Below are 133,905 nucleotides of genomic sequence, written 5' to 3'. Positions count from 1 at the left end.
GGGTTGCCTCGATGCTGACCAAGAAGACCGCCATGCAGTGCCGCGAGCGGTGGGAAAACTACCTGGACCCGCGGCTGAACATTCACGAGGCCTGGAGCCTCGAGGAGGAGGAAAAGCTGGTCGAGCTCCAGGCGCTCTTCCCGCACAAATGGCGTCTCATTTCGGAGCAGCTGACGCGGCGCACGCCGAACCACTACATCCGACCAGCGTGGCTGTGCGAGCAGCGCTACCTGGAACTCAAGGATGAACAAGAGTACTACCTGAAGCAGCAGCAGCAGCAGCTCAAAGACGCGCCAGGCGGCGCCGCCGGTGAGAAGCAGAGCTTAGAGTCCTTCATGGCGGAGCGGCGGCGACGGCGCATCGCGCGCAAGACGCATGAGGAGCGCGCCTCCAGGGCCGACACCATCAGCGGCGAGCGCTGCGAGAGAGAGATGATCGACATGGCCACTAGCCGCCTAGCGAACCAGGACCAGAAGAAAGGGCTCCGCAAAGAGCGCCAGCAGCAGCTCGCAGAGGCTGCCTTTCTCGCCAAACTGGAGAGCAATCGCGAGGGCATCGAGTCCGGCACTCTATCACTGCGCCAAACGCGCAAGATGAAGAAGGCCTTGGAAGAGGACCGGCAGAAGCCCGGTCTGGTTGACGAGATTGAAGAGGCCGACGAGGAGGACTACGCGAGCGGCGAGGCGCGCGACTCTGGTGAGGACGATGATAACGATGAGCAATTTGAGGCGATTGACATGTACGAGGACCAGAAACAGGCTGGTCTCGTGAAGAAGCAGCGGGTTCTCATGAAGGACCTAACGGAGCAGCAGCGCCACATCCAACAGCGGCAGATGAGCAGCGCCGCCGGCGCAGGCGGAGACGAGGAGGCGACAGCGTCCTCCATCGGTAGCAGCCGCGCTCGTGCGGCACTCACAGGAGTGAACCAAGATCTGCTGAGGCAACTCACATCTGCGCCGACGTCGGCGTCACCGTCGCTGCTGGAGAGCAACGCGTTCGGCACTCGTGCCATCACCGCAGCTGGCAAGCCCGTCACCGGCGCCAACTCGATCGCTGCGGCTGCGGCAGCGGAGGCCAAAGAGGAGCTCAAGAGCACCCTGGACAACCTCTTTGCCACACTGCCCTCAGCTGCCCGGGCGGCACCCGGGCCCACCTTGACGAGCTTCAGCGCAGACATGCCGCCGCCGCTTCCCCTGCCACCACTGAAGCGCCCTCGCGAAGCGTTGAAGCCGGTGTCGGTGACTGGAGAGGAGGACAGGGACGCCAGCTACCCGAGAGAAGTTGCTCAGCAGCGAGCACCTGAGCCGCCTTCTCGTCCTGCGGGCAGCAGCAGCAGCGCCGAAGCAAGGCGCAGCGACAACGGTGTTCCGGCCCACCTCTTCGGTGCGCTGGACATCCCCGCACCTCGCAAGATGCCGAAGACAGACGCCGCGGCAACGGCAGCAGTCTACAGCAACAGCGGGGCCTCCCGAAGCGACGAGGCCCGTGCACCCATCCATACGAATGCGGGCCCCTCAGACGCCGTTGCCAACAGCACCAGCGCTGCCGACGCGCAGTACGGTATCACCTTCACAGAAAGTGAGGCAGAGATGTACATGCTAGATGCACGTCGGTGGGTCGCTGTGGAGTGCGAACGAGCAACGGCCGCTGCAGAAACAAGCAAGGCGCCCGAGGATGAACAGCCCACGCCGGCGGAGATCCACGCTGCTCAAAGCCTTATAGAGCAGGAGCTGTGCTCGACCGATCGCACAGCCACGGATGGTGCCAGCATGGCCAACGGAGGCGGCACGAAAGGGGCAACGCAGCTGCAGCACTCCTCATCGATGGCAGCGGCTGTGCGTGCTTACACGTCAGTCGGCGGCCTTCAGGCGTACGGTGCTCACGTTAACGTGCAGCAGGCCTTGCACCAGCTGAGTCAAAGAGTTGCCGCGCAAGTGCAGGAGGCCAACGCGATCCTGCAGCCGCTCCGACAGGAGTGGGAACAAGTGATGTCGACGGCAATGCTCAGCCCGCAGGACAGGCACGTCCTTTACGGGTACGTTCGCGATGACGGGCAGTTGAAGGGCTCGCCGGCCGTGGGTAACAGCGCAGAGGATGACGAGGGGGAAGGACTGCCCCCACCCTCCGTCGCCGCCTATGTGTGCGAGCGCATCATCAGTCAGCTGCAGCGTGCGCGGCTGGCGTCGCGTTTCACCAAGGAACTGCGGGACCGCGAGGTCTTGAAGATGCGCCGCGACTTGGATGAGGCCGAGCACGACCTGCAGCAGCTGCAGTCTCGCGAACGTACGCTGCAGGACATGTATCGTCACCAGCGTGCGCAACAGCTGTGATGGGCCTGGGCAGGCGCGGGCCTCGACAAGGAAAAGGGGGCCTAACAGGCCTGGTGCTTTCCTTTGCCATCTTCCTTCTGTTTCTATGTGTGTGTGTGTGTGTGTGTGTGTGTGTGTGTGTGTGTGTGTGTGTGTGTGTGTGTGTGTGTGTGCATGTCGTCGCCTCCGCTAACCACCATCTCCGCCTCCATTCTCCTCTCGTGTGCACCCAACGTGTGCTGCTTGGAGAGAAAGGACAAGAGGGAGGGCGTCTTCAAAGGTGAGTACCCCTCATCGCGGGCTTCATGAGTCCAGGCGGCCCCTCCCCCCTCCCCCTTCTTTGGCGAAGCTACCCAAGGTTCAGGGGCAAGAGAGAAAGAGAAGGGAGAGGCCATCTTCTATGCGAACCGCTTGAGCATCTCCGCGGTGCAATCGCTGATTGCCTCCCTTATCCTACTCGCTCGCCTTTCTTTTTCAGATTTTCGTCTTTGCGCTCCCACTGCACCGCACCCACGTGTGAGCCACGTGTAAGGGGAAGGGATGCATGTGTGTGTGTCTGCTGTAGATGTGTGGCCACTTGGTCTCTTCACCCCCCCTCTCTCTCTTCCTCGCCTCCCCTCTCGTCCTGCCGCAAAGGGCTGCCACGCTGCCGCCCGCCCGCTCGCCTTCCCACGCCTCTTCGTCTCGGTGGGTGTGTTTGGTCTTCAAATTGAAAGCAAGAGCGCTGCAACACGATTCGTATCCGCACACGCACAATCTCGCTGCCCCCTTTGGTAGCGGACGAGCGATGCTTGCCTGGCGTGTGAAGGAGGTGGAGAGCCCGTATGGCGACGTCGCAACGCTGCACTGGGCGGTGCCTGACGCGGAAGCTGACGCGCTCAACTCCACCGCTTTGCAGGTGGAGCTGGAGAGTGCGGAGGACCAGCTAGGGGCTGTCCTGTGGAACAGCAACAGTGCGGCTCTCCGCCACCTTCACACGCATGTCTTCAACCTGCTACCTTCCTCCTCGTCATCGGCAGCCCTGGCGCCCCCAGCGATTCCGCTGGCCGGAAAGAACATTGTAGAACTAGGCGCCGGTGTGGGTTGCCTCGGTATCGCCCTCGCCATGGCAGGTGCACGTGTCTTTATCACGGACTTGAAGGAACTCCTGCCGCTAATGGAGCACAATGTGCGCCTGAACGAGAACCGGGTGCAGGCTCGCAGCCGCGGCGTTGGCCACTGCACCGCTTTTCAATGGAAGTGGGGTCCCACCGTGAGCACGATGGTGCATAAGCAGCTGCAGAAAGAGGTAGCAGCGGTGAAGATCGCCGACCAGCAACGGTGGCAACACTCTCCACGCGGAAACGCAACGCTGTCAACGAAATTCGTGCTCTCTCACTCCGTGGATCGTGTCGTGTCTTCTATGGTGTCGTCGCTGTTGGCGCCGTCCGCGTCCCTGGCGAAGTGCGAGGAGGCACTGCGGTCAATCGTAGCGGTGTCGTCATCCACCACCGCGGTGGCCACCGACACGCCGCTGAAGACGCCGTTTCACTACGTAATCCTGTGCGATGCGCTCTACGGGAACCCAAAGGACTGGCCAGCGTTGCTCTACACGCTGACGGAGCTGATGGCGACGAACCCGGACGAGTGCGAAGTCGTCAACTTCTGCGAGCAGCGCGTGAATGATGTGGAGGGAGCTTTTCTGAAGCTGCTGGATGCGGAAAACGAGAAGAAGTTTGTGCCGATGGAGAACAGGCAGCGCGATGGCGATGCCATGTGGACTGAAGTCCTCGACTGTGCGACACGGTGCTGCAAGTCGTCGTCGAGGTCAGCGGTAGAACAGCACAAGCAGCGCGAGGAAGCAGCGAACTCGCTGCTGAGCTACGTCCTCGTACAACGTCGCGGCGCATACCGATGGGTGTACAAGACGAAGGTGCTGCAGGACGCGCAGAGCGAGCTGAATATGGTCATACGTGTCACGCGAATTCGATGGACGTGCGCGGAGGTCTTGAAAGGAGAAAAGGCGAAGCAGCGCCACAGCGGTGGGGTCGGCCATCACGCGACAGCATCGAGTGCTATATTCGGCGTGCCCGAACCGCCACGTCGTCGACGGTCCCGCGATGATGGCATTGGTGAGAACGACGCTGCCACCGCTACCGATGCACAGGCACCGTCAGAGAGCGTTGCCCCGAACGTGAACAAGAAGAAGTGCCGCCGCGGCGACGCACATCCCCGCTGATTGGCGAGGTGTGCGCCTTCTGCCGGATGTGTCGTTGTGGCTGCTGTGGCTGCTTTCTTTTTTGCCTGCTCTTAAACTGAAGGAAAGACTGGCGTGCACGAGTAATGATCACCCCCCCCCCAACGGCGGATTCCAAGGTCTTCTGAGAACGCGAAAAAGCACTATGTCCGGGAGCGATGCAGGCCCCTCTGTCTCTGCGCGTGCATATATCCACAACCTTGCTGACCACCACCATCATCTATACAGGCGCACGGTCGACCTCCCCCTCCGCATCCTCTTTCCTCGTCTTGGGTGTGGCCCCCGCAGTGACCGGTAAGCATGCGAAGTACAAAGCGGTCTGGCCCGTGGTGGCGGTTGCTCCCTCTCCAAGGTCTGCAGGACTGCACGCACGCAGTCGGCGCGCTCCCGCTCTCCCGTTTTCCTGTGGTACTACACGGCAGTGTGTTTTGTTCGCCCACGGCCAGCCTGTTGCCGTCACCTCCCCGCACCTGTCGCTCTGCAACTGCTCTCTTCTACCGACACTGCTCACCTCCCCTCTCCCTAACCCTACACGCGTACACGCAAGCGTGGAGACCTAGATCATCTGTTCCTCTTCGTCCTTCGGCAGCTCAGCCTCTGCAGCGTCTCCCACTATCATCGCGGGACAGGAACTCTTAGAGCCTAAGACACATACATGCGCGCGCGAGTCCACCGACCTGTCCCCGCCCATCTCTTCTCTCATATCATGGCATAGATTGACACCTGTGCACACATACATACGGAAGCAGAAGCAGCATCAAGCCAGCGACGAAGAAGTGCGGTGGAGCGGCGTCTTGGACTGCCGCCACCACCGTGTATCTCTTTACGCGTGCGGTCTCTCGATAACGCGTCGGGTAGGGGGAGCTCCGTCACCGTCATGGCGGCCGCCATACCGGCGGACTCAGCGGGCATCCCACCCGACTCCACATCGAGCCCCTGCGCCCTCTTTCCCACCGAGTCAGAAGCGTATTTCTGCCTCAGCTGCAACGCTCGGTGTAGTGGCCTCGCGCTATTAGTGGGGCCGCACACGAGCCATGACTACCTGCCTCTCTTTGATGCGCTGCTGTACATGCCAGCTGCCCTGCTGCGGGAGGCGCGAGAAGTCGTGCAAGAAGCGGAGGAGAGCTTCACCAAGCCTTGGCGAGTGCAGGATCAGCAGCGCGAGGACACGCTTCTTCACTTGCTCAACCTGCGCCGCAGCAAGCTGGCCGCGGTGGCGCAGCTCATAGCGGAGCTGCGACAAGTGGATCGCCAGCTCCTGCACATTACGGAGGCCAAGGCGCTGGACGTAGCGAACTGGCGTTATCAACAGCGTGAGCTGCACCGCAAGATCGAAAAGCTGCACCGCGGCGCCACAGCGCTAGCCTCGTGCTTCGCGTCAGCATCGTCTTCTTCGACCGCTTCTGGGGCAACGGATTTGGCTGCGGGGAAGTCGCAAGCGGCCGCTACAGCGTGCCCATCCTTGTCACACACGCAGTGCGTGGCCCAGAAGGAGCTCGCCAAAGTACGTGAAACGCTGCAGATACAACTCGCGCAGCTGGAAGAGGAGGAGCGTGCGTCTGCGCAGCGGCTGGAAACGTGGCATCGACTACTAAGCGGGGTGCCGTGGGGTGGCAACGCAAGCGGCGACTTCAGCTGTACAGCAGAGACCACCGGGGGGGAGAAAGATGGTACTCAGCATGTCAGACCGTCGGCGGCAGCACCAAGCGCTGCTGCTGCAGGAATGATACATACACCTGAGCATGATCCACCGCCTCAGCCTTGCAGCTACTACTCAGAGCTCTGGCGTGTCTCCGAGGCTGCGGCAGGCGTACCGCTACAGCAGGAGCAGCAGCAGACGCCGTCTCTTTCCGCATCCCCAGGGACCAACACTGCCGTGGCGGACCGTGGTTCACCGCATCCCTCCGACGCTGAGGTAGTGCTTCTGCAGCATGCGCTGCACAACATCAACGGTGCACTGCGGCAACGACTCCTGCACGCCGCGGCGGCGTCCCTAGCCTCTTCGTCCTCTTCCCAATCACCCACAACAAGCCACCACACATCCGGCCGAGAGGAAGCGGCGGCGACCAGCGTCACTATTTCGGGCCTCCCACCGCTGCCAGTTGCGACGCCTCTGCGCAGCATGCAGGATTTTATGAAAAGCCCCAGCGGTAACAGTGGCGCTGTTGCCCCTTGTGCCCAGCAGAGCGCGGCGCACCCGTCAGAGAGGCTCCCTGGCAGCGCCAACGTCGCTACAGTAGCCTACGCCAGCCAGTCTGGGAAGGGGCAGCAACAGGAAACGTCCCCTCTGCCGAGATGTACCGAAGCAACGGTACTTGTCGCCCCGGCGGAGGCAGTAGCCGCAGGAGTAGCGCTTGATGCAGCGGAGGAAGCTCAGCGACGCGTGTGGTGGCAGTCTCTGCAAGCCCGAGAGCAGGCGATGAAGGACTCCCTCAATCAACTCCTCCAGAGTGCCACGACCACATCCTCGCCGCCGTCATCAAGAGAGCGTGGCAGCGTCGACAGCGCCGACGGCGCCGGCAGGCCGGCCGGCAGTGCCATTTTCAGCAGCATATCAGCATACCAGCGGAGTTTGGAGAGCCGGTAGAGGTGAAGTAGGTGCGCGGCACCCCAACGCCCGGATCCCTCGTCAACCCCACCCCCTCTATGTGTGAGCGTGTTCGTGCTCGCTGGGTGGTGGTGGTGGTGCTTCTTACCAGTTTTTCTCTTGGCTTCTGGAATAGAGGAGTCCACTGCATCTCCGTCTCAACAAGATCTCCAGCTTGACGGCTCACCCTCCCCACACCCCTCCTCTCGGCCTTCATGACGCCGCCGAATGCCCCCCGCCCGCTGTACCATGTTGCTCGTTGGAGGGAGAAAAGAAGGCTGGTCGAGGTGCCTGAACCCCTTTGTGCAGTGCCGCCAGCCATGTCATCTCAGTCCCTTTCACGGCCCCCCTCCCTTCCCTTACCCTCCCCCTCTTATCGTTCACCCGCCCCCCCCCCTTATTGCCCATCTCTCTTTGCCTCTTCATCTCCATTCCTTCTCCTGTGGGCAGCGCGCGAGCCGCTCCGCGTCCTGGCAGTGCGACGTCGGGTCAGACCTGTGTGTGCAAGGTGTGCAGAGAGCGCGCAAGCCGCTTGTTCTCTTGACGGAGGGAGGGGGTGAGAGGAGGTGATGGTGAGAGAACGGCCCTCCTCTTGCGGCCGTCCTGGACGATACGAAATCGGGCGCACATCAGTCCCAGCAGCATCGCTGGTGGTCGGAGACACACGAGATTTGCGCACGCGCAAAGCAGAACCCATTTCTCTCTCCTCGCAAGGAGAGCCTGTCACGCAGGCATGCTGTCGACGACACCCGTGCATCGCGCCGGCCTCCTCTCCACCTTGATTGCGAATGGCGCTCTCCATGCGGCGCACCTCGCCTCCATGCAGACCCCTGCCGGGGCCCTAATCCTCTCTGGATGCGTCTTCCGTTGCCTTGCGATGCCCTTTACCATCTACGGTGACCAATGCCTGCACCGCGTAGCCTGTGCTCTTCCAGAGCTGCACGATGCGCACAAGGAGTACCTCGACATCGTCGACCACCCGCGTGCGATCGCGTGGGAAAAGCGCGTGGCGGCGCAGAAGCTGAAGAACGACCGTGACCGCATCTTTCGCAGCTTTCGCACCAACAACGTGAAGATGACGGCGCCGTACGCGGTCGGCTCGGCGCTGTCTCTGTACTGCCTCGGTGTGCCGGCGCAGCAGATAGGCACGTTTTTTGTGCAAGATGCCGGCATGGCAATCGTCAGCCCGCTCGCCGTGTCGTGCATGGCGGGCGGACAGCTCAGCTTGGCAAGCACAGCCACGACCTCCGCTGCCACCCTCTTCACCGTCGACCCGACCCTTGCCCTAGCAGCAGGCTTAACGTGCTTCAACGTGCTTCGGCACCTCAGCCAGCGAGTCGGCTTCAACGATCGGCTTGATGGGTGGATCAAGAAAACGAAGCAGGCGGTGTGCCTTGGCCTGGGACTCGTCGCGGCGAGCTCGCTCTTGGCAGGCCCACTCACGTATGCGTTGGCGCTTCCAGCCCTTCACTTCTTTCCTCCGTACCTGGCGCCTGTGTGGTTCGGCATGAGCGCCACTACGGCGCTGAAAACGATCCTCGTCAACGGCACCGCACCCGGTCAAGCCATGTTCCGGCTGCCCTCGTACCCGCCACAGCACGGCACCTACGGCGGAGAGAGCACTGCCGCGGGGCACGAGTACCGTCTCGCCTTCACGGGCGTGGACGTGGAGGAAACACGCAGCGTCTGGCAAACGCAGAAGCGTATTCTGGACTACGAGTGCGATGTCCGTCTGCATCGATTTCTGAAGCAGATCGGGCTCTTCAGTGATGTGGACGAGCTCGAGTACGAAGCCGACAAGCTGAAGCGCAAGCGTGCAGTGGCGCGTGAGCGGCGTCTCGCCCACACTGTAGCGAACGAGGATGTGTCTAGCAAGACGCAAGCCCCCATACGCCGTCGCACGATGCACGACAGCAGTGGAGAAGCGCCCCAGGAGGCGGATGAGTACAGCAGCACCTCCTCTCGCGAGATGGTGGCGGTGCAGATGGAGCACGCGCAGTTGGAGGAGCTGCGAGGTCGGCAAGCCCGAAAAGCCGCACGTGAGGCCGCGTGGAAGCAGCGTCATTGATGCTGCAACGCGGAGCGGTGGTTGTCCTTGTTTCGTTGTTTCGATAAGGTGGTGAAGCGAGAGCCGAACCAACGTACGCGCCTCTGTGTCTGGCGGAAGTGTCGATTGTGTTTTTAGGGATGAGGAGAATGATGGGAGGGCGAGCTCGAAGGAGTGTGTGTGTGTGTGTGTGTGTGTGTGTGTGTGTGTGTGAGGGTGTTGATTAGAAAGACCCATCCGCTCCCTCGTTCGCGCTCGCTCTCCCATCATTCTTTCCGCAGCGCTTTCCCCCTCACGGTCTGCCCACCGCTGTCGTTGTCGTCTGTTATCTCGACTAGGCTGCGAGCTCCCATTTCTTTTGCTCTGGTGCATCACACAGGGAGAGAGAGTGGAACTGCAAAGGAGGATGGCACTTCGACCGGGAGGCGTGTGCGCTTCTTTGCTCTTTGATACGTAGAGGGCGGCGAGGCAGTTGTAGTTCGGTCCACAGCAGCTGCCAAGTACGAAGGTGCAGCAGTGCCCGACGAGTCCCAATAACGTCGAGCTCCCCCCCCTACTCACCCACACCTCTTGCCGCATTCAATGTGAAAAGGCAGACGGCGGTGATGGTTTAGGAAGAGCGGCACGTTGCGCGCCATAGACGGCAACGTCGTGAACTGTCGTGACGTCTTTATTCTCTCCTTCTCTCTTGTCTCTCTCCCTCTCATTCTCTCGGCAACGATCGCCGTCTCGCGCACATTTTTTTTTTGTGGGGGTCCTGCACGGCTTTCTGGACTTGTCCGTTGGTTGGTCGTGTCATCAGGCTTGCACGTCGCGTACAAGATACAGTAGCAAGCTCTACCACTGGGTGTGTATATACAGCTTCTGGTGGGGTGCGTGTGGAAGTGTTTTGTAGAAAAGTGTGTCCGTGCCTCTGACCGAGTAGAGTGGGTTGGCAGTCCTTCTTGTAAGATTAGCGCAAGAGATCGAGTTCAGAAAGAGCGAGCAAGCGATACCCAAAGGACGCCAAGGCACAGTGGTCAGCGCTGGCGCCTCCCCCTCGCGCGCTCGCTTTCTCGCTCCACGCCTCTGCCCGCTTTCGATGTGTTGATCCTCTAGCCGGACCGATACACACGATCCCCCGCCCACTCAAGAACTCTCCGTCGCCCCCTCCGCTTCTCGCTCTTCTTCCCTTCGGTCTATGCCTTGGGAACGAAGTAGACATACACATCATAACACACACACACACACACACGCCTCCTTTAGATTATAAACTCATACATGTGAGGCGACCCTCCCCCTTCCCTTTCCTCTCTTTCCCCTTTACCTTCTCTATCTCCAGGCACACACGCACAGACACACGCAGACGTACCTCCGTAACTCGCACGGGCGCGTGTTGCATTATGGGTGTGTAACGAAGGTAAAGCGCGTTAAAGCATTCAAAAGACCGCCCCCCCCTCTTCCTTCCTTTTCATGTTTTCTGTGGAATGTGTGGTATGCCGGGTTACTGTTGACCGTTTCCTTATAGCTTCTCGACTCCGTCTTCTATATTTTGTTCCCGTCTGTGTTTGTCGACATCATTTCTCTGTTTGAAATCTCCTCGTCTCTCTCTCTGGTATTCATTCTCGATTTCTTTCTTCGCAGACCTTCTTACACTGCCGTGTTTTCCCCTCCTCGTGACCAGAAGGCGGTCACTTTTCACCGCCGTGCGTTTTCTCGTCTCTATCATTGCCCTCCCCTCCCCTTTCTCTCATCCCTCGCTGGGTGCGATATCAGTGGGCCAACTTGTATTTCAAGTGAGCTGCGCCTTTCGAACACACAGACGCGCGTACTGCGAGAGAGGAGTAGAGTTGCTATAGTCTCGGCACATACACAACCAATCCTCGTCGCCGCCGCCCCCCTTTCCGCGTCTTCTCTTCGCTTTCCCGCCTTGGTTCTTTTTCGCAAAGATTGCATACGTCTGTGTGTGTGCGTGCGTGTGCATGTGAGCAGCCTCCCCTCCCTCTCTCTTTCTCTCTCTCTCGCTGTACGACTCCCCTGTGCCGTGGGACGCACTGCCAGCGAGTGCTAGCGAAAAAGAAGGCGGGAAAGTACACCGAGTCGCCTTTGCTGTTCCGCTTCCATCACGGCTGTCGCTGCGCTCTGCTGCGTTCGGCGTGAGTCTGCGTGTCGTTTCCTTTTTTTTTGCGTATTCAAGCGAATGCTGTCCTCCACCGACTCGCCGCGGGCGCACACGTCGCCGACGGAGAGCCGCGCTGCGCCTAACGGCCTCACTGAGGCTGATACCGCGTCTCCGACGCGTCGCGAGAGTCTTGTCCCGCAGCTGGCACCCTCCTGCGTCATCACCCCGCTGCAGGGGAGTGCGGCGTCGCCGAGAACGCTCAGCTGCAGCCGTGGTAGCAGTGAAAAGCACTTAAATGAAGCAGACGCGTCGCATTTGCAGCACCCACTGTCGCCCAACGCCCTTTCTACGCAGCTCACCCCGAGCACCCCGGCGAAGCAGCGACTGCTATGTCGAGGCGCTCCTCCGCCATCGTTGCAGCAGCAGCTGAGTCCAGCCCTGCCATCGTTGGCACGGCGCCTCTGGAACCAGTTCCCTGTACGCGAGCACCCTTCCCCCCCGCGAGGCAAGAATGCGAGCGATGTCGGAGCAGAGGAACGGGCCGCCGCGCAGTTTTCAATGTTGGACGTGTTTAATGTTGGAAATGACGCCAGTCCGCAGCTCTCGACGCTCCTCGGCTCGCCAACGCGGCGCAGCGAGAACTCCCCTGCACTTGAGCGGGTCGGCTCATCGCAGTCGTCTTTGTTTTCGACGCCAATGACGCGTCGTCTGCAGGGATGCATGACGAAGGAGTCCCCCGATTATCGGGCGCTGCCAGCCCCGCACACCTCACCACCCCCACTCACCTTCAGCACGGCGGATCTGGCGAGTGTGGACAGCGACAAGCGAATGAGGAATGTGCACAGGCGCCAGGATGGCTGGGTGAGGTCACCCAAGGCGGACTGCCGCGCCTCCGCTTGCCGGCAGCCGCACCCTGGTGGCCATTACTCGACCCCCGTCGCATCCCTTGCGCCGCCGCCAGTGCCGCAGCATGGCAAGATCTCTCCCCACGAGCCCACTCGTGCCGCTTCAGGTCGCACCGCCAGCCGGTCCATTGGCCGCAAACGTGACGGGTACACACGCTCCATTGCGCGCTTCCCATCCGTGTCAGCCGCCGCTACTCCCTTTCGGGACCTCGATCAGCACCTTCCATCGGAGTCAGCATTTTTCCCCACCAGCTCGAGCGAGGGCCGGCCTCACAGGTACACTGTCTCCCCTGCAAAGCCAATGTCGCCGATGAGAGAGAGCAAGTCACGCAGCACCGGCCGTAGTCCATCTTCTGATGCAGTGGGTGGTGCACGCCACTTTTCCAGCTCTGTAGAGAAAGCATCGGTGTTCAAGGAGCTGTTAGCTCTCGATCATGACGTCGTTTGTGCCTCAAGTGAGGCAACCGCGTCGTCGCGGCGATGCGGCCGTCGCCGCTACAGTGCCAACACGAGCCCCCCGCATGATGGGGACTACATCGGCGATGCCTTGACAGCGTCGGCAGATCAGCGGATGTTTCTGCAGATTAAGAGGCAGTCGAAATTCTGGCCCTCTGACAACACCAGCTGCCGTTTCAGCAACGCCGTCATCGGGAGCACAGCCCGCCGGGGCGTGAGGCGCAGCAGCAGCAGCCACACGGCAGATCAAGGCGGCCGGTCAGCTTCCTCCATGCCTCTCTCAGCTGTGATGGGGGTAATTCCACGTGAGGATTTTGTTCACCGCTTAGGTGGCGATAGTATGCAAAGCCTCTCCTCTCTTCCACAACTACATCAACAGCAGTTGCAGCAACTCCCTGCTTCTCCCTCCGCCCCCCCGTTGCCGCGGGCCAGAACTCTCATGGCAAGTATCATGCACGACCACGCGCCGTGTTCTTCTCTCAGGCCGCCGGAGCTGACCCCGGCAGCGATGGAGTGGCGCGAGAGTGCAGAAATGCTGGTGGACTCTTGCTGCTACACTCCGTCGATCGTCGTCGAGCAGCAGCAGCAGCAGCAGCTTCTTTTAACCCCGCTGATGGACCAACCGGCGGAGCACAGCACCGCCAGTGTACAAGAGCGTGGCTCTTTAGGTCACCGCGTCAGCCTCTGCAGTCGGCACCGCAGGTCCGTAGCCAACGGCTCCATCTCCACGGCTCGCAGCAGCAGCAGCAGCAACGCGAGCAGGCGGTGCAGCTGCAGCTCTGCGCCACCGGCACCCGCGCACGCAAATGCGGAGTCGTCTATGTCCTTGAAGGTACCCGCACTAGTACCACCGCCGCCGTGGACGCCTAGAGACGCGCTGTACTGGATGCGAAATCGGCTCACGCTGCAGGAGCAGGAAGAGATTCTGGGGTACGACGTGGTATATTACTGCGGGCCTCCCGGGCAACCGCGCACGGCGTGCGGGGTAACGGACCGCGCAACACCTCCGCCTTCATCCCACCACACCTCGAAGGAGACTGCAAGCGTCAGCAGCCTTCCTAAAAACAAGGAGGAAGTAGTATCTTTCACCGCCCCATCTTCCTCGTACTTCCCGATCACCCTAGGCATGCACATATGCTTCCGTTACGAGGTGCTGGAGGTGCTGGGGATCGGCACATTCAGCATCGTTGTGCGCGCCGTCGACCACGCAGCCTCGCCTCTCTCCCCTGAGCGGCACTGTGCGTTGAAGCTGATTCGGCGCGAGTTGCTATACCAGAACGCGGCACAGGCAGAGTGGGCCATCTGCGAGCGACTGAAGGAGTGCTGCGCAGCGATGCACCCCTGCAGTGGAAGCAACTTTAGGGAGGACGCAAGCGGGGCCGCCGCCGACTATCGGGCCGGGGCATCGGTGCATCGCAGGCCCTCCGCATCGTTGCCATCAGCGCTGCCTTGGCTGTCCATGGCGGACCAGCGCACGCTGCTCTTCGGCTCGGTGCTTACCCCACGCAGCCGCTTCGAGTACCGCGGCTACCACGTCATTGTCTTTCCTCTCCTCGGCTTCAGCGTGCGCGATGTGGTGGAACTGCGACGCGAGTCGCGAGAAGCGAAGGCTGGCCACGCCGTAAGCGCGTCCTCTTCCCTGCTGCTCGCTAGTGCGCCACCCTCGCAGGCTGGCGGCCAAGCGGCGGGGACATTACCGACCAAGGTCGTCGGCAGCGTTCTCGCGCAGCTCGCACATGCCCTTCACTTCATGCACCACTGCGCGCACGTCCTCCACGGCGACATCAAGCCGGAGAACATCGTATTTGTGGATCGCTCTGTGAGCGGCCGCAGCAGCAGCATCAACGGTCATCTTGCCGAGTCTGGTGGTGCTGCGAGTCAACAACCCCCGCCGCGCCCGCCTTCGCAGCAGCCGCTGCTCCAAGCCCCGCTCCCGCACAATGGTGATGCCGGTGCCCTCCCCACCTCGCTCAGCATGCATCCTTTCCATCGGGTGTGCCTCGGTTTCCCGTCGTCGTCGCTCTCGAACACAGCTGCGCCTCCGCCTCCCGTCACGCACAGTGGCACTGTGCCCCGCCGCTCTCATGCGACTGAACACCTGGAGAGGCGCTTCGGCGCGGACGTTGGCGACCGCGAAAGTCCCAGCAGCAGCACGTCGACGTGCTCCTCGTCTCTGCCGTGTCTGAGGGCCCCGCACCCGCCTCCGCGGAACATTGAAATCGTCGACGGCCCTGATAGAGGCGCCACGATTATGAGCTGTGGCCACAGTGTGCAGCACCCTGGCGGCGAAGTGGCGAGCAGCTCCCAGCGGTGTCCCTCCGGTGGAGATCTCCACGATCAGTGCATCACCGATGGTGCCTCGGTTTCGCTTGCAGGACGCTCGCTCTGTATGACAGGCAGTCGCACTGGTGTTCTCACCCCCTCACCGCACTCGACGTCAACGGGCGCAGGATTAGTGGAGGGGTCGGTGGGGTATGTGGCGGCGTGCACGACCCTTAGCGAGGCGCCGCGCTGCAGTAGCGGGAGCAGCCGAGAGGTAAGTCCTAGCTACACAACCCGCTCAGGCCACGACAGTGGCGGTGGCGATGAGGCAAGCAGCACCGTCACACCCTCGGCCCTCACTCGGCTGACTTACGCGCTGCCTCACGCAATGGCTGCATCAACAGCTGCAACGACCTCGTCGCGGATTGCCCTCATCGACCTTGGCCACGCTCATCACATCCTCCCTGGCACCACCGCCACCGCCTTCCCTCTTCAGTCACCGTCCTACCGCTGCCCTGAGATGTCTCTGCGGCTGCCGTACACCACTGCCATCGACATGTGGTCGGTCGGGTGCGTCCTCTACGAGCTCCACACGGGTCACGCCCTCTTCCCCGATGTTTGCGACGACGCGACGATGCTGCAGTCGGCGGTGCGGGTACTTGGGATGCCAGACGCAGCCTTTCTCACTACTGTGAAGACCTGCTGGAGGAAGTATAAACAGCACAAAGCAAGCACAGTCAGGGCGTCCGCGCGCGCGCAGGGCGATGTGACCTCATCGGACACCGGCTCACAGAAAGTGCAGCTGCACTTGCGTCAGGCACACCCGCAAGAGCGGCGGCTAGCTGTAGATGGCGAGGACGCGAACCAAGACGAGGAGGCCATCATTGTAGAGCGGTGCTGGCGCGAGTTCATCCAGGTGCTGAATGATGCCGCAGGACATCAGCGAGAACACGAGCGACGTCTCAAGGGCCAACAAGAGTCGAGCACGCCACCAGTCATGGAGAACTCCCAGCGAAGCCCGAGGGGAGCAGCCTTGCCTCTCCAAAACGGCAGCGGTTGCACGACTACGTGGGAGACGGCGGAGCAACTGGCGCTGTTGAAGGTAATGTTCCCCGGTGGACAAGTTCACGAGTCCGATCAGTGTTTCTTCTTGCCAAGCAAGTGTGACTGGCATCGGTATGCGTGGGTGGACTTCTTGTTGGGCTGCCTCTACTGGGACGCTGGGGAGCGGCTCACAGCGACGGAGGCGCAGGTCCACCCGTATCTCGCATCCAGCTTCTCTCCTGAAGTGGCAGCCGCGACGGCTGTGACCGCCAACAACGCTGCTGCGTCGTCGGGGATGGACAGAAAGGACGCAGTGGATGATACAACGATGAGCGCCTCCGGTGTCTCCGCTGCCTCTAGCGATGCCGTTCCGCGAAGGGTAGTGGCCCCCACCATACGCCCCACGCACTGCTCGGGACTCCACTACCTCCGGCGCCACCCTCTGACGGCTCGCCTCCTCAATTCAGCGGCAGAGGCGGCCAGTCAGCCCAGCAGCCCACATGGCAGCGACTCCACCGCCAGTGACGACGCAGCACCGCTCTTGGCACCCCTCCTGATGAACCCTTCTGCCATTGTGCTGTTCGAGCTCCCCTCTAGCAACCGTGCGGCACCGTCAGCGCGCATGTGGAAAGAGCATCAGCAGCATCTGTCTCACTGCTACGACTCGGCTCTGGACATTCACTCCATGTTACAGACCCCGGCCGAGCGACTGGCTCTGTCACCGTACCACAACAGCGATCACCGCCGCAACCTCTTCGACCGCACGGGGAGCTACCCGTTCCGCGTCGTCTTCTCCGAAAGTGACCAAGGAACGGAGAGTTCCGTCGTAGTTTCCGCCGAGTCGTCCGTGCGCGGCAACCTCGCCGGCACGCAAAAGCCGCGCAACGACGATCAGACGTCAGCGGTGATGGTGCTGCCTCTCAACTGAGACGCTCTCGTGGCCAAGCAAAGATACCGAAAGACGACGACGACGAGGCCACCTGCCGTCTGTTGTGCCTCACGCACATGTGCACGCGTGAGTGTCTTTCTGCTATACCTTGTCTACGCATGTACAACGGCGCGGAGCACACGAATAATAATAGCAATGAGACACATTGAGAGCAATCAAACAAAGGGGGAGAGAGGAGAGAACCCCACACACACACACACACACACACGCACACCGATGTATCCCCTACCTCGCCTCTTCCCTCTCCCTCTCTCACTCGGCGTGTGCGTGTTTCGTGCGGGTGTCCCCGTGTCTTCTTTGAATCCGCCGTCTCTCTCGCTCTTACGCCGTTCGTCTCGCTTTCTGTGTGAGAGTTTGTGTCACTGCTTTTAGCCATCCCCCTCCCCCTTCTTTTTTCTCGTTTTGGTGGTGGTCCCAGTAGGCGATGATGGTCACTTGTTTGGGTGCCTCCTCTGATCTTTCTCTTCGGTGTGCTCTTTCCTTTCTCTGTGCTTGCCCTCATGCTTTGCAGGTTGGACTGCACACATACACACACACACTTTCTCTCTTTCCGTTTTCATTGTGCTCGATATACCCCGAAACCTCTGTCTATCCCTTGCTTGCGATACCTTCTGGATGGCCTTTGTATAAGCTCAACTGGTCATGGTCGTCGTCGCCGGCGTGTGTGTTTGTCGACATGCGTGCGGTGCGTGTCATGTTCGCCTTTTTGAGGGGTGGTTTGCCTTCTTATGTGTTGGCCTCTCTCTTGCTTTCTCTTCGATGTTTGTTGCGCCTGGAAACCAAAACGGTGAAGTGTCGCCTCATCGTCCTCTGTCCCTCTTTCTCCCTGTGTGTGCGTGCGTGCGTGTGTGTGTGTGTGTGCGTTTAAGGCCACCTTCTCTCTTTTCGGTCTTAAGAAGCGTGCATGCACACAAACGCATCGACAAGCAAAGCATTCACAAGCAACCAGACAACAAGAAGCAGGCGATGCGGAGGTGGTATGAGGGAGTAACATGGATCGGCAACTGCTGCCGCAGCTGTCCTGTTGCTCGGCACCTCGTCTCCCTCTCTCTCGTGGAAATCCCCGCCGACACGTGTCCTGTGCCGTTGCGCGCCGCGCCAGCCCCTCTTTCCCGTCTTTTCAGCTCTCTCTCCCTCTCTCTGTGTTTTGTTGCTTGCGCCTACGATGCGTCCCCACCCCCCATGTCATCGGTCACCTACACACCCAATAAGACACACGCTCTGACCGTGGCCACGTCCCCCCCCCCTCCCCCTTGCTCGGCTCCCTTCGACTCCGCGTGAACGCCGCAATAGCTACCCGCACAATGCACCAAGAGCATATCCAGCGGCTCACCTCACACGATGCCGCTGTGCTGCGTGCCAGCCACGAGTTTCCGACCTTTACAGACGCGTTTGCCCGCGTTGTACAGGTCGGACTGCCAGAGCTGGAGGCGGAAGTTGGCAGGATTCCTTCTTCATATAGAGTGAACGATGCCTTACACGGCGTGGCGGTGTCGCTCTGTCTCCCAGCACTCGCGTGGGACATCACGCGAACATGCGTTCTGCCCGTCACGGACGAGTTGCGAAGAAGGACAGAGGCGGAGGTAGCCGGTGATGTGGCAATCTCAGGAGCAGAAGGCGGCACGGAGAAACGAAATCACGCCGCACTACGACCTGATGGACTTGAGCTCTTTGGCCGCCTAGCCGCCATCTGCGCTGATGTCTCCGTGAGTGTCTGCCTGGAAGTGGTGGAAAGCGCCGCGGTGCAAGGCGACGGTGGTGTCGCCGCGCGCCCGTCGGACGAGTCGCCGCTCTGCCTCCTTGTGCCGGAGACGCGGTGGCACTGTGGCCAGCAGATACCCCTCGCTGAGAAGCACGTGTGCGGGCATCCGTATACGAGCCGCAACCCTTCATGTCGTGATGGTGGTGTTTTCTCTTCTCGCGACCGTCTCCCGGATATTAGTGGAAGAGCAAGGGAACGATGCAATCTCGTGCGCCTGATCACCGTGTGTCGAGTACGCGGACTTTTCCATAACCTGCCAGTGCGCCAGACCCCTTATGTAGGACTGGTCGGCACCTGTAGCTACGGCGTTCTCATCGGCCGCAGCAGCGGCGGTGACGACGTTTCGTGGAAGACTGCGAGTGAACGCGATCGGGGGGGGCTCTTTCGCCGCCGCACCTTGTGGGCCTGCAAGTCGGCGTCTGCCATGCGGGCACGGCGGGAGGAGCAGCAGCACCTCGTGGCGGTTGTGTTCCAGACCGCGGTGTGTGCTTTGCTGGCACCGCTGTATCTGACCGGCAGACCTCTCGACGCAAGTGGAGGCAGAGACGCGTCGCTCGCCCGGTGCTCTTTCCTGGCGCAGGGTGCCTCTACCTTCTCTGCAAAGTTGATCGTCGAGTATGACTTCTGCGGGGACGCGGGCGCTGCCCGACGTGCGCCAGCTGAGACACTCCCATTGCGCCCTCTTTCGCTCTCTACATCGCTTCGCTGCGCCTCTGCCCCGCGCACAGGTCGTGCTAGCAGTGGCATACACCCTGACTCCGTAGCAGCGGCGGGACTGCGCGTGGATCGTCACGGCTTGTACAGCGGCGCTCTCCGGGTGCGGCAGGCATCACGAGAGGTGGACATTGGCGGAAGGGCAGGACGCCGACTCACACGAGGCGAGGCGACGGCGCGTCGTCTGTGTCACGCATTCGGCATCTCGGTGCCAGACCCCTCATCTGTGTCGTCACCGTCCGCCACCCGTGCCGATGCGCGTGCGCGACGATTGTGTCCATCTTCTGCGGCCGCCGCGAGCCGCGAAGGCGGTGCATGGACCCCGGAGGAGACGACGGCAGAGGGAGTGTTGACAGAGGTAGTGGTGCGGCCTGGACACTTTGCAGTTCTCTTCGCCACCCCTCCCCCGCTGAGCGCCAGCGCCTTCCCTGCCCGCCAGGCACCGAGCGCGGCAGAGAGCCTCAGTTTTTCGCCGCTTCCTGAGCGCCACATGACCTTCTTTATGATACTCGTGCGAGATGGTCAAGCGCATCCTCCAGAAGACGATGGCTGTCGCGGAAGATCAGTTCCTCCGTCTTCAGCGTTGTGTCCGACGCATTGCCGTGTGCTGGAACCTACGCACTGGGCCTACGGCATTGTCGCTACCAACGCTCATCGACATCACCACGGCGCACATCCGCTGCCAGGGGGGCCGATCTCAGCAGCAGCAGCAACAGCGGTCCCAGTGTTTGTGTTTGTTGATAGTGCGTACGTCCCTGCCCGTATCTCCGAGGCCCGACAACGGGCCCGACACGGAGTTTCGGCACAGCAGTCTTTTGTGCAGCTCTACGACGAAGCACTGCGGCGCCTCACTAGCAGTTTGCGCGGGAGCGAGAGTCAGAATGGCCCCCTCAGGGACGACGAGAAGATTCTGCCGGCCCAAGCAACTCCTCCGCACACGACCACGCCGGATCCGCAGCAGCAGCAGCCCTCTTGCGTCTCACACCATGTGCTTGCAAAGCAGGAGGCTGCGGAGGTGCAGTTACGAGTGCGATATCTCTGTCAACGAGTGCTAGAGGCCGCTGCCGTTCCTGGGACGCAGTCGTACGTGCCAGCGCTGCTCTCGAAAAGGCGCAGCGTTTTGACCGCGTCTTCGGAGGGTGTGGCTGGTCGCACTGGAGCTCTACATCACGTGCAGCTCAACCCCGCCTCGCTGCTGTGGTTGAGCGCTACCGATCGCGGAGTCAACCCCACGGCAACCGCGCCGCGTCGCACCCCCGTCACTCTCGACCGCAACCTGCACCGCATCACCAGAGAGGAAGAAGCGGAACAGGCCGCACTGCGCTCTCGCCCTCCTTTGGAAACAGCGCCATCCTCTCGCGAGGCGTCTGCCACTGCACATCACTCACCGGCTGTTCAGGCCTCCAACACGGTGGAAGGGCTGACGCGAATGCGACACCTCCTGGACACGGGGCGTGGGAGTGCGCTACGTCGACTGCCCCGCGCCTGCGCGGCACCGTGTCCGTGGATGCCAGAGAGGGGAAGCAACAGAGGTGACGAAAGCAGTGGCTTTGATGCGGCCGAAGGTGCCACAACAACTGCCTCGGCCGGTGCCATACCACCCATCACCACTGCCTTCTCAGCGCGTGTGTCGGTGCTCCAGTGGGCACGCAAGTTTCTGATCATTGCTTCCCCTACCACCCCGCAGCGTGCGTCCAAGCCAAGCTGTGGCCCTGCAGCAGTGCTTCCTCAAGGTCCCGTATGCCGTCCTCAACCACACGCGTTGCAGTGGTGGGTCGCGGATCAGCACGCGGTGCACGAGCGGGTGCGGCTAGAGTTCTTTCTCTGCTTTGCTGACACCTACGTGTGTCACCCCGAGCTGCCGCGTGGCGTGGAGCGCGCCGCGAGTGAGTGCTTGATCGCCGGGTCTGGCACGGTCTCGGAATGCGTGCCTCGTACCTCCTTGCCGCTGACCCCCCACGCACGGAAGGCACTCGAGCGTCGGCACCGCGTTGCACAGCTGCTGTGGTCGCACGCAGTCACTGGTGCCGCATGTTCGCCAAGTGCGTCTTCGGCGGCGGCTTCATTCTCTGTGTCCCTGCCGGCCGAGTGGCGTCTGCGTGTGACCGCCGTGGAGGCACATCTGCGTCAGTGGGGATGGCGGTTCCATCACGAAGCTGTGGCAGCCGTGCACCGAGGAGAGATGCAGTGCAGCAGAGCCGTTGCCTGGGCCAGCGGCGTGCGTGTTGGCCAGCCCGCGTATTCACGCACATGGCCCGCACTGGCCACAGCGATTGTGGCATGGCCGTGCTTGAAGGTTGAGGGGGTCGTTCGCCATGTCACCTCTATGCAAGCGCTGCGGCAAACGGTGGAGGAGCTGGAGGCGGTGGGCGCCGCAGCGACTGCCGCATTTGACAGCGCCTTCGTGCCTCCGCAATCTGCTCTCACAGATCCCGTCTCTTTATGCTGCCGCGGTCCGGGGCCATCACAAGTGCCGTGCTCCTCGTCGCCGTGTCCGCTGCTCATTCCCTCGGTGTTTCTCGAATTCTTCATCTCCCGCTCCTGTCGCGGGGCCATCATGTTCGGCGACGTTCTTCGCCCCACCGCGGCGCGCTCTATGGTGTCGGCGCTGGACTGCGTCGAACAGTACTACGTGTGTTCGCACGGCCGCCCCTCCTTCACCCACCTCACCCCTGCACACTAGCGGGAAGCGGAGGCTCGCGCGTGCCTTTCATTCTGTGGAGTTGTTGCCTCTGCTCTGCTCATGTCTGCTACGTCAGCCAGAAGGCTGATCCGATACGACGGGGCGACAGACAATCAAGCCAGCGCGCAAGCACCACTGGCCCCATCGCAGCCGCCCCTCCCCTTCTCCCTCGCTCACCCCCTACCCCCCCCCTGCGTCAGGGGAGGACAAAGCGCAGCGTTCGGGCACGAGACAGAAACGGGGCCGGTGGATGGCGTGCGTTGGCTTTCATGTTGTGCTGCACGTTCACGGGGCTGATGCGCCTCCTCATTGATCGGTGGCCGTTGCACGCTGCCTCCTTCCCCCCCCCTCCTCCGCCCTCACTCCTATACTCCATATCCTGTCTCCTCTTTCACGGCACACACGCATACACGGACTTCAACGCGCAGGAACGGAAGAAAGGGCGGAAGACAAGGCGGGGGACGTGAAGCACATCCGCACACGCTTACGCCCACACATCTACCCCTCTCCCACGCATAGACATACACAAGACAACACCCCCGCTATAGAGCCCTCTCTATCAGTCGTCTCGCTTTCCATATAGAATGCGCACACGCACACACGCGTCCCTCTTCACCCAATCTAAGTCGCGTTATTCATCGCTTCAACACACGTACACAGTTCAAGCCACAGCTCGCCTGCTGAACAAGTGAGCCGTGTCCAGCCCCCTCCCCTCCTCCTCTTTCCCTCCTCTTCTTTGCCAGCCTCCCACGCACATACACGTAGATGGACACCGCCTCCGCCGCTGAACCAAGCCCACCTCCGCGGCTCCGTGATGCTGTGAAGGCGGAGCCGAGCACAGAAAACGAGCGTGGGCAGCAGCTGCAGCAGTTGTCTCGCCATCAAGACGTCGCTTCTTCGGCGTCCGCGTTGGACTTTCTCGCGCTGTGGCGACCTTCCGCGGTGTCGTCGTCTCGACATGCTGCAGCGCTCACTAACGCGAAACAAGTCGAGGTACAAAGGGCAAAATCGTCTTCGTCTCCTCCCCCGTCGTCCGAGCTGACTACACCGACGCATGTCTACGACCCGCGCCTGGGCACTCTGTCCATCGGATCGGTGGTATTCGCACCCTATCGCGTGTGCAGTGAACGCCCGGCGCGCGGTGGCTTGTCGGCGTGTGTGGCCGGCGGCACTGTCAGTGGATCTCCGGTCACTGCAGCGGCGCCGCACCAGCTGATGCCGCCACCGCGCTCTCCCTACCGCTTACATTACGCGCTCGCCGAGGTGACGGGTATTCAGGTGATGGCCGGTACTGTCACCGTGTCTTTCCTCTTCACGGATCCAGGCATCGACGACGAGGCTGTGTCGATGTACGAATGCGTGCCGTGCCCGCCAGCATGTCTCTCACGGTGGCTTCTCGAGGAAAGCAGCCCTGCACCACAACGCTGTTCTCTGCTGGAGCGCGTCTTGCACGTCACTCCGCCGGAGGGACCTCTCCCGGTGAATGACGTCTACAGGGCCCTCCATGCGGCGTCCCCCAAGTTTGCCTCTGCACCGGGTTTATCACCGTTGCTGGTTCAGCGGCAGCGGCAACGAGAGCGTTGCGTGGCGCGACTCCGTCGACTCTACTGCCTCAGCGATGACGACGACGAGCAGCCGCACACCACGATGGCACGCAACTCCAGAGGTGTGGCACAAAGCGCATCAGGGGAAGACATGGCAGCGAAGCCTGTCGCACTCGAACCCACCGCCGCAACGGCCACTCCCTCCTCGGCCGCATGGCGATTTCTGTCGACTGCTACTACTGAAAAGGCGGCTTTGACGGTCGGCAGCGCGGGGACAACGACTCTTGCCGCGTCAGCCGCCACCATGTTTGCCCGCTACGTCGCCCCGACTAGCGTGCATGTCTTTTTCTCCAGCATCTTCCAGGAGGTGAACGTGTACATGGAACATCACTGCAGCCGTCACCGCCGCCATTCGCTCACAGACCCCACGGCAGAGCCTCTCTCCTCTCCCAGTCGGCGGCTTCGTCGCGGCGTCGCTGCTGTCAACGCCGCGTCCCCACCGCCGCTCGTTCTCGTCATCTTCGACAGCTACGCCACGCTGCGTCGCTTTCACGTCTTCATGTCGGTGCGCGGCCACGTTGTGCAGCTGCTCGACGGTGCCCACGTAGACAGAGCTCTCCCATCGCCGCAAACGTCGCACGCGTTCGGAGCTCAGTGCAAGATCTGGCTGTGCATGCTGCGCGATGACACCGGAGAAGAGAGTGTGGAAGAAGAGGCGAAGAAGGAGGATGGTTTCTCAATCGCCAGGGCCAGTGCTGGTGAAGAGAGCGCGGAGGTAGCGCAGGCAGTGGCACTCATGGAAGCGCAGCTGCGCTGTTTGCTCGCAGCTGCGCCGCCCGTCGACGCACTTGTCAGCTTCAGGGAACACGTCACGCAGCAACAAGTCACGAAGAGCCGTCAGTCGGCTACGCTGCATCAGCATGTCACAGCGGAGGCGGTGCTGCAGCGACTTATGCCGAACCTCGGAGCATACCGCCTGGAGTGTGTTCTGCAGGACGTCCCGGCACCGCCGCCGCGACCAACGCCGGTCGGCAACAACGCAGCTGCTTCCTCTTCAGGGACGACGCAGCCATCGCCATCCACGGCCCCCGCCACTACCGTTGTCAAGGTGTCCGGTGCCGTCTTCGGCGACAACAAGATTCTCGTCCCGTGCAGCCCCGAGCAACTTACCCTGCTCTCCACCGTGTTGGCGAGCACCCCTGTAGCGGTGAGTCAGAAAACAGGTGATGGCGGCGCTGCTGAGGGAGGCGGTGAAACCGCAGGGCAGCGCAAGTGTTCTCCTACCAAGAAGGCTAATCGGAAACGTCCGCGAGTGATGGAGACGGCAGACTCCTCGTCGGCAACGGCTGTAGCAAGAGCGCAGGCGCTGACCCCAGCACTGCTAGAGAGGATTGCCCTCGGCAGCTTCACAGACGCCGCGGCAGCGACACTTTTCGATGTTTTTGCAGACGCCACAGCGGTCGTGATGAAGTCGCCTGACCCCTCCTCCGCGGATCTGCCCGCGACGGCCGGCGACGCGCACCGCGGCAGCAGTGATGGAAGAGGTGCCGCAGAGGTACTAAGCAGCATCGAGGACCTTTACGAGAAGTGGTGCGTCGACCCATCGCGGTTCGGTGAAGCGTTCCCGGTGTTCGCGGCGGTGTACGCACTGGTAGCGGACGTCTTCGCCAGTGTAAGTCGCTTCCGACCCGGCAGACCACGTAGCGCTAGTGAGTGGGACGCCAGCATCGGCGACGAAGGGCCGCGGCGGCTCTCTAGTGGGCCACTGGAGTCTGCCCCGTCACTTGAACAGGCCGCAGAGATGAAAGCCTCGGCAGTGACGCAGAGGCGCTTACCGACGCAGTCGCCTCCCAATGAACTCCCTCGCGGCCGCCTCGGTGCGCTCATTGGTGCTCTCCCCCGCATCGCCCTAGTGCTCCCACGCGGCAACCCCACCCAACACCCCAACCTCGGCACACAGCAGTATCTTCGCACGCTCCGCGCCTTCTTTTCGCCCTGGGCGGTGCACGAGGTCACCTCCCCAGCCGCTTCTGTGGCCGTCAGCTGCGCGGCGCCGGTGCTGTGGCACCAGCGCGGCGGCCTTCTTCTCCTTTTTTGCGACGAGGCCACCACGCAGCTTGGTGCCTTGCAGGACGAGGCGGACGTCGTGATCGCGTGTGGCAAGGCGGCGGCTGCGTGGGTAGCAGCGAATAGTGCGACGAAGGCCAGTAGCGGAGACAGTTGCAAAGTTGCTGCCGCTGGCCCGCTGCTGTTCGCCGTCATCTCAGAGGCGGAGGTGGTGGCGCCGACAGACCAGCTCACCCACCTGTGGCTTCCCATCACTCTTGCTTCACCGACCTGCATGGGAGGGGGCGACGCGCCTGCTGACGTGTCGACCTCAGCGGACGGGCTCGAGCGGTGCAGTGAGTGGCCGGCAATGTCGAAGGAGGAGACGTCGCGCACCGAGCTAGAGGAAATGTGGAGGCTCCTCGTTGCAACGGTAAGCGCAGATGGGAGCGTCGACGTGCCTGCACGCCCGTCATCGCCACTACTGCGGCAAGACCAACAACAGCATGGCCAGACCTTGCGCAGCACCGGCGTGGCTGCCCGCCGACTTCACCAAGTCGAGGTGCTGCCCAGAACCCTGCGGCAAGCCGTGGTGCTCTGGCGCCACCTCCAGACCGCTGAAGCCACTGTGTGCGGTGGGCAACGCCAAAGCCGTGCGTCACCATCCGAGCTCGACAATGAAGGGCCGTGGGGCACGCTGCAGGCAGTCGTGAAGGAAATGGCGCTGAGCTGCGTCACGGCAACGCCAGTTCGCATGACGGACGTGACTCTCCTACGCGGCAGCGATGACAGCGCGTGAGCCGCCAAAGGGACTGGCGTGCGCCATGTTGCAGAAGGACCAGGCTTCGCATTATTTGAAAACGGCGGTGAATTCACTTGAGTCCCTCGCGCCTCCGCCCCGTCTTGAGGTGCGAACATGTGCGGGTTCGTGCGCAGTAGTGTCGGCCTCTGCAGCGGTTTGTCTCTTCGGTTTTTATGCTGGCAAATACTCAGAATCATGGAGACGCGTGAGCCGTGTCCTGGTGCGTAGATGCCTCATACAGGTGCGCTCCTCTACACCAAGAAGGTGCGCAGCAACCAGGAGAAAAAAGGCAAATGAAGCGAAGCACAAAGACAATGAAACTGGTAAGCGCGTGTGTAATCGGGTGCAGCCGCCGCCTTGTCCGCTGGCTGCCCCCTCTTCTCCCCTCTCCCACTTCTTTGCTCGCTCTGTACACCTCCGTTTCTCTTTCTGCGTGCGTGCGGGCTGCGGCGGCGATAGTGACGGCATCCCCCACCCGCCACCCCTCACCATCCACCCTCTGATACGCACGCACGCACACATCCGTGCACGCCAAGTACCACCCCGTGCTGCAGTCGCACGTTGTTTGGATTCACGTCTTTCCCTGCTGCCTTTGGTGTGTGCCCCCATTGTGATGGGCCCTTGTGTTTTCCTTTGTCGTTGCCCTCTGCCTTCCGCCTCACCGTTCTCTCTTTAGAAGTTCTCCATACCGATAAGCCCTCCCCCCTCCGTCCCTCTCCCTCTCCCTCTCCCTCTCTCTGTGTCTGTGTGTGTGTGTGTGTGTGTGTGTGTGTGTCTAGGCAATGATGTCGGCGTCCACCACGGAGCTGTTCACCAACCAGGGTACCCTCTATCAGTACGCCGGAGAGGAGGGCGAGCACCCTTACTACAAACCCCTCGGCGACGTGGACTGCTTCACCATCTCCCTGCTGAAGCACAAGAAGACGGCAGGTGCTGCCAGCAGTAACAACAGCAGTGTGGAGTACCTCATCGCCGTGGCCGAGGACGGGGAGAAGGTCTTTGAGCAACCCATCGGCGTGGACCTTCAGCTCTCTTACTCCGCCCCAACCGCGTCCGTGCACTGGCCAGCGATCATCGATGAAGAGCTTGAGACCGTTGCCTTTCGCTTCACCGCTCCGGCGGCGCATGTCGCGCAGGTGACGGCACAGTTGCGCATGCAACAGTTTGTGGAGCTGTACAACCGCTGTACCTACAGCCTCCTCACCGGCTACGACGAGGTGGATCCGGAGGACGAGTGGTACAAGTACCTCGGCGCCGCCACCACGCGCGAGGTCTGTAACGAAGATGCCACGGAGCCCGTGTTCGAGTTCGACCCAAGCCAGTTGACGAAGGCGAGCACCGGTGCCGGCAATATTTGCGCCGCGGAGTCGCTACAGTTTAACCGCGTCCTCGTTGTCAAGAAGAGTAACGAGGAGGCCAGTCTGGAGCTGCAGGCGCTGCCGCAGACGGAGCGAGGCTTTGACCGGGCTGCCATGGAGAAGCTCGTCGTGCACGGCGTCGACGGCACCTCCACAGGAACTCTCCTGGAGAACGGCGACGTCACCATGCTGCTCTTTGGCGGCTGCAGCGCGGCGGTTCAGCAACTAGACCTCGCGCGCGGCACTGTGGTGCAGGAGTACAAGCCAGCGGATCTGCCCGTGCAGAGTGTGGCCTATGCAAACCACACAGCGGCGAACTCTGGCTCCGTCTACACGTGCCTCGGCCGCAATGTTGCCTTCAACATCGACGTCCGCATGGACCCCCGCAGCTGTGTCGTCATGGAGGATGGGAAACAGCCGACAGACTACGCCTTGCCGTCGCTCCGGAAGGACTTCACCTGCCACGCTACCTCGCAGAATGGCTACCTCGTCATCGGCGATGGCTCCGGGAACATCCGACTCTACACCGGCCCGCCCGGCGCGCGCAAGCCAGCCGGCGGGTACTTCCCGAAAACTGCCAAGACGCTGCTGGACACGAAGGTCCCGATCGTTGACATCGACGTCACAGCCGACGGTCAGTATATCGTCGCGACCTCCACCTCGTTTCTGCTGTTCATCGAGACCAAGTACGTGGACAGCAACGACAAAGAGTCGACAGGGTTTCAGACTCGGATGGGAGCGAGAAAGCCGCAGCCCATCATCCTCCAGCCGTCCCCGGAGCAAACACTGCGTATGGGTGGGGCAAGCATGGTGCACTTCCAAAGCGCGAAGTTCGACCGCTTTCCTGGCACCAAGGAGCTGTGCGTGACCGCCAGCTGCGGGGACTACCTTCTGACGTGGTCGCTGCGTGCGATTGAGTCGTCGCAGCAGAGCGGCCGCGCCGTGGTAAACTCCGCCGTGGCGGTAGGGCAGACCGTGTTGTCGACCTCTGCAAACCGTGCGTCGCACGTCGGCTTCCTTACCAGCAACGACGTCGGGGTCGTACCCGTGCATGAAGCAAAGAAGGAGGTGAGTCGGACGTGGACATGGGGGACCGAGTAGGGTTGGCGGCGATTGCTGCGCTTGCACCTCTGTGCATCTGGCTGGCAAAGCTCGGCTTCCCCTCCCGCAGCGCTGCCGGAACCCCCCCCTCCTGCCGACCCGCATCGATTTCCCTTCATACAAGCGCACACAAATGCGACCACGCACGTGTTGTCGGGAAGGCATGCTTGGGGGCAACAGAATGCTGACAACTAACTCTCGCTCGCTGACTCTCGGCACCCGCGCGCCTGATCTCCTGCTCTACGCCGGCAAGCGAGTGGGCGTGAGTCCCTGCGGACAGCATATTTAATACCTTCCTTTGTGTACTCCATTCATTCACGTCCGCACGCATTCCTCGCGACACGGTGGTGCGACGAGATCGGGGGGACGACGGGGCCTGTCCCCTCGCTGCCCAGTGGCGGCGCGCTCTTTGCTCTGCCTGTGAGTGCGCCTTCCTGTTGCCATATGGGCCGCGGATGGGCGACAGTGACCGCACGGCCCCTTGTCTCCCGTTGTGTCTTCTGTCCATGCGTCCAGAAGGTAGGTCTCGCCCCCGGGCCCCCCTGCATGTCCCCACCCGGTGGCACCGTACGCTGGAAGGACGTGTAGGGCCGCACTTTCGCCAGTGCGCACGCACAGGCGTATGCGCGTGTCTGTGCTCTTGTACGGCAGATGCGCTCGACTCCTACTGGCATGGGCTCGGTGTAGGCGGTCGGACCGCCTACACTCGCCGGACGTCGGATTGACTGAGGTGGATGGGCCGACTCGCCCATAGCGTCGGCGTAACTCCGTCCCCTTTCGCCATCTCTCTCTCACGCTGGCAAAGGGACGACAGCACTTCCGGCAATTTTCGATTATACGCGCACCTCTCCAAGATAGAATAGAAGCGAAAAGAAGCAATGCCCAAGATGAAAACGAACAGAGCAGAACAAGGTGGTTGGAGGGTGAAAGGTGTTGCTCCCAGATGGAAGCACATCGATTGTGGCGCCTCTTGCGTGGCACTTGTGCTTCCTTGAGCTATGTGTGGCAATGAGGTCTGTGTGAGCGTGCTTGCCTGTGCGGAGATGGAAAAGTAGGTCGGAAAGCTGGTGTGGTGGTGGAGGCAGGGAGAGAGGAAGAGATTGCGAGGCAGACGAAAGGGGTGAGAAGGAGGACAGCGTGTGTGTGTGCGTGTGTGTCAGATAGCAGTGCGAGTGCATCCTCTACGTTCCCCCACCCCTCCTCCTCGTCCTCTTTCCGTATTCCCCACTCGCGCCCCACCTCCACTCCCGTGTCTCTGCGCATCTATCGCACACGCACGCACGCACGCGGAAAGAAGTGTGTTTCGGTAGAGGAGCCCCGATGGGGCAAGGCGCAGACAAATGGGAAAGGAAGGCAGCGAGGATGTCATGTGCTCCTCTTCGTGAGCTTTCCGAGGGGGTGGGAGGGTGTCGCCGCGCCGACCGCTCATCGTCTCCTCACCCCCCCCGTATGCACACACACACAAAACGGTGATCTGTGTGTGTGTGCTTCTCCGCCCTCACCACCGTATCCTCCTCTACCTGCTCTTGATGTAAGCACGTCTGCACGCCCGAGCACGGACATGCGCATGCACGCAAAAGGCTTCGGTAGTTTTCCTTCGTCTCGTCTCTCCTTCACGTCTGTTATTCCTTGCATCATATAGATCGCCCACAGCCCGCCCCCTCCCTCGAAACTAGCAAGCCACAGACAACCTAGGGGATTCAGAAGCATACAGGAAGAGAGAGACCAGCACACCCATATGCACACACCTGCTACATCAGGTGCTCCCCGTCCCAGCCACCCTCCCCCTCCCCCACTTCAAACCCCTTTTGCAGCCCCGCCCCGCCCCTACATTCTCTTTCTCTTCAATCTCTAGATTCCCCACATCCCCGTTTTCTCTTCTCTCCCCTTTCCCTCCATCTCCGGGACGGCCTCACCACAACAGCAGCAACGCACCCCACCCTCCGCCTCTGCATTCTCAGTGCGCGAGGCCCATACACAATATCCCTGGATTTCTCTCTTTCCCACGCCCATCACCGTTTTCCCCATTTCCAAACAAACGAAACCCTCCGTTTGTGTTCCGACGAGATCCCCAGCGCGCTGGCACGCAGCCCCACTGCCAACCCGCCTACCGCCTGCACAGAAGCACACTTGCACACGGCAACCACCACTTATAGATCAACGCATGCAGACACGCAAACACCTCCCGGCCCCCTAGACGCCTCCGCTTCTCCCCTGCATTTTCTCTACCCCTTCACCCGTACCCGCACGTCGCCGCCATGGAGCGCCTGCAGCGCGTCGGTGTCCGCACCGGCCCCACCTTCGCCGACGCACCCGCGTCCACGTCGGAGCTACCGAAGCCGACGTTCCAGCCTGGCAGCAGTATCTACGAGATGGACTCCAGCGGCAGGCTGCATCGCTTCCAGTGCGGTCGCGTGCTCGGCCGCGGCGGCTTCGCCAAGTGCTACGAGGTGTCGGACGAGACTGGCACCTACGCGCTCAAGGCCGTTAATCGTGCGTCGCTGGAGAAGCCCAAGACGCTGCAGAAGCTGCACAGTGAAATCAGCATCCACCGCCGCATGAAGCACAAGCACGTCGTCGAGTTCCTTCGCACGTTCCGCGACCGCTACTACGTGTACATGCTCTTGGAGAAGTGTGACCACGGGACGCTGATGGACCTACTCAAAGTGCGCCGTTTCAGCGTGGCGGAGACACAGTACGTGATGCTGCAGTGCCTGTCGGCGCTGCAGTACATGCACAGTGAGTGCGTCATCCACCGCGACCTGAAGCCCGGCAACATTATGCTGGACAGAGAGCTCAACGTCAAGATCGGCGACTTCGGCCTCGCCGCGGAGCTGCAGTACGACGGCGAGCGCAAGCGCACCATTTGTGGAACGCCCAACTACATTGCACCCGAGATCATCGACCACAAGAGCCACGGTCACAGCTACGAGGTGGACACGTGGTCGCTCGGCGTCATCCTCTACACGCTGCTGGTGGGTCAGCCTCCGTTCCAGATGGAGGACGTGGAGTCTACATACAAGCGCATCCGCCAGTGCCGCTACGACTTCCCCGCCAGCGTGCCAGACAACGCGCGCGACCTTATCACCCAGATCCTGCAGAGCAGCCCGGCCCACCGCCCCACGCTGATGGACATCCGCCAGCACTCCTTCTTCTCGTCGTCACCGCCGCCGCCGCTGACGCCACCGGCATCGTTCGCGTCCTTCGGCCTGCCGGTGCCCGGCGCCGCCGCGCCCGCGACGACGGCGACCGCATCAGCAGCAGCAGCAACCACAATCACACGCAGCGCACGCCGCGGGCCGGCGGTGGACATGCATCACCCACCGCCGGCGCCGTATGGTAAGGAGCTGTTAGGTGCCCCAGCACAACGCGAGGTGCTGCGGCCCATCAACGCCAACGTGCCACCGCCGCCCGGCGCGCCGACATCGCCGCGCCACCTCGCGAACCTCAGGCAACAGCAGCAGCCCACGCCGGCGCCGACGCTCCCTGGCACCTGCGCGCGTGCGCGCAGCGACACGCCACGCAGTGCCCCTGCGACGGCAGCGGTGCCGCTCTCGGGCCGCTGCCCCGCTTCGTCTCCGCAGCAGCTCCGAAACGATGACAACGCTGACGAGGACGAGAAGCAGCAGCTGACGGCGCTGCACGACCGCCTGCACCAGACCCTGTGCGGCGACGCGGCCGCCGACGATGCTGCTGACAACGAGGCGCCGCCGCCGCCGGTGTGGGTTACGCAGTGCGCCGACTTCTCGTCCAAGTACGGCATGGCGTACCGCCTCAGCACCGGCCAAACCGGCGCGCACTTCAACGACTCCACCAAAATCGTGTGGGAGCCCATCACGGACCGTGTGGAGTATTACGCGCGCGTCAAGATTGAGATGCCGGCGCGCGACGGCGGCACCGGTCTCTTTGCGAAGGACGAGCGGCACGTGTTCAGCATGCACAGCTACCCACCGGAGCTGGAGAAAAAGGTGACACTGACCAAGTACTTCAAGACCTACCTCGGCCGCGTGCAGAGCTCGCCGGACAGGGTGCCGGTGGTGGCGTGCTCACCCTTCCTGCCGGCGGCGCCGCCACGCTGCACCGACCCGCACACGTCCAGTGACTTTGTGTACGTGAAGCGCTGGCTGCGCGTGGACGGCGCGCTCGTGTTCCGGCTATCAAACAAGACGGTGCAGGTGTGCTTCGAGGACGGCGCCGAGATCATCCTGAGCTCGGAGTGGCGCGTGGTGACCTACACGACGCCGTCGGGCCGCCGCCGCACGATGCCGCTGAACTCGGTGGCCACGGAGTGGGAAGAAGCGGCAGAGCGGCTGCGAAACACCAAGAGCGTACTGTACCAGGTCATCCGCGACCACTGCCTGTAGAGGACCAGCCACTCGCGCGTTTGAATCTCTCGCGACGGGTTAGATTACCCACAACTCCCCTCTTTGTTTTCGATAGATTGCATTAGAACCCTGACTACGAGGCACAGCTCCGTGCGTGGCATCTCAGGGTCCAGCACCCCCACTGTGTGAGGAAGCCAGGCGGTCCCTCTGTCCCTGCCAAGTGCCAGAGCCACTTCCGGCGGTCACAGGGCCGAGCGCCTGCGACGTGGCGAAGTCAGGGCGCCTCATCGCCACCGATGCCGACGGCCACACCCTCGACGGCGTGGCGTCGGAGCGACCCGAGACCGCGAGCACGCCTGCACCATCCATACGATCGACGAGGCGCCAGCGCGACTCGAGCACATCCCGCCCCGCCCTCGCCGCCCACCGGTGGAGGGAGCCTGCGCCACCGCGGGAGATGCACCACGCGGCCACCGGCACAAATGGGGAGCGGCTGTGAGGCGGCACTGCAAGGCGGGTGGGTGGGGAGGGCTCGAGGCAGAGGCCGTGCTGCGATGCCCGAGTTGGCGCAGTGCCGCGCCGGCGTGTGTCTACGGCTGCTTCGCGCCACGCGACGGGTGGCCTGTGGCAGGGCAGGGTCGGCGGCTCGAGAGTGGAACGGGACCTCATGTTGTGTGGCCGAATGGACAAAAAAAGATTGCATTAGAAGCTGTTTTGGTTTGGATACACGCTCAGACAAATCCACTGCATGGCCTACACCGTGACGTGAACGCGCACCTCAAGAAATTCAGTGAGAGCACATGCTTGAAAATCATTACGAGTGCACACAACCAGCAAAAGGCAACGCAGAAATAAAATCTGGATGACGCGTACAGAAATGCAACTCGGCTTTCTAGGCAGACACGCTCGGATCTTCTCTCCCTCTCAATATCGCCGGCTCCACACAAAAGTTGGAGAAGTTGGGTATCGATCCCAATACCTACCGCATGCTAAGCGGTCGCTCTACCATCTGAGCTACATCCCCACATAGAAGTACGCGTTTCAGCGAATCGTCAGAGTCTTATAGACAGGCTTGGGAAAAGTGCGCAAACGGAAGGGTTCGAACCTTCGCGTGAGATCACACCTGCTTAGCAGGCAGGCGCCTTAACCACTCGGCCACATTTGCTCGTTCTCGTGAATCTGAAAAGTTAAAGTCGATTTGGAAGAAAAAAAGTTTCAATTATCGAGCGCCTCTCATTGGGTTCTCGGTAGTATAGTGGTTAGTATACCCGCCTGTCACGCGGGTGACCCGGGTTCAATTCCCGGCCGGGAAGCTTTTCCCTTCAGCTGGGGAAAACGTGCTAACAAGCAAACCCGGTGAAAGCAGCTTCCTTTGCCTGTTCCCCGCCCTTTCTGGAAAACCGAAATCCCATTGCTTTCACAAAAATGCTTAACCCATGAGTGCCTTTTTATTTTATGTGTGAAATAAACATATCGGAGGATAGACCCCCTCAGCGTCCGAGGATGTAGCCTTAACCACGCGCCAGGGCGTGCAATATGAGCCCCGCAAAGCCGCCACAGCCGCCCGCGGAAATCCCCAAACCAGCCCCGTTGAAATGATGACGCTGTTCTCGGAATATTTGTGGCACCGAGTTTTCTGAAAGAGTTCCGCCTCACGCAAAGGATAGGAGATCCCACCCTCCTGCCTCCTCAAATCCCCTTCCTTTCACCCCCTCCCCCCGAAACTCAAGCCTACCTGTCGCCCCCTTCCGCGACCAAAAGGAAAGAGTATCCCCCGGGCCCCAGGGCAAACGCCGCGACTACGGAGGCAACAAATCACCGCACAAAAAAAAAGAGAGCGAATAGCGCAGATCTTCAACCACACATTCACCCACAAACCAGCGGCGAAACGAAGAAACAGCGGACGCGCTGCTTTCTATGATGAAGTGCGACTTTTCCGGGGAGAGAGCCCACGCAAACCCACAAGGCACCCAAGATAGCGCCCACACTGGCGGCAGATGGCCGCCGCTGCGTGAAAATAATTGCCCTTTATGCTTTGCTCATGCATACCTCCCCTCCGATTGTCTGGGGTGGCACTGTTGTTGGTTTCGAAGACGGGCTTGACCATTGTCTTTCAAAGCGCGTTGCGAGATGATTTTCACATTTTCTTTTGCACATATTTGGCCGTTACAAAAAGCCCACGCGTGCGCCCCAACAAAAACACTGTTTTGCTTCTGCTCGGGACTCAAAACGCCTTCTTTCGAGCAAGAATCCCGGCTTCTATGCGCGAGAATCGGGCAGGCGGCGGCGAGCTGGGGCCCTTTTAGGTCTTTCCAGCCCCTAGGGGGCGGCCGCCGTCAGCAAACCGTATGGGGACCCCGGCGGCAGACACGCGCCCCCCCCCCGCCACCCGTGGTGGCGATCCCCGCCCGAAGGCCCCACCCACCTTTTTCGCGAGCGAGCTTTTCGCGATCCCGCCGGTGCTGCTGTTCACTTTTTTGTCTTTTTCCCTCCCGCCCCATTTTCCAGGCCACCCCCCGCCTTTTCACCAAGCAGCCGGACGCAAAAGGTGGTGCGCAACCGGCCCCCGCCATCTAACCCCCACCATTTTTAACCAAGCCACCAACATCTTCAGAAATAAAGCCGCATCCCCTAGATCTTCTATTTTCGCCGCGACCCCAACCTGGGCCTCCCACTCGCAAAAAAAACTCTCAAGAAAACCCCCGCCGCACCCACAGAGCCCCTTCAAGGCGCCGAGCAAACAGCATCCGCGCCACGACGCCATGCGATGAATGCCAACCCTCCGGTAAAAATATGGTGTCTTCTGTTTCTTTGCGGCTTGGGGGTGTGCTCTTGCGCCGGTGGGGTGGGGTGGGGGCGGTTTCGTGGACCCCCCGCCTTCGCGAAAAAGCCGCTTCGGGGAACCAGGCGAACCAACCCCCACCAACCCCCACGAAACCGCACCGTGGCCCACCCACAACTTTTGCGAAAAAGAAACACTGCTGCGCTCTTCCTGGAATTTCGGGGCCCCTTTGGCTGTGCTTCTTTATGGCGAACCGCGAAAAACCGCAGCCCCACAGGGCGGCCTTTTCCGGGAACCACACGCCCTTTTGGCCAAGCAAGCCGGGCGTGTTTGCATGCGTTGGCCAAAAACGTGGCCCATTCAGGCTTTCAAAGAGCTGCGCTGTCTTTTTTCTTCCATGATGCCTCGGTAGTTTCTGCTGTGCCGCCTTTTGCTTTTGGGGTGCCGGTCGCGGTTTTTTCTCTTTTCATTCCTAGCGGTTGGCAAAACCCACCGCCAAAAAAAAGGCAATTTCCCGATTAAGAAAGAGGTGGGGCCCGCCCTTTGGCGTCTTTGGTGCCCCCACGCGCCGCCGCTGGGACACCTTGTGCCGCGCAATTGTTGAAGCGCAGGGGCGGCGGCAGGCCCCCGTCTGCGTCCCGCGGCTTTTCTGGGAACGCAGGGGTTTTGGGAAGGCGGCGGCCGGGGGTGGTGCCGCCGCCCTCGGCCCGCCATATCGCCGCCTTTTGTCGCCCCGCATTCAAACCCCCTTTAAGCAAATTTCAAAGCAAGCACAAAACACGAATGCTGTAGGCGCGCCCCGCCATTTTCACGCCGTCACCTCGCAAGGTCGAAGGCCGCTACCTAGTGTAAACGCCGCCTTTGCCTTAAAAAAAAATGCTTTTGCCCAGGCATAAGGCCATTCGCCCGTTTTCTGCCGGCCGTCACCGGCGCGCGTTTTAACGCAAACGCGGGGCCTTTGTTTTACGGCAGCTACAAAGACAAAGCATACCGCGTGGGGAGTTTGTCCCCGACTGGCTTGGCCCTTCGCAAGCCAGCGGTGGTTATTCTCTTTTTGTGACCCCCGGCGCCGACGGCAGCCACATCTTTTTACCGACAACCGGGGCAGCCAAAGTGCTTTTTTTACATTAAGCGCTTCCAAAAAACAGAAACGGGGATGACTTCGCGCCGCTTAAAAAAGCGCCTGCTCCCCCCCCAAAGCGCTTAGTAAGAGCCACGTCAGATTTAGTAAATTCACGTGTGCCCTTTTAAAAGCAGAAAGGCAAGGCGCCCGACGTACGGGCAGGCGGCTTCCAAATACACAAAAAAAAGGCAGTAATGACTTCCGCAAAAAGCCGCAACGGGCATATTTGCCACGCTCGGCGCCAGCGCCTTTGTCTTCTACAGGTTTTTCCTTCCTAAGACGCCCTGGTTAAAAAAGGCGCTAGCTCATTGTTCCCCCTAGATTCGTCTCACCAACATCATCATTTCACAATCTCCGAAAAAACCATGTTCGGCTACTTATGTGGCGGCGCCCTGGCCATCTGTACGACTTCACCTGAGAGCACGCAAAAAAAAAATTCGCTTGTGCCACAATCATCTCTTTCGTCGCTCGCTCATTTTTTCAGGTTAACACTTCCCACAAAAGCCTTTATCTTACAGCCACAAAACGCTGGAATATTGTTCCTTCTGTTAATATTTCCGGCAATTATGTAATTGTTGGGTCCGGTGTTTGCTTTTGCCGGCGCTAGGAGCCGCTGCCGGGGGCTTTGATCACACAAGAAAAACGCAAGGCCGCACCGTAAAGACCACCCGGGGATGCCAACAGCGCTGATTCTTTTTTTTTATGTTAAACTCGCAATAAAGCTGCTTGCTTTCCTAACGGCCAAACAAACTTTGATGCCCTCTGCCACTTTCTTTTCCCCCCGCATTATTTCCACGAGACGCGAGCAAAACAAGATACAACACCAGCTCCTCTCCTAATAAACAAAAAAACCTTATCCCCCTACCGGCATCAACACAAAAAGCATAAAAAAACATTTCAGGTCTTTAAAAGGTGTCCCTACCGTTTCTCTAACTTTCGAAAAAAAAAAAGCTTCCAGCTTTACCCAAAAAATTTAGTAAGGTGGGTTTTCTTCTTCGTTTAAAAAAGCCTGTTGGACCGTCGGGCGCGAGGTCCAACTCCACTCTCGAGCCGCCGACCCTGCCCTGCCACAGGCCACCCGTCGCGTGGCGCGAAGCAGCCGTAGACACACGCCGGCGCGGCGCTGCGCCAACTCGGGCATCGCAGCACGGCCTCTGCCTCGAGCCCTCCCCACCCACCCGCCTTGCAGTGCCGCCTCACAGCCGCTCCCCATTTGTGCCGGTGGCCGCGTGGTGCATCTCCCGCGGTGGCGCAGGCTCCCTCCACCGGTGGGCGGCGAGGGCGGGGCGGGATGTGCTCGAGTCGCGCTGGCGCCTCGTCGATCGTATGGATGGTGCAGGCGTGCTCGCGGTCTCGGGTCGCTCCGACGCCACGCTGTCGAGGGTGTGGCCGTCGGCATCGGTGGCGATGAGGCGCCCTGACTTCGCCACGTCGCAGGCGCTCGGCCCTGTGACCGCCGGAAGTGGCTCTGGCACTTGGCAGGGACAGAGGGACCGCCTGGCTTCCTCACACAGTGGGGGTACTGGGCTGGGAAGATGCGCTGTGATGATTTTGGTCGGCAGGGCCAATTGGAAGGTAAAATGGGTAGCAATGCATTGGGCACTGACGAGATTGTTAAGTGTCTGCGATATCCCGAGAGAGGGCGAAACCGGTTGTATGAAATTCGTTGATGGTAGCGGCGCTTGAGTGTTGAAAAGGGCTTAGGTAGACTGGGGGGGGGGGTTGCCTTAGATAAGTTTTGGTGAAAGAAAAACGACTGGTGGTTTTTTGTGTATAAGTCCGTGGGCGCCCCATCTTAACTTTCCAAAGGGACTCATATGGTCAAATGTTTTAATCAAAGTACTCTCCAGTTAATTCTTCGACAAAGGCAGCAAATGCTTCTCACATCGGGGTGCAACAAGGGTGCGTGTAGTCACCATAAATCCTAACCAGGAAAAAGGTTGTTTTTCAGTCCTTTGCCACGCCCGTTTTACAGGCTTTCTTTTGGAGGTCAAATATCGATTTCTTCATATAACGTGAGGTCCCGTTCCACTCTCGAGCCGCCGACCCTGCCCTGCCACAGGCCACCCGTCGCGTGGCGCGAAGCAGCCGTAGACACACGCCGGCGCGGCACTGCGCCAACTCGGGCATCGCAGCACGGCCTCTGCCTCGAGCCCTCCCCACCCACCCGCCTTGCAGTGCCGCCTCACAGCCGCTCCCCATTTGTGCCGGTGGCCGCGTGGTGCATCTCCCGCGGTGGCGCAGGCTCCCTCCACCGGTGGGCGGCGAGGGCGGGGCGGGATGTGCTCGAGTCGCGCTGGCGCCTCGTCGATCGTATGGATGGTGCAGGCGTGCTCGCGGTCTCGGGTCGCTCCGACGCCACGCCGTCGAGGGTGTGGCCGTCGGCATCGGTGGCGATGAGGCGCCCTGACTTCGCCACGTCGCAGGCGCTCGGCCCTGTGACCGCCGGAAGTGGCTCTGGCACTTGGCAGGGACAGAGGGACCGCCTGGCTTCCTCACACAGTGGGGGTGCTGGACCCTGAGATGCCACGATGGCTTGGATGTTGTAATCAGTGTTTTTGCTGATGTCGCAATGGAAACGGTATTTAACAATGATAGGTGGAGTGAGCTGCTGCTGAAGGAGTGGAAACTTAGTCTTAGGCGGTGATGCTGTGTGTGCAGAAAGGGGGTGGTGAATGTTGTGAAAGGGTTTTTTGAACAGCTAGATTTTTCGAGGATTATTATATTTGTGGTTTCAGTGAGTGTTGAGTGCACATTGTTTGTGCAGCAGGGTATCACGTTCTGTTAATCGGCAATTCTGTTGTGTAGCAGATTGAGATGCTTTCGGATAGCTGTGGTAATTATGTTTCGGAGGAGTCGCCCACACTCTTGGGAATATCCCAGCAGGCACACAATGCTGCGGGCTTGCGAATTCCGGCATCTCGCAATATTCGTGGTGATATTGTTTCGGTCGAGTAGAAATTCTCGAAGATGCACACCTGTATTTCCTTTTCCCCTCAATTCTTTCTTTTGACACTCAATGAAGGTGCATAAACGCACAAGCTATATCTCTAACATAATTTTTAAGCGCCGTAAGGAAGTCTACGTTGAAAAAGATGTCTGATTCTGCGGCGGGTGCTGAAAAACTTGAGGAGGCAGTTGTGGAAAGCGCCAAGGCTGAAACTGCTGCTACTGAGGGCCTAACTGCAACTGACGTACAGGAAGAAAATACTGTTGTGAAAACTGTCCCTGTAGAGACTGCCCTCGTACAAGACGCGACTGAGGAGAGCCTCGAGAGAAAGATCCCTCCTGCTGAAGAGTCCATCGCTAATGCCGCAAGTGAGGAGGTGAAAGAGGAACACCCAGTTATAGTGGGTTCGGAGGCTGCCCGAATTCCTGCTGAGGCTTTTGCAGAAGCTCCCACAGCCGCTACCGCAAAGGTTCCCGACAAGTCGCCTGATCAGGAAGCAAGTACCAGCGGTGCCGTATTGACTGCTGAGAGCCCAAAGACAGAAACCACCTCTCCCAGCACTCCCCGAAAGCCGCAAAAGGCTGCCTTCAATATCGACGCAAAGCCGTTCTCCCCTGTATCCCTTAGCGATCCGGCACTGCAAACAACTTTGGTTGGCGAAGCTAACGGGCTCTCGATTAAAATTGGCCAGTGGAGCCCGCAGCCATTTGTTCCTATCGCACACCTGTCGCCAACAGCCCCCGTGAATGTTGGCCATATACCGTATGTTTCACCTGCACTTCCTCCAGCACCGGCGGTAAAAAAGGAGACCGCGACCGGGAAAGATTCGCTGTCCGCTTACGCGAAACCATGGAGCCCGCATCCCGAGGTCACGGTAACTCCTGTAGTCGCCGGTGAGAACGAAGTTGCTATTCATCCAGGCTCGTGGTCAGCTACGACTGTTGATGGAAAGGAAGTTATAACTCCTTCTCCGATGGTACCGAGGAAATCGAGCACAAATTTGTTTGCACACTCGTTCTCCATTCACCCCAAGGGTCTCAAGAGTGTTGAGCTCGAGCTGTTTAACTACGCCTGTGCAAGGTGCACACTGAGGACCTTGTACGGGCGACTCTCGTCGCGCCAGCCGGATGTAACAATGCGAAATGTCAGCGTGGACGTTCCGCCACTCTGCATTGCGCACCTCATTGAGCAGATCACCAAGGCGAAGGTGACAGCTTTGCACTTAAATGAGTCGGAAGGACCGCATTACGACATATGGTTAGACAAGCCGAATCTTTCAACGCAGCTTGTAGAGTTTATATCCGGAAGCTTGTGGGCGACACCGATGCACCATGGGTATGCTGTGATGGGGAAAAATGAAGAAGGCAAGCGTTATCTTCGAAACTACGTTGAAAGGCTGAGGGACTCGAAGCCTCCGGGGCCGAATGTGTACGATGTTGCGTTGGTGGAAGTGAAGGAGCATTAGGTTACTAGTTAGTAAGCTTCTTCAACGTTGTTTTTTTTTTTTTTCGTCTTGCTCTTCTAGCTCTGCTGACGGAGAACACCTTTCCGTGCGTGGCATCTCAGGGTCCAGCACCCCTACTGTGTGAGGAAGCCAGGCGGTCCCTCTGTCCCTGCCAAGTGCCAGAGCCACTTCCGGCGGTCACAGGGCCGAGCGCCTGCGACGTGGCGAAGTCAGGGCACCTCATCGCCACCGATGCCGACGGCCACACCCTCGACGGCGTGGCGTCGGAGCGACCCGAGACCGCGAGCACGCCTGCACCATCCATACGATCGACGAGGCGCCAGCGCGACTCGAACACATCCCGCCCCGCCCTCGCCGCCCACCGGTGGAGGGAGCCTGCGCCACCGCGGGAGATGCACCACGCGGCCACCGGCACAAATGGGGAGCGGCTGTGAGGCGGCACTGCAAGGCGGGTGGGTGGGGAGGGCTCGAGGCAGAGGCCGTGCTGCGATGCCCGAGTTGGCGCAGTGCCGCGCCGGCGTGTGTCTACGGCTGCTTCGCGCCACGCGACGGGTGGCCTGTGGCAGGGCAGGGTCGGCGGCTCGAGAGTGGAGTTGGGCCTCATGTTGTGTGGCCGAATGGACACGCAAAGAAAAAAATTGTTGTTGTTCTCAATGTTGGTATTCTTGTCATGTGCTTGGTGTACAAATCGATTTTTGTTTTTGGCGGCTTAGCTGCGTATGCTGTGCGGCTCGGAGTCTGAGTGTTGACTCGCTTCAATGCGCAAGCGCGGAACTTTTGTCCTCTCCTCGGAAATGCCCTAGATTCTGGCTATTTCCTTCTTCACTGGCCCTCTTTCTTTTGGTTTCTTTCGACGCAGCAAAGTTCAAGGAAGCTCACCGATTACTTTCTTACATCACGGCTTTTTCTGACAGCGTGTTATTACAAAAGGCACGAGAATGCCCAACTCTGCGGCTTCCGATGTAAAGGCGCAGTTAATCACGACAAGCAGCCCTGAAGAACAATTTTTTCATCAGCTGTTTCCAGAGATAAATCAGCGTGAAAAACTGGTCCAGTCGTGCAACTGTGGCCTGATACGTCGGAAACTCGTGCGGATGGGGAGGATGTACGTGACACCTCTGCGGATTTGCTTCACATCGTCGTTCATTGAAGAGCCTGTCATTATTCTCTTGGAAAATGTCCTTACATTGGAGAGGAAAACGAGCTTTGTCTGCGACACCATTGTCTTAGTCACAAAGGCACGAGTGGAGCACGATTTCACAGCTTTCATCTCGACGGGGGTGACCCAAATGTACAACTTATTGAAGACTCTGTGGTCTGTTCGCGAGAAGTACGCTGCGGATAGGGCTGCCTCCCTTTACCCTGAACCTGAATCTGACGCTTCGTCCTCGGCTGGCCTTGTAAGTAGACCTACGAGTCGAACCAGCTCAGTCGCCAATCGCGGTGGTGCCGAGGCAAGAGACAATCAGTCCCAAGACTCACAGCCCCTGTCACCCATCAATCACCAGTACACGAACGGTAAGCAAGACTCCGACGTGTGTACCGAGCGCGACCGAGTTACCGCTTCCTTATCCGCTTCGCAAGTGGGTACTCCGGCTGTGGTAGAAAAACAGATCACTAGTGGGTTGTCGCAGGAGAGAAGCTCGTTGCAAATTCGAAAAAATAGACTTCAGGAAGTTAGCAACGACGTCCGCCTCGTGACAATTTCAGAATTCCGGCGCTTTTTTCCGTCGCTTCCTCAGACAGAAACAGTCAAGGACTCGTTCACGTGCTGCTACCAATTCGGCGCCAGCCGGCTGGGAAAAATGTGGGTTACTCAGAACTTCATTCTCTTTGTTTCTCCGATGATGGATTCAAGAATAGAGATCAAGTTCTGTGACGTGGAAAAAATCGAAAAGGAGCAGAAGCTTGTCCTACTCGATGGCTTTTACGTGCAGCTCAAATCTGGCGTCTCGATGAGCTTCTCAAACTTTACGAGCCGTGATGCTGCCTTGAATGTGATCGAGTCCACGTTTCAAGCCTCAAAGGCCCAGCAGAAGGAGACGGCGGAAGACTCTGGGGTCTCAGGCCCACTTGTCTTCAAAACAACGACGAGCGAAAACGATGAAGGCAAGATGCCCGCTGTGGCGTCGATGGACGCGTTCTCGCAGGTGGAGACGGATTATGGCAGCGCGCTTAGCGACTTCTCATGCTTCGGGAAGGAGTTGATGACACCCGTGAAGCTGTGCACCGGGAAGGGGGTCCTCGACGTGTTCGGCGTGTGCTTCGACGACGGCACTGCTGTGCTGGAGGACTACCACACAGAGCGGAAGGACACGGACCAGAAGTGGGAGCCGTGGCGGCCAACAAAGGACGGAGGTGCGTTCCGGGGCCAGCGCCAGTTCACGTGCACGACGCTGGTGAAGGCGATGATGGGGAAGCCGTACGCGTACATCGAGTACCAGCGCTACGCTCTATTCAAGGTGAGCGGTGCGCCGACGCTCGCGGTGCAGTTCTCAAGCCAGGTACCCGGTGTGCTGTTTGGTGATGCATTCCGCGCGGAGGCGCTTGTGACATTCACGCAGGCCGGCAGCGGTGCGTCGGCCGAGGTGACGATGCGTGCGTTCGGGTACGTGCAGTTCCTGAAGAGCGTGTGGGTGAAGGGCCGCATCTTGGCCACCGCGATGAACACGGAGCTCCCCGATGGGTACAAGACTCTTGCCAATATGATTTGCAGGCGCCTTGAAAGTCATCAAAGCGGATGCGGGCCTCAACCCAATGCAGGTGACAGCGAGGCGAGGAAAGAGGACGGCGAGCAAGCAGCTCCGTCGTCGCCGGAGTGCAAACCATATGTCCCTGTGCTCTTCAAAGTGTGGCTATTGGAGGGGTTCATCGCGAATGTTACCGTTCTCGCGCTCTCTGCGGTGTGCTTTTCTGTTTCGCTTTTTTTCTGCCTTACCATGAGTTTCTTCTCCATAGGGGCCTTCAACCAGAGAGGCGTGTTGCAGTCTCTCACGTCACCATTGACTGCTGTGGTTACTGCGGTGGTGTGCTTTGTGAGCTTTCAGATCGGCATCACCGCGTTTGTGTCCCTTTAACGCGCACGCCGAGAAGCAAAGACCGAGCGGACCTTCTGTTGCTGGGATCAGTAGGACTCTCAGCTACTTAGTGCCTGTCTCGTAGCGAAAAGGGCGGCGCCATTTTGGAAACAGGATGTCAATGTTTCACCTACGAGCTGTTTGCGCGTAAGGGTGTCTCTCTATGGCGCTGGTGGTTGATACGGACCGTGTGCTCTATAATGCGCTGAGGTGGTGGGGGCTTTTTTTTTGGACTCTTTTGCTCCACGCCCCCCCCCCTCAACCCCCATTTGCTGCTTCCATTGTTGCTTGTGTGCATTATTGAACTCAAGGGATGCGGTATAGTTTTTAGGTGCGTGTGACGCTGAGTCACCAGAGGTGCCGTCTGCAGCGCGGCTTTACGGCACACGGGCGTAGTGAGTGCGGGAAGAAGGCGCTGTGGATGGGTGTGGCAAGGATGCCATCCTTGTGTCGTCTTTCTCTTCTTGCCACCAAATGCCTTTTCTCCCTTGATGCCAATTATCGTCTTTACGGTCTACTCCGCTATCCTCCTTTTGCTGCTGTTTGATGTCCTCGTCGTGTTTTGCAAGCGGGGTATTTTGCACATCCCAGTGTTGATTGCAAACGCATTTGAAAATCGATTGCCCTCCCTACGCCTGTCTTGATGTCTGCGACACAGCCCACATCGATTCTTGCGTACACCTGCCTCTAGAATTGAGAATGGCTTTCAAAACAACGACGAGCGAAAACGATGAAGGCAAGATGCCCGCTGTGGCGTCGATGGACGCGTTCTCGCAGGTGGAGACGGATTATGGCAGCGCGCTTAGCGACTTCTCATGCTTCGGGAAGGAGTTGATGACACCCGTGAAGCTGTGCACCGGGAAGGGGGTCCTCGACGTGTTCGGCGTGTGCTTCGACGACGGCACTGCTGTGCTGGAGGACTACCACACAGAGCGGAAGGACACGGACCAGAAGTGGGAGCCGTGGCGGCCAACAAAGGACGGAGGTGCGTTCCGGGGCCAGCGCCAGTTCACGTGCACGACGCTGGTGAAGGCGATGATGGGGAAGCCGTACGCGTACATCGAGTACCAGCGCTACGCTCTATTCAAGGTGAGCGGTGCGCCGACGCTCGCGGTGCAGTTCTCAAGCCAGGTACCCGGTGTGCTGTTTGGTGATGCATTCCGCGCGGAGGCGCTTGTGACATTCACGCAGGCCGGCAGCGGTGCGTCGGCCGAGGTGACGATGCGTGCGTTCGGGTACGTGCAGTTCCTGAAGAGCGTGTGGGTGAAGGGCCGCATCTTGGCCACCGCGATGAACACGGAGCTCCCCGATGGGCACAAAAAGCTGGCTGCGATGGTTGCTGCCAAAATGGCTGGCCAATCAGGTGGGGCTCCTGCAGCTGCCGACGCGCCCGCGTCTGATAAGACAGAGATCGAACCAGATAAATGCTCACCACATCCACCTCTTCTGAGGCCGCAGACGATTCTCCAGCGCAGGGTTATGGCTCACGGTACCACAGCTCTGGCTGGCTTAGTTGTCGTGGTGTGTTTGAAAAGCGTTTGGCAGACGTTAGTTCTCACAAGGGCGTCGGCATCGGAGCTTTGCGCCGCAGCCCGCGGACGTGAGTCAGACCATCTCGACGCTGTGTGCCAAATGATGGTAGCCGAGTGGAACGGTGTGCTATCTGCAGCGCGGCCGGCGCTGGTAGTCGCCTATCTCCTCCTCATCTCCATCTTCTGCGGAGTCACATTCAAAGCTGTCGCACTCTCAGAGGCATAGGGAGAAGGGGGGAGGCGCCCTCCAGGTGACCGCTTGGCAGCGCTCTGCTGCTTTACACCCCTTGACCGGGGCTCATCGTTCCCTCCCCCCGTCAGCAACGAGAGCACCTCGCTTATCTCGTTTTGTGCCTTTGTCTTTACCGCACTTCGCCAAAGGGGGAAAAAAGTTGTACGAACTCTCTCCCATGCCCGCACGATATCGAACCCCTGTCCGAACTCTCCGCGCACCGACACATCCACACACCCACAAGCTGCTGCTTCGTTTGACATGTTTCTACCTATTGCGTTTGCCTCTCATTCGATTTGACTGTCACTGCGCGCTTCTATCTTCGTGCTGCTCGCTGCTAGCATCAATGCTGCATAGAGATCAACGGCGCTTGACACCCAACGGCATGCTACCAACAGTAGGACATACAAGAAAAAAAAAACAGCAATGAAAACGAAAGCTAAGCTTTTTTTTTGCGTACGTGTGGGGTGTGGTGCAGAAGCTGCGACCTCGTTGAGGGCTTGACGATTGAGTGCCCTAGCTCACGCCGACGTTCCACCTGGAATGCGGCAAAAGGCAACTGTGCTAGCGCGAGGGCTGCACTGAGCTCGGTCGACTCCCTTTGCGCACGTGACTGCAAGCCACATGCAGCCACGACAAAGGAGACGCCTATGTTTGTAGCTCTTTTCGAATGAAATATTATTATTATTATACTCACTTGCTGCCTCCTGCCTTTCGCTCCTCGCTCTTTTGACACCTCCACTTCCCTCCACAACGGCGCAGAATACACTCGGGCAACACCCCGGCTTTCCCTGTCTTCTGCTTTTCGTTATACAGCAAACTTGAGCGAGACGGGTGCTGCTACCGACGGAGTTCTTCCTCTGTCCTGCCTTCCCTGGTTCTTTTCCTCCCTTCTCTCCATTTCCTGCACATCTTTCGGTGTCGCGAACCAGAGACCTTGTTCGTCTAACTTTGGCATCGGACTTCGCGCGCCGAGCAAGGGGTCTGTACTTCTCTGTGTGCGCGTGCAGGGTGCACTTCCTTTCTTTCTATCCTCTTTCACACGCGCAAAGTTAACAAGAAGGAAGGGTTCTTCTTACCCCTCTTTCCGCCCACCTCCCCCCTCCTCTTCAGCCACTCTTGTCTTTTGGTTTCTTTCCTTCGACTCTAATTCGATGTGAGCAGAGCCGTATCACGCTGCGATTCCTTGTTCCACACGCACATTCACCTTCACTGTTGTATGCTTGTGCGAGCGTGCTCAACGCGTAGGTCTGTGTGTCGCTACCCTTACTCGATTCTTTCGCTTGCTTCCGTATTGAGGGCGTACCAATCTGTCTGCCGCTGCGACGCCGCATTGCCATCAGCTCGGCCTTTGCCCTGCTTGCCTCTCCTCTGCCTCTGCTGCGTGGAAAGGAGGTAGGGAGCCCGAGCTGCAAAAGAAAAACAGGGCGACATTGACTTCATCCTCGTTTTTCGAGCCGGCACACCCCTAGCACATCGTTGTCTGCTCTCTCCCCCTCTTTTGTTTATGCTACGTAGTGTAAATGCGTCAAGATGGCCGGATGAACAGTCAACTAGAGTGCGCATGCGACGGGGTGAACGAAAAACCCTTGGCACGCGTGTCGCCGCGCGCGCATTGGTCGCGGTCCGAAGAGGAGGGGCAAGCGCGGAGAAGCGGCAGTAGCAGTCATGTCGGCTCGACTTCTCCGACCACGGCGGGCAGCAGTAGCACCTCCAACGACCGCAGCAGAGAGTCTGCGCTAGCAAAGCACCGAGTATCTGCATCTGGTTCTCAGCCGACCGTCTTCGCACCCCCCTCCACACCATCGCCGCACTACGGCTTCCGCAGGAACACTGCAAACATAATGGCAGCTGGTCGCCGTGTGTCTCATCGGAGCACGTCTGTACCGTCTGTCGCCGCTGGTGATCGGGGTACCACACAGGCAACGCCGTCTGGGAGAGTAGAAGCAGTGCTACCTAGCTCTCACAACACCAGGCACATAGGCGGCGCCACGGCGAATGGATCGGCGGGCAGGGAGGACAACTGTAGCGGCTACGACGACGGTCTTAATCGCTCGTCTCACATTGTGCGGCGCCGCGCCAACGAGGTAGTGAGTGGTGCGGGGATGAACTCCACAGCACCTGGGACTCTCCCAGGTAGCCACGGACACTTCAATCAGTACACAGGGGCGTCTGGGGCAGTGTCGGGGAGAAGCGCAGCAGGTGACCGCTACACGATGCTGCGCGACTACAATGGCGACCACTTTTTTCAAATGGACGACGTCGAAGGCGCTCCAGCCTTGATGGATGAAAAGGACTGCCCTGTCAAGGAGTTTGATCGACAGACTCGATATCGCTATCCCGTACTTTGGCGGGCAGCTAGCAGTCCTTCCGCTCCATCCATCGCCAATGAAAGCAGCTCATCGCGTCACCAGCACCAGCAGCTTTCGCCGCGCTTGCATCTTCACTCCTCGCCGCCGGTGTCGTCTTCCGCTGAGGAAATCGCGCGCACTGCTTCGCCGGAGCTGGGCACCCACCGAGATGGGAAAGACAATGGCGAAGAGGCAAAGGGGCCCCGACACTACTCTCGCCATGCCGGAGTCTCGACCTCTCTAGCTGTCGAGTCACCACCTCAAGACTCCGCGGCGTCCTCGCCAGCAACGTTGTCGGCCCGGTTCGCGGGGTTTACAGCGGCGCAGCAGCAGCGTTTTGAGAGTCTTCAAGAACGCGGACCACCAGGACACGAAATCGCGCGGTGGAAAATGTTGGAGCTGATGCGGCACTGGATGAGCATGCCAAGCACTCGGGCCGGCCTCGACGCAGTCATTCGAGACGTGCTCGTGGACGCTGGAATTGCAAAGGCGAAGGAGGCATGGGGTGGCAGCGATGCCTGCACTGCAGCGTCACGCGACAGTGCGTCCTCTCTGCAGCTACAGCAACGTGGTGGCACCATCCAGCCCGTCGCCACATGCGCCAACCCACCTTCGACGAAGGCGCCGCCGAAAAAGGTGTCCCCCAAGAACAAACTGATTACCACGAGCGTAGCACTCGAGTCGGACGGTGAGCCTCCCTCATCCACTGCTCACGGCGAGGAGGACAAGAGAAAGCTGGAGTGCAGCAAGGAAGGTCCGCGGCCTTTGGCTGACGAAGCCCCAGCTCCATCCGTCGATCAGGCCACTCCTGCTTCCACTCCGACTCCGCACGCCGTTGCGATTGCATTTTCCTCTCCTGCACTCGCTGTGCGAGGGACAACGTTGCCGCCAGATGAGGCGACCCCTTCGGCGAATGGTGCTAGGGTGCGCTCGACTAGTGCCCGTCGGCGCCGACGTAAAAGTAGAAAGGGTGCCGTTTCTGCACAAGAGAGGCGGGTGCCGCCTGCGGATGGATCGCGTTCGCCAACCCCGCAGGATGTCAAAGGGGACACTGACGAATCCGCTGCGTTGCCCGTGGCGTCACTGACACCAGAGAAGCATGTAGCACCCCTGACGCCGAGAAGTGGTGTCTCGCTTGGTACGGCGGCATCGCGCGAGCGTACAGATGCCGCGAGCGACGCAAGAGCCTCGCCGCACCGATACACGGAATCGCCGTCCTTGCATCATTCGTCATCGGAGGAGGCTCTTCCCAACTCCTCCCACAACTCCCCCTCTCCGCGCCAGCGGAGCCGCAGCAACAACCTAAGAGCAGCGCCGTCGCGGCGGGAGGCCACATACGAGGAGATACCTCGCTTCTACTTCCCCCTCGGGCGCCCGACTACGCGAGAGATGATGATCAGCGGACCTCTCTCCAGCAAGCACGAGAACCCTCATTTAAAGATTGCCGACGGCGTCTCCATGTCGGCCCCTATGTACGACGGAGGGGAGAGCAGCCGCGTGGGCGCGAACGCGGGGGCGCTCGTTGGAACCAGCAAAGACAGCGTACTCTTTCCCGAATCGCGACGGGCGCAGAAGGTGGCGCCGATGTCACAGTTGCACGCGCTCGATGACCGGCAGGTGGCGCATTACATTCAGCGCGAGTTTGGCCGTCTTCCGCCCCTTCCTAGACATTCTCAGCGGGTTTGGCTGCTGGGTGGACGTCTGCGCAGCGGTAGCCACAACCACACCAATTTACCCTTCGCTAAGCAGGAGCTCCTGTACAGGCAGCAGTTTATTCAGTGCGTGCAACGCCTGTGCTCCCAGTGCTTTGGCGTCCCGCGATATTTCGCCTTTGTCATATTGCGCCTTATACAGTGGGAGATGCACAATGGGAATGCTGACGCGGCAGAGCATCGTAGTCCACCTCAGACCCGCCACGGCAACGGTCGCCTGGGGTCCTCATCGTCGCTAATGAGTCACACAGCCAACGGCGGCGGCAGTGGTGCGACTGGACTGCCATCCGTTTTTCTCATCACCGCGCAGCACATGAAGAATTTCTACGAGGCCTACCTGAAGAACAAGGACATGGTGAGGCGCATTTTCGACCTGCTGATTCTCTCTTCCCGCCTGCCGACCTCGCCAGCAGCAGCGGCGTCGCTGGCGGCTATGAGCGCAGCAACAGAGACAAACGACCAGGCTGCGGCGACCCCGGGACCCTCCTTTAGCGCGTCACCCCTGCGGTCCTTTTTGCTACCCAAGGACTTTGTCGCCTACATTAATGTTCTCCTCACTTATCACCCGGGGCTTGCGTTTCTGCGGCAGACACCTGACTTCCAGACCAAGTACCTCGACACCGTCATCTACCGCATCTTCTACGAGCTCGACCGCTTTGACCGGGGCTGCATTAGTTATTCGGAGCTGGCTGCGTCGCGGCTGATCGACGCCTTTCGTCAGGTCGATTCTGCTGAGGACATCAACATGGTACTTCTCTTCTTCTCCTACGAGCACTTTTACGTGCTGTACTGCCGCTTCTGGGAGCTAGACGAGGACCGCGACATGCTACTGGCACCAGAGGACCTCATGCGGTACGCCCCGGAGGATGTTATGAACCCGTGCATTGTGCAGCGCGTCTTTGCTGGGGTCGGGCGGCGGCGCCGCTGCAATGTGCCGCATCGCATCGGCTACGAAGATTTTGTTTGGTTCTGCCTCTCGGAGGAGGATAAGTCCACACCGCAAGCTATCCGCTACTGGTTTCGCGTTCTTGACCTGGACGGGGATGGGGTGCTTTCTGTCTATGAGCTACGCCAGTTTTACAACGCCACGTGTGACAAGATTGCCCAGTACGTGCAGGAAGGGCTGGTCACTTTCGAGGACGTCGTGTGCCAGGTGTTCGACATGATGCGGTGCTCTGAGTATCGCGGGCTCTTTCTTTCAGACCTCATGCGGGAGCCTGAGGCGGCTGCGGTGGCGCTGAACCTGCTGACGAACGTGGTGAAGTTCTTGCAGTTTGAGCAACGCGATCCGTTTGTAGCGCACGAGGAGCGCTTGCTCGGTGGCCCAGAGCAGTCAACATGGGACCGCTTTGCCCGTCTAGAGTACGACCGCATGGCGTTGGAGGCAGATGGAGAGGATTGACCACCGTCTCTCCCCTTCTGCATACGACAGAGGCCACCTGCCTGTGAGGCTGTTGGGGATGGTGCTGACCTTTTCTTTTTACTGCCACTCCATCGTTTGCTACTGTGTGTCCCTTATCTCACGTTGCTCCGTGGCAGCCTAGTAGGATGCTACACACGCCTCTGCTTCTCCTACCCCTTTGTTCTCCTTGTGTCCTCGTTGTCGCCCTCCACTGAGCGGGTGAGGGCTAGCAGTATGCTCGCCTGGCGTTTGTCCCAAACCCACCACCGCATCCTCCCTCTCTTTTCTTTTCTCCGGCTCTTTGTGTGTTTGTGTGTGTGTGTGTCTTTGTGTGTGTGTACATGTATCCCCCCAACTCCCCTCCCTCTACCTCCTCTTGTCATTGCTTTTTCGTGTTGGCGTTGTTGCCGCCACCTCCCCTCCCCTCCCCTCCCCCCTTCTTCTATCCCGTTTCAAGCCTGTCCTCCCTTCCTTTCTTTTTTTCGTTTTCCTCCTATCACGCGCTTCTGCACTCATCGCTGCACGCATCACGGTGTTTGGCGCCTTCCATAGAGTTCTGAGGCAATATGGCAGAAGCGCAAAGAGGACTTCCAGATGCGTGCAAACACAAACACACACACACATCGGTGAGGACTTACGCGGAAGCTACTGTACTCCTCTCCATTTGCGCGGCTCAGGAAAAAACCAAAAAAAAAGAAAAGCATTGTTTTCTCATTTTGCACGTTTGTGTGACCTCTTCGAACAACAACCAAAAAGGGGTGGGGTGGGGGACGCGGGGGAACGCCGGCAGCGTTACCATTGGCACTCGCACATACATCAGGACTTGTTTGCTGCTCTTTTCCTCCTCCTCTCCTTCCTCTGTTTTGCTGTCAGTGCTGTTGCTGCTCCACTCCTGGCTTTTTACCCACCTTTGTTTTTTTTTTTGCTTTTCTTCAACGTTCATACCCTGATAGCTGGGGAGACCTCCGTGCGTGGCATCTCAGGGTCCAGCACCCCCACTGTGTGAGGAAGCCAGGCGGTCCCTCTGTCCCTGCCAAGTGCCAGAGCCACTTCCGGCGGTCACAGGGCCGAGCGCCTGCGACGTGGCGAAGTCAGGGCGCCTCATCGCCACCGATGCCGACGGCCACACCCTCGACGGCGTGGCGTCGGAGCGACCCGAGACCGCGAGCACGCCTGCACCATCCATACGATCGGCGAGGCGCCAGCGCGACTCGAGCACATCCCGCCCCGCCCTCGCCGCCCACCGGTGGAGGGAGCCTGCGCCACCGCGGGAGATGCACCACGCGGCCACCGGCACAAATGGGGAGCGGCTGTGAGGCGGCACTGCAAGGCGGGTGGGTGGGGAGGGCTCGAGGCAGAGGCCGTGCTGCGATGCCCGAGTTGGCGCAGTGCCGCGCCGGCGTGTGTCTACGGCTGCTTCGCGCCACGCGACGGGTGGCCTGTGGCAGGGCAGGGTCGGCGGCTCGAGAGTGGAACGGGCCCTCATGTTGTGTGGCCGAAGGGACGAAACGATAACCAAAGTTGAATGTGGATGTTATAGGGAGGTACAAGTGTCTTTGTTAGCGCGTGGTGTCTGCATCTCTCTGAGTCTCTCTCCCTCTCTCCTACTTTCACGGAGTGCGTGTGCGCGGGCGAAGGGGGTACATGAGACTCATAAGGAGAGGCGGGGGGGTGGGGAGGAGAGGGAGGGACTTGCAAAAAAGCGCAAAAAAGTATTCAAGAGGTTCAACGGCTTACCGACGCGCAGCTTGCGAAGGCGAAGCGCGGAGCAAAGCGAAGCAAACAACAACAGCAAAAAAATGATGTCACCAAAGCATGCCGCAAGAACAACCATCCCATGGCTTTTGTGCGCCTCCGAGGTCCGTGAAGAGCGTCATCAGCGGCTGGCGTGTGAGCGGGCACAAGCAACAAAGGGCTGGGTTTCTGTACCACAATCGGTTCTTGAAACACGCGCGCAGGCCCCGCTCAAACAAATTCTTGTGTGTGCACGTGCGTAAGGATGAGGTCTCAAGGCCACGGGTTTCGTGTGCAAGTCCGCCCTCCCCAAGTTCTCGAATGTCTGGAAAATATGCCACAGCCGTGTTTTCCTCACAATTTACCGCGATCACTGACATTCTCCCTCGTTCTCTCTGTCTCCGTGCCCTTCTTTTTTTTCTTTCTTTCTGGTTCTAGAGGTGCACTACCTCAGCACCTCTCGTCGGCTGCTACGATTTTTTTGATGCCAGTCAACGGCGGAACGAGAAGAGCCTGACACGTGTGCGCTTCTGTGGCTCCTCTGCTGCGCGACGCGTGTCCGCAGTTTCGGACGTTTTGCAAGACTAAAGGAAGCGTTCGTCAGCGCGGCCATACGAATTTTCGGCAGCAACAAAAGAACGACAGCTCGTAATGCGCTCGGTAAGGTGGATGAGACGCGCGGCCGCGGGAGCCGTTTCTGGTGATGCGGCGACGGCGCTGTCCGCCGGCGCTTCCAAGCCAGCGGCAGCCACTGCATCTACATCGGGCATTGTTTCGAGTAGGAATGAAGGTATGGGCGGAGTACCACCGCCGCCGGCACCACCTGTCAACGGCGCAAGGCGGACGATAGGTTCAACAAAGGCATGGCACACGCTGACCTTCAGGCCTTGGCAGCTGCACACTGTGAAAGATGCCGAGGCTCGATCGAGCATGCCGACAACGGTGCTCTACCACGGCGATCAACTCGGCCCCCGCCCTCTCGTTATTCTTGACCACAGTGTCGCTCGGTTGGAGCAGTCTGCGACGGCCGTGCTAGATGCGTGTCAGGAGGCCGCGAAGAGATACGACGCAATGCTCTCTTCGCTTGCATGGGACCACGGCGCCGTCTTCGTTCCGCTGCAGGTGTCCATTGGCGAGATCAACGTGATGGAGCAGTCGTGCCGCCATGTCTGTGCTGTGCTGGATGCGATGGACGTGCAGTGGAGTCACGTGCTGGCGCACTCTTACGGTGCCTTGGTGGCAGCTCGCATGGCTGCGTCGACTGCGTATCCACATCGCATTGGGTCCCTGCTGTTGCTGGACACCCCACTGGTGACGGAACAACTCGTGCGCAACACGAAGCAGCGAGAGGAGATCGCAAAGGCGAGGAAGGACGTCAACGTGCCCCCCGCCGAGCTCTCGTTCGCCATAGAGTCGCTGAGGAGTGCCCTGGAGACAACTCTGCCGTACCCGGCAGCGGCGGACAAGTCTCTCTACGAGGATCACCTCTTCTCAGCCTCTGTATTTCAGGAAAAGGGCTTGGTGCGAGATGAGCACCGCTACGTGCCCGTGCGGCACCTCGCTCAGGTGCACCACCCTCTTCAGCTGCTTGTGCCAGTAAAACAGCCCATTACGGATGTTGCAATTCATAAGGAGTTCTTTGGTCTGCGAAGGCCGACCGTCATTAAGACAGCGGATAATCACGAGGATTTGCTCTCCGCGAAGTGCGCAGACGAGGTGGCGGATGTGGTGCGGGCGTGGATGCAGCGGTTTGAGCCGGACGTTGTCATGAAGCGGCGCTTCGAGAAGGCCGCGAAGGAGATGGCGCAGCTCATGGGCAGCAGCGCGCCGTTTGGCGAGAAGGGCGATGGAAACACCAAGAAGTCGGAGAAGAAGGAAAAGAAGAAGAACAGGCAGTAGGCATACTCTCCTGTATGCACCTTGGCGAGTTCCGAAGCGTGCCTCTCACTCGAGTAGACACACACGCACACACACGCACACACACACACACACACACACACACACACACACGGGAGTCGATGCGGACACATCTGGGGCGACGATCTACTGACAGGGAGTGTTCTCTTGCCTCCCTCTCTCTTAACTGGCGCCCCTTCTTGCTGTTTTGTTGTGTTTTTGTTCTCCCTCTTGTCCGCTTTGGCCATGGCGATGTGATGGCTACCGTGTGACCTCGTCACTGGTGCCCTACGCTGTTGGGGTTGTCCGTGCTTGTTGTGATGGAAGTGATGGACTGCATCGGTGGTTTTCGTCACACCCCATGACGAAGACCCGACAAACAAACGAAAACAAGAAAAGGGTAGGGGCGAAGTGGAGCGTCAGAAAGGTAAAGAAGGGGAGATGGAAAGGCCGATGCTGTCACGGCTCGAGTCTCCAGCACGGCCATCAGAAGATCCAGACGGAGATGCGCTGTAGTGGCACCGCTGAAGTTTTATTATTATTTTTTCGTGCTCCTTTCTCTCCTTCTTTTCTGCCCCCTTGTCCCCCTTTCCTGTGTCGTATCTCTCGTTGGTCGCTGAAATTGACCATCGACGTGGTGCGACACCACGCACACGCGCACACGCGCACACGCACAAAAAAGTCGGAGTCCCTCTCGAGAAGGCGGTGAGGAGTCTGCACAGGGTCATGCCCACCATCGTGATCTCCACAGTGTAGAAGGGAGAGAGTGCACAGTCGCACACGCGTTGGATCGGAGATTGAGTGCCGCTAATTCACTGAGCTGCATGTATCTCCATCGCGCGTGGTGCGCACTTCTGAGGTTTCATAAAGATGTGCGTATCTTGTATGGGTGCAGCTGCAGATGTCTCTGGACTGTGCAGTAGACTCTTCCTCCGTCTCCGTCTCTTCGTCAATACGGAGTGCCACGCTCCTTGACTTGACCTAGCGTCTTCCACAAGAGCATCGTACGCGACTCTCTCTCACTCTCTCTGCCCCTCTCCGCGTTTTGGCGTCTGAACATCTTTCATCTCTCGTGGCTTTGCAGCACAAGCACCAGTGCTCAATCGAAAAGCTCACTCACCAACCCCTAGATATCCGATGTGGATGCTCGCAGCACCGACATGAGTCGAGATTTCTGTTTTCCAAAATCGTTACCGATGTCTAGTTCTTCCACCCGCGTTCCCGTTGACTACACGTTCTCCAGCTCGTCTGTCATGACGGCTGCAGACCCTAGTCCGGCTGCCTCAGAATCAACAGAAAAAGCCCCCGCGGCCGCCTCGGTGACGGCGCCGAGCACAAAGGCAAGCATACGGAGGCACCAGCAGAGCGATGGCACGCCTATTTCGGCCACCGCAAAGCGTGCTGTTGTGCGTCGCACTCCCAGTGGACGGACTATCATGCAGGTACGGCGCGCCGACGCGGCTCAGTCTAGCGAGTTGGCCAGTTACTCCGCCGCCGGTGGCGAGCAGCAGCCGTATTCGATTGCCACCGCAGCAGGCGCCGCGTGGACAGTGCGCGAATTCGTGGGGAACTTGGCGATGCTAAGCGTAGTGCGCAATCGTGCAGCGGTGATGAAGGATTACATTAAGAACTCTAACCCTCGACCAGCGTCTGTCGCCACCCCGCAACGAGAGCGTGACTGGGCCGATCCAGCTGCCCAGCCCTTTGTACGTCGGCGTCGCGAGTTGAGTCTCGGTCCTACCGTCACTTGCTGTGCATCCAAAGAGCATCGTGACCGTGTCTCCACGCCGATGGAGTTGGCTGCGCGCTCGGCTCGCAACATGCATACTTCTCGCGCAGTAAGGGAGCCTGTGGCGCCGCTTCCGTTCGAGCTGCTCTCGGCCAGTCGTCCTGTGCCGGAGCTGCCCGCAGAGCTAAAGGGGGCGATCACTTCCTACTACCTATCTCGTCTACGTCAGCTCTCTGTCGCGCATCAGGTGCGTATTGTGCACGCGATTGCCCTCAAGAAGGACCGCAAAACAGTGATAAAGTGCCTCAAGCAGCAGGAGCGTGCCTTTGCGCAGGCCGCGCAGCCGGCAGCGCCTTTACCGTCATCGATTACGGGGCGCTCGGTGAAGGGCAGACCTCAGACCGGGGCAGCACACCCTGTGCCGAAGAATGTGCCGCGCCCCACCTTGAACGAGAAGAGCCGTCGTCGTGTGATACGAGAGTACGGCGCGTCTCCCTGGAGACTACAGGGTGCGAACGCTGCGGAGAGTCAAGCCATGGATCGCTTCTGCCAGCACTTTGCGGTGGAGGCCTGCGCTGCCTTCCTTGAAAAAGCCATGGACGTGTGCATGGCCCGCCGCACTCGCTTCTATCTGGAGCAGCCACCCATTGCAAGGCAGCTCGGTGTCGTGCTACCAGAGGAGCAGCTCACACCGCTGTACGTCATGGCGGTTGACGACCTGCTCTACAACATGACCGGTTGGACGCAGCGCGAGGCACGGAAGTTCTCGCGTGCGGTGGTGGCCATCGTGTGCCGCGGGATCCCGACGGTGGTATCGTCGGCTACAGCGGAGAAAGCGGCAGCGGTGCACGAGCGCCCGCACACGACGCTTGCTGGCATACCTTTTGCTCTGGAGCCCTCCCCCTCTCCTAGTACCCATAGCCCCTTGGCCGACAGCCATCCCACAACAGCAGCAACGGCAACAGCAGGCCTGAAGGACATGAATAAACAACGCGCAGGTCGATTGTTGGGCGCACCTCTGTGGGTGCCTGCGGAAGGGACTCGCTGAGGTGAAACACGTGCACCGACACAGACACCAATGTCCCACCTTCCTGTCGGTCTTCTTGCTCTCGCTCCGCTTTTACGTTCCCTGACGACGAGGCACAGCTCCGTGCGTGGCATCTCAGGGTCCAGCACCCCCACTGTGTGAGGAAGCCAGGCGGTCCCTCTGTCCCTGCCAAGTGCCAGAGCCACTTCCGGCGGTCACAGGGCCGAGCGCCTGCGACGTGGCGAAGTCAGGGCGCCTCATCGCCACCGATGCCGACGGCCACACCCTCGACGGCGTGGCGTCGGAGCGACCCGAGACCGCGAGCACGCCTGCACCATCCATACGATCGACGAGGCGCCAGCGCGACTCGAGCACATCCCGCCCCGCCCTCGCCGCCCACCGGTGGAGGGAGCCTGCGCCACCGCGGGAGATGCACCACGCGGCCACCGGCACAAATGGGGAGCGACTGTGAGGCGGCACTGCAAGGCGGGTGGGTGGGGAGGGCTCGAGGCAGAGGCCGTGCTGCGATGCCCGAGTTGGCGCAGTGCCGCGCCGGCGTGTGTCTACGGCTGCTTCGCGCCACGCGACGGGTGGCCTGTGGCAGGGCAGGGTCGGCGGCTCGAGAGTGGAACGGGACCTCATGCTGTGTGGAAGAGACGTGGGCTCACGGTTGAAAGCCCCTCGTTGCCGTATATGTTCCGTGTTTAGTTTTGTGTTCGTTCCTTTTTGTTTTGGCGATACTCCGAGGCGATGAGAGGGAGGGAGGGAGGACGGGGTGAGGTGAAACGAAGCCGAAGGGAGAGAAGAGCGATTGTGTGGCCGTAATCGCAGATGCCTTTTACGTGGCTGTTGCCTTCCTGTCTCTCCCTCTTCCTGGAAAGACGCTTTGTGGGGCGGGTGGGTGGCAGAGCCGCTGCGGAGGAGATGCAGGCTGCCCTTTGGCGTACTCGCGCCTCTTGTCTGCGCTTTCAGCCCTGCTTGCGGTTCCGCCCGTCTCATTAAGATGTTCCCTCTCCATCGCTTTCTCGCCGCGCATCCCCGGCCCTCTTTTCCGCTTCAGGTAGCATTGTGTGTACTTGGTCTCGTTTTCGGCTCCTTTTCTCCGCAACGCCGCTTCCTCCAAACACGTGGGAGGTGGAGGCGGCTCTGATATGTGTGTAGGCGTACGTGTGGTGTGTGTGTGTGTGGGGAACGGAAAGGACAGCGTGCTCCGGATATACTCACGGAGGAAGCCCAGGCGCATGTGCATAGAATGTACACGTGAGTTTTTGCGCGCTCCCTCGCTCCACCTTTGCGTGCGTGCGTGCCTTTGCGGTACAGTTGTGGCCGGAGATTTGCTTAAGCCGCTCCTCTTTTTCTCTTGTTACATTCTCCTTTTGTGTTTGTGGTCGCGCAGTTCTTCCGCCCCCCTCTCCCTATCCCTCCCCCTGTTTCCAAGCCATCATGACTCGTTGTCTACACGGCATCTCTCTGTCTCTTCCGTTCTTCACCTCCTTTTTCTGCGCCGCTTTACTCCCATTCTCTACCGCCCCTTCTATTGACACGCACGTGCACACGTGCACATTTTCTAGTTTTATCTTGTGCGTCTTTCGCTGCCCCCCCCCCCCCCCATATCTGAACCATTTCCGTCTTATTCCTTCTTTGACCGTTCACCTACCCGTCTTAAGTTGCCTCTCCTTTCGCCGGCACCCCACTCCCTTCTTGCTCGCTCTTCTCTTGCGTGAAGGTCCGTGAAAGCCTATCCGTGAGAAGGGCCTTTGTAACAGCAGACGCCGACGACACGAGCGCAAGGCGGAAAAGGGGGTGGGGTAAGGCGAGTGTGTAGGAAGCAGAAAATGTGTGTCTACCAAGCGTTCACGACAACGACAATGCAAGGTAAAGTGATGAAGGAGCATCTGTGCAGGCGTAGGATGGAGATCGCCAGCAGCAGCCGGAGTCGTTGCTTGTGTGTCTATACGAGTTTCTGATGCACGCACACACACTAGCGGGGGAATGTTTTGTCTCCTTACCGTTTCTGTTGTACATCACTTCACTCGTCCGACCTCATTTCTTTGTTTTTTTTGCTGCGTTTCTGCCGTGCTGTCTCCTCCTTGACTCACCATTCTTCTATGCCCTTTATAATTTTTTTTTGCTGTTACTCATGTGTAACGTACGAACGACAACGCCGTGTTTTGATGTTGATTGTATTCGTATGCGGGTTGCCTTTTTCTTGGTGGCTCACGGGGGAGGGTGCAGGGCAGCAGTGGCGAGGGCAACGACATTGCCCTGAGCGACTAGGTGTCGCTTATCACTGCACAGTCTGACCACTGCCCATCTCTCGATGTTGCCGCGGGCATGTGCGTGTGTTTATTTCTTTGTTCTCTATTCGCCCCCATTCACCTCTTCTGGCTTGACGATCTTTGACGGCGACGGCCTTCTCTGTTTTGCTATCTCCTGCCACCCTCGGGTCAGTTTAGTTGATCCTCCCTGCACCGATGACGCGGGTGGTGTGCTTTACGGATGGCGCTCTCTCTCTGAATGTGTTCCTCCGTTCTCTGTCTTCTCTTCCTGTTTTTGTTTTTGTTTCTTTTTGTCGTGCCCGTCTTCGGTTTCTGCGCCTCAGCGCGGACTTTTCGGAGCCTGTCCTGCGCAGAGCTGGCCAACTGCCGTTGTTCTCGTGCGCGTGTGCCTCTGGTGCAAGGCGGCTTATGACGAACGGAGCGAGGTGCGTTGCAAGAACAAGCGTGAAGCAGGCGGAGGCATCGATGACCAAGGACTTACGTTGCAGATGTCCAGAATACAAGAGACGGAGTCCAAAGAACGTGCAGCTTTTTATCATAGTGATGCGAAGATGGACTGAGCTGTGGCACGACTGCCTCACTCGCTCTTTACATTTCCTTCTACTTTCGTGCCCTCGACGCTTCTCGCTCTCCACCGGACAAGAGTACGGAGGCAAGGGGGCAAGCGCTCGCGGGAAAGGGAGTAGGGCACATGAGGAATACATAAGAACCAATCCACGAGGTTGAGAAAGCAGACGACTTTGGAGAGTGAGAGTGCGTGGCAGCGCATCCCCTCGAGCTTGTGTTTGCTTGACGGTGCCATTGCCCTCTTTCTTTTGTTTTCAAATATGTGTCTACTCCCCTTCCCCATGACCGTTCTGCGAGACCTCATCTCTCTCCCTCTTTGTTTTTTTTTTTCTAGTCGATTGATGCACACACGTACACAGACGCACCTGGAGTGTGCTCGTGCCGACAATGCTGCACAGCAACGAACCATCAGAGGGAGGGAAAAAATATGCAACAGGCAAGATGAGGAACGGCTTATACAGTACTTCTACTGCGATGGTGGTGAAGGTGCATGTGACACACACACACACACACACACACACCGGTAGGCAGTATGCGAAACGCAGTGCGCATGTGCTTCTCGCCTTTGTGCTCTTTCTCATCTACCTCTTTGCTTTCTACGTGGCGGCCGCACGTGAACCTGGTGTGTACGTCATGACTCTCTCTCTCGATGCTTGCGCATGGCCATCCCGCTGCTCTCTCCCTTTCTCCTAAACATGCCCTTTTTTTCGTCCCTCTCATCACACCCTCCCTCTTGCGCGCGCATCTGCCGCCCCTACCTCTACCTCTATACGCGCACACCAATGTATGTGTGTGTGTGTGTGCGTGAGCGTGTTTGCCGAGGCACGCGTGTTCGTATGTGCGCTACAACCCTGCACGACAGACTCACCACCTTTTCAAGCCTCTGCCATTTCATTCTTCTATCAATTTTGTCAAACCTTCTAGCAAGGTGCTTGAAAATAGTACGTTAACTCCCTTACCCTTCCCCTAAACACACGTACACGCACCACACTTGCGCTATGTCTGCCGCTGACTTCGAGGCCGCCGTGGCGTACGTGCGCTCCCTTCCCAAGGACGGTCCAGTGCAGCTGGACAACGCCGCCAAGCTTCAGTTTTACTCCCTGTACAAGCAGGCGACGGAGGGTGACGTGACAGGCAACCAGCCGTGGGCCGTGCAGGTCGAGGCGCGTGCCAAATGGGATGCGTGGAACTCTCGCAAGGGCATGCGGTCGGAGGACGCCAAGGCGGCGTACGTGCAGTGCCTGATCGAGGTCACATCCCAGAAGGGCCACCCGTGGAACCCTGCGTAGGCATTCGACGCAAATAAGCAGCGTGGGCGTGCACGCGCGGAGCACGCACCGGCCACAGACTAAACGAGTGTTAAACCGCACACGTCCCTCTGTCTGTGCGCGGGGTCTTTCTGCATGCAGTGTCGCGCATTGCAGTGCCCGTGTGCGGTTTTCGATGACGTTAGACCGCGCGGCAGCTCATTCACGACATTAAGGCAGGAGAGAAGCATGAACTGTGCCGAAGAGCACGAGGAGAGAAAAGGATACAAGGGGTTGGGTGGAGCGGGTGTGTAGAAGTGCCACCGCTGCCTAGGGAAGCTGTAATCGCAGAACGAAGTTTGCGGTTTCTCGGTTGGGGCCTGCGCGCTGGTGCGTGAGTCGGAGGCGAGAGAGGGAGAGGAGGGGCACCCAAAGACGCACGCACCTGCTTCCGGCGTGTCTATCGGCCACTCCCTGTGCTTGTCTTTCTCTCGTCAAGTACTACGCTGCTTCTCCGTCCTCCTCACCCACACCTACACCCACCATCCCTCTCTTTACTTATCCAACCGTGTGGACATCTCGCGCGCATTTCTCTCCTCGTTCTGCTTCACACTGCGTTGGTGCGCTTGCTGTTGCTTCGTCCCCCTCCTCCGCTTCCTTCCTTCCCTCCCTCCCTCCTCCTCTTTTCTATGTCTATGTTTTCCCGTCTATAAGTGATTGGCTGCCTGTTCACCTTTTCGTCAAATTTCTTCTGTCTTGTGCTGCTGTTGTGATGGACGTGCCCGCCAACACACATTGAGCCTGCGCATCATTGTTGCTCTCGACGTCACAAACACACCGAAACATGTTGGACTTTTATTAGCTGTGTTTTGCTTCGCCGCTCCCTCAATGTGAGTCCACGTCTCTTCCACACAGCATGAGGTCCCGTTCCACTCTCGAGCCGCCGACCCTGCCCTGCCACAGGCCACCCGTCGCGTGGCGCGAAGCAGCCGTAGACACACGCCGGCGCGGCACTGCGCCAACTCGGGCATCGCAGCACGGCCTCTGCCTCGAGCCCTCCCCACCCACCCGCCTTGCAGTGCCGCCTCACAGCCGCTCCCCATTTGTGCCGGTGGCCGCGTGGTGCATCTCCCGCGGTGGCGCAGGCTCCCTCCACCGGTGGGCGGCGAGGGCGGGGCGGGATGTGCTCGAGTCGCGCTGGCGCCTCGTCGATCGTATGGATGGTGCAGGCGTGCTCGCGGTCTCGGGTCGCTCCGACGCCACGCCGTCGAGGGTGTGGCCGTCGGCATCGGTGGCGATGAGGCGCCCTGACTTCGCCACGTCGCAGGCGCTCGGCCCTGTGACCGCCGGAAGTGGCTCTGGCACTTGGCAGGGATAGAGGGACCGCCTGGCTTCCTCACACAGTGGGGGTGCTGGACCCTGAGATGCCACGCACGGAGGTCTCCTCAGCTATCAGGGTATGGGGGTGGTTGGGGATGAAAAGAAAAACAATGCGCTTCCACTCCTCTTTCGCCGCTGCGGTCCCCCCTGCCGCTGTTCTTCGCAGAGCTGCCAACCACTTGTGTCAGCTACAAGCTAGTAGGCGCAATCCTTCGGGAGGGGTTCCCCTAGTCTTCTGCGGACTTCTGTTGACATCGCGCATGTGTTCCTCATCTTCCCTTCCGCCTCGCGCTATTTTGTGCGTCTCTTCCCTTTTTCGAACTGGGTTTCATGTGCGTGAGGACATCCATATGGCAGCTATGCTGCACAGCTTGGACGAAGGTGTCTATCATCCTATTACACGTGAGTTCACTGGAATAGGTGAGCAAGAAGGTTCAACGCATCACACTCAAGTTGGCCGCTGTGCCTCCTCTCATTCGATTTCTTTCCGCCACTTTATTCCGGGTTTTGCTGACGTTCACTTGCCGCACACCGACCTGTGGACGCACACGCACACACGAACACATATACACACACGTTCTCACGCCTAAGCCCGCAAAATGGCCAGCGAAGACATCATTATCTTCCTCGACGCTCTCGAGAACACCGTCAACTCGATTCGCGGTGACGGGTCGGCAAAGAAGACGCTCTTCACCACCGGCTGCGTATGCCCGGACGGTGTCGGACTCGATCTCAGCGCGTACAAGGATTCGAAGAACCCTGATGACATTGTTGCGTGGTGGGGCAACATGGGGGCTATGAAGCCGTGCCCGGGGCAGAAAGACGGGGCAGACTGGCACGATGCTGACGGCTTCCTTGTGCGTGCCCCGCTCTTTGGCGGCGATGCGGCAGTGAAGCGGGTGGAGATGACGGCGCCACGGAGCCTCATCCGTGGCACGGCGGCGTTCCAGGCCCCAGGCTACCCTCCACTCGTCACCACCGTGAAGCAGGTGGCGCTCTCCAGAAACGGACGCGCCGTCTTCTTCTGCGACCGGGAAGGGCACGGTGTGAAGAAGTATAATGTGGACACGAAGGAGGTGGTGCCGCTCTTGTCCTCGGACGTGCTGGCGGCCCTCGCCGACGGACTCACGGAGGAGGAGGCTCGTGCCTCACTTGTGGAGCCGAACAGCGACGAGGACAAGTGCCGCTTCTGCGTCGGTATTACGCTGGACGAGAAGCACAACCAGATCTTCTTTACCCTGAAGGGGCCGTCCAAGGGTGGCAAGGGCCGCATTCTCGCGGCCCCGTACTACTTCCAGCGCCGTCACCTAGCATCCATCACAGCCGCGAACACGTCCACTTCTGAAGGCGTGATCGACCCGAAGACGGTTGTGACGCTGCTCGACCACCTGCCGGAGCCCATCGATCTGCTTCTGGACTCGGAGGAAAACTATCTGTACTGGACAGACCGCGGTGATGACGCGGCGGGCGGCAACTCACTGAACCGTGCTCCCGTCACCTATGACCCCTGTTCCGGGCAACCGCAGCTTGGGGAGAGGGAGCTGCTGATCCGCGGCTTCAACGAGGCGATCGGACTGGCGTGGGCGGCAAACCTTGTGGATTGCATGCGACTGCCCAAGAACAAGGAAACCCTGTGCCAGTACATGTACGTGACGGACATGAGACACCTCTGGCGCTGCGATTTGAAGGCGAGAACGAAGGAGGTGGTCTACAAGTGCGGCCCCCGCAACGTGCTGACCGGCGTTGAGGTGCTGCGTTTCTTTTAAGAGGCGACGAGGAGGAGGGACTCTGAGCGACGGCGTGCAGAGTGGGAGCTGCAGGGAAAAGACCACTCTCCGCGCTTAAGCGTCAGCAAGGTTTCTCTTTAGTGTCTCGGCAGTTTCCAGGCTCGTAGTCCTCTACGTAGGATTGATCTGCCTGTGTCAAGCCTATTGGCAGCTTCTTGACATATGAAGGGCTCCTCTTTCCGTTTTTCTACGGACGCCTCCCTCCCACCTCTTTCCTCTGTACATGCCGACCGTTGCGCTGTCAGCGATGCTGCTGCCAGAGCCCAACTGAATCATGCAGCAGGTGATCCACCTCCCCCTCATTACCGTGACGCAACAGTCTTCATATATCGCACTGCATGTTTATCCTATGAATACCGTGTGCACGTGTGTATGTATGTATGTGTGTGTTGGCTGGTTGCAGCGGCGCCAGGTAATGGAGTCGTGCACAGAGGGGCGGAGCTTTTGTCGCAGCTGGCCAGCACATATTCCATCAGGAGCGCCTGCTCTTCCTCTAGCCTCTTTCTTCTCAGCGTGTCCGGTCTCTTCCACACAGCATGAGGTCCCGTTCCACTCTCGAGCCGCCGACCCTGCCCTGCCACAGGCCACCCGTCGCGTGGCGCGAAGCAGCCGTAGACACACGCCGGCGCGGCACTGCGCCAACTCGGGCATCGCAGCACGGCCTCTGCCTCGAGCCCTCCCCACCCACCCGCCTTGCAGTGCCGCCTCACAGCCGCTCCCCATTTGTGCCGGTGGCCGCGTGGTGCATCTCCCGCGGTGGCGCAGGCTCCCTCCACCGGTGGGCGGCGAGGGCGGGGCGGGATGTGCTCGAGTCGCGCTGGCGCCTCGTCGATCGTATGGATGGTGCAGGCGTGCTCGCGGTCTCGGGTCGCTCCGACGCCACGCCGTCGAGGGTGTGGCCGTCGGCATCGGTGGCGATGAGGCGCCCTGACTTCGCCACGTCGCAGGCGCTCGGCCCTGTGACCGCCGGAAGTGGCTCTGGCACTTGGCAGGGACAGAGGGACCGCCTGGCTTCCTCACACAGTGGGGGTGCTGGACCCTGAGATGCCACGGACGGAGCTGTGCCTCGTCAGGGTTTCTGTATCCCCGCAAGAAAGGGAGTCCAAGCTCTCGAGTCTGCACGGCATGCCACCACATCCGCCGATACGGAGTGCAAGCACAGGCACTCAGACAGGCGCCCTCATCACTCAACACCTTGATAGAAAACGCCGCCCGTGCCGGTTTCAAGGGAATGCCTTCGCACATAAAGTTGTGTCGTGTCTGCGCTGCTTTGTCAACGCTCACACCTTCTCGTCACCTTCATGGACTGCAGCCCTTCGCTGCATACCTTTCCCTCTCTCTGTGTCGGTCTCTGCACTCTGACGTAGGGGCTTGCTGAGCCAGGAAGACGCCATTACAGCTTGCCCATGCCACTCGCAGGCTCACACGCACACAGAGACACACACACACATGCTGGAGAGGCGTATCGCATGTGGGCTCTGTCGCACTCCGCAAGTTGCCTGTTTTCCCTTTGCTTTTAAGTGCACGCCCTTGTCTCTTCTGGTAAACTTATATGGTTTGATAATGTGACAGAGCAAGGAGCCGTACGCAGGCATCCGCACATACAGGCTCGTACCAACACACGCACAACGCGTATGTATGTGTGGGCGTGTATGTGAGCTCTCGCACTACCCGCTGCACATCCTCGCCTCACCACCCCCTTATCACCGTTTGATGTGGCGCAGTTCTTCTCTTTTATCTCTTCATCCTTTTGTTTTTTTATTCCCGTTCCCATCCCTCCCCCTCTCTGCTCCCCTTTCTCTTCCCTCATTCTCTTCCTCCTTCACCCCCCCCCAACTCTCTTTCCCCCCCTCTTCTCTCCCCACGTTTTGGTCTGCACAGGCGCCCACAGTGTCCCTCATGCTCTCCGGAACGTATTTTATTCACATTTATATGTCTGGTGTGTGGGTGCGTCTTCCTCCATGGACGGGGGGTCTTTGCCTTCTTCGTTGTGGTGTGCTTAAAGCTCCTCCCTTTTTTTTTCATTCTCTCGCACTGTTTCGGCCCTTCCCTCCCCCCGCCCCGCCTCGTTTTGGCGTGTACTCCCGCGGGCACGTGTCTGTCTTCATATAAACGTGTATGCGTGTGTGTGTGTGTCTCTGTGTGTATATCTCCTCTCCTGTATTTTGGTGGCACTCCTGTGACGTCTATGCAGCGTGCGCGCTGGAGTAGGCGAGAAGAAACCGATGAGGACGAGGTGGGCTTGGGTGCTTTCGAAGCATGCATGAGGGGGCTGTCGGAGCCTCTCGTGCGTGTCTGCGCTGCACTGTCTCTCACTTCCCTACTTCGCAGCCTTGCGAGAGGTGCTGGCACCTCTTCCCTCTTCCCCACATAACTGTTATACACGCCTACATCGATACGAGCGCTTCGCTGCGGGGAGTTCGGCCATTTTGCATTATGTGGACAGCAGAACAAAACAGAACGAAGCACGAGCGCCCGCTTTGGAAGCGTCTTGCCTACGCGTGTGCGTGTGTGGACCTTCTATGCGTCCTCCCTCCCCCTCCCCGTAGTGGGCCATGTCTCGGGGAGAGACAAGAGACAGCGCGTGCCACGCATTGGTGGAAAACAGAAGAACAAACACGGAAGGCAGGGACACCGCACACGTGGCGTTCACACGAGAAGGGAATGCCTCATGCTCGGGAGAGCCGACAGAGGAGCCTCTTGTGGCCCTTTTCGCTTGCAGGGCGAACGCGCAAAACAGCAACAAAAAAGTGACGAAGGGAGTAATGCGGGAGAGAGAGAGAAAGGAAGAGGGGCGTTGCGGGGCAGGAGCGCAGGGAGCGACGAGGAAAACGAAACAAGGCGCGGTGCACGTGCAGTGCTGCCTTCCCTCCCTCTCTTTGTGCCCTTTTTTTGTCGCAGGCATAACGGCTGCTGCCGAACGCCCTTCCAAGAGGGCGCGCTCACGGATCGCGCCAGCTCGCATGGTGCGCCCTTTGTGCTGCGTAGCAGAAAAGGGAACGGAGGCACGTGCCGCTGCGTTCAACAGTCGCCCTGGCTCGTCAATGCCGCACGACATCTTCTCTTTTCACATCTCCTCCCCCCTCTCTCACTCCGCTGTGCCCGTGTTCACGGCTAAGCGTAGGGTTCATGTGCTGCAGCCTCGCCTACCAAACACCACTGCACCGAAAGTCATCTTTTTCCTTCAGCATCACATATCCCTCTCTCGCTTGCGAGCTTCTTTGTAACGCAGCCCCTTCTCTGACGTGTGAGCGTATCTTCATCTGGCCTTTAGAATACCAAGAGAAAGTGAAACCGAGGCTGTGCGGTAGGCATGTCTGCCGCTGACTTCGAGGCCGCCGTGGCGTACGTGCGCTCCCTGCCCAAGGACGGTCCAGTGCAGCTGGACAACGCCGCCAAGCTTCAGTTTTACTCCCTGTACAAGCAGGCGACGGAGGGTGACGTGACAGGCAACCAGCCGTGGGCCGTGCAGGTCGAGGCGCGTGCCAAGTGGGATGCGTGGAACTCTCGCAAGGGCATGCGGTCGGAGGACGCCAAGGCGGCGTACGTGCAGCGTCTCGTGACGCTGCTCAGGTCGCAGGGAATCGAGTGGAAGCCTGGCGCGAAGGTGCAGAGCAAGCTCTGAGCGCCTATATGGCTGAACGGCGAAGACGACGAAGAACCCCTCCCCCAACGAGAGAGATGGCGCCAGAGTCGACTCGTGCTGTTTCCTTTTTACGTCTTGGTATTTATCGACCGTTTCCGTTTTTTGTGCACCCTTCTCTCCCGCTCCGCAGTCCTGAATCTCTGGCAAGTGAAGAGCGACCCCGTTATCTCTTTTTTTGCTTCTTGCCATCACACCTCGGATGGATGGTGGTATCGTTGCTTGCGCGTCCCCTCTCTATGTGTGCGGCAGCGCTTGTTGGAGTCACAAGGAGGTGGGTGCGCTCATGTGGCTGTGCCCGCGTGTCTGAGCTTGGGATGACCGTCTCGTGCGCGCTTGCACTTGTGCGTGTGCTCGTCTCAGAGCGCGTGGCGATTGTGCATATCACAGCAAACTTCTACATGTCACGCAGCAAAAGAAAAGAACATGCGCGAGGGAGGGCTGAGGCAGTCTTCCGTGTACTCTCTTCCTGGTAGCTTGCCATCCCTGCCTGTGGTGACGCTGTGTATGCCCGGCGCTAGACTTGCGCCAGTGCGTTCATCTGCCTGTGTGTACACGGCGCCCCGTTTTGTGTCACTCACTTGCGGGCACAAGACACGCTTTTACGAATCCGCACGATCTTCCGACGCCTTCCCATCTCTCTCTGCCTCCCTCTAATTCAGTTTTTGCCTGACGTATCTATACCCCCACTCCCACTTGACGCACCTACGCACACGGCTGTATTCCTTCCTGCGCATCGGCTCTCTCGTCTCTTCTTTTACTCCATCCGCACTTCTTAACAGCACGTTGCTACTCCTGCGTGCGCGCGCGCTCTCATAGTCCCTCGCACATCGCGCTTCACCGTAGCGCGGCGTCCGTTTTCGCACCGCGGGAAAGCCTCAAAGAAGCAAAAAGAAAGGAAAAAAAAAAAGGACACCGACGAGAGCAGGGCGAGCCGCGAGGGCTCCCACACGCGCGGCGTAAACGACCAGGGCAAATCGCGGAGGCGAGTGGAACAGCGACGCGCAGGCCGCACACGGAGCGCGCTTTGCTGTCGTCTGCGCAGAACGGATCGAGGGAGAGGAAAACCGGCACCCTCCACGCCACAGCCGGCGGCGACTATCCACTGGTTGTACTCAACATGCTCGCGACATTCTTTGGGCGGCGGGCAGAGCCGGAGTTTAAGGTGGTGTGCGACCCCGAGTCTATCGTGTTCCCGGTCGACTTCGATGCCCCAGACTATCCTTATGAGCAAGCCTTCGAGGAAGCAGACGCGTACGTGCGAAAGCTGCCCATGCGGGGCGTTGTCCCTGTCTCTGACGTGCTGAGGCTGCAGTTCTACTCCCTCTTCAAGCAAGCAACGGAGGGTGACATCAACGAGGACGTGAAGCAGCCGAGCATGCTGCGGGACTGGGAGGGGTACTGGAAGGTGTACGGCTGGCGCAAGTGTCGCGGGATGACCCGTGAGAGGGCGCGTGACTTATACATCGATCTGTTAGACGTGCAGATTCGCAAGCACTGTTCATTCGTGTGGGGGGCCCCATCCGGTGAGGATCGGTGGGTCGCCTTCCACGACGGTGTGAAGATTATCCGGAACCTTCCAAAGGGTGGCTACTACCTCCCCGATTCGCTGCGCGCGCACTTCTACGCTCTCTACAAGCAGGCGCTTGTGGGAAACCTCAGCGACTTCCAGAAGACCCCCGCTGCGTTCTCAGAGAAGAAGTACAAGTGGCTGCGCTCCCGCCCATCGAAGGCAGGTTTTGACCAGATGCGGTACGACGAGTGGGCGGCTGTGAAGGGGATGAGCTGCGAGAATGCGAAGCGCATGTACTGTAAGGATATTTTCAAGAGCGCCGCCATGTGCGGCTACGTGTGGGCGCCGCCGGGGACAGAGGACCACCTCAAGGTGATCGGCGATCAGACTAGCGCCAAAACGCTCAAGAAGCGCACCGATGCTGACGAGCGTGCCGAGAGGATCGCAGGGGCGACGCATCTCACCATGGAGGAAGCTATGGACGCCGTCGGCGTGCATCTGTCGATGGTGGAGCGGCTGGCGATGCACTCCTTCACGAAGAAGGAGCAGGCCGCCGCTGCCAAGGCGCCCGAGGAGGTGGCAGGACGGAAGAAGCGAGAGGAGAAGGCGGAGATGAAGCGCCGAGGCGTCGCGGGCTCTTACGTGGATCTGAACAAGGGCGTGGCCGTCGCGAGACCAAAGTCGGAGAAATCGACGGAGGCGACCGTCACGGAGAAAATGGAAGAGGCAGACGTCAAGGAGGATGCTGAGCGGTGTCTGGAGGCGCAGGACACGGACAAAGACCTTCAGAGCGTGTGCAATATCTGCAGGAGCTTCGCGAAGGATATCGCCTCCGACTCGGCGGCGCCGGAGAAGGTGAAGGAGAGCGGCGCCGCCGCTGCCGCAGCGAAGGACTGCACAGTTGATTCGACGTCTCTGACACCGGTGCCGAAGCTGGAAGCATCCGCGAAGGTGGCAGAAGCATCGAAGATCCTTCCCTCGAAGAGTGAGCCTGTGCTGAAGAAGGAGCCGGCGGTGAAGGTCACCTCTAAGGGCGCTGCATCAAGCCACCAGGCGAAGAACGGCGCTAAGAAGGGCCCTGCTGAAAAAAGAATGAAGGCTAAATAATATCTGAAGCACACCTGTTTTAGGGCGTGGTAGGCGCATGACTGCCTTTCGCCTCTCGCTCACATGCGAGAAGGGCCAACTGCACGCACAGAAGTGGCGCGCCCTCCTCCGGTTCATCTGCGTTCTTTTTTTTTTTCGTTCCTTCCTTTCTCTATTTACGTGTCGCTCTGCGTCCGCATGTTGCTGGCCGACCCATCACACCTTCCCCCACCTCCCCTCTCCCTCCCTCAGCTGTGTCTGCTACTCGTTGGCGCGTGTTCGTTGGCTAGGGTGTCGCCGTGGGGGGGGTATTTTATCTGATGTGTGTGTATATATATGCGTATATATATATTGATAACTATAGATACGTGCGTGTGTGTCGGTAGCTATCCCTGTCCCCTCGCTCAGTCGTCTTCTTGTTAGTGTCGTTGTTGTTTCGCTTGATTAGGTGTTTTTCATTGCTCATGCGTGTCTCCCTCTCCTTTTCCTTCGCTTGCCCCTTGTAACGCTATAATGCCCGGGCGAGAGCGGGGGCTCGCGGTGCGAGGGAGGAGGAGGGAGGGAGGGAGGGAGCGTGTGTGTGTGTGGGGGGGGGGCACGGACCCTTTCGTCTCATTTTCATATTGCAGTTCTGCGCTTATAGCTTCAGCGCCACGCACCCTGTGCGCTTTCACCTCGACTTGCGCGATAAAGGAAAAGGACATACGCACACACTTCAGCATTGCACGATAGACGAGGGGCGCCTAGCGACTCTGTGGGGAGGGACCCGTTCTGCACGACCGAACGGAACCAGTAGAGAGGCACTCTGGCCGTGGACACTGTCCAAGGCGGATGCACTGCCGCACACCCCGACAACCCATGCACCCACCGTGCGTCTGTGTACGTGCCTCTGTGCGCTTCTTTACTTTGTGCCGTGCGCTGTGCATCTATGTGTCTGAAAAGGATGCTTTGCTTTTCTTCGTTAGTTGCTTTTTGTCGTGCCTGTGTAGTGGTGCTTGTGCGTGTACCGCCTCTTTCTCATCGCGTGTCACTCTTCGTAGCTGCGCTACGCACTGCTGCTGCTGCTGCTGCTCCAGTCAGCCGCCGCATGTGCTTTCTGCGCTTCCGCCCACCTCCTCTTTTTGTTTCATGTCTCACATGCCCCTTCGCTTCTTTTTTTTTTCCTCGCTGCGTGTGTGTGCCACCCATCCGTTGTTGTTGTGGTTTTTGTACGTATGCGTCTCTCCCTCTGTGCGTGTGCGTGTGATATGGTTGCTCGCTTTGTTTTCCCTCTCATGTGCACAGTGGCGGCCGCCGAAGCCGCCTCCTCTTCTCACCGTCTTCCCCATGTACTCTTGCTCTTCTCTGTTGTTTTTCTTTTTTTTTTTGTGTGTTGCTCTCCAACGCCATTCATCATTGCCACCGTTATCGCCGACTGTCTACGCCTTTCCGTTGCGCGCGTCCTTCGTTTTTCTCGCTATCCCCCGCCCCTTTCTCCCTCTCGATCCCATCATCTTGTTCGCATCCTGCTGCTGCTCCCTGTCGCCTCCCCTCCTTCCATAGGCGCATCGCTTTATGTGTGTGTCCATGCGCGCGTGCGTGCTCATGTGTTTTCCGTTTGGCGTGCGGGTGTGAGCATCTGTGCGCGGACTGCGCGCTTCTCTCTTTTTTTTTTCGACCTCCTCCCTTTCCTTCCATACTGGCAGTTTCGTGGGTGCTATGCTCCCCTCCACACAAGGCTTGTGCACACGTGTTTCCTTTCTGCGCCCTGCAAGAACGGAATGAGGATCGCGACAAGCAACAGGAACGCGGAGAGGGAGGGAGGAGTTCCAGTGAAGATGAGTGCGTGCATGTATACCCCTCCACCACTCTCCGTCGTCCTCTCTCTTCCACGAGTGCGGAGGCCCGAAGTTTTAACTACCGAGGCGCTCATGCTATCATGCGGGCTTCCCAGCAACATCGTCACGGTCCCTCCCACACGACCTCTTCCCCCTCCCCTCTTTAGCCTGCTCTATTCCTTTCGGCTCTCACGCTGGCATTTTGCTTGTTCGTCATCACGTCTCTTATTCTTTTCAGCTGTATTTCTGATTTTGGTGCCGTGTGTCTTTACCGGACGCATGCGCATCATCGGCGCCCGTGTGTGTGTGTGTGTGTGTGTGTGTCTATGCGGGTGACTCTTTCCTTGCGCCTCGCCCCCCTCGGCTCCCACCGTCCTTCTCGCGGCCGCTTCCTGTGAGGAGGGGCGCGACTTCCACGGCGGCGCGTGTGATAAAGTGGACAAGGGAGAGAGGGCGAAGAGGGGAGAAGGAGGGGACAAGCTACCCCGACGACGACTTCGAGGCTCAGCGATACAGCCCATGTGCAGGGCAGTGGGTGCCAAGGAGATGGGAAACACAGGTGTGCAGGCGCGCGCCAGTGCGTCGCGTTGCTGTGGCGGTGCGGCGAGAGAGTCCTGTTCGCTGTGGTGGCGACAGGGAAGTGGCGAGAGACTGTTGTGGGCCAGAGCGCACTCTTGCTCCTCCTCCTCTGCGGAGTGTCCCCTCGCTCGTTATAACCTTTCACCGTTGTCGCACAAGGACGCACACACAGGTGTGTGCGTGTGTGGAGAGCGTGAGCGAGGTCGTCACGCACTGCCGGCATATATGTGCCCCACTTCGCCTCTCTCTTCTGTTGGCGATGTTGTGCGTTCCACTGCTACCTTTGCCTCTTCGTATCTCTCCCAGCCTTTGGAAGTTGTACACACACACCCATATTCATTATATATACGTATATAAATATATATGCATACCTATATATCTGTATCTACATGCATACATGCATTGCCCTCACTCTTGATTTGAGTTGTTACTCTCGTCGGTGTCGCTTCGCTCTCGTCCGCTAATCATCTTTTTTTTCTTCTTGTACCCCAGCGCAACCCCTCTCCCCGCCCGACAGACACCCCTGACTTGGCGGAGTAGCGACAGCCGCATGAGCAGTGCAGTGAAGCTGTCCGTGGGGGAGAGATGTGCTCGCCAGCCCGCGCCCTCTTCAAGGGGCTCGAGCAAGGCAGGGTCGGAGAGCGCATTCGCCATCAGCCCCGAAACACTGCATGAGCTCATCAGCGATGGAGGTCATGACGCAACAAAACGGCTCGCCAGCATCGGCGGGCTCAAGGGACTCGCCTCGCAGCTCAAGACTGACCTTGCGCATGGCATCGACAACAACGACAAGAAGGCAATCACGCAGCGTCGCGAGTGGTTCTCCGCTAATGAGCTGCCAGAGGCGGAGGAGACGTCGTTCATGGACATGGTCTGGGAGTCGCTCGAGGACCGCATGATTCAGATCCTAATCGTCAGTGCGGTGGTCTCGCTTGTGCTGGGGCTAACAGTGCCGGATCAGGACACGGGGCTTGTGGACTACGCCCACGGTTGGATCGAGGGCACCGCCATCCTGCTCTCCGTCACCATTGTTACTCTTGTCAGCAGCATCAACAACTACCAGAAGGAGCAGAAGTTCAAGGAGCTGAGCAAGGCCACACCGCCGGTGAAGGTGCAGGTGGTCCGCTCCGGCACCACACTGGACATCACGGACAAGGAGCTGCTCTCCGGCGACCTGCTCAATGTTGCTGCGGGTGACGTGCTGACGGTAGATGGCCTCGTCCTGCGGAGCACCTCGCTGAAGGTTGACGAGTCTGCCGCGACAGGCGAGAACGACGATGTGGCCAAGTCGGCGCACGGCGACTTTGTGCTCCGCTCAGGCTCGAACGTTACGGAGGGCGAGGGTACGATCCTCGTTATGGGGGTTGGCGTGCACTCCTTTGCCGGACACATCGCAATGCACGTGCGGGAGGCGAAGGAGGAGACACCGCTGCAGCACAAGCTTGAAGAGCTTGCGAACCTCATCGGCTACATGGGCATGGTCGCCGCCGGGCTCATGTTGGTGCTGCTCAGTGGCAAGGAGCTTCTGGACACGGTTGTCTACCGCAAGCACCCGTTCGGCTACAAGAAGTACCTCGATAACTTGATGACGGCGGTGACGATCGTGGTCGTGGCGGTGCCGGAAGGGCTGCCGCTCTCCGTCACCATTGCACTCGCCTACAGCATGAAGCAGATGTTCAAGGAGAACAACCTCGTTCGGCACCTAGCGGCCTGTGAGACCATGGGTGGCGCGACCACAATCTGCACCGACAAGACCGGCACCATAACCCAGAACGACATGTCCGTGACTGACGGAGTGACGGCGTACGGTGTTGCGTATGTGGTGCCCCGCAAGCCGTCCACCTTCGCCGGAGAGGATGAGAAGGTGAACAGCGGTACACTGGCCTCACCGTCACCGCTGCTGCAGACGTCCACGCCCATGGACGTGTCTGCGGCTCTCGGCGGCGCGCAGGCCGCTGGTGTGCGCCGGCTTCTCATGGAGTGCATCGCCATGAACACCAAGGCTACCTGGGTCCGGGTGGAGTCGCTCGAAGCGAAGCAGGCGACGGTGAGGCTCACTGGCAGCAAAACGGAGCAGGCGCTGCTGAACTTTGTGGATGCGCTGGGCGAAGACCCGATGCAGCTGCGCAGCGAGCGGCTGTCGAGGCTCAATGAGGAGGCGATGCGTACACCGTCGTCTCCGTTCTCGCTGGTGCCGTGGCCTACGGGGCTGGCGGGGACGAGCAGCAACGTCGTGGCCGCTGCAGCGACTTTCACTAAGGATCTCCGCATCTACCCCTTCACCTCGGCGCGCAAGCGGATGGCGACGGCGTTGGTGCTGCGACCGGAGAAGCTGGTACGATACTACGTAAAGGGGGCGAGCGAACTGATCCTGGCCGAGTGCACACACACGTACGATGCGCAGGGCGAGCGCGTTGGTCTCTCCCACGAAGTGCGCGTGCGGCTGGAGGAGGCCATCATGGCCATGGCGCGTCGTCAGCTACGCACGCTTGCCATCGCCTACGCAGACTATCCTCTGTCGGCCGACTACAGCGCCACACCGCAGGACTCCAGCAACAGCGATGAGGGCGGCGCTGCGCCGTCGTCGCCTTTTCTGGCAGATGATACACAGCTAGCGGGGTTGACGTTGGTGGGCATCGTAGGAATTCGCGATCCGGTGCGCCTCGAGGTGCCTAGGGCTGTGGCGCAGTGCCGTCGGGCCGGCGTAGTTGTGCGCATGATCACTGGCGACAACAAAGCCACAGCTGTGAGCATTGCCAAGGAGGTGGGCATCTACGGCAAGGTCTGGTTCGGGCCTGCGGAAGGGGAGCAGGGGCTGGCGCTGGAGGGGCCGCAGTTCCGCGAACTTGCGAAGAGCGCGCGAAAGCTGAATGCCATTCTGCCCCGTCTGCAGGTCATCTCCCGCGCATCCCCGATGGACAAGCACATCCTCGTCTCAGCCTTGATGAAGCGCGGCGAGGTGGTGGCGGTCACCGGCGACGGCACCAACGACGCGCCGGCGCTGAAAGGCGCCAACGTCGGGTTCTCCATGAACTCCGGCACCGAGGTCGCAAAGCTCGCCTCTGACGTCGTCATCCTGGACGACAACTTCAGCACCATCGTGACCGCAATGAAGTGGGGTCGTAACGTGCACGACAACATCTGCAAGTTTCTTCAGTTCCAAATGACCGTGAACGTGGCCGCCGTCGTGGTCTCGTTCACTGGCGCGCTCCTGGACCGCAACGGCGATTCCCCGCTGAAGCCGGTGCAGCTCCTGTGGGTGAACCTAATCATGGATACGCTGGCCGCCTTGGCGCTGGCGACGGAGACGCCGTCGGACGAGGTGCTCCTGCGGCCGCCAAAGCCGAAGGCGGCCCCGCTCATCACCCGCCGTATGTGGCTGAATATTGCCGGCCAGTCCCTCTACCAGATTCTCATCCAGCAGTACCTGCTCTTGGGCGGCGCCAACACTCTGGGACTCGCTGTGCGAGACTCTGAGGAGTTGCACACCCTCATCTTCAACGTCTTTGTTCTGATGCAGCTGAGCAACGAGTTCAACGCCCGCATCCTCGACGACTCCGTGGCCTTCTGGCACAACCTGGGCAATGCTCCGATGTTCATCACCGTTGTCGGGACGATGTTTGTCATTCAAATCGTCAGCGTTCAGTACGGCGGCACCCTCATGCAGTGCGTGCCTCTCCCGCTAGCCTCGTGGGTGACGTCCCTCGCCCTCGGCGTTGTGCCGCTTCTCCTCGGCTTTGTGCTGCGCAGGATTGGCGTTGTCGAGAGGGAGATTCCGCCCCCGCTGCCAGTGGTGGACACGGAGGAGGAGGCGGCACTGCAGCTGGCGCTGAAGCAGCACGTCTGCCCCACGCTTCGGGACACCGTGGGAAAAGTGCGGATGCAACTACGGGTGCTGAAGGCCTTTCGTGAGAATGCTCAGGAACAGAAGGCAGCAAGGAATCGAAGCAGCTGAGCAGGCGGCGGGGTACCGGCAGCTACGCGCAAGCACGCACCTCTGTGAGGAGCCGAGCTTTCATGTCCTGCGGCTTCCTTCTGTTGAGGAGGGGCTGCCATGCATGACATGGCGGTCACCCCTTCCACCGCTTCATGCGCCACAGACCTTTGATCTCTCACTGTCTATCGCTGACTTATATATGTGGCACCGTGTCGTGGTCCTGCGAAACAGAGACAGACACGGAGGGCCACACCAACAGCTCACGCGCTGAAGCGGAGGCGGGAGGTGCAGCGTCACGGACAGGTTGGGCTTTCATTTGTGTGCTGCGCCTCTCCTTACCGCCTTTATTTCCATTCTCTATTACTTGTTCGGCGGACCGCTGACGTGTCCGCAGCGCAGGCGCTGCGGGGCTTTATATGCATTGACTTACCGTGTTGGCGTCGTGTCCTACACACGTAGCAGGTGACATCTGACAGCGCATTTTGTGTGTGTATGTGTGTGTGTGTGTGGCGGGGGGCGCCAGTGCCGGCGCTGCTAGCTCGCCGCGTGCACCTCTCCTTTTATCTTTTTTTTTGGTCATTGGGAGGGGGGAGCTGAAACACAAGAACGAAGTTGAGATGCTTGGAGAAATCGGCTAAGCCAGAGGAGCCGACGCCAACTGCATGGATGACAGACCCGGTCATCGGTTTCAGACGCCAGGTCAACACCCCTCGAAATAGAGCTACACGCTGCGGCACGCAGCTACAAGAGCTCCTTGGCGGCGGCTGTCCCACACCGGAAAAACAAGGATGCTGAGCTGGCGAGGCGACAGGGAGACCCTCCTCCCCCAGCTCCGCACCGGCACCTGCCCGCACTTTGGATCCCTGCAGCGGCGGGCGGCTGGCAGCGACTAGGCGGGGTGCGGATGATGTGCTGCCCGCTGCTCCGCTGGCCTTTGGGGGGGTTACCCCCACCCCCACCCCCGCCTGTGCTTTGCTGCGAAGGCGCCTGACCCGGCATTGTGCCCCGCATGCCACGCGCGATTGGCGAACTACGCGACGCTCAAGGCGCACCTGGCTTCACGCTATGCGATCGTGCACGCGATGGCCTGATGAAGCGCGTCTCACCCGCGCCGCACGGGCTTCCACTGTCGCGTGTGCATGGCGGCCCCGGACCACCCTTCAGGACGACAGGCTATGAGCTCTTTGTGCGCTGGCCCACGCTGGCGCGCGGGCCCCCCGTCGCTGGACGCACCCCGCTCCCGTCAGAGGCCTGCGGATTCAGGAGAGGGCGAAATGCCCCCGTTCCGCCACAGACTCATAGCAGCGTCCCAACTGTCGCGGCGCATGCGTGCAAGCCGTCCAGGCTCCCACTCCTCCAGACAACAACATCGTTCTGGAGCAGGCCCCAGGGTCCAATGGTGCGAGCACTGTGCGCACGCACTGTCAAGCACCGCTGGCATGGCGTATCGAATACGAGCAAGGCATCCAGAGGCCAGAAGGAGCACGAATGATAGACGAGAACGGCACGAGGAGATCTATAACAATGAACCCCACAATGCATGTGTGCAAACACATGCGGCGTCTCCTACATCCCGACCGGGATGGGCTGATGGGGCACGGGTGCCAGAAGCATGCCGAGAACACCATCGAGTCCTCCAGCTTCCCATATGAAGAGCATTCACGTCGTACTATGGGACGCTGCGGCTTGAAGCGGCTCAGGAAGATTAGAGGGTTTCAGAGAACCCTGACCTGAGGCTGGCCAGCTTCCCCCTTGAGCTCATCCAGCATGCGCCTACATCACCCCCTAATACCCAAGCCACAGACGCCACCACCACCGCCCCCGAGCAGACCCTTGGACGCGGCCCGCTTGGATCAAGGCATGCAGTCCACCCGAGCGTCTGTCTCGTGCTAATCACGCAGCATGTGTGCCAAGAAGAGGGCGAGCAAGGACACGAAGCGTTCGTTAGACACATGGCCGGATTCAGCGGCAGCGAGAGAGAGAGGCTGATGAGCTACGGTTGTGTGCGTGCGCATCTTCGTTTGACCTGATCCTGGTAGAATGGCCGAAAGGAAAAAAGTTTATGTAGTCCGCCTTCCCCTCTCTCGCTGTGCGGTTTCCGCGTGCGTGCGCAGCTGCTTGCCTGCGTATCACAGGCTGTGCGTGCCTGTGAACAATCGCCTCGCCATCACCATCGGGGTCTCACGAACACACACGTGTATGTGTGTGTCAGAGAAGAGAGCGAGAGAGAAGGGTGGGGTTGGGAGTGGTGTGTGTGTGTGTGTGTGTGTGGCTGCCTGGTGCGTTGTGCGTTGTGCGGAACCTCTCCCTCCCTCCTTCTCCTCCGTTGCCTCTCTTATACGTCTTCTCCCTCTCCCCGCGTGGTGCTTTACATCTTACTCGGTCCCTTTTTTCTTTTTTTTTGCCCGTGCCTCTCGTGCTCTGCGGACGCGGCACCACGCGGCTGCAGTGTGCGCCGCCTCTCCTCTCTTCCACCGAGTAACGAACGAAAAGAATCGAGCGACAGCCATCAGCACCAGCACAACGAGAACGGGAAGCGAAGGCACAGGGGCCGGAGAGGCGGAAGAGACACGTCTCCGGGCGGTGGCCGTTGTCCTCGCCCCGCACTTCTCTTTGCTCCTTGTCTTCTTCCGCATCGCTGGCGCAGAAACAGCGGCCCCTTCGGGAGTCGCCTCGCCTTTTCCTGCAGGGGTCTCGGGTGTCTTGACTCTCCACCGCTTAAGGGAAGGGGGAGTGTGCTTGTGTGCATGCGTGGGAACAGCTGCTCCCAGTACGGGCCACCGCGCGTTGTCAAGCAGGGCGCCCTACATCGCAGCGTTATTCCAACAGCAGCAGCAGCACACACACTCGCCATCTGCTCTTTTCTCTCGCTGTACTGGCTGGCCTTCACCGTTTTCCTCCGTCTTCACAAAGCGCGCGCGGGGGGGGGACAGAGCGAGAGAGGCTTCCGCCGCACACTTCAGACACACACGCGCACACACGCACGTTGAGGCGATGCATGCTGATTGATCTGATAGAAACGAACACCGATACGCTGCTGCGCCGCGACTCACTCACTCACCTCCTGTACAAAACCCCACTTTGATGGAGCGCAACCGATGCGACCGCGTCCCCATGGCCCCCCTGCCGCGTGTGTGCGTGGCCCTGCGCTGGCGAGAGGCTCGGTCATGGCGGATGGAGGATGAGCAGAGAAGGGACGCGCCTGCAGAGGAAACTGGGCTGGCGGCGGCCAATTTGGGTGTCATCGCAACCGGCCCCGCCACCGGTGGCGCACACACGCATATCGATCCGTCTGCGAATGCTCCAGGTTCGACTTCAAGTGAGGTGACATCACGACTGTGCGTGCTGCGCCAGCGCTACCTGCCATCGGCTTCATCACTGTCAGCATCAAACGTGCTGCGCCGGAGTCGACACCAGCACTCTCGCGGAGGTGAAGTAGCGCACGCTGGGGAGGCTGGCAAGGTCGTCGGCTTGGGCATGCGCGATAGCGATCGCTCTGCAGCCTTCCCCTCTTCGCACTCCGCGTCGGCGCGACCAGCCACGATGGAGGTGGTTGTGCAGACGCCGTTCATTGCTGTCGAGGGGCTTGGTGCCGACGCAGCCGCTGCCGCCAGCGACTATGCGCAGAAACGTCCGGTACGGCCGCAACATCACGCCGACGGGCCTGACTCAGCTTGTCTCACCTACACAGACTCGTGCCTCACAGCGAGGCTGGCGGAAGTGATCGCCGAGGAGCTCTTGCAGGGGCACGCTCTGCAGCGGCACGGAGGCGTAGGCAGCCACAGGATTCGCAGTGCCTCGGCAACAACCGCAGCAGCCACAGGAGAGAACCGTGAAGTGCTGACTTTCACCATGGGGCCGCAGGGCGCGGCCAACTCCTCTTTTCTCTTTGGCGGCACGCTGGGGTGGCCATCGAGGCAGCGAGCGGCGCCAACGACGGTATCGCAGTCATCCCAGGCTTTGAGCGGATTGTTCGCCGCCGTGTTGAACCGTCTTTTCGCGCCGGCCAACGCGCCTGCTGACACCCGCGTTGTAGCAGCGATGAGTGTGACGGAGGTGCGCGACGCGGCCCCGCTCCGCCATCCTTCTGTGCTGCAGCGACCGCGATCGACGGTGGACCTGCTCTCTGGTACCGTGCTGCGCACCGAGATCGACGAGGTGGAGGGGCTGGACGACTCTGTCGATCACCCGTCTGACATACCGGCAGCCTGCTATGTGCGTGTGGAGTCTATTCACGACGCCATGGCGGTGCTCTACGCGGCTCTGTCGTGCTCGGCCGGCTGGCGGCACACTCACCTTCTGACAGGCGAGGCGGGGCATCCAGAGGCGAATGCGTTGTCCTCGTCGCCAACCGCCTTCGCGTTCTTGCAGCCGGCATGCGAGCCGCTGGAGGAGAGGATGTGCCACGTGTGTGTGACCCTCATCGTTTCCTGCGAGCCCCTCAGGCCCCTGCAGCACCAGGAGGTGCAGCAGCAGCCGCCGTGGACGACGCAGCGCGCTATGGATAATTTCAGTGACGAGGCCGGTCACAAGCGTGGCTCATCCGGTCCTGCCGCCCTGCTCTCAGCGGCGCCAGAAGTGCCGGCGCCAGTTGGTATCTGGAAGCTGTGGGACGTGGCCGGCCCCAGCGTGTCCTGCGGCTACCGTCCACTGAAGACCTCTTCTCCAAAGAGTGCAGAGGGTCAGGGAGGCAGATCTGCAGTGGGCCGCACAACGACGGCCCCGGCAGCCGAAAGACGCGCCGCTCCCGCGCAGTTGCCCACACCGCGACTGCCGTGGAGCAGCCGATACAGCCTCGCTGCCCTCACGCACACCTGCCTCGCCGAGGTCGGCGCTACCCTGAGCACCTTCGCTTTGCCCTTGTCTAGAGGGCCCGTTGACAGCTTGATTCCTGTTCTGCGCCATGACACCAGCACTTCCCTCCAGATCGCGTCTAGTGCGGTATCATCGTGCTCCCTGGTCGTGCCGATCTGCGCTGTGGTAGCGGAGGCGACAGTAGATGACGTCAACAGCGAGGTGCTGGCTGCTGCGGCTGGCTGGGCTGCACTTGGGCGAGAGCATCAGCAGGAAGGGCAACAACACCACCAGGGGCTGCCCCGTGTGCGCGGTCTCGATAACGAAGATGCAGCGAGGCGAGTGCTGCACGAGTACGCGGTGCTGTTGAGGGATTTTGTGGCAGAGCGCTATGGCGCAGCCGATGAAGGTGGCACTGCTTCACCTCCCTTTGCTACAGCGCGATCGCCATCGGCGTCGTTGATGGCTTCGCAGTTGCCGGCTAGCAACGATGAGGAAGGGTGCAGTGCGAGGCAGGAAGCTGCGCGCGTTCTACGAGCTCCTCCGATGCAAGCATCACTGCCCACCAGTGTGGCGGCCGACAGCTCCCGTGTTGCGGCGGCCAGCGAGTGCGGCGCCGCACTGTGCGTCGGTGCCGCTCCGATGAGGCGTATGTCTATGAACACTGTGGCAGTCGGCACCCACGCGGCGGTGACAGCGCCGCTCAGCATCAATGTGACTGGGGACGCGGAAGACTCTCCCGGCTTTAGCCTTCGGCCACGGGTGGAGGCGGATGTGCGATCCACAAAGCTCGTGGACGTCCTACAGCGCGTTCACCATCAGGCTCACGCTGATACACGCGCCGTGGGAGCAGTGAGGAGCACAGACGAGGCAGCGCTTTCTACAGCCCCTCCTGCGACTGCGCCAGCCAGCGTGGCTGACACGTGCGCCACGGCTGCGACACACGCTGAGGAGGCACGGCTGCAGCGCTTCCACGCTCTCTTCGAGTCCGAGTCTTTCGATGTGGGCGAGAAAGCGGAGGCGACTGCGGCCATGGAGGCTGTGAGGCAGGATGAAGAGCCCTCACTCTTTGACACAAGGGGCGTCATGGCACATAAGGGGCATCACAAGCAGCAGACCCCTCTACCGCAGCACACACCACAAGTGGGGAATTCCGGCTCTCCACCTTCTGTGCTTCGAACCGGTCGACGCCCAGGTGCCGGGGCACATAGGCGTGAGCCAAGCTCGCTCGAAGGACAGCGAGCGCCCCTGCCGTCAGCGCCATCACACATCGGCGTCGAGTCTGCGGTACATGACTCGATGGCAGACGTCGACACCACCGCTGCGTCTCTGTGCCCTCCCCAAGCACTCCTCTACGACACAACTATCGCCTCTCAAGGGGAAGGGTCGTGTGCGGCGGAGGTCGTAGCTTCCGCCGCCTGTGACGCTGCACCTCACGCCTGTGAGGGCCCGACGCACACGCCAGCGCCTTCCTTGCCGCCTCCGGATGGGGCCCTCGCCGCCTTTCTGGGGCCTTACTGTGACGAGTTTGTGCGGCTGTGCGGCCAAATGCGCACCGACGTGCAGGCGTGGCGCGCGCATGAGGCCGCGACGCTTGATCAGCTGTCTGCCCTAGCAGAGCGTCACACTCGCGATATACAGGAGGTGGCGACGCTCCAGCGGCATCTAGCCGCCAATTTTGGCACCGTGGACGCTATGCCGGGCTCCAGCGGAGCTTCGACGTTGGCTGGTGCACGAGACCGCAGAGCCGATGTTGGTGCTCTTCTTCGTAGTGCGCTCACTGGCGGCAACCCTGACCTTGCCGCGTCCCACAGCGCGACCTTCGCGTCCACCAGCACCCTCATCTTCGAGCAGCTCGTGAGATCGGAGGAGAAGGTGACATGGCTGGAGCGACAACTCGTGGATTGGCGCCGTCGTGCGCGCGAGGCGTCCATACTTGACACGAGAAGCACAAACGCGGACGCCGCGCCGCTGATTGCAAGCGAAGGGGATGGCGAGTCGGCGCTGGAGCTGTCTTCCTCCCCTCCTGCAGTGGCGTCGAGGGTCTCCGCGACGGTGGGGAGTGTCTTGTCTGGGCCGAGAGAGGACCCGGCAGCCCCGCACATGCGCGAGGCCGAGGCGCTTCTGCGGCGCCTTCTTCAGCGCTGTACTCGCGCCTACGCAGCAGCGCAGCAGCAGGGAGATCGCTGGCACGCGCAGTTGGCGCAGGAGCAGGCGGCCAAGTCCGTGTTACAGGACCGCGTGATGGAGCTGGAGGCAGAGCTGGCTGGGTTGCGCCGCCAGCGCAGCGGTGCGGCCGCTTCGCCGTATCTTCACGGCCTTCCTGCCCCGGCGAGAGATCGGGCTTGGAATGGTGCACACGCAAGTGCTGCATCTCGTCCGCCCACAGACTCGCCACCTAGCTGCTTTGCTGCACCTCCTTCTCCAGTGGCTGCGCTGGGCTCCCACTCTCTATATTGTACGCTTGATGGCGTGGATGCGGAGCGCTCCTTGCTGACTGCTGCGCCAGTGAGTCCCATCGCCAGCGACGTCGCCTCGTCGCTTCCATCATCTTCGGCATCTCGCGGCTTACAACGCCGGTGCGACGACGTAGCAGAACCTACAACACTGTGGGACCGCATGAACGCACAGCGGCTAGCCACGCGTGGAAGAAACAGTGCAGGTGATCGTGCCGGCACCGACTCATTCGGCGCTGTCTCAACTCAGCTAGCGGTGCTCCTCTCGCGCGCCGTGCAGGGCGGGGACGCCTGTGCCCCGTCCGCTAGAACTCATCCCCACGTTGGCACTGCGGCGGCATCATCGACGTCAGTGGCGGCTCCAGCGTCTTTGTTCGAAATTCATGTTGGTGCGTCAAGCACCGTCTCGAGCAGAGGCCCCGACTCGCCCTTCCGCCGTGACGCCTCACGCCATTCCGCTTCAGCGTCTTTCTCCCTTGCCGGTAATGCTCCGGAGGTGGCGGCGCGCGCCGGCGACCGAGCCAGCGACGTAGAAAGCCGCGAACGACGGCAACGTCGACCGCCGCCATCGCGATCGCAGCACGAGCGGCATGTAGAGGCGGCAACGACACCGCCTTCGACAACGCACCGCAGTGCACGCGGAATCGACGAAGGCACGTGCGGTGGTGAAGTGCTGCACCATCACGTCGGCACTGGAACGATGAAAATTGGCGGTGGCGCACTGGTGTGTGCAGCATCACACCCGCCACCATCGCAGTGCCACGCTACCAGCGCTGGCGAGCTTGAAGTGTACCCCAGCGCTGCACTGGAGGCTCTGGAGAGGGCTGCCACGCAGCTTGAGGCGGAGGCCGTGCGCCTGTGTGGCGCTGCTCACAACACATCGAGTACCGCACCATGTAGCCAGTGCCACGTAGCGGCGATCGAGCGTAGACAACTCAACGGAGGCGATGAGGTGGCCGTTCGCAGGGACGAAGACATCAGAGCTGTGCATTCCTCCTCGCCCTCTTCTCTCTGTCAGTCTATGGGGCAGCTTCGATCTGCGACGCAGGCCGTGCAGCGCGAGGCTCGCGACGCTGCCGAGCGCGAGAGGGCGTACCTCTCTGCGATACTCTTTTCCTCTACCGCCGCCGGCTCGGAATGACATCTAAATACACGCGGAGGTGTGTGTGTGTGTGCTTGGCTGAAGCGATGGTGGTGCCAAGGCGGAGCGATCACGGCCGACCATGACTGAGGCGATATATGTCAGCAGTGATGAACGGCTCTTGTGTCTGTGCGTGTGCCCTTCGCCTTGCCAGCGCACGCGCTGTGACATGTGCAGGAGCGCCACCACTGCTGCAAGCCGGCCATGCGCTATAGCAGGGCCGTTGGGGTGGGTGGGAGGCCGCATGGCCAAGGCAAGAAAATGGAAAGCGAGCCGACCCCGGCTCTATCGCTGACAAGCGGAGCGGACGGGGCGTCGAGGTGGGAGAGAGGAAGGCGGTCAGACTGCATGCGCGGGCATCCCAGCTTTAGGCCAAGGCACCCTCTGTCGTGTCGGGTTGTTCACGCACAGCGCCAAGAATGAAAGCCGCGATCACCCGTGTGCCCTCTTTTGTTTTAGTGTCGCGTCTGTGCGTGCGCTTCGCCCAGGAAACGCACGCACTCACACGCATATGTGGCACACGCACACACGCCGCGATATTCGCTGCCGCAGAGCGTTCGCACCTCCCGTGCGCCGGCTACCTTGGCAACCGTCGTGGCTTCTCCTGTCCTTCCCTGCTCCTCATCGTGCCCCCGTCCATGCACAGAGTCTCTCCCCTCCCTCTCCCTGCTTTTCACGCGGTGCAGGTGCGCGAAGGCACACGGCACCATCCCTCCCCTCTCGCCTTTCGCTCTTCCCCCGAAAGTCTTTATGTCTCTCCGCGTCGTGGATGTCTGTGGTCGTGCCGCAGGCCGCCTGATCCTTGTCGGCGACATTCACGGCTGTCTCGACCAACTGCGGGAGCTTCTTGTAAAGGCTCACTTCACCAATGCAGTTGTTCGGCGCTGCCCCACCCTGCTGACGTCGTCGTCGGCATCGCCGCTCTCCAGAGCTGAACCTCTGCCTTCTCGTGGCGGTGGCGCGAGCATGTGCATCCCGGCTGCTCTGAATCCAGGTCCGTTGGGAGAATCAGCCTCGCCATCAGCCGAGGATGGTGCTGTGGAGGATGTCTGCGTTTTCGTCGGTGACCTTGTGAACAAAGGCCCCGATTCGTACGGCGTCGTGCGGTTCCTGCGCGACATCGGTGCGATTGGCGTACTGGGGAATCACGACGCGGCGCTGCTGCAGCTCGCCGAGAAGCTTCGGGCGGATGTTCCGCTGACGGACAAGGAGGCGAGCAGCAGCCTCTACCCGCTGGCGTTGCAATGCCCCGACGACGTCTTTGCCTTCATGGTGTCTGTTCCCCACATTCTGTGTTTCCATGCCTATCGGCTCATCGTTGTCCATGCGGGCATCGATCCGTCGATCTCGCTTGCTGCCCAGAGCGTCGAGGCTGTAACGCGCATGCGTAACCTGGTAAAGGCCAAAAAGTACTGGAGGCAGCCGACCGATGAGGCCACGGGGCAGCCAGCGCACGTGGCCCTCTCTGTTTCTGCCGCCTTTGCGACACTGGAGCGGCCTAGACTCGGTGCAAATTGGGGCGTGAAGTGGTCGGAGCTGGCCCGCAATCTGCAAGGTTCTGTGGCCGGCGAGGAGGCGAGCGACGGCGGCAGAAGCGACAGCAGCAGTGACCGAAGCCGCGACCACAGCCGTAGCGGTGCAAGTGGCACCGTCGATGGTGCAGACGACAGTGGGAAGAAGAAGCCAAAGAAGGCAGATGAGGATGCGCCGAAGTGGCGAAGGCGCATTCATCGAGACTACACCGATTTCACTGTCGTGTACGGCCACGACGCCAAGCGGCGGCTGCAGGTGTATCCGTACGCCTACGGGCTCGATTCCGGTTGCGTCTACGGTGGCGAGCTGACGGGGCTGGTGTGGCCGAGCACGCTGGTGTCTGTGCCAGGGTGGACGGACCCCTCGCCGCCGCGCAAGTCGAAGGTGTGAGGTACACAGGTGAATAAAAGCAGGCAGGCAAGAAAATGCCCCCAAGAGAAGGCGCGACACGGGACGGAGGAAGGGGGCGGGGTGGGGGCGCATGTGCGAGAGAGAAGCGCAGGCGAAGGCAAGTTTGCATTACTGCGCACGTCTTTCTGTCTGTTCGTCTCTGTGCGCTTTCCTTCCTTTCCCCTTGCGCGCTCGCGTGTCTGTCTTGGGTTTCTGCTCTGTGCATGCGTTATTGCCCGCCCGTGTGCGGCAACATCGTAGCCCACACGCCTGCGGGTACGCGCACCTTCTTTTCTTTTCCGCCGCATCAGCCGAAGGTGGAGAAGGTGTTTGTAGTGATGGGGCAGAAGAGGATGATGGATGGCGTATCGTCACATTCGTTTCTGTGTGTATGTCTGCTGGTGGTCTCGCTGCATGCGCCGATTCACTGATGCACCGCAGTGCCGACGTACGCACGAGATATAGGGGAGGAGGGCGAGAGAGAAAGAAGAGCGTGATTGTGCGTATGCATGTGGGGGTGCTGTTTCTTTTGGTATTCGAGGACCACCGCTGCGCAACGCTCCTCCCCTTCCAGGCGATGAGGATATTAGCAAGTGGGAAGGCTGAGCTCTTCCTACGTAGAAAAGAGGGGGACTCACGCACTGGGGTGCGTGTCTGCGCAGGAGCCGCAAATACATTCTCGCTTGTGCACCACTCTCCTCACGTGTCTTCCTGCTGCTGGTGCTGCTTCTGCCTCGCCATTGGAACTCTTCTCTCTTGCGCTCCTTTCCGCCTTTACTCGCGCTCTTGGCTATCTTCATTCTCTGACACGCGTAGACACGCTCTCGCCGGTACGTAACGAGTGGCGCACAACCCCATCGCTTTCGCAGTAGGATGGCTTCGTACTGCGAGGTGTGTCAAGGCCTTTACGACATTCCTCACCCACACTTGCGACTGCAGCGCTCGCCATTGTCGCCGCCACCGTGGAAGCGCGGTATCTGGAACCCAGTTTGCTCACCATCATCGCCACCCAAGCGGGGAGGAAGCGGGGGAGGCCGCGGTAGCCGCGGCATGTCGTGGCCTCGCGTCGCGAGCCGCCACTGCGAAACCCCACACGGGCTGCCCTCGCCTTTCCTGGAGGCGCGGAGCAGCGGTCACGACTGCGTTAGCCCTTACGTGTGCCCCTGCGAGCAGCGGCGAAGCGCCTCCATGCCAGCAGTGCCCAACTCCTACGCCGCCTCGGCCTCACATGCGGCTTCACATTCCTCCCCTTCTCTCGGACGGCGCGTGTCACCGGGCGCGGATGGCGGCGCGGGGTGCGGCGACGAACAGGAAGACCACCATCGCTGCACGACATCCTTTCCACTCCCGATGTCTGCCTTCGCAGCCGCTGGGCGGAGAGGTTTTCCCTTCATAGAGCGATACTGCGAAGACACGTACTGTAGTCAGCGCCGCGCAGACGGCAACCCGCCCCAACTGGATTACCTGCGCCGTGGGGCCGGGCATGTGTGCACGTATGTGTCTCCTTACGATGACTGCGAAGGCGATGGAGAACGGATCAGGCTGACGCCCGACGGCGGCGACACGGCTTTTCCGTCTTCCTCGTTCTCGCCCTGCGCGCCGGTGGATGCGCGGGAGGCGGCCGGGCGCCACCATCGCTGCGCCAGCGCGGGGAGACCGCTGCACGTGCGCTGCGCGTCATCTCCTTTCCCCTGCGACGACCTGGGGCGCGGTGGCGAGCTCGGTAGCCGCATACCACACCACTCGTCCTCGCCGCGTAGCCTTGAGGATGCGACTCGCTACGCCTCCGAACGCGACGCACGGCCGCGATCGAGTCGTAACACCAGCGCTGATCACCCTTCCCGGCGAATATCCCCGGCAGTCGATGGAGGTGGTTGTCGCGGTACGCACATGCCGTCGGTGCACAACGGCACAGGCTCTGGCGAACCGTCTTCCTCGCAGCGACCGCCGCTGCTGCCGTCGGTGGCATCGATGACGCCGGCGTCTTCTTTTGCGGGCCTCACCCTCGACGCTGAACAACGTGCTCAGCCATCTGCCAGTTTTGAGGCACCGCTGCACTTCACCAGACACGGTGATTCGGCGCGGCAGCCTGCGGTCTCGGATGGTCCACTGCCGTCTCGCGCTAGTGACTCTCTGGCGAACCTCGTCGCCAAGATACGAGCGGAAGTCAGCAAAGACGTGACTTCGTGGGCCACAAGAGCGCCCAGCAGCGATCCACTTCTGAACCCCGCGGATGCGAAGCCTCGGACAACTGCAGAGGGTAAGAGACAAAAACACCGCCGTGCGGAGAAGCCGCAGGCGCAGGGCTACGCTCCAGTTACGACGTCGCACGCGGAGCAGACCTCCGCCACTCAGGCTACAGCGTCGTCGCTCCTGTCTTCGTCCGACGTGTCGACAGGTGCAGAGGGGACCGCCGCTTTTCATGCGCTGGCCGCTCGACGGTCATCCAGCGCAGGCGACAATAGCGGCTCGCATGCTTACCGGCCTTCCGCTGCTCCTCCAGCGGCCAGTGGTCAGGCTCGCAGCGCGCGGTCGCATCGACGGCGCAGCAGCACTGCAGAATACCGTCACCCGTCCCGGCCGCGGCACTCTTCGTCGTCATCCCTGTCGGCGGGTTCGACCCGGTCATCGTCCTCTTCGGTGCATCTCCGCTACACTGTGAGGAGGGCCGAGGCAGTCCTAGGCCGACTGAGGGACAGATCAGGCGGCAATGGCGGCAGTCGCGCACCATCGCCCGCTGTGAAGAAGAAGACGAGGGAATTCGTGGGCAACTTGCTGGCTGATGACGCCGCTGCTGCTGGTGCAGCAAACGCCCATGGTCGACGGAATACCTCGGCGCACTCTTCCGCACACGGAAAGGACTGCACAAGGTTGCAGAGTGGCAGGGGACGTCGCCGCCACTCGGCCCCTCCTCTGCCCTCTCGACCTCATGCGACACGTGCGCCATCCCGCCGATCTTCTCTTCCAGCTCCCACAGATACGTTCTCGACGGAGAGCCCAGGTGCACCCCAGCGAGTGCATCCACCTGATCGGGCTGCAAGGGAGGCGACAAGAGACGTGGGACAGAAGAGAGATGATGCGCCGGCGGCTACGGAAACGGTGGCTGAGTTACGTCGGCAGCAGGAGATGTGGCGCACCACACAGGAGCACCGGATCGAGCGGCTACGCGAGGGTCTGTCGGCGCTATGCGCGGCCGTCCGAAAAGACCTTCAGAAGGTGCGCGAGGAGGTGGGTCGGGTGCGTGCCGAGGCCATTGGTACGGCGGAAGACGCTCAAAAACGAATGCGTGAGGCATTGGCGACCGCATTCCGGTCCAACTCGCCCGATGAACGTGTGACTCACGCAAAAAGACGGGAGGTGGACTTCGACCCGAATTCCGTCGTGGCGGCCGTGACACAGTGCACGCCGGCGGAGCAGCGCCGTCTCGCCATGCTGCTTTTGCCTCACTTTCGACCGCTACTCGCGGAGATGGTCCAGGGTGAGGTGCAGTGCCAGCTCCGCCAGCACCGCGACGAGCAGCAAGAGGCGCAGCACAGACTTGAGCAGCGCTTGCACACGTACGTTGGGGAAGCGGTGGTGTCCCATCAGCGCCGTACACACGCAGACGAGACCTTAGGCAGTGAAGGCATCGCCACCGCCCCCTTGTGGGCAACCTTCTCTTCTGCGGACGCCTTCGACGCACACCTCCGCGCTGCAACTCGCGCGGTGCTGCTCGAGGAGGACGACCGACGGTATGGCCTGGCGAATGAGAACGAGCGCCGGCATGAGCGGCGCGTGCAGAAGCTGAAGCAGGGCTGGCAAGAGACGCTGAAAACCGCACAAGCGGAGTGGAAGGCTGAGTGGAAGGCCATTTTGGAGAAGGAGGCAAATGCGTGGACATGCTGTGTCCGGGCACCGCTGCAGCAGCAGGCCGACATGCTTCAGGACATTGTAAAGGCCCTCACACGCGACGTGACAAACCTGCAGGAGCAGCAGGAGGCGCTCTCCGCGCGCCTCTCGACCAGTCTGCGACATGAGCGGGAAGTGCGAGTGCAGGAGCAGACGCAGCTCACCGAGCGTGTTGAGCAGCATCTGCGACAACTGCTACCGCGTGAGGTCGAGTCGGCCTGCGTGCGATTCCATGCGTTGCGAGAGCAACGGCTCGCAGCTGCAGCTTCACGAGGCACTTTTACCGAACTGACCACTCCCGGGGCATCGCGCCGGAGTGCGACACCCACGATCAGCGCTGCCGCTGCGGCCGCTGCGCCATCATCCGCAGAGGAGCTTCGCTTGTCCATCGTGCAACCGGCCATGGAGCACATGCGGCGTCTGCTCGTGCTGCACCAAGAGATGATCGACGCGATGGTTGAGGCTCGTTGCCGTCGCGCTGAGCACACGGTGGAGGGGAATCGGCACGTGTGGTCGCAGAACGTGGCGGAGCTGCGGTCCAAGCTCTCGGCGCTGCGCGCCGACGTGCGTGGTGCCTTGGGCGAGTTGTGCGAGAACATCAACGTGGCCTCTCCAGCCCTGTGAGATCATATGTAACAACGGTAGTGCGCGTGGCGCATGCAAGCATGTGTGCTTGTGTGCGCACGCAGGCTTTACCTTTCATAGAATTACGAGCGGGAGGCAAAGGAGACAGCAGAGGTGGACGCTGACGGAGGAAGAGGGTGGGCAGCGGTTTGGTGAGTGGATCGGCCACGGAGGCGCTTGGAGGAGGCGTTGTGTGTGTGGCTGAGGTAATCACAACGCGCCTGAGAGAGAGGCGCGAGAGAGACGCGTCTATCCTGGCCGGTGGGGTGGAGGAGGAGCGAGCGACGTGCAAAGGTCAGTTCAGGGCCGCGGTACAGGCGACAGGTGATCATGCCCTCGTTGTCTCCCCACCCTCTGCTGCCGTTCATGTCCACACAGCCTTCATGCCCCTCTCCCGCTCTCTTTCACAGCAACGCCCACTTCTCATTCTATGGCGCTCTGTCATTGTGCACACGACTGGCCTCTCGTCTCCGTCTGCCGCCCCTGCATCCTCTTCTCCCAGCCTTCCCCCCTCTCGGGCTCCCTCTCTCACGATTGTGGATCCCTGTACGCACTCCCTCATCATAGAGTTCGTGGAAACGCTATCACTGTGCATGAAAGCACATCCACACACCCACACCCACACAGATGAGAAAACAATCAGCCAACCCGTCACCTGGATGCACTCCCAGCTTGCATCATTCGAGGAGTACGTGCGTGTGTGTGTGTGTGTGTGATGTACGCCAACAAAGAGATCACAAGTTACCATTGGAAGGCCTGTGCCCGTGTACGCGGGTACGCGAGCTGCTACTCTTTCCATCCCCCTTTTTCTCTGGTCTCCGCACAGCTGAATCGAAAAATCTCTCCGTCACCACGTGAACACCTACACAACACGCAAACATAAACGCGTGTGCGTGTGTTGTAACCCTCAAAGAAGGAGCGCCGTCCAACCGCGTTGCCGACTGCCCTCTGCATCCATGTCTCTTCGTCTGCTCGCCGGTGCACGCGTGCGCGCACCAGTGCTGATGGCGCCGAGAACGGTGCGCCGCCGCGCGAGAAGCGTACGTCGCACTGGCCTCTCACAGCGAGTCCGCTCGCCTTGCCACACCATCTTCCATGCGCCGGCTACATCAGCTGTCGCCATGCACGTCTCGCCGCTCACGGCGCCGCGTCGGGCACAGAGCTCGCTGCAGAAGCTGCTGGATGACCCCAATGACCCGTATCTTGCTGCCCTTCAGCAGTTCGACATCCTTCGTATCGCTGACATTGTCGCGGAGGGCCCTGCCAAGTCTGGCGTGCCCGCCGCCTTCCTGCGACGAGCTGCCCTTCGCGTGGACACCGACGGCTTTGCCGCTGCTCAAGCCCAGCTAGCGTCACCCACACCCCTCACGCAGCGTCCCGCACAGTCGTCTGGGGAGGCGGTGCTGCAGTCACTGCACGCGGCTGGGATAATGCATCGGAACAAGACCGAGGCTGTCGCTGCAGCCGAGCTCAAGTCGGCGCAGGCGGCTTACGATGCCCTCCCGCAAGAGGAGAAGACTGCACTGCGGATGGAGCGCGTTGTGTCGCACCTCTTCGACGGTCTCTGCGCGATGAGCGCCGCCATGCGGATGCAGGCGGAGGAGGGCGCCGCCTCCGTCGAGGAGCGTGACGCGGCTTTCAGCATCTACGAGCGTATCTTGTCCGCCTACCGGGATGGCGTCATCACAGCAGATCGCTGGAGTGCCGACTTTTTGCCGGAGCTTGAGGAGCTGCAAGTGATTTGGCAGCACCTCAGCGATCCTCGCGCGATGCCGCTGGAGAAGTAAGTTTAATACATGTGTGTGTGCGCGCGCGTCTGCCTACGTGTGAGAGAGCTGGATGTGGGAGAGTGCTAAGCACACACTCTCTGCGTGCAAGCGCCGAGCACCTTCTTTTCCTCCTCTTCTCCGGCGAGATGGTAGTCGACTGTTGCATTGTTTTCATCTGGCAACGTTGCCATGCCAACTCGCCCCTCCCGGACGACGGTGGCGCTGGCATGCCAATATCGCGATCAAGTCGTTCAGCGCCACCTACCACAGCACAGAGCGACACGTGGACAGCGACGGAAAGGCAAAGGACCCGCAGTGGCGTACAAGCCGTGAGATGGTGCATAGGGCGATGCAGTGACCCATGTGCACGCACCCCCTGAAAAGGGCACTGGCAGCGTCACTGTCGTCTCTGCGAGGTGGACCCGTCGCATCGTAATGGTGTCTGTGGACGCACAGAAAGAGGCGAACGCGCACCCCAGACTTGAATGAGCTCTCTTTCCCTCTCTCATCTTCGACGTGCTCCCTCGCCGCCCACCGCATCCCTTTCTCTCCACCCGCGAATGACGAGCCGTGCAAAACCCTCTGTTGCACATACCCCCCCCCCCCCCCCACACCCCACGCCCAACTCTCCGAAGCAACGGGAATACACACGCACACACAAACCGACAAAACCCTTAACATAAACAAACGGCCGCGCCCGTAACGAACACGGGGAAGTCTTCTGTTGCGCGCACGCTTGCTGTGCGTGTGTGTGCTTGCCGGCTTTCGTTTCGCTTGCTTGCTGTGCCTGCGCGCGCCAAGCACGTGTGCCTCTCCGCCGAAAAAAAAAAGAGGGGGCCTTACCAGCAACTGAAGAAGGGGAGCGCAGACGTAGACGCGGCCAGACAAACCGCGCCCGTACTCAACCATACAACTAGCGCCGTTATCGTGCTGCTCTTCTTGTACGCACAGGCGCACGCACGGGAACGGTCTTCGTGATGGACGGCCGACTTGTGCAGACGTCGTGCCGAACGACGCACTTTTCGGCGGTGGAGGCGACGCTGCGGGATTGGCCCGAGGTCGAGGCGGTTGGCTCCTTCCGCGAGAAGAAGAACAACAAGAGGGACATCACGACAGTGTTCGTCACCTTCCGCGACGAGGCGGCGGCGAAGGCGGCCAGGGCGAAGCTCGATGCCATTCCCGGTATCGCTGAGGCGGCCACTGCCTTGTCTGCCTCTCCGGAGCAGGAGAAGGGGACGACCAGCGGCAGTCGAAGCAAGCGCTCGCAGACGAAGAAAGGCAACGCCGGTAGTGACAAGAAGAGCCTCGCTGCGGAGTTCTTGAACTTCGAGTCGTATGAGGATCAGAAGCAGCGCAAGGCGCACACGAGGAGGAGCAACGGCGTGCCGGAGGTGACGGGTGCGGAGACGACGCGTAGAGGCCGCGGTGGGCGTGGAATGGGCCGCGGCAATAACAACAACAGCCGCGGTGCTGGTGGCAGCCACCGTGGCATGCGTGGTCGCGGTGGCGCTCATCTGCAGCCGCCGCAGAACTTTCAGCAGCCGCAGCAGTACCAGCAGCACCAGCTTCACCCGCCGCCGCCACCGCCGCCGCGCCTACCGCCGTTCGAGGCGAACGTTGCCTTCATTGACAACGTGCCATTCGGCACCACGAATAGATACCTCATGGAGCACTTCTCCGCCTTCGGCCGCATTCTCGATGTGAACCGTCTCGAGCTGATGGTCATGATCTGCTTTGACAACCCGGAGTCGGTGCAGCAGTGCATCCAGCACATGAACGGCACCAAGATCCACGACAACGTCATCACGGTGAGCAGCGGCACCGTCCGCATCCCCGGCAGCGTAGCAATCCAGATGGGTGTTTAAGGCGGCAAGTGGAGCAGGAGGAGGAACGACGGGACGGAAGGACGCGCTGACGCGTGAGAGCATCCGCATTCTGCGTTGATGGAGTAAGGGAGGGACGACAGAAGGGGAACGGATCAGCCGCCACCGTGCTAACATCGCGCATGTCGCAGCTGCCATGGATCAGCGCGAGCGACTCTTGGCATACCTCACACCCCTTCCTCCTTCATATGTCCTCCTCCCCGCACACCGTTAAAAGCCTTCACACACAATACACATGCATACACCGACAGACCGACAGACACCTGCTAATGGCCACCACCGCCTGCTCTCCTGCGCTGATACGGCGCTTTTCGTGACGTTTGTGTGTGCACGCGTGTGTGTGCGTACTTCCCTGCGGATGCCGAAAAAGGAAAGGATGGAGGGGGGGGAGGAGGAGGAGGGGAAGGGGTGGGCGGGCATGGGCAGAGAGGCACAACTTATTCACCTTTTCCGTGTTGACCCATGCGCCTCTCCCTCTGTGTTTGTGATCTGCCCCTCGTCGTCCCTCCACGCCCTACCGAAGGTCGGAGGCGTCCGTCTCTCCGCCTGTCCTTCGCCATCGCTCACCCCTCGCTTGTGTGCGAGTGTATGTGTGCCCGTTGTCCAAAACAACGCACAGGTAAAAGAAGCGTATAAGTGGGCACTGACTAACATAAGAAGAACCAACGAGAAACGGAACGAATACGGAAACAGCAGCGCTGCGCTCGCTTGGCGGGCATATGCGCCCACACATGCATGCGAGGGGGGGGGGAGTTGATGGGAATGGGGTGGTGGCCTTCTCTGTGCGCGTGCTTTCAGCACTTGCGTGGCTCTTGCCAGGGCTGCTCAACTCTTGCCTTCCATTTTCTACCGATCACTTCTCGCAGCTCCGCTCAGGGTGTGGTGGTGGTGGTGGAGGAGCGCCATCGACGGGCAGAGGGAGAGGTTCCGTGGTTGTGCGGGTGCCAGCGGTGCTCTTCATTAGCGTTTTTGTAGCACCTCCACCTAAGCCCACGCGTATAAGCTTGCGGGGGGGACGTTGACGGATGTATCTCTGCCTTCACTGCGGACTCCTCCGCGCGCACACTAGCGCACGCGCTCGCTGACATAATCCGCTTCTTTGCCCCTTCACGCTCTCCTTCTCGCTCTTACGCAGCCCTTCTGTCTGCGCGCCCTTTCTTTGCTCAGGGCCGCTCGCTCACCGCTATTGCCATCACATCACAGGCACGTGCACATCGAGAGGATTCACCGTCCGTGTGCGCCACGGCGGCTAACCGTCTACAGACTAAAGAAGGGAGGTCTGTTGTTTGGGTAATAATTGTTGCGCTGTGGGAGGAGGGGAGCAGCACTCCACTGTATCGACAGGTTCTCCTCCTAACCCGCGCTGACCATCGGCACGCGTCGACCGACAGGCATGAATAGACGCCGACGAGTTTATAGACACACACATATATATATATATATGGGCGCACACGTACATCCATACTGCGCTGCTTGCGTCTCTTTCTCGCTTTCGCATACTTCTCTTTTGCTGTGCAAGCAGGCGCAGGAAAGCACTCGACCAGTGCGCGAAAACGAAGTGGACCACACGAAGCGAACTCCCTGCCGTGATGGACTTCGAGGAGGCCTGGCGGGAGGCCATGGGGGAAGAACAGCCGCCGCCGCAGCAGCAGGCACGTGGCGGCCACGATGGCGGCGGTGGGGGCGACGACGCGTATGATGAGTTTAGCGACGAGGATCTTCTGCGGTCTGTCCCCTGCGCGAATGACGCTGCTGTGGCGCCCGCGTTTGGCCCAGTGTGTCCCATGGCACCGGTGGCCCCTGCCATGACTTCCGTTGCCACAGCCGTACCAAAGTCCTCCTCGCCGCGCCCTGCGGCTGCTTCGGCTGTTGCGGCGGCCATGCCCTCTCTGCCTCCGTCCTCGGCGTCACAGCGGGGCGCCCTCGAGTTTCCTCCTGTCGGCGTCGCCAGCTTTTTGCTCCGTGGAGACAACGGGCGAGTGCGCTGGGTGACGACTACTGGTGGCGCTGCCGCGTCTGCCGCTCAGAGACCAGGTGTGCGGAAGATCTCACAGACCGTGGGCCACTCGCACCGGCGCGAGGTAGTGGACGTCGAGGCCATGGAAGCAGATGATGGCGTTGTCACCGTGCGTGGAGACGAAGAGGCGGCAGCACTTTGTAGCAGCGGCGCAGCTATGCAGCTGAGCGACCGGGAGGACGAGGACGACGAGGACGACGAGGACGACGTGCCCGACGCGGCGCCTTCGTCGATGCACCGTCGGGCGAGCGACCCTGCAGGCTTTCTTCGCGACGGTTTAAACGCTCGAGCGATGCTGCGTGACATCTACGCTGAAGAGGTGAAGCGGCAGCAACAGCGAGTGAAGCAGCAGGAGGATACGGAGCGGCAGAGTGTGCAGCGGGCAGCAGCAGGCCGGGATCATTGCGAGCTGGAGGCGCTCGGCGACCGCGACGAGGTACTGGACGGTGAAGAGAGAGAGCGGCGCCGACTCATGGAGCCGGCACGTCAATGCCGCGCCGCCACTGCAGGCACTCTTGCGCGCCCTCGGCCACATCGCGCCCCCTCCAACGGGGAGCTGTGGGTCACCAAGTACAGCCCCAAGCTGTTCCACGAGGTGCTCAGCGATGAAACCGTTAACCTACGACTCCTGCAGTGGCTCAAGTCGTGGGATGCTTATGTGTTCCCAGATGACGCGCCTTCGGCAGCAAAGGGCGCGCAGGCATCAGCTGCCGGTGCTACAGCCGCGGCTTCACCTCCCGCGGAGCGTATTGCCGTCCTTACCGGGCCGCCTGGAGTTGGCAAGACGACACTCGTCCACGTCCTCGCCGCGCATTGCGGCTACGAGGTGATCGAGGTGAACGCGAGTGTTGAGCGGACGACATCGCGGCTGGAGGCGCTCATCAAGACCGCGGTGGCCGCGGCCGGGCCGGCTACTGGAGGTCGCGTCCGCCGGCCAACGGCGGCGTCGGCTGCTGCTGGGTTGGCGGTGCCCGCTATCGATCACCGTGCAAATCTTGGCCTTGAGACAGGTCACAGCGGTGACGCTTCCGGTGCCGAAATGGCAGCAGCAGCAGCGCTGTCGTCGCCGCGTGCCTCTTCCTCCCTGGTGCAGCACTTGCTCCGTCCCAAGTGCCTTGTCATCGATGAGATGGACGGCATTGCCAACAGCAGTGTGGCCGCGTACCTCATCCAGCAGCAGCTGCATCGGCCGGTATTCTGTCTCTGCAACGACTTTTACGTGCCATCCCTGCGACCGCTGCGGCAGCATTGCTCCCACGTGTACCACATGCCGCCCATTCGTCCTCAGCGACTACTCTCACGGCTGGAGGAGATCGCGCGGCGAGAGGGGGCGACGATGTTCGACTCGATGGCCCTATCAGAGCTCATCAAGACCAGCGGTGGTGATGTGCGGAGCTGCCTGAATGCGATGCAGCTCATCAGCAGCGCTGTACACCAGCAGCAGCAACAGCAGCGTCTTGATGCAGGGACTGGCGCGCCCTCCTCTGCCACCGCGGCACCCGCCGTCACGACGCCGTCGCGGCACACCGTCACGGAACTCATTCGACGCATGCAAGGCAAGGACACCCGTGTTGCGTTGCGTGACAGCTGGCAGCTACTCTTCACCCGGCCCGAGCGTAGCAAGGCTGTGCAGCTGCTGAAGCAGGAGTACGGAATAGACTACGAGGCCTTCGTTGAGGCCGCCGCCGCCCAGCACAACCGCAACGTTGTTCCTGCACGTCGTGCGCTTGAGCGAGAGAGGGCAGTCGGTGCTCCGGCAGGCGGGGGCTACGCTCCGACACGGACGGCGGAGTCGAGAGGTGGCGGTAGCGCGTCGGCGCGTGCAGCGATGCAGCCAGTAGCGATGGGTTTCCGTGTCGATCCCGGTTACCTGTACGCTGCTCAGAAGCTGTCTCGCTGCCCCGACAGCGGCAGTCTGGTGGACGGCCTCCAGGAGAATTATCTGAACCGCGCCTACACCGACTACAGCTTTTCCCGCACCAGTGCCACGGCTGACAGCTTCTCGCAGCAGGACGTGGTGGTCGCGGCGGCCTTTCAGCATCCGGAGCTGATGGGGACGGCGGAGCGGCTGTGTCACGTGTCTGCGCTGACGTGTTACGTGCACTGCAGCACCGCGGCGCGCGGGAGCCGCATCGAGTTTCCACGCGAGCAGGTGACACTGCGCCGCTTGCAGTCGGAGTTGAAGCATGCTGCTCAGCAATTCCGTGAAGGGTGCCGCCCGCACGCCTCCGCGTTCCTCGGCGATGACGAGGTTGTAAGCACCGATGTAGTACCCATGCTACTGCGGTGCCTGTTCGACCGATCGCTGCGTCTGCCTGCGCACTCCATCTCCTCTTTCAGTCGGCTGCCTCCAGCAGAGCAGCGCCTGCTGCAGGCATCTGTGGCCCGTCACGTCGAGTACGGTCTGGACTACCAACGGGATCGGCAGTACACCCCGTCGCCCGCCGCTGCCGCTGCTGGTGCCGCTGGAGCGTCGCTCAGTTCATTCGGCTCGCTGGCCGCGGCGAACGTGGAGGATGAGGCGCCGTGGCGACTGACTCCGGAGCTGGACAGACTCCTTGCAGGCGTGGTGCGTCCGGTGGAACGCGCGCTTGCAGGAAGCGGCGGCGGTGATTATCGTGGCTACTCCTTCTCTTCACGCTCGTCGCGCTTCGGTGGGAGCGGTGCCGGTCCGCGTGACGGCAGCGGCCTCCACACATCACCGTCTCCCTCAGATGCGAAAGGCAGCACTGGCTCTCCGGCCTTTGCAACCAAGTCAGGTGGTGGCGACAGCCGTGAGCCGTCGAGAACGCCGTCGGTGGCATCCGTGATGATGCCGATGCGGAACGAGGTGCGGCAGATCCTGTCTGGTGAGATCCGCCAGCATCGCATCATGCAGTCCATGGAGCTCCTGAAGCGTCAGTCGCAGCAGTCGACACCGGAAGCGCTCGAGCGAGGTGTGAAGCGGCAGCGCGCTGACAGCGTTGCCTCCACCGCCACAGCCTCGTCAAATCCCGCCCACAAAGCCGACTCTACAGTGAAGGGTGATGTTCGCGAAGCTGAGCATGCAACGGCGGCAGGCGGTGCAGAGGGGGTGGATGCACCCGCCAACAAGTGGCCGCGATCAGACGGGACCATGACCGCGTCAGTAACTGTGACGACCACCACGACGGTGCGGCGCGACTTCTTTGGTCGGCCACTGCCAAGCACCGACTCTGCAGGGGCAGCGGCAGCATCGACTGTTAGCACCACGCGCAGTGGCCCTCGTGCTGTTGGCGACCGTCTCAGCGCCAGCGCCACCGCCGCCGCGTCACCGTCGTCGCTGGTTTCACCGTCATCGGGAGACGCTGGCAAGGGTCGCTTTCCCCGCCCGCACTCTCCTTATCCACCCACCGCGAACGCCTGCGTGCGCTACGTGTACCAGGACGGCTCCACGAATGCCGTCAAGATGCCAGCGACGTTCGCTGATTTTTAGTGCAGAGGGTGTCGGCTCGAGGATCGGGTGCGTGGGCGACGGTGGTGGCCATCAGGAGTGATCAGGCGTGTGACCCGAACGCAAGGAAAAGGACGCCTTCATAGACAGCTACGCGTGCACGTGCACACATGCGTGCACCGAGCGTGTAAAGATACTTGTGCACGGCATGGACTGAGTTGCCCGTCGAGGGAAGGAGAGCAGTAACAACCATAAAAGGTGGAGAGGGGTGAGGAGAGAGGGAACGACATCGGGGGATGTATGGCCACTTGTGTCCCTCTTCCCCTCCTCTGCGCTTCTCTTCGCCTCTGCGCGCGATGATCTCGACCCTTTTCCCCCCTTCCTCTTTTCGTTTCATGCCTTTTTCCATAGAAACACACCCACCCACAAAAACGTAAGAGGGGCCCGCATGACATCATCTTTGTGGCTGCTGTCACTGCCGATGCGCTCAGGCATACGTGAACACGCACGGCACTGCGGACGCTGTCGTCTCTCGCCGCCTGCCCATCTCCCTACCAGAGCGGCGAGCTGCAGCTGCAGCCGTAAGCGGCCAAGCGAAAAAAGAAAGCTAAGAGGGCAGAGAGAAAGGGAGGGGAGGGGGGGCACAGAGATGGGACGTGGCCAGCCTCCGCCGCTCGACACTTCGACAGTACGTCTTGATGGTGGGGAGGCATGCACGCCTGCCACTGCCGCTGCGCTATGGATCATGACGAATAACATCTCGCTATCCGTCATACATGTCTCCCTCCCTCTCTCTGGAACATGCCGTCTACGTGCATTGCTCTTCGCCATTCGAGTGCGGCTGGCGGGGTGGGAGGTACACGTAGCACCACCACTACCACCACCACTGCCACTGCTTCTTGTTCGTGTTGATGCGCAAGCGATTGTTGGTGCCGCCATACCCATCCACCGACTCGTCGCTGCAAGAGGAAAGGGAAAACCCAGGCAGCAGCGGCGAGGGAGAGTCGAGAGAGAGACGCACACACACCCTCCACTCCCCTTCCCTCCCCTCTCTCCACCTCGGCCTCGCGCTCGCACTCGCCTGGTCTTCTTTCTCGTTGCTTACGACCTCCCTCCGTCTCTCTCTCTCTCTGTCTCTGCCGCATCGGGAGTGGAAGAGGACGCGGAGTGAGTGGGCGGGCGGGGAGAGGATCAACCAGCCGGTATCGAGGCGTCCGTCACCCGTGCACGCACCGCTGCACGGTACGCAGACAGACATAGACAGATAGTACCACGTGATCCGTAAATAGACTTCGTTGCCTACCTGCCGAAAGGTAGCGAGACATCCTCCACCCGGCGTGGTGCGACGCGCCCGCAGTGACGCTTCCATCGACACCCACGCATGCATAGAGTTATAGAGGGGCACCCACGTAGCCAATGGATCACCGACAGACACCACACTGCACAGTGGAGAAGCAGCACCGGACCTCGCCGCGCGCGGCGTCAGCGGAGAACGGCTCCTCGTCACCGACCTACCCGAGTGAACAGGAAAGCGGCACCACACCAGCCACGGGTAGCAGCAGCGGCAGCGGCGCGGCTGCTGGAAGCCCTGGCGTCCGCCACGTGACTTCTGCGCGAACTGCCGTCTCTGCTACTGCTGCTGCTTCCACACGCACCCCGCCCCACCAAAGTAGTGGAGCGGCTCTTCATCTCTCCCCTGGCGGCCGCACTCTTGGGTCATTCTTCGATGTGACAGCTTTCGCCTCCCCTGCTTCTGCCTTTACATCGTCGCCGGAGTACGGCAGAGCCATGGCGCATCTGCTGGACAGCGTGGCGAGCCCCTCATCGACGTCACCTTCGCGAACGCCAACGCGATCTTCGTCGTCGCTACAGAGCCATAAAGCAGCGCACCCGTCCTCGCGCCAACGCCATCCCCCGCAGCAGCAGCGCTGGTCGTCCTCTGCACAGGTAGCTGCCCACCCAATGCGTCGCGCCAACGTGGAGAGGGCTGGCGGCTCGCCGGAATGGGATCGCCGCACGCCTACGCGGCAGCAGCAGTCTCACCGCAGCGCTCAGAGGCGCGATCCGCTGCCCGCCTCCTGGAGGGCGCAGCAAGGGCCAGCGGCTACCACCGAAGGGGCGGCTGCCACGTACACGTCCTCCATCAGTGTCGACGACGAGGTATCGTCTCGGTTCTCTGCCACCCAGCTGACAGAGATGCGGGAGCGCCACGACAGCGACTGGGCATCTCCGTCAGAGGTGCTGCAGTTGCGTACACTTTTCCAGGACCTGACCTCGCGCTACATGCGGGAGGTGCAAGCCTTGAAAGGTGAGTTGGCAAAGGCGCAGGAGGAGTGCGCCGCCTACGCGCGGGAGCGGGAGAAAGTGCTGGAGCTGCAGCAGGTCTACCAGGACGGCGTCGCCGCATGTGGAAGGGCGAAGGAACGGGAGGCGCAGTGGGTGGAGGAGCGCGCGCTGCTGCACGTGCAGATGGAAAAGATGATGGTGGAGAATCAGCGGCTGCAGCTCTACATTGCCAAGAAGCAGCAACCTCATATCCATCATATGCCACCGCGCGGCAGCGCAACAGGAAGTCGCGAGCGGGTGCGGGCGGCGGTGCAAGCAGTCGCCAGTGCCGCCACCGCGACGTCTTCCGCCTCCCCTTCCCCGTCCGCCTCCTGGCCACCTCTGCCGCCCACCGCCACCGCCACGACGACCAACACGACAGGCTACTTGGCCCCACCGCAGCCGCTAGATGGTCCGGATACAAAGATCTTCGCCTCTCTTCCCGGTGCAGCGGAGGCCGCCGTCACTGGCACGGTGCAGACGGAAGCGACATCGCCGTACACCTTCTTGTCTGCGTCTTCATCGCCTGAAGAGCTGCAGTACAGGGCACCTCAGCGAGGCGGCGGCGTGGCGGCCGAGACACCACTGCCTCCTATGCCCTCGCCCACTTCTCACCAATCTGCACTCGCAAGGCCCGCTTCGCCTATCAGCGCTGCCGCTTCCGCAGGTGCACAGCCACCGCATTCGACACCGCTCCAGCGCACCTTTCCCACTGATATTGGCGATGACGCCGGCGCCGACCTGCCAGGTGGCGATGGCGACCATGGCGATACACTGCATCAGCAGCAGCGTGGTCGCTCACGACGGCACCCACGCGGTGGTGCCAACCACGACGAGGAGCCGCACAACTCTTCCCTCATGACCCCTTCGGTCTCCACTAGCGATGAAGGCCGACTCGGCGCTGGGAAGGCGGTACGGCTTCCGCGGCAGCAGCGGGTGCGTCTCGACGGTGGTGACAATGAGGTCGACAATACTACCGGAGAAGGCGAGTTCAACCCCTCTTACGCTCGCGGCGTCACGGACCTGTCGTCCACCTCCGGCGGGTCGTCATCGCCCTCGCCGGCTACGAACATTCGTTCAATGCTCGCTGGCAGTGGCCTTGCGCAGGTCCACGAGCAGCGGTCGGGTGGCCACAGCGACGATGGTGGCCGTCGTGCCGCAGAGCAATGGGGTGGGGAGCTGGTTGCCGATAGAGCTGCTGCTGTGGCCGCTGCGGCGGAGCTGCCCGCCACTGCCACCGCCACCGCTACCACCACTACGACGCCGTCACTGGGCTCTACCGCAATGACGACAGCGCCCTCGTCACTGAGTCTTCAGTATCTCTACCAGCTCCCACGCACTCCTGCGGAGGCCCTGCAGGAGGAGGTGCAAATGCTCAAGGAGCTTCGGCGGCTTGGGGAGGAGAACCAAGTTCTGAAGGCCCGCCTGGACTACATGCAGGTGACGAAGGAAATCTTCACGAACCAATGCGAGCAGCAGCACCTCCGACTCGCCCAGGCGCACGACCAGTCGCGGCACAGCGCAGCGCAGTGGGAGCTGTCGTCACGACAGCTGGCGTCAGAGGTGAGACAGTTGGAGGCGAAGTGCGCGGAGTTGCAGGGTGCACTCGAGGACGTGCTACAACAAGCCAAGAGGCAGCAGGAGCTGAGCCAGGCACGCCTCGTGGAGCTGGAGGCAAGCAGCCGTGCGGCGCTAGTGGCCACACGCGACGAGGCCATAGGAAAGGTAGGCGCGCTTCGAAGTTCCCTGCGGGAGATTGCCGCTAGCCTGGCGGCCACGTCTGCTTCAAAATCGTCTCCGGCTGCGGGGCACGAGGTGGCCCAGCTGCGAGAGGAGGCAGGGCAGTGCCAGCGCATCGTCGAGAATCTGCGGAACGAACTGCATGCGCTGCGCACCGCACACTCAGAGCTGCAGGATGAGCATAGCGCATTGCAGGCGGAGGCGCAGATGCATCGGACACGCTTGGAGGGTGACCTGGCGAGCTCACGGGAGCTGCTGGCGGCTGCGTGCAGTGACCAGCGGTCTGCGGAGTCCCGCATCGCCGAGCTGGAGGCGGAGGTCGAGCGACTGCGCTCGGCTGTCGTGTCGTCTGAGGGGCTCATGCATACCATGGAGGAGCGCCTCCGGCTCGCCACCGATGAGCTCGCGTCGCAGCAGGAGCAGCTGGACGAGGCGTCGACGTGGCAGGCGCGCGCTCTCAGTGCTGAGAGTGAGCTTAGCACGCAGCGCAGTTACTACGAGAAAGAGATCTCTGTCTACAAGACGGCGGCATGTGCAATGCAGGATCGCCACCACGCAGAGGTGGAGGGCTTATTAAAGCGCTATGAAAAGCTGCAAGTACGCCATGAGGCGGCGAAGGTGCGCCTGGCTGCAGCGGTGTCGCGATCAGGGGCGGCTGCCGTATTCGCTGCTGCCGGCGGTCACGCAAGGAGGCGACACTCCCGTCATGCGAAGAGCGAGGACAGGGGCGCGCCAGTCATCTCCGGCAACCTAACCGACACTGCAAGCCACTCGCCGCCAGCTGCTGTCAAGACGGAGGCTTCTTCGACCGACTGCGCGGCTGCCGCTTACGATTCTCTGCAAGCGCTGCGCATCTCGGGGCAGGTGACGGAGAAGTTGATTCGCTCCCTGAACCGCGCCACCTCGCCGTACCACTGAAGAAGAACGGGAGGCCGAAGACAAACAGCGATGCAAACACACAGAAACCCACCCGGAGCGCGCACGCAGCGGTGGGAAGAGGAGGGGTGGGGGTGGGGTAGCAACAGCCGCAATGCACACATGGGCGTGGTGGAGAGTGAAGGTGGCACAGATGCTGTAGCGCATCTCTTCTCTTGCCACACACACACACACACACACGCTCTCTGATGGCTTTCCTCCCTCCGCCTCTTCGCCATCCTTCCTATTCGCTTTTATGGTATGTATTAGTGGCACGGCAGCGACACATACACACATCATCATCATCATCAGTGAGTGCCTTCCCATCCGTGGCTGCTACGCCCCCTCCTTTGTTGGCTTTTCTGAGTGAGCGAAGAAAACACAAAGCGTGTTGGTGCGTCCGTGTGTCGTCGTCGGCCGACTGCTTCCCAGCCCTCGAAGAGACAACACGCCACACAGACGTGCTCTCGTTGAGCGTCCATGTAGGGAGGAGGTATACCCGGTCTCGCCCACTCTCTCACCAACACAGACCCACCTGACCACCTTATCCCTCTCTCCCCCTTCTTCGCGCCTCCTTCCTTTGCTGTCTTTTCGTCCTTTGTTCCTCTCCCCTCCCCACCACACACACACACACACACCTCTTTCCTGACCGCCTCTCTCTCTCGCTCTGTGTGTGTATGCGTGTATGTGTGTGTACGCCGCCGCACACGGCGAATGGCCCTGCTCCACCATACACTCCACCTAACGCCTCACCGTGCTTGCTCTGCGCCTCACCGCCTCTTTTCCAAGTCGGTGCATGCGCCCCCCTCCCCCTTCCACAGCAAAGTTCGACGGGAGGGAACGAAATCGCGACTCGCCATCCGCACAGTGTGCTTTCGGTGAGGTGGGCCACATACACAGTGGCGTCAGTGCACACGTGTAAGACGCGTGCGAGCGTGCTGCCAAAGCCTCCACCCCCCAACCGCTTCCTACCCACGCGACACTCCACAGTGTGGGGTGTGGGCACTGCGACAGAACAGCAGAGAAAAAAAGGAAGCGTGCGAATTTGAACGCCGGCAGCAACCATCACACCCACACAAACCCGGGCGGATATACAGGCACCTACGCCTACGCTGTTGCTGCCACTCGCTCGCACTCGCGTATCCCTTTTTTCCTTTTGAGCACGTGCGAGCTCTTCCCGAGTTTGCCTTCCTCCTCTTCTCCCGCAGTTGTCGACACCTGGACGAGCGGGGCGCCCACTTGCGCGATCAGCCCCCTCCCACCCCCCTTTTGCTTCGCCGCCTTTTGGGCACTGCCTCGGGAGCGTCGCGTCTTTCCCGTGTGGGTCTCGCTCTCTCGCGCGCTCCCCTTCGTGTTAACTTTTCTTTGCTTTCGGCTGTGCTGGGTGCTGGTGCGCCAGTGCGCTAGGGTGTGTGCGTGTGTGCTTGGTTTCTCTTTCTTGCTTCGTCCAGCTCACGCCCCACACCGCGCGCGCACGTCGCTCAGTTCCTTGCCTTTGACGGTTCACACCGTTCCCCTCCTCTCCTCTACTCTCTCGCCACCCCCCCCTTCGCATTCACACCGATCATCAGCCAGCGCGGTGACCACCGTTCCCAGCGATTCGCCCTCCCCCTCTCTTTGATTACCTGCACCTCCGCGCCGACGCAGCGCCTCTCTCCAAACACCGTCTCTGTCTGTGCGCGTGCCTGTCTGTCGTTTTTTTTCGTGCACGCTCCCCCCCCAGTATTACTGTGAACAACAAAGGGCCGACTACGGCGTCTCGTTGCAGCGAAGGGGAAGGGAGGCACCACAACTTCGCGTTCATGGAGGTTGGAAGGCGGCACTAAACTAGCAGAAGAACATAAAAAGAACACCATAAAAGTGATCCTTGCAAGCAACTCCACCCTCTCCTCTCTCTTACCCTTGCCCCCCCCTCCCATTTTTTTCGTGGGTGTGCTTCCCGCGATCATTTGACGTTGATGCGCCTCTCTGTATATATAACGCACACAGGCACGCACACACCCACAAAGACACACACACACACACACACACACACGCTCCTCTTTTCTTTTCGGGGATTTGCTGGCGGCTGTGTCGGTCTCTGTGTGCCTTGCTGCTGTCACCGAAGAGGACGCCGGTGCACATAAGTGCCCACATTCGCATGGAGCGCGAATACCATTGAGCAGAGTACTCCGCCGCCGCTGCTGCAGCAACGGAAGCAGAGGCACGAAAGACGCACGCGCGCAGATATAGAGCGTGAAGAAAGGGGAAAAGGGGGAAGTGTACAGGAAGCAACCAAACGAACGCAGGCGGTAGCGCTCTTTTCACAGCATCGACCTCCTCCCCCTTCCTCCCGCTCCCTCTCCTGGCATTCCGCATTCTCCGTCTTCTCTTGGTCTGTCTGCTCTTCTTCCGCTCGGCCTCCTCGTTGAGCTCTATCCGTTTGCAACCTTCTCTTCTCTACCCCCTTGTTTTTGCTGCTGCTCCTCCCTCATAGCACGCATCGCAGCAGCCCACCCGTTTTCCATCCATCTGGCACAACAGCGCACGGTGAAACGAAGGGCCGGGCGGGCGGGAGGGCGAGAGGGGCTTTAGCCTTCGTCGATTGCGGCTCGCTGACTTCCTTTTTGATTGCTGATAAGATAGAAAGCGTCTCTCTCTCTCTGTGCGTGTGTGCGTGCCTGCGAGGGCACTTGCGCGCCAGGTCTTTTCTTCCCACTCCCCCACCCCCTTCCCTGCTCTGCTTCCTCTCCCTTTGTAGAGCCGCACTTTCACGCGCGCCCTCTGTTTCTGTTCCTTGGGTTCTCCTCTTGTGTTCCCCCCCTCCTTTGATCTCCCCCCCACCGCCATCGCGCGACGCCTCCTCGTTGTGCGTGCTGCCTTTGTTTTGCGCGATTTTCTCCCCGTCCTCTCGCTTTGTGAGCTCGCTCGCTACACCCCCCCTCCTCCTTCCCGGCTGTCTCCTCTGCTCGTTGTACACCTGCCTGCCTCTCGCCCCCCCTCCCCGCTTACTGTTTATGTGTTTTGTTATTGCGTGTTTTGCTTGTTGTCTTTTGCTCGCTGGGGAAACGCGGGGGCTGCGTGGGATTTACCCAGGTGTGGCCGCGTGTCGCCGTTGTCTCCCTCATCTCGGTTCCACCTCCGCTCCTGCCCTCCAGCTCCGCAGAATACCGTTTTTGTTAATCCGCCTGTTTCGCTAACGTCGCTTGCCTTCTCTGTGTGCCGTGCGGGTGTATCTGCGTATTTCATCGCTGCCCCGTGTTGTTGAGTGTCTCTTCGCAGTAGGGCCGCTCTTTTCAGCCTTGTGACGGGCAGCCTTCTCACCGCGTCGTCGCGGTCTACGACATCGCCGCATAAAGGGGGCAGCGCAAGGAAATCAGCCCACTCCATACTCATGGGGTGTGCAGACTCGAAGGAGAAGGTGCGTGGGCCCCGTGAAGGCAAAGTGGCCGAGTCGGTGACGCCGCAGCACGCGCCAGCAACACCGCAGGAGGCGGAAAAAGCATCTTCCATCGACTTTGCTCCGTGTTTATCGCGAATCTGCGTTGAGGAAGACAATGACAGTGTTGGTAGAGCAGCGTCGCCGCCACCTGACGATTCGCATCCTTTCGTTGACGATGTGCTAGGGCTGCCGCCCATGAACGCCGTGTCATTGCCTCTGCGCCGAGACAGCGACACCGCCACTACAGGCGACGGCGCTTCTCTAACGCCACCTGCGGCTTCTCCCCTCGGCCTGTCCGCGCCAGCGGCATCCACGTCGCCCCAGCCGACGCAGCTTACGTCCTCAAGAAGGGACGTGGAGGGGGGCGTGCTCGCGAGGAAGACATCGGCCACAGACGAGCTGCTTCAGTGCGATAAGGTGGTCAGCTTGCACCCGCCGCCCCTGGATGATGCGCTCCCCTCCGGTGCTGCGCACAGCACTGCCGCCCTCGCGTACATCGACTCCTCCTCACTTCCTCCGCAGCACTCGCTCAGTTCGGTGGCGTACAAAACCCATTTAGCTGAGCAGCCCTCGTCCGCCTCGCCACAGAGCGTCAGCGACACCCACGCGGCAGCATCAAGGGAGCTGCGCAGGGGCGCCAACATCAACGAAGGCGGCTCTGTCCTGACGTGGACACTCGGTGACACCGACACGACGCGGACATCCTTCCTGCAGACAGCCGGCTCTACACAGCCGCCGTCGCTGCAGGCGAGTCGCTCGTCGTCATGCCAGCCTGTGGTTCTACCAGTAGCTCAACAAGCATCGCCATCGCCGTCGCAGTCGCCAGCGACGGTGGTGGAAACCACAGCAGCGGCGACTGAGACAGCGCCCGCTTCACAGCCACGATCCGTACTCACCGCCGAGGCGCAGCGCGACCTGCAACTCGCAAGCGCAAGTCGCCTCTCCGGCAGTGGTGGCCCTGTGGCACGTCGGTGCCATTCCGCACTCGCTTCATTGGCGCGCCGCTCGCCGAGTGCCGAGGTGAAAGCGACTCTGCGAAACGCGGTCGACGCGTCGGAGCCAATGGATGCGACGGCCGGAACGCCTGCGCGGCCGAGCTACGAATCTGCCCGCGACGCTGGCGCGTCTCCCTTCGGCGAAGCGAGCGATGGATGCACGGAGAGCGGGAGCGGAGTCATCCCGACAGCGCGGTTGACACAGCCCCCCCAGGCGGTGGCCGCCGCTCGACAGCACTCTCGTTCCGAGTCTTTGCTGCCGTCTACATCGGGGCGGCAGCAGCAGCTCACCGTGGCGCTGATGCCAACCTTCAGGCCGCCTCATGACTCCACGTCTCCATCTCCGCGCACCCCCGCGCCGCAGCAGACATCGCCGCGTACGTCGGCACCGGCCACAACAGCACCTGTCAACGTCACTGCTTCTGCCATAAGCGACGCACCGGACGACGTGCCACTGCCGCAGCATCTGGACCTTTTCACCGCACTGCCGGCCAGCAACACCGCGAGCGCCGGCACCGCAGGCGGCTACAGCAACTTTGGTGATGGCGATGCCGGAGGGGTGCTCCATCCGCGCTTGCCCATGCCCAACTCTGCAAACATACGCGGCATGGGTACCCACACAAACAGCGAGTGCCTTTGTGCCGCGTCTTCATCGGCGACGACCACAGGAACCGAAACTCCCACCAAGACACGCACTTCGCGTTTGGAGCTCGGAAGCTGGAACACGCACCACTTCGCCAGCAGCAACAGTAGTTGGCTATTGAGTAGCATGAAAAGCACCGATGGCGGCAGCGGCGGCCTCGCGGTTGGCAGTCGCTGGAACGACGGGAGCTGCACCAGCACTCCACCCCCGACGAACTCGGAACTCTTTCGGCAGCTACGTCAGCCCAACACGCGCGTCAAGTCGATCTTGCGCAAATCCGGGAGCAGCGCAGCGGTCGCGTACGGCGCGACGGTCATGAATGACGGCGATCAGGCGAATACAAATCGCTCCTGCGTGCTGTCGCCCTCCGTCCATGGTGGCGGGGTCGGTGGCAGAGCCGAGACGACAGCGTGCACCACCCCTCGCATACCAGCCAGCAGCGGCGCGGCAGGTGGTGGTGACGGGCGGACTTCGGCGATGCCATCGCCAATAGACGAGCCGGCGCTGCAGATGGACTTCATTGTGCTTCGCCACACCACCAGCGATGCGGATTGCGTGAACGGAAGCGCCACACCCGCCGACGCGTCCCCGTCACCCGCCGGTTTGCGCTCGCGCACGCACCGCGGCTTCCCGACGGGCACCTGGCCGCAGCCCAACCCAGACAATATTAACAGCGTAGCTAACAGTAACGTGTCCTGCGTTTTGTGCACAGGTTTCGAGAACGGCAAGGGTGCCTTCGCAGATGGTGTCCACGGCAGCGACGACGCAGGCACCGACAACACACCCCTCAGCTTAGCGGTGCAACGCTCGTTGGCGTCTCCTTGTCGACTGTCCCGATCGCCATCCACACCAGGGTACCCCTCGCCGCACCGTACCCAGCAGTGCCGCTCGAGCGGCATGAGACACGGTGGCGACGCTAACGTTGGCAATATCAGCAATGGAGAGACGCAGGTGCTGCCGCCGCCATCGACAGCGACGGAGCTGCCCATCTTGTTTGCACGCGAGACCGTCGCCGCGGCAGGGTGCACGTCTGATGAGCCGCCGCCTGACATCATGCTCGCCTCCCCTCCACCAAAGCGGGTGCGCGTGGTAGTATGATTCACTTGCTCAGTTATGCGCAGCGGTGCAGGTTCAAGGGAGAGGCGGCGAGACAGCGAAAAGACAGACGGAGTAGTCGCTTCCGCTGTCGGTTTTGGAGGGGCTACTAGGCGAGAGGACGCAAGCTGCTTCCTATGCAAGCTCTGTGTAGCGTATCTCTGTGTGCGTGCATGCAAGCACCGCCGCCATCGCTGCTGCTACCTTAGCCTTGATGGCGCCGATGACTGACGCCGCCCTTTTTATTTTTATTGGTCTGCATCGTTGCGTGCGCCTGTGCGAGAGGAGCGGCGCTTCGCCTCTGACTTTCTTCGTTCGCGTCTTACCCTCCTCGTGTGTGGCGGTGGGCGCAAGAGAGGGACATGGAGGGATAGAGACGCCTTGACACGGCGTTGTTCGGTTGTACACCCGTACCCGTGTACATAGATATGCATGTGTGTGTGTACGTGTATAAGCATGCGTTTGACACACGCACTCTCGCGTCTTCGCTGATATGAAGCGGCGAAGACGCCATCGCACTCAGAGATGGGGAGGGAGCGCCACGCAGACAACGAGGGATTTTGTTTTGTGTGTGTAGGGGGAGGGGGCGTGTGTCTTCTCTTCCCGTGTTATCTGTGCCCACCGCCTCTCCCTTTCTCGCTCATTCTCTCTGGACGAGCGTTCGTGTTGTCGTGCATGAGGCACTTGCGTATACGCCTGCCCACTGCGTGTATGCCGCACACCTTTTCCGCCGTCCAACTCCCTCCTCCCCTCCCTTTCTCGTTTGGTCTCCTCTCCTTTTCTGCGCTTCGTTCTCTCCCCCTCCCTCATTCTTGGTCTCATGGTTCTTTTGAAGACAGCAACGACGGCGACACAACGCACTTCTCACGCATGCACATGCGTATGTGCGTGAAAGGAGCGAGCGCTCTTCTCTCCCTCTATGTATCTCTTCCTTGTTCTCCTTCCTGCGAATGCCGACATCTGTGAAGACGCACCGTCCTGCAGAGCGATGCACGACGCGCCGGACACGTGAACCTCCTCCCCCTCCCCTCGATGAGGTCAAGCGCAGTCTCCAACTTCTCCAGTCGCTTTTCTGTTGTGTAAACCCCTTGTTTTCCTCTGCATGGCTATGCGCTGCGGTCGTGGTAACGTCTGCATGTCCGTGCGCACCTCATGCGCCTTTGCCAGTGGCCCCCTCAAAACCAATCCACTAATGAAGGCTCAGGGCGGAGGCGGAAGAGGGGGAGGCGTGGGGCCAAGAAGAGAATGGCTTTGCTTCCGCTGTTGCTCTGCTATCGCGCGCGCGCTCTCTTGTGCTCTCTAGCACTGGGCTGCGCGGGGAATGCATGTGTAGCCGTCTTGGGGGGGGGGCTATGCATCTCTGTGCGTGTCTATGTGTGACAGGGAGAGGCATATCCATGGGGATGTCTGCTCCACTGCTGCACTACGGTACATCTTTGTGGGCGCACGTGTACGTCCCCACTCCTCCTCATCATCAGTGCTGCCTCTTCGTTTTGGTGTTACCTTTCAAGGTCCGCTGCATCACTTGCCCTCCTCCGTCTCCGTCTCTCCCTCGTTTCCATGCCACTCGATCGGCGCTCGTCTCCACGCCGCCGCACGCACGCAAAGAGCCCAAATCATACGAACATACGAGCCGAGAAAGCGACACTGGCGCTCTCCACTGCCAGCGTGCGGGCGTGACGCGCATCTCTTTCTTGGCACCTTTTCCGCCTGCGACTCTCTGCGTGTCTGTGCGCCCGTGCCAGGTCGACTCCTCATCACGATGCAGCCCCTGCGCAGTGGAGCACTCGCTTCGCTTCCCCTACGCCCCTCACTCACAAGCACCGTGGCGGCAGAGCAGCTGGACGCGCGACTGCGGCCAGGGAACGAACCAACATCCCAGATTTTTCTACTGCGAGACAGAAAACGTGTCACAGCGGCTGCTTCCTCTGGTGATGCAGGCGATGACGTTGACAGTGACGAAGCCCTCATGTCTGCCAGCGTCAGCAGCTTCCGCTGCTCAGCTGCGCCCTCGGCGCACAGCGTTGCTGAAGTGGGCACTCACCCGGCCATGTCGGCCGAAGGGTCTGTTCCCTTGCCCTCCGCTGCTCAACCGAAGGAGCCTTTCCTTCTCGATCACCCGCCGCCGCAGCGCCACAGACGGCAATGGACACCGCGTCGCGGATCACTGTGCTCCGGCACACCCGTAGGTGGCAACGGTGGCGCGGTGGAGAGTGCTGTGACAACGGTGCGGGACTGGGTGCGTTCTGCCGGGTGCAGTCCGTCAAAGGAGCCTCGCAGCGCGTCCATCTCGCGGAGAGACAGCCTCGCCTCCTCTTTCGCCTCCGCGCTGGTGCCACGAGATGGGCGATGGGAGCTGCCGCGTCAGTGGACCACCGGCGCAGACGACGATGACGGCGAAGAGCGCGAGAGGCGCGCGGGGCTTGGTGCAAGGGCGGCAAAGGCTTGTAGCAGCAGCAGCGGCGGGAGCGCTGTGAACAGCGGGCGTGGCTGGGATGGTGTCGACAGCTGGAGTAGCAGCGAGGCGCAGCTTCAGCGGCCAGAGGGGTTCGAGCTGGCTTGCGCGCCGACAAGCCATCAGCGGACGCCGTCGTGGCGTCAGCTCCACTCTCACCCAGCGACAACTGCGACCATCACCTCGTCGAACAGCTCTGTTCCCGCCTCTCGTGGCAACGGCGACGGTGCCGCTGCTCCCGCCTGTAGCAGTGCGTACACGTTCTCTGCACACAGCAGAAGCGGGCACAGCACAGGTACGTCCAGTCTCGATGGTGGGAGCAGCGCCAGCGCCGCCACTGACTGCGGCACAGCAGCTACTCTACTGTCCGGGTGGGGGCCGAATCGCCGCGGCGGTGACGGTGACGACGGGAGCTACGGAGATCAACCGTCTCTGTCAGGGGTCTCGTCGCCGTCCCTCGTCACACCACCGCCGAGTCGTCGCACGTCCGCTCCTGTCGCCTCCACTTTGCAAGCCAACACTCGCATGCTTTCGCCGTCGCCTGTCTTGACTGCGCGCGAGCTTGCCCAGCTGGGAGAGTGGCGCAGCGTTGCAGAGGCTCAACGAAGCGACCTGGTTTCCACAGCGGCTCCCACCGTTCTTTCGCCGTTGCTGCAGCGACCTGCACCTGAGCGGCCTGACAGCGGCGGACCGGCGAGTTGGTGCTTAGAAAGCCTATCTTGCGCGTCCTTCAACACTTCGCTGCCAAACGGACTGTGGAGTGGCCGCGATAGCACCGCGCAGACACCGCTGAACTGGGAGCGGGGTGGCGCTGCGGTGGGGACTGGTGGAGCCCACGGCAGTTCCCGCGCATCTCCTGCTTGCTGGAGCACCAGTGAGCCAGCCGCGGGCGGCGATAGTGCCCTGCTTGAGTGCCGCAGTGGAGGATGGTGCAGCCGCATATCTTCCCCGATGTCGGTCTCACTCGCCGACATGAACGGGCCGGCCTGTGCGCAACAGGGAATGCCGCACTGCAGCCCTCTCACTTCCCCGCCGACGTCTCCTTCCTTTGCGCACCGGGTGCGCGGAACAGCCCGCGGATGCGGAAGTGACGGTGATGACAGCACGATGGAGGACATCGAGATGCGACACACGAAACGCAAATGCGTCGAGAGCCCACGCGGGTCCCCATCGGCGACGCCTCTGAGCGGGTCCTTTGCACTCTCCCTCGCCGATGCGCTGGCGGCGGCACCTACGTGCATGACGACGTCGCTCGAGACGCACTTGTGGCAGCAACAGCAACGCCGCCGGAGGACAGTGTCACCGTCTGTGGCCCGCCCAGACGAGGAGCCGCTGCCTTGTGATGGCGCGGACACGTATGCCTCGACACACTACCGCGACCGTAGCACCTTCTCTCCTCCCTCACCCATTCGAACCACGGCTCCATCCATGGTCCCGGTGCATCCTTCGCCGTCGCTGGATATTTCTATCTCGTCGTCCCTGTTGGCCACCGGTGCGCAAGGGCGGCCGCACGACATGAGCGGCGGCTCCCTACACATCACTGTCGATGCTGCCGCGGCCGTCTTGGAGACTGCAGATAGCATCACGGGAGTCGTCGTGGAGGTGGATGCTCAACATGCCGCGTCGCTCTCCAGCTGCGGCTCCGGCGGCAGCGGCGAGGAGCCTGAGGTGGACACGTTCTCGCTGGAGCGGGCGCAGGCAGCGATGGAGGACGCAGACGCCGAGGCTGCGAGCGCGCTGCGTGCGCGCCAGCATCGCCTCTACCTCCTCTCCACCTCCCAGTTCGCCCAGGACGTGGAGCGGCACGGCGGCCACGTCGACCCGATGCAGCTTGAGATGGAGGCGGAGGCGGAAAGCGAGGAGGCCGAGCAGGAGTGGAGGCGGGAGGGTTGTGCTAGGCGGCCTGCAACGTCGGAGGGGTTTCCAGGGAACTCATGCGGTATCTCTGCAGGGCTGCGAGGTGGCAGAGCGACACGGTTGCGATGGGAGAAAGATGACGGCCCCCGCTCACGACCAAACGGAATCGCAGCGAACGAGGAAGGCGAGGTGTCGTCGGCCCCGACAGCTGCGTGCATTCCTCACCTCCACAGTCCGCACCCTCCTCGTCCCTCCTTCTCGACTGTGCCTTGCGCCACCCCGTCTGCGCACCCGGCGGCTCCCGTGGCGTCGGGTCGGGTGGGCAGCGAGGAAAGCTTTGCCACACCGTTGCGCCGCGGTGCGTGCGTCTCGGCCACAGATGCCCATGTGCGATGGGGCGAGCCGGAGGAGAGCGAGGATGGCCACTCACCGGGCTCCGTAGCCACGACGACGGGCTCGCGGTCGCGCCGGGACGTGTCGCCACCAGTTCGGGAGCGCAGCATGGCCCCGGCAGAGCTTCAGAAAGAGCGTGAGGGCTACTAGAAGATGGAGCACCGCTGTCGTGTAGGCCAAAGCTGGGCGTGTATGCCCCTTGAGGCTGTGCGGAGTAACACAGAGAAGGCGCCCCCCTTCTCGGCTCTCTTGATGGTATCTGCTTTCTTCTCTGATCGTTGAGCGGCCCCTGCTTGCTCTCTGCGTTCTCTCTGTTGTGGTGGCAGCGGTAATAGTGAGGCTTCGCTCCCGGTTTTGACTCTCCCTGCGCGCGTGTGCGTCTCCCGACCGCCACTTCATGCCTTTGCCCACCCACCGCGAGTGCCCGAAAAGGGCACCGCCACGCATCTCGCCTTTGCTCTCCCTTCCCCTTATCCTAGTCGATCTGTGCACCGCCTCCCTCCTCCTCCTCGATACCCACGGTGACTGTCGCTTCTACGACGGCTGCCGCTACAAAGGCCTGATCGTACCACTTGTACTTGCCCATTTTTCTCTCGTTTCGTGGTTGTCGACTCCTTCACGCGCCCTCACGATCCTTGTACACTCCCTTCTGTTGCCTTCCCTTCCTCGCTGTCTCTTTCAAACGCACAAGAAATGACCTCTCGTCAGCCTTTACGCACCGCAGCTCCTGCCTCCTCCTCTCCCTTCGCCACCACCGTTGGATGCGGTCGGTGGAGAGCGACGTGCTTCCCCGACGTCACTGATTGAGTCACGTACACACGCTGCTCGAGCGACTTGGCCAAGGCAGAAGTCGTCGGCCTCTGTCAATGGTATAGAAGCGGTGAGGCCCCCGAGCACACGTGCCTGTCTCCCTCTTTCTCTCTCTGTGAGCGTGTGTCTGTCCCTTCGTCTTTCAGGTGTGCACCCCCTTCCTTTCCTTCCTCCCGTATGCGCTTCTCTGGTACACATCTCCCACCACTGCCTCATCATCTGTTTCGCTCCGTCGTGCTTCACCTTTCCGACTCATGCACAACTGGCCCATTTTTCTTTCTTGGGGGCGCTCTCGCACAACGCACGCTCGAGGCGAATCAGCGTGAGGCCCGTCACAGCGAACAGGTGCACCTGCGCAGCGAGGCTGCGCCCCCTCGCAAGCCGCAACAACACCAGCGACAAAGACTCTTTCCGCTTCGCCACACAGTCTCCGTTTCTTTTTTCCCTTTTTGCGCTTCTCCCTCCCCCTCCACTTCTGTGCCCCCCCCCCCAAGCAGACACGCAGCGGCACGGACACACACTCGGCTTGTCGCGCATCTTCCCCTTCACAGTTACCCTTCCCTCTTTGCGGGACCCCCCCCCCCCGTGCGAGGACGAGACGATCGCGAGCAAAACGAGATAAGCGCCCGTCTCTCGTTGGCTGTGTGTGCATGCGTACCATAGTGCCCCACTTCGCCTTCCTCGTCCTCTCCTGAAGCACTCGTCGTGACCACGGCCTCGTCTCCCGCACTTCTCTTCTCTAGAATCTTTCACGACCACCACCTTATCACGGCGCCGCTGTAGCGACAAAAAAGCGAACACGACAGCGCGAAGCGATTCTCTTTGCTGTGCAGCGCTCTCTCACCGCGGGTGTGCTTGCGTTCATCTGTCGCTGTTCCTTGTGCTGTGCTCTTGTACCTCTCGCTGGCTTTCCGTCTTCGTCTGTCTGTGCGTTCTCTTCTTAGTTTTTCCGTTTTCGCCCTTTCGAAGCGCTGGTGGGCAAGGAAGGAGGCGGACCTCTCTCTGTCTGTGTGACTGCCCGCGTCTTGTAACCCGCTCCGCTCTTGTGCTCCCTACGGCTCGCAACAACAACAAGAGCAACGAGGAGGAGGCGGAGGCGACACGCTTGCACACGCAGACGCAAAGCCAGAGACTGAGAGCGACCCGATCCCGCCCCCGCCCGACCCCCACACGAACACACGCTTGCACCTTCACAGCACTTCGGTCGCGCCGCTTCCTCTTTTCGTGACCTCCAGCGCCTTCCGTGGCCCTTCGCGAAGGCGAAGAAGTAGCGCACAGAACGACTGCCGTTCTAGATCATAACCTCTTCTGCATCTCTGTATTCTTGTCATCTCCCTAGTGCCACATCCCATCAGCACCAGCACCTCCACTTCTGCAGCGCGCGTCGGCATCAAGGAGGCGCCTACTTCTCCTTCGCAACCCAGGCTGCTTCTCGTTTCTTTCTGTGAAAGACGAGCAGGTGGGAGAGAGAGAGATCTTAAGCAGTAACCCCTGTACCTCCCTCCCTCCCTCCCCCCACACACCGGCGACAGCATCTCGCTCGGCGCCACGACAGACCGCCACATGGCTGCAGAGATTGGGCCCCGCCAGCACCCGCAGCGATACCCGTATATTCAACCGGCAATGCCGGCGCCCGAGACACCGCTGCTGGGCGAAGAGGCCGCTTCGCCGCCGCCGCGTCCGCCGCCGCGCAGTTGTATGCGCGAAGGTAACCACCGCCATGACAAAAGTTCCGCGGGCGATTCCCAGCGCGCAACCACCTCAGACGGCCATCCGGCCCCCCCGGAGCGGATGCTTGAGCTGCACAGCGAGGATGCCGTTACACCAAAGCGCTTCGCATCCCGAAGCCACCAAAATGACGAGGCACTTGCCACTTTCGGCCACTCAGAGGCGGACAGGGACGCCGACGGCGGTGCTGAGGAGGCACGCGCTGCCACCAACCTCGACCACAAAGCCATGCTCGCCACGGCGCAGCTGCACAATGCCACCAACATGATACTGCCGCCCAGCGTGCTTCAACCGGGAGCAACAGAGGGACTGGTGACAATGGCGGCTGCCAAGTCACCGCGAGGACGGGATAACCGTGCCGGAGGCGACGACTTGTGGGACCGTGGTCCGAGCAACAGCTTGGGGGCCGCTAAGGCAGCAGCTGAGGCAACGCGCACCGCCACCCAGGCCGACCTCGACGGCGCCATCCAAGTTGATACTACCGCTGCGGCGGACAAGAAGGAAGAAGAGAGTGAAGACGAGGATGAGAACGGCCTCTTCCAGGAGACGGTGCTGTTCATGAACAACAACTTCCACTCGCTCAGCAGCATGCGTTGCACACCGGCGAAGACCCCTCAGCAGCCGAGTCAGGAAACGGTCGTCGGCTCGGCCATTCAGACGCCGCACATGCCTCGCTCGCTGGAGGTGACGCCTGTGAAAACGCTATCGACAGGTCGCGAGATGTCGGGGGAGGGCGACGCCGCTGGTCACCTGAATCAGGCAGAGGCGGGCGCGGCTTCTTCTGACAGCAGAAGGTTCCCGGCTGCAGACACGACGGCCTCGGCGTGCTGCACGGTTTGTGTGTCACCAGCCACGACGGTGAACACGCACGTGCCGGCGGCGCCTGCCTCTCCGCTCCCTACCCCACAGCAGTGCTGCTGCCCCGATCCTTGCGCGTCCACCTTTGCAGCCGCCGCCACCACCACAGCACCAACCACCCCAGCGGCAAGCGAATACTTCTTCATTGACAACCACGATGGCACTGCCTACCTCGCCGACGCCTCGCTGCAACTGGACGGCAGCTACGTCCTCGGCCAAACCATCTTGCTGGCTCGGAGCAGCGCCACGTCGGAGGCCTCACCGATATCTGCGGCGCGCCGCAATGCCGCCGGCGCTGAGTCCCCGGTGGTGAGGCTGCAGTCTAATGCAGACCTGCCGCAGCAGCGCGCCAAGCTCGCTCACCGCCCACTTCGCAGCGCGCGTCTTACCGAGGTACTCTCGGCATCTATGGCGGCACCTTTCTCCCCAAACTCGCCGGCCCCGCACCCTATCCAGAGCGGTGCTGCATCTCCAGTGTCTCCAAGCATCGCTCGCGTGCTGTGCCGCTCTGCCGCTCCGTCGCGTGACAACTCGAGTCGCCCGGTGGCGTCCGCACCAGCATGCCGTCTGCTTCCCAGCAGCTTCGGCGACAGCTTCTGCTTTGACCAGACGCTGCTGGTGCCGCTAGATGAGAGCGCCGACGCGGGTCGCTCCGCTGTCATCGCGGATGCTTCTTTGGTGACCGATCGGAGCTACCGCAGCAGCGCCCCGGCGCGATGGGAGGCGTGTGCCTCGCCCACGGTGGTGACACCGGCGCTCTCATCGGCTGCCGTGTCATTCAGAACGTTCCAGGCAGGGACAGAGCGTCGTGAGCGCGGCGTGCCACGACTCTCACCATCCTGCCCCGCCGCCTCGTTATCCGTCTCGCGTGCCTCTCCGGTGCCTGATGCGCCCATCGCAGCTGAGCAGCTTGCCTCTCAGCAGGCCCGTGCGACTCGCGAGAAACGAACTCTGCGTTCAGATCAAGATGTCATCTACCTTATCCCTCCCGACGCCGTCACGGAGACGATGACGCCGGATGACATCACAAGTCAGGGTTGGATCCCAGTGCAGGTCGTGGACGTCCTACCCTCTGCCGCGGCTACCACCGCCACTGCTGCTGGCGACGATGGTCGTTCTCGCTCGTGCATTGTTGGCGGTGGTGCCGAGTCACCGCTCCCCAAGAATCCCTCCACCACTACCGCTGCTGCGAGGGTGAGCTCGCAAGGTGCTTGCGCCGACGAGTTTGAGCGTGAACAGAGCCTCTCGCGTCGTTCGTACGACGGCCACGGCGGTGGTGCCCTGCCGATCTTCACCCCGGCGTCCACGCTCTCTGCCTCGACGCTGGAGTGCATCAATCGTCGGCTGACCTACTCCATCTCGAGGTGGGCCAGCGTCCGTCAGCACTTTGACGCCGCCTCCCAGTCCGACGCTGACGGGGCCAGCGGCGCCAACCTTGCCGGCAACATGGCGTTGCCACTCGCCACACCGCTCTGCTTCGCTGGGCATCCCCACGAGCGGCACCACAGCAATACCGGCGGCAGCATCCAGAGAGAAGCAAGCTCGCTCTGCTGGGGCAACGAAAAGGCCTTCAGCGGCAGCTTCGGTGCTTTCGCGACTGAGCCGACCAGCGACAGCCACTCCCCTGTGCCGGTGCCGCCCGAGTTGTCGGAGACGCCGCAGCGTGCGCAGAGCCCGTCTCGTTGCACGGCTGCCTCCATCCCCATCGCACCGTTACAACGAGGCCGCCCTGTCGGGGCAGCAGGCGCAGACGAGGACGACACCGGCGATGCAGCCTACGTCGACTGGAGCTCGTTGCTGACGAGCATGAGATATCATCGCCCGTCCACTGTTGGGGCGGCAACGAGCGAGTCGCATGCGAACGAAGGTTCCCTGAGTATCCCGCTGACATCGTCGGCCAGCGCGATTCTCGGGACGGGGGCGCTGCCGCCCGCCTCCGGAGGACGGCATGCGGGGGGGGCAGCGACCCGCGCCGTTGCTGTGCATCATGCCACACAGCAGGCGCCGCAGCATCTGCGTGCCCCGCACCCTCGCCGTATGTCCGCCACAGCGTTCTCTTACGGCACCGCCTCTTCCTCCGTCTCCGTGCAGGCCTTTGGCGAGCACAGTCAGCGGATGCCGACGGGGGCGGTGCTGCCCCTCTCGAACGCCGCTGGCGCCGCCGGCAACAGCAGCTTCCGCACGACCTACTGCTGCAACCGCACCAGCACTACCAGCACGGAGACGGCGTCGCTCAACCCTGGCTTCGGTGGAGGCGATTGTCCCGGCTCGAGCAGCGTCAGCGCGGCGGGACTGCCGCTCTCACGCGGTGCGCTGCCCCACCATCATCCACACCACCAGCACAGCTACTCGCAACAGCGTGCTGGTATGGTCCGTATACACAGCACCGGCAGTTTGCCGGCAGAGAGGTTCACGGCGGAGGCTTCGGCGATGAGTGTCAGCGGCGCGGCCCCCCGCTCGGGGGCGGTGAGCCGCAACAGCATTCTGCATCGCAACCGCTACGCCAGTCCACACCAGCAACAGTACCTTCGCTGGACAGAGGCCACGGCGCTAGCTGGGGCCGGGCCAGCAACGGTGTGCGGCCGTCGTGCCGCTGCGACTGCAGGGTTCCTGGTGCCAGACACTTCTGTGTTCCTGCCCTGGGCCCCGCTCACCATCACACCGGAGGGCTCTGTCAACCTGGGCGGAAGTGACGCGACTGGCCGTCGCAGCGGCGCCGCTGCGACGACTGCCGCGCCTGCGTCCTATGTGCCGATGACACTGATGCCATTCACCAGCTCCGCGGAGACGAGCACGACGACGACGACGAACAGCACCACGTGCGACGCGGTGAGCACGCGAGAGGTGGCGCACCAGATCGCCGACGACCTCACCCGCGGCGACACGGTGCTCTCCCCCGAGACGCTGCGAACGCTGAACACCGCCGTGGCGGCTGCGATGGAGATGACTGTGAACCAGCTTCAGGAATCTCTGTACGCTGCATCGACGGCAACAGAGTCGGAGCCCGTGCCGCTGGCGCCGAACGCGGATGCGACAACACCAGCGGTGCCCTCCTTTCCTCACGCATTCAAGCAAGACGACGAGGCTCACAAAGAAAATTGTGCAGCGCGTTTCCGGATAAGCTGCAACCCCGCCAGAGCTGCTGTTGCCGCTGACAGTGTGCAGAGGTCGAGGTCCGCCAGTGCAACAAGACCGCTCGGATGTCGGGAAGGTTCGGCGACGAACATCGCCGTGCGACTGTCCAGCAAGGCACGCTCGCCCTCTAACCCGGCACAACCGGGGGGCGCTCCTCTTCTTGGTCAGCAGTTGCCGCAGTAGAGGCACCCAACGTTGGCCAGATGCTGAGGAGACAAGCACGCCGCAAGTTTCCTCATCTTAGGACCTGTGAACACAGACGTGCGCCTCGGCTTGTCTGTGGGGCGGGGGTGACCGTTTTCGTGTGTGCTTGCGGACCCCCCCCCCTATGATGTGTGTGTGTGGGGGGGGCGGCGGCTGCGCTGCCTGTGCTGCTGTTGTTATCTCCCTTTCTCTCGCTTGGCTAAATCTAGACTTCTTTCTCGCTTGCACTCTCTTCTTGTTTTCGCTTCCCTGCCCTTGCGACGCTCTGTGGTTTCCGATGCGCCAGTCACAGCGACACGAGGGTGCCCCCACGTGCAGAGGCAGAGAAGGACTCGCGCATGAAGGGACATACAGACCACGCGGGCTCCCCTCCCTTCCTCCATTATATATATATATAGGATCACTCTTGAAAAGGCTCTTGTTAGTGCACCTGCCACCCCTCCCCTGCCTTCACCTCCGCGCCCTTCAACTCCCTTCCCCTCTCTCGCTGGCGTGTCCCATCGCACGCGTCACGGCACACCATCACTACGACAGCGAGAGGGAGAGATGAAGGACGAGCGAGCGCACACGCACAGAGAGAAAAAAATAACGTATACCCATAATATAAAACGCCTGCTTATTCTTCCCCCCTTCTTGTACCCCTTCTCCTCCTCCTCTCTGTGTACGTTTGTGTGTGCATCCACTCCCTACCCCCTTCTCAGATCATCTTCACTGTCCTCTCACCGTTCTCTCTCGTCATTTCTGTTGCTTGCCTTTCGCTGATCGAATCCATTTTTTATATGTTCTTGTACCTCCCCCATCCCCTACCCCCACTCTACCCAGCCGCCTTTAGGCACTAGAGAACAACACACCTTACCCATCTCCGTGTACTCTACATTCACGCTACTGTCTAGATCTATACATATATATATATATTGTATGTGTATCTGACCACTCATGGATGGTGCCTTCTCTGTATGTGGGTGCTTGTGTCTGCGCACCTCCTCGTCGGGGCCTCACCCCCCCTCCGCTCACCAGCTCAGGCAAGAGCCCGAGGGGCGACAGGCATCGAGCATACCAAACAGGCGCGTCGAATGCGTGTAGAAATAAACATGGAGGCCGGAAAGAAAGGCAGGCGACCTCGGCGTCACGCCAAGCACAGCCAAGCACATGCGTGTGCGCTCGGACCTGTGCGCATGCCATAGGCCGCATGACGTGGTGAGTAGAAGTTTGTTTACGGGCTCCGCTCCCTCCGTCCCCCACCCCACCTTTGCTTGTGCGCAGTCCCAGCTAGTGGCAGGGATGGCGAGAGAGGGAGGGGGGGCGTCTGGAGTGAAGCCCGGCCCCTCACCACCACCACCTCTCGCCATCCCTACCAACAGCACGATCTCTCTCTCTCTGAATCTCTCTCACTGCTGCTGCTGCTGCTGCTTGTGCGCGCTCTTTCACCTTATTGCGCGCATGCGCCCGTTCGCAACTCGACCAGTCTGTGCGTCTAACTCTAAGAGACCGGACCAACGCTCTGCCACAGGAATAATAAGACGAAAGGAGGCAACACGACGGTGTATATATATATATAGAAAGGCTTAGCTGACGCACCTCGAAAAAAACGTTTCCTACACACACTCGACGCCACCAGCCCGCACCACGGCACCACTGCGTTCATTCAAGCGATCTCCTGTTGCCGGAACGACGGCACACCCCTGTCTCTTCGGTGCTCACAATACGCACGCAGACACGGCAGCCCAAACACCGACACGCTTATGCTGTCACGAAGCACCGTTGGGAGCGACTTGTACCGAGGCGGCCCTTTCACCAACCGTTCTGCACACAAGACACCGTCACGAATTTCCTGCGCAAGCTCGTCTCTCTGAGGTCTCTCTTCTCCCCCCCCCTGCCAGATGCGCCGCGAGCGCCAGAACTCGACGAAGGCCGCGCCTGCCGCCTGCTCGTCACCGCGAGCGCCGCAAACGTTGGGAGTTTCTACCAAGATGCGTGCAAAGCAGGGCACGACATCCGCCACAGCCGGGGCGGCGACAGCGGCAGCGGTGCTCGAGAGCACTACAGGCAAAGGATGCAGCACCGCCCCCTCCACACACGTGACAGAAAAGAGGCCAAGAAAGGCTTGCTTAGCGACCCCCGGGCTAAAGGGTGAGCCATTCTCGCTCCGGTCGGACGCGTCACGTAGAGCAGCCAAGACCGCGCCTGTGCACTCGCTGTTGTCAACAACACTGTCCACCTCCTCCTCATATCTGCTGCCGCCCGCCGTGAACGGGGTGGGTGCGAAGCGTCGCACCTCGAGCGTCGCCACGGCATGCTCGACCGCGACGGCCCCCTTACTCCCTGTTCCCAGTCCACGGAGCACGCGCTCCGCTGGCGCCTCTTCCGCAGCACTGACGACAAAGAGCGAGCCACTATCGTGCACGGCTGGGACAGCGCCCGGAAAAAGGGCCTCTGCACGCCGTGGCAGCCGCGCCGCGCCTACCACGAACCGGAGCGGCAAACGCGGCAGCGTCGGGCTTCTCCTCCCTGCTGTGCACAATGACAAGGATGTCGCCGTCGTGGCTGTCAAGGGTTGCGGCAACGATGACGGCGGGAAGCCTGAAGAGAACACGCCATTCTTGAAGTCAGCCACCACCCCGGCTGTCGCTCTCGCTTTTCCTATTGCCTCCCTCTGTGGGAATCGCGGCGGCGGTCTCACAGCTGCAGTCACAGATGAGCTTCCGCCCCTGTGCTCGCCGTCCTGGATGCCGCTGCACAAGACGCGGATCAACGCAGACCCACAGCGCTCACCCCCACCCGCCCCTGCGAACCACATCAGGTCGCCTGTAGGTAGCGCGTCGTCGCAGTCCTTAGCCATATCTCCCCTCTCGACCAAGCCGGTCGACATACCTTCGCCGGAGCGGAAGCCGAACAGTGGAGTCGTCACCGGCGTCAGCATCAGTGACGGTGGTGCCATCTGGGACCGGCGAGCACAGTGCCGAGCGCCGACGCCCCCCCCCAGTAGCATCACTGTGGAGCGCCGAGAAGAAGCCGGATACGGCGCGATGGTGGCGAAGGGGGGAAAGGCAAGCAGCTCACTCAGCAAGGCCACTGCCGGACGCGTTGGGAGCCAGGAAGATGATGTGGAAGGGGGCGATGAGACCTCGAGCGAAGACGAGGAGGACGAAGAAGAGGATAGCGATGAGGAAGACGACGAGGGTGAAGAAGGTGGCTACTATGACGGCGCCACGTCCGACCAGGAGGAGGACGACGACGTAGACACCGGCGACAGCACCTCTGATGACGAGGAAGACGAAGACGATGCGTCGACGTCGGCTTCATCTTCCTCCTCGGGCTCTTCGACGGCGCCGGTAGAGATCGGCAGCAGGAGGACGCGGAGGAAGATGCAGAGTGGCAAGAAGTCGACGCAGCGCTCTCTCAAGGCCGCGAAGAACACGGCCGTGCCGTCATCGGCTTCAAGCGGTGCGCAGTGGTGCGGTGGGCCCGGACCGGCAGCGCAGCCGATTCGCACGAAGGTGTCGAGAGAGGGGGACGTGAACGTGAAGGTCATCTTTGCCGCTCGCTCCCGTCACTGCTTCCGCCGCTATGTCAAGGAGGTGATGACGCGCTTCGGCTTCCGGAAGGCGACCGACTTTGACATGTACTGCATTGACCAGTATGGCGACCGCGTCGACATCGATACGGAGGAGGACTTTGAACAGCTGCTTGACGCCTTTACGGAGGCCATGGGGGTGGTAGGCAAGGATAGTCTCGTGGGCTCCCCAGACACGCACGCCTCTCCTCCGCCGCCGTCCCTGGAGCCGCTCCACCACCTGTACGGCGCGAACCAAAGCACGGGTAGCTGTGGGATGCCCGCGGTGGGTGATGGGTCCAGCATGAGTCGCCATGCACGCGAGCGCGCCATGAGCTTCAGCGCAAGCCAGAACCACACGTCCTCCTTCTATGCCGCCAAATCCTTCTCCTTATCCCCCCGACTGGACGCGACGATCGCGTCGTCCATCAGCGCTGGCAGCCTCGTGGAAGATGACGGCAAGAGCAGCGGCAGCGTGCTGCGGCTTTATGTGCGCTATTCGAACGCCTACTACACCGAGCACCGCCGAGAGTTTGAGCAGCAGATGAATCATAGCCTGCTCTACCCGCAGTCCATGCTGAGTAACGGTGGCAGCGGTGCCCATCCACCGCCGCCGCCGCCGCAGCAGCAGCAGCTGTCGCTTGGGTCGCCTTCGAGCAAGTGGAGACTTCAAACGGATCAGCTTCCAAGTGGCCATGTCTCGCCAGGGGCGGTAGGTTCTCCCCTCGCGCGAAATCTGCTCGCGTTCACGACCTGCAGCGTTGGCAGCGGAGGCGGAGATGGCGGCGCCATTTCGAGCCACGACGAGCTCAATGCTGTTCATGGCAAATCTTCCGATTGGGCTGCTGCCTCTGCGGACAGCATGTCGATGCAGTTCAACGAGACACTAAACAGCAACCTTGCCAAGACGCTCCGGCTTGATGAGGCCGAGCCGCTAGACTGGCGGCGTATGAGCGTGCTTGGCAAGGGCTCCTTCGGCACGGTGTACGAGGGCATCACTCAGGATGGAAAGATGCTGGCGGTGAAGGTGCAGGAGCTGTCCCTCGACGACGGCGAGGACGCGGAGGCGGTGAAGGCGGTGAAGGCGGAGATCAATCTCATGCGTTCGCTGAAGCACAAGAACATTGTCACCTACTACGGGTGCCAGACGCGCGTGCTGCCGACAGGCAATCAGCAGATGGAGGTGTTCCTCGAGCTATGCCACGGCGGCAGTCTCGCTTCCCTGCGGCGGAAGTTCGTAAAGGCCAAGGAGCCGTTCAGTATCTCGCTCGTGCGCTCATACACGCGGCAGGTTCTGGAGGGGTTGGCCTACCTGCACGCCCAGAACGTTGTGCACCGCGACATCAAGAGTGACAACGTACTCATATCTGCAATGGGCGAGGCGAAGCTTGCAGATTTTGGGTGCAGCAAGCGGCTAGGGCCGGCGACGCTGCAGGGCATGCCGGGTACACTGCCTCCAGGTGCAGCGCCGGCGGCGGCGGCACCAAGCCCACAAGAGGCGGCGGTAGCACGTGCCGCTATGCACCAGACAGTGGTGGGCTCGCCCTTCTTCATGGCGCCAGAGGTGCTGCGAGAGGACGGCAGCTACACTGGCGCAGCGGACATCTGGTCTGTAGGCTGCTTGGTGCTGGAGCTGCTCGGTCGTGAGCCGTGGGACATCACCGGCAAGAACATCTTTCAAATTATGTTTCGCATTAGTAAGGAGAAGGGGATGCCGACTGGGGTGCCGAAGAAGTGCCCAGCGATTCTTCTCGACTTCTTCGAGCGATGCTTCCAGCGGGATACCAAGCGGCGGGCCACCGCGGTAGAGCTTCTGGAGCATGAGTGGCTGACGTGCCCCGACAAGGCGCTCGAGGAGGTGCCGCCGTCGCCGCTATCGCAGAAGGAGTCGCCGGCGGAGTGACGGAGAAAGAGGTGCGAGGGGGGTGAGACGTGCTTGTCAGTTTGGCTGTGTGATTGGATATGCGCGTCTCTCCGTCCACCTGCCTCCGTGGTTTAGTGGATCGGCAGGAGGGGTGTGGAGCCGAACGCCCAAATTCTTTGTTCTGATTATTTCTTCGTGTGCTCGCGCTAGCACCGCCACTATCCCCTCCCTCCTCTTCTCTCGCTCTTGTTCTCTGTGTGGGTGCACCCGCACGCGGAAAGCGCGTTCCTCGCAGCACGATGGCTGCGTCGTTCTCTAACGCGCTCGCGCCTGCCCCCCTCCCCCTATCTCTCTGTGTCTTCCCCACCCCACCCAGTCCGATCCGCTTGTTGTCACGCCACGTGATGGCGCGCTCTCGTGCCATCTCTCCTTCTCGTCTCTCTTTGTTTTGCCCCTTTCCCGGCCTGCGTCTGTGTCTCGTACACAGATTTGCGGCGGGTAGCACGTGCGGGCTGCCTGGACCCCTTCGCAAATCACAGACCGACGCATCCACGTGCACTCGCCGCACGCGTACGTGCCTTTGTTTTTCCTTTTGTGAATGTGCATAGGCTTGCCGCTCCTTCTCTCTCTACCTCCGCGCGCGTAGCCCACTCGGCTGCCTTGTTTTCTTCCTCCTCCGCTCTCACCCCTTCCGGTCTCCCGGCTCCGCTTGCGCGTCTTTCCGCCGCGGCGACTCACACGCAGCACTGTGCTGTCTCACCGCACCCTCCCTCTCCCAAACTTGTGATGAGAAATGTGGGACTCATGTGATGAAGGAGAGAGGAGGGACAAACACATGTACTGTACCACTGCACTTACCTTGATAGATAACACGAAGACACGCACACACGCACGCGCATGCATACGCGCAGCCACTTGGACGCCTTCTCGCATGTGCTTGCGTCTTCTTGATCTCTCACTCTCTTCGCATGTTTTCGCATCCTTGCTGATGCGGCCACCAGTCCCATGCTTTCACGAATCCCTTTTGTTTTCTCTTTGCAACGTGTTGTTATGTGCGTGCTGTCTTCGCGTGCATCGCCCTTCCCCCTTCCCCCTTCCCTTCCCTCTCCCCCTCCTCCTCTCACTACCGCTGACATGTGGTGCCGAGGCACCCTTCTTGTGTTGTGTCTATCGGAGGGTCTGACGATGCCGATGCGGCGAGAGAGGGAGGGGAGGCGACGAAAAGATGGATGGGAGGTGGCGGTGAATGACTGGCGAAGGAGAGTGAATCAGCCAACCCCCCTCCTCTTCCGAGGACACGAGATGCACATATACCGCCGTCGACACAGGCACCCGAGTGCCTGCTCCTTTTCTCCTCCCCAATTCCCTCCTCCCTCCTCACCTAGTGTGAAGGAGAGGGAGGGCGAGTGGCGCGAAGTATTCGCGCGTATGAGGTGCCTTCGAGCAACGAAGCGCGCTATGAAGAGAAAGCGAATGCGTGGCACTCACATGGACGTCTTCCTCTTGCCTTCCAGCCGTCACCCCCTGGTGCCATGGAGGCGTACTTCATCGGCGGACTTTGTTTATGGCCACCTCTCGGCTACCGCCGCTGCTGCTGCTGGATGACCGTCAGCATTCGCATCCTCATTGTCCAGTTCACGGACGGACGGGCAGCGACGAGAACCGACAACCCATGCGGCTGCAAGGAACCACACACGACATGTGTGCATCTCACTCTGTTTCTTTGTTGCTCCCTGTCGCCCCCCCTCTCCCCCCGCGTGCCACTTCACCCTCTTTCTTCTCTCCTGTCCACCTTCTTCTTGCCCCGCTCCTCCATCGGCGCTGCTCTGCAACTCGTATCACACCGTTGCACATGCTATACCATCAACTGCACACCTTCACTGGATGCTTACACACACACGCATATATATATATATATATATGTGTGTGTGTGTGTTTGTGTGTGCGTGTGGCGACCATCATCGAAGAAAATTTCGCTACTCTTTTCGCCTTTACTGCTTTCCTTCTTCCATCTCTTTTTTTTTTCCTCGAGAGTCGCAACAACAACACGAGGCCCCTCCCCCTCCTTTGCTCTGCCCGCGACGTCTTATCGCCTGCGCCCCATTGCAGCATTTTCTGCTCTCTTTGCTCATTTCTGGAGCCTGTTCCTCGTCTCCCCCGCCCAGGCCCCCGCTTGCAGCGACAGCTGATCTGACTTAGTTCCCTTCTCCCCGCTTGCTTGCTTGCCCTCACGCGTGCACGCACATACACACACACTCACGACACCCCCTTCCTTCATTTCCTGCCTTGTCCCTTGTGTGCGTGTGCCGCGTCGTGCCGTATCTCTCTCTCTCTGCACCCATCTCTGCCTTATCCTCTGTATCTCGGGCCTCTCTCGTGCTTGGCTGCGTGGGCATCATTATCATCAATATCAGTAAGAGAAGATCGGAGGGATAAGGGTGGTGGGGGGGGGGGCGGCGACGGCGGTCATCGACACGTACTTGCCTGGCTTCTTTTTTCCTCTTCCTCTGGCCCCCCTTTTCAGGACCGTCGATTTGCACTGCTGCTTCTCCGTGCGCTTGCGTGTGCGTGGACCTCTCCCCCGCCGTGGTGACGTGCGATAGCCCTCACCCCCTCCCCTCTGTCTCTCGCGCACCTTTCCGCTCTCCCTGCACAAGAAAGATCGCCCGCTGCGGCAGGGACAACATCCTCCGCGAACGCAGAAAAAAATGGAGCCGCATAGCGTTGCCGTGTCCACGCCGATGATGGTGTGCGACGCCTTCGCGAAGGACCGCTTCAAAGGCAACCCGGCCGCTGTCTGCCTTGTGCCGACCTCCGTGTACTGCATGGAGTGGTCTGCCGTGAGCAGCCTCGAGGCCAGCTTGGGCCGCGGTGAGCCGGAGTCGCAGGAGAGAAAGATGACGGAAAAGGACCGCCAGGCGGCGGCCGAGAAGTACTCGGTAGAACGCAACATCAAGATGGGCCGCGCGTTCCAGCAGGTGGCGAAGGAGATGAACTTATCAGAGACCGCCTTCGTCTACCGCCTGCCGGCCTCGCGCATCCGCACTATTCATGAGCAGATTATGCACAAGTGTAAGGAATTCGAAAACGAGTACGAGGAGAAGGTGAAGCACGACAACGAGGAGCGCCGCCGCATGAGCGCCGCCGTCACGGAAGATGACGAGGCACCGGGGCTTCCAGCTCCGGATCGGCAGCAGGTATCGGTGGCGCACACTATGGAAAGCAGCCAAAACCCGACGGACTCGGCGAAGCATCCGGGCAGCATGGCATGGCCGCCCTCGCCTGGTCTGTTGCCTAGCTCCAGCTTCTCTATGGCGAACTCCGGTTTGAGCTTCCTCTACACGCGCGCCTCCAACTCCATGATGACCAGCAGCGAGACGGGCCGTCGTCCGCGCCGCATGCATACGCAGTGGTTTGGCCTGCGCTGGTTCACGCCGATAAAGGAGGTGCCTCTGTGCGGCCACGCCACCTTCGCGGCGGCGCACGCCATCTTCGAGATCTCGCGGCTCGTTCAGTCGGAGAGTACGCGCCACCTGGTGTCGCATATCCCAATGGAGTTCTTTGTGCCTGCGCAGACGGACGTCATCTGCTTCGTGACGGAGGCCGGTATCATCAGCGTGCGCCGCAAGTCTGACTCCATCGCCAGAGCCGGCAGCTTAATGTTGCAGAGCTACACCTGCTCGCCGGACACGTACGAGGTGCACTTTCCCATGACAGAGGCGCTGTCGATCAAGGAACAGGTGCCGCAGGAGCTCTTCGGAGATGTGGCGGCGGCGCTCGGACTGGCGTACGGCGCCGAGTGTATCGAAGACATTGCCTACTCCAAGTTGACCGGCTACTACGTGGCGCGTCTGTCCACGCCGCACAACGTGCTGGAGTGCCGGCCCGACTGGGAGGCGCTTCGCCGTGCCTTTAGCTCGACCCACTTC

The 133,905-nt window shown here is 60.8% G+C and overlaps 32 protein-coding genes and 3 non-coding genes across 35 annotated transcripts in view; 33 read left to right on the top strand and 2 right to left on the bottom strand.

Annotated features, from left to right (window-relative positions):
* Nucleotides 1-2,330, top strand: part of LINJ_17_0850 (conserved hypothetical protein) — a gene marked incomplete at both ends in the record, with an annotated part of 2,427 nt that extends 97 nt beyond the window's left edge. Inside the window, one exon of the mRNA XM_001464707.1 lies at nucleotides 1-2,330. This exon is cut by the window's left edge and continues 97 nt beyond it. Within this exon, the coding sequence (XP_001464744.1) occupies nucleotides 1-2,330 (2,330 nt within the window).
* A 766-nt stretch (nucleotides 2,331-3,096) lies between these two features.
* On the top strand, nucleotides 3,097-4,527 carry LINJ_17_0840 (conserved hypothetical protein; the record flags this gene model as incomplete). Its single annotated transcript, XM_001464706.1, has 1 exon — nucleotides 3,097-4,527. The coding sequence occupies one exon, from the start codon at nucleotides 3,097-3,099 to the stop codon at nucleotides 4,525-4,527; it is 1,431 nt and encodes a 476-aa protein (XP_001464743.1).
* A 1,087-nt stretch (nucleotides 4,528-5,614) lies between these two features.
* On the top strand, nucleotides 5,615-7,132 carry LINJ_17_0830 (conserved hypothetical protein; the record flags this gene model as incomplete). Its single annotated transcript, XM_001464705.1, has 1 exon — nucleotides 5,615-7,132. One exon carries the CDS (start codon nucleotides 5,615-5,617, stop codon nucleotides 7,130-7,132), a length of 1,518 nt encoding a protein of 505 aa, XP_001464742.1.
* A 733-nt stretch (nucleotides 7,133-7,865) lies between these two features.
* LINJ_17_0820 (conserved hypothetical protein) lies at nucleotides 7,866-9,200 on the top strand (the record flags this gene model as incomplete). Its single annotated transcript, XM_001464704.1, has 1 exon — nucleotides 7,866-9,200. One exon carries the CDS (start codon nucleotides 7,866-7,868, stop codon nucleotides 9,198-9,200), a length of 1,335 nt encoding a protein of 444 aa, XP_001464741.1.
* A 2,158-nt stretch (nucleotides 9,201-11,358) lies between these two features.
* Nucleotides 11,359-16,875, top strand: LINJ_17_0810 (putative protein kinase; the record flags this gene model as incomplete). Its single annotated transcript, XM_001464703.1, has 1 exon — nucleotides 11,359-16,875. One exon carries the CDS (start codon nucleotides 11,359-11,361, stop codon nucleotides 16,873-16,875), a length of 5,517 nt encoding a protein of 1,838 aa, XP_001464740.1.
* Nucleotides 16,876-18,200: 1,325 nt separating this feature from the next.
* LINJ_17_0800 (conserved hypothetical protein) lies at nucleotides 18,201-22,055 on the top strand (the record flags this gene model as incomplete). Its single annotated transcript, XM_001464702.1, has 1 exon — nucleotides 18,201-22,055. One exon carries the CDS (start codon nucleotides 18,201-18,203, stop codon nucleotides 22,053-22,055), a length of 3,855 nt encoding a protein of 1,284 aa, XP_001464739.1.
* A 765-nt stretch (nucleotides 22,056-22,820) lies between these two features.
* LINJ_17_0790 (conserved hypothetical protein) lies at nucleotides 22,821-26,444 on the top strand (the record flags this gene model as incomplete). The annotated part of the gene is made up of 1 exon (XM_001464701.1): nucleotides 22,821-26,444. The coding sequence occupies one exon, from the start codon at nucleotides 22,821-22,823 to the stop codon at nucleotides 26,442-26,444; it is 3,624 nt and encodes a 1,207-aa protein (XP_001464738.1).
* Nucleotides 26,445-27,232: 788 nt separating this feature from the next.
* Nucleotides 27,233-28,906, top strand: LINJ_17_0780 (conserved hypothetical protein; the record flags this gene model as incomplete). Its single annotated transcript, XM_001464700.1, has 1 exon — nucleotides 27,233-28,906. One exon carries the CDS (start codon nucleotides 27,233-27,235, stop codon nucleotides 28,904-28,906), a length of 1,674 nt encoding a protein of 557 aa, XP_001464737.1.
* A 2,258-nt stretch (nucleotides 28,907-31,164) lies between these two features.
* LINJ_17_0770 (putative polo-like protein kinase) lies at nucleotides 31,165-33,270 on the top strand (the record flags this gene model as incomplete). Its single annotated transcript, XM_001464699.1, has 1 exon — nucleotides 31,165-33,270. The coding sequence occupies one exon, from the start codon at nucleotides 31,165-31,167 to the stop codon at nucleotides 33,268-33,270; it is 2,106 nt and encodes a 701-aa protein (XP_001464736.1).
* A 912-nt stretch (nucleotides 33,271-34,182) lies between these two features.
* Nucleotides 34,183-34,255, bottom strand: LINJ_17_tRNA3. The gene has a single exon. It is a non-coding gene; the product is annotated as a tRNA-Ala (tRNA).
* A 60-nt stretch (nucleotides 34,256-34,315) lies between these two features.
* On the bottom strand, nucleotides 34,316-34,396 carry LINJ_17_tRNA2. The gene has a single exon. It is a non-coding gene; the product is annotated as a tRNA-Ser (tRNA).
* A 76-nt stretch (nucleotides 34,397-34,472) lies between these two features.
* Nucleotides 34,473-34,544, top strand: LINJ_17_tRNA1. Its single transcript has one exon. It is a non-coding gene; the product is annotated as a tRNA-Asp (tRNA).
* Nucleotides 34,545-40,231: 5,687 nt separating this feature from the next.
* LINJ_17_0760 (conserved hypothetical protein) lies at nucleotides 40,232-41,551 on the top strand (the record flags this gene model as incomplete). The annotated part of the gene is made up of 1 exon (XM_001464698.1): nucleotides 40,232-41,551. The coding sequence occupies one exon, from the start codon at nucleotides 40,232-40,234 to the stop codon at nucleotides 41,549-41,551; it is 1,320 nt and encodes a 439-aa protein (XP_001464735.1).
* Nucleotides 41,552-42,654: 1,103 nt separating this feature from the next.
* LINJ_17_0750 (conserved hypothetical protein) lies at nucleotides 42,655-44,628 on the top strand (the record flags this gene model as incomplete). Its single annotated transcript, XM_001464697.1, has 1 exon — nucleotides 42,655-44,628. One exon carries the CDS (start codon nucleotides 42,655-42,657, stop codon nucleotides 44,626-44,628), a length of 1,974 nt encoding a protein of 657 aa, XP_001464734.1.
* Nucleotides 44,629-45,327: 699 nt separating this feature from the next.
* LINJ_17_0740 (conserved hypothetical protein) lies at nucleotides 45,328-46,386 on the top strand (the record flags this gene model as incomplete). Its single annotated transcript, XM_001464696.1, has 1 exon — nucleotides 45,328-46,386. One exon carries the CDS (start codon nucleotides 45,328-45,330, stop codon nucleotides 46,384-46,386), a length of 1,059 nt encoding a protein of 352 aa, XP_001464733.1.
* Nucleotides 46,387-48,608: 2,222 nt separating this feature from the next.
* LINJ_17_0730 (conserved hypothetical protein) lies at nucleotides 48,609-51,857 on the top strand (the record flags this gene model as incomplete). The annotated part of the gene is made up of 1 exon (XM_001464695.1): nucleotides 48,609-51,857. The coding sequence occupies one exon, from the start codon at nucleotides 48,609-48,611 to the stop codon at nucleotides 51,855-51,857; it is 3,249 nt and encodes a 1,082-aa protein (XP_001464732.1).
* A 2,664-nt stretch (nucleotides 51,858-54,521) lies between these two features.
* Nucleotides 54,522-55,490, top strand: LINJ_17_0720 (conserved hypothetical protein; the record flags this gene model as incomplete). Its single annotated transcript, XM_001464694.1, has 1 exon — nucleotides 54,522-55,490. One exon carries the CDS (start codon nucleotides 54,522-54,524, stop codon nucleotides 55,488-55,490), a length of 969 nt encoding a protein of 322 aa, XP_001464731.1.
* A 1,433-nt stretch (nucleotides 55,491-56,923) lies between these two features.
* Nucleotides 56,924-58,264, top strand: LINJ_17_0710 (conserved hypothetical protein; the record flags this gene model as incomplete). The annotated part of the gene is made up of 1 exon (XM_001464693.1): nucleotides 56,924-58,264. One exon carries the CDS (start codon nucleotides 56,924-56,926, stop codon nucleotides 58,262-58,264), a length of 1,341 nt encoding a protein of 446 aa, XP_001464730.1.
* Nucleotides 58,265-62,087: 3,823 nt separating this feature from the next.
* Nucleotides 62,088-62,378, top strand: LINJ_17_0700 (conserved hypothetical protein; the record flags this gene model as incomplete). Its single annotated transcript, XM_001464692.1, has 1 exon — nucleotides 62,088-62,378. The coding sequence occupies one exon, from the start codon at nucleotides 62,088-62,090 to the stop codon at nucleotides 62,376-62,378; it is 291 nt and encodes a 96-aa protein (XP_001464729.1).
* Nucleotides 62,379-64,315: 1,937 nt separating this feature from the next.
* Nucleotides 64,316-65,482, top strand: LINJ_17_0690 (hypothetical protein, unknown function; the record flags this gene model as incomplete). The annotated part of the gene is made up of 1 exon (XM_001464691.1): nucleotides 64,316-65,482. The coding sequence occupies one exon, from the start codon at nucleotides 64,316-64,318 to the stop codon at nucleotides 65,480-65,482; it is 1,167 nt and encodes a 388-aa protein (XP_001464728.1).
* A 3,334-nt stretch (nucleotides 65,483-68,816) lies between these two features.
* Nucleotides 68,817-69,128, top strand: LINJ_17_0680 (conserved hypothetical protein; the record flags this gene model as incomplete). The annotated part of the gene is made up of 1 exon (XM_001464690.1): nucleotides 68,817-69,128. The coding sequence occupies one exon, from the start codon at nucleotides 68,817-68,819 to the stop codon at nucleotides 69,126-69,128; it is 312 nt and encodes a 103-aa protein (XP_001464727.1).
* A 1,138-nt stretch (nucleotides 69,129-70,266) lies between these two features.
* Nucleotides 70,267-71,766, top strand: LINJ_17_0670 (hypothetical protein, unknown function; the record flags this gene model as incomplete). Its single annotated transcript, XM_001464689.1, has 1 exon — nucleotides 70,267-71,766. The coding sequence occupies one exon, from the start codon at nucleotides 70,267-70,269 to the stop codon at nucleotides 71,764-71,766; it is 1,500 nt and encodes a 499-aa protein (XP_001464726.1).
* A 2,925-nt stretch (nucleotides 71,767-74,691) lies between these two features.
* On the top strand, nucleotides 74,692-78,096 carry LINJ_17_0660 (putative P-type ATPase; the record flags this gene model as incomplete). Its single annotated transcript, XM_001464688.1, has 1 exon — nucleotides 74,692-78,096. One exon carries the CDS (start codon nucleotides 74,692-74,694, stop codon nucleotides 78,094-78,096), a length of 3,405 nt encoding a protein of 1,134 aa, XP_001464725.1.
* Nucleotides 78,097-81,555: 3,459 nt separating this feature from the next.
* On the top strand, nucleotides 81,556-86,469 carry LINJ_17_0650 (conserved hypothetical protein; the record flags this gene model as incomplete). The annotated part of the gene is made up of 1 exon (XM_001464687.1): nucleotides 81,556-86,469. One exon carries the CDS (start codon nucleotides 81,556-81,558, stop codon nucleotides 86,467-86,469), a length of 4,914 nt encoding a protein of 1,637 aa, XP_001464724.1.
* A 966-nt stretch (nucleotides 86,470-87,435) lies between these two features.
* On the top strand, nucleotides 87,436-88,392 carry LINJ_17_0640 (bis(5'-nucleosyl)-tetraphosphatase,symmetrical-like protein; the record flags this gene model as incomplete). The annotated part of the gene is made up of 1 exon (XM_001464686.1): nucleotides 87,436-88,392. The coding sequence occupies one exon, from the start codon at nucleotides 87,436-87,438 to the stop codon at nucleotides 88,390-88,392; it is 957 nt and encodes a 318-aa protein (XP_001464723.1).
* An 873-nt stretch (nucleotides 88,393-89,265) lies between these two features.
* Nucleotides 89,266-92,904, top strand: LINJ_17_0630 (conserved hypothetical protein; the record flags this gene model as incomplete). The annotated part of the gene is made up of 1 exon (XM_001464685.1): nucleotides 89,266-92,904. One exon carries the CDS (start codon nucleotides 89,266-89,268, stop codon nucleotides 92,902-92,904), a length of 3,639 nt encoding a protein of 1,212 aa, XP_001464722.1.
* Nucleotides 92,905-94,025: 1,121 nt separating this feature from the next.
* On the top strand, nucleotides 94,026-94,691 carry LINJ_17_0620 (conserved hypothetical protein; the record flags this gene model as incomplete). Its single annotated transcript, XM_001464684.1, has 1 exon — nucleotides 94,026-94,691. The coding sequence occupies one exon, from the start codon at nucleotides 94,026-94,028 to the stop codon at nucleotides 94,689-94,691; it is 666 nt and encodes a 221-aa protein (XP_001464721.1).
* Nucleotides 94,692-95,650: 959 nt separating this feature from the next.
* Nucleotides 95,651-96,538, top strand: LINJ_17_0610 (putative RNA-binding protein; the record flags this gene model as incomplete). Its single annotated transcript, XM_001464683.1, has 1 exon — nucleotides 95,651-96,538. The coding sequence occupies one exon, from the start codon at nucleotides 95,651-95,653 to the stop codon at nucleotides 96,536-96,538; it is 888 nt and encodes a 295-aa protein (XP_001464720.1).
* A 1,607-nt stretch (nucleotides 96,539-98,145) lies between these two features.
* Nucleotides 98,146-102,027, top strand: LINJ_17_0600 (conserved hypothetical protein; the record flags this gene model as incomplete). Its single annotated transcript, XM_001464682.1, has 1 exon — nucleotides 98,146-102,027. The coding sequence occupies one exon, from the start codon at nucleotides 98,146-98,148 to the stop codon at nucleotides 102,025-102,027; it is 3,882 nt and encodes a 1,293-aa protein (XP_001464719.1).
* A 1,746-nt stretch (nucleotides 102,028-103,773) lies between these two features.
* On the top strand, nucleotides 103,774-106,968 carry LINJ_17_0590 (conserved hypothetical protein; the record flags this gene model as incomplete). The annotated part of the gene is made up of 1 exon (XM_001464681.2): nucleotides 103,774-106,968. The coding sequence occupies one exon, from the start codon at nucleotides 103,774-103,776 to the stop codon at nucleotides 106,966-106,968; it is 3,195 nt and encodes a 1,064-aa protein (XP_001464718.2).
* Nucleotides 106,969-110,581: 3,613 nt separating this feature from the next.
* On the top strand, nucleotides 110,582-113,122 carry LINJ_17_0580 (hypothetical protein, unknown function; the record flags this gene model as incomplete). The annotated part of the gene is made up of 1 exon (XM_001464680.1): nucleotides 110,582-113,122. One exon carries the CDS (start codon nucleotides 110,582-110,584, stop codon nucleotides 113,120-113,122), a length of 2,541 nt encoding a protein of 846 aa, XP_001464717.1.
* A 1,759-nt stretch (nucleotides 113,123-114,881) lies between these two features.
* LINJ_17_0570 (hypothetical protein, unknown function) lies at nucleotides 114,882-117,974 on the top strand (the record flags this gene model as incomplete). Its single annotated transcript, XM_001464679.1, has 1 exon — nucleotides 114,882-117,974. One exon carries the CDS (start codon nucleotides 114,882-114,884, stop codon nucleotides 117,972-117,974), a length of 3,093 nt encoding a protein of 1,030 aa, XP_001464716.1.
* A 2,283-nt stretch (nucleotides 117,975-120,257) lies between these two features.
* Nucleotides 120,258-124,538, top strand: LINJ_17_0560 (hypothetical protein; the record flags this gene model as incomplete). The annotated part of the gene is made up of 1 exon (XM_001464678.1): nucleotides 120,258-124,538. One exon carries the CDS (start codon nucleotides 120,258-120,260, stop codon nucleotides 124,536-124,538), a length of 4,281 nt encoding a protein of 1,426 aa, XP_001464715.1.
* A 2,747-nt stretch (nucleotides 124,539-127,285) lies between these two features.
* On the top strand, nucleotides 127,286-130,015 carry LINJ_17_0550 (putative protein kinase; the record flags this gene model as incomplete). Its single annotated transcript, XM_001464677.1, has 1 exon — nucleotides 127,286-130,015. One exon carries the CDS (start codon nucleotides 127,286-127,288, stop codon nucleotides 130,013-130,015), a length of 2,730 nt encoding a protein of 909 aa, XP_001464714.1.
* A 2,669-nt stretch (nucleotides 130,016-132,684) lies between these two features.
* Nucleotides 132,685-133,905, top strand: part of LINJ_17_0540 (hypothetical protein, unknown function) — a gene marked incomplete at both ends in the record, with an annotated part of 1,602 nt that continues 381 nt past the window's right edge. The window contains one exon of the mRNA XM_001464676.1: nucleotides 132,685-133,905. This exon is cut by the window's right edge and continues 381 nt beyond it. Within this exon, the coding sequence (XP_001464713.1) occupies nucleotides 132,685-133,905 (1,221 nt within the window).

The sequence above is a fragment of the Leishmania infantum genome, chromosome 17, assembly GCF_000002875.2.
Source record: "Leishmania infantum JPCM5 genome chromosome 17".
NCBI classification, from domain to species: domain Eukaryota; phylum Euglenozoa; class Kinetoplastea; order Trypanosomatida; family Trypanosomatidae; genus Leishmania; species Leishmania infantum.
This window is presented reverse-complemented; position numbering and strand designations above follow the sequence as displayed.